Raw genomic sequence first — 144,179 nt, 5'->3', positions numbered from 1 at the left:
CCTTCAGGTCCTGGGGGCTGCAGATGCAGTGTGGTTTCCAGGCGTCGGGTTCGTTGAAGCAGGTCAGGGGGAGCCTCTGGATGTCTTCTGCAGGCGTCGCTGTGGGGGTTCAGGGGGGTCAACTCTGGCTACTCACGGGCTCACAGTCGCCGGGGAGTCCTCCCGGTAGTGTTAGTTTTCTGCGGGTCGAGCCAGGGGCGTCGGGTGCAGAGTGGAAAGTCTCACACTTCCGGCGGGAAACGTGTGGTCTTTAAAAGTTGCTTCTTTGTTTCCAAAAGTTGCAGTTTCTTGAACAGGGCCGCTGTTCTCTGGAGCTTCTTGTTCTTTTAGATGCAGGGTAGTCCTCTGAGGCTTCAGAGGTCGCTGGATCCTGTTGAATGCGTCGCTGTTGCAGTTTTCTTCGAAGTAGGTTAGACTGGCCGGAGGGGCTGGGGCCAAATCAGTTGTCGTCTCCGTCTTCACTGCAGGACTTCAGGTCAGCAGTCCTTCTTCTTCTGTAGGTTGCAGGAATCTATCATCCTCGGTTCTGGGAGCCCCTAAATACTCAATTTAGGGGTGTGTTTAGGTCTGGGGGGACAGTAGCCAACGGTGGCTACACCCTCTCTGTGCCTCCTCCCTGTGGGGAGGGGGGCACATCCCTAATCCTATTGGGGGAATCCTCCATCTGCAAGATGGAGGATTTCTAAAAGTAAGAGTCACCTCAGCTCAGGACACCTTAAGGGCTGTTCTGACTGGGGGTTGACTCCTCCTTGTTTTTCTCATTATCTCCTCCAGCCTTGCCACCAAAAGTGGGGGCAGTGGCTGGAGGGGCGGGCATCTCTACTAGCTGGGATGCCCTGTGGCGCTGTAACAAAGGGGGTGAGCCTTTGAGGCTCACCCCCAGGTGTTACAGTTCCTGCAGGGGGAGGTGAGAAGCACCTCCACCCAGTACAGGCTTTGTTCCTGGCCACAGAGTGACAAAGGCATTCTCCCCATGTGGCCAGCAACATGTCTGGTGTGTGGCAGGCTGGCAACAATTAGTCAGCCCACACTAAAAGTTGGGTATGTTTTCAGGGGGCATCTTTAAGATGCCCTCTGGGTGTATTTCACAATAAAATGTACACTGGCATCAGTGTGCATTTATTGTGCTGAGAAGTTTGATACCAAACTTCACAGTTTTCAGTGTAGCCATTATGGTGCTGTGGAGTTCGTGTATGACAGACTCCCAGACCATATACTCTTATGGCTACCCTGCACTTACAATGTCTAAGGTTTTGCTTAGACACTGTAGGGGCATAGTGCTCATGCACCTATGCCCTCACCTGTGGTATAGTGCACCCTGCCTTAGGGCTGTAAGGCCTGCTAGAGGGGTGACTTATCTATGCCATAGGCAGTGTGAGGTTGGCATGGCACTCTGAGGGGAGTGCCATGTCGACTTAGTCGTTTTCTCCCCACCAGGACACACAAGCTGGCAAGCAGTGTACATGTGCTGAGTGAGGGGTCCCCAGGGTGGCATAAGACATGCTGAAGCCCTAAGAGACCTTCCCTGGCATCAGGGCCCTTGGTACCAGGGGTACCAGTTACAAGGGACATACCTGGGTGCCAGGGTTGTGCCAATTGTGGAGACAAAGGCACAGTATAGGGAAAGAACACTGGTGCTGGGGCCTGGTTAGCAGGTCCCAGCACACTTTCAAATCATAACTTGGCATCAGCAAAGGCAAAAAGTCAGGGGGTAACCATGCCAAGGAGGCATTTCCTTACACCAACTCATCCTGTCATCATTAAAAGGCAGGTAAACCGAGCAACATTAAATTGTGTTTTTCAATATGCAATGATGCCATCTGTATTTATTTACAGCACTTTGAAACAGCAGAAGCGCAGTGTGAATGCTATATAAAAATCAGTTATTGTGTATTGTATGTTTACTAAGCACATTATTTGTGGAAGGACTGCTATATGCATGATGTGCTCGCTTGGAGCCGGAGGCCGCATGCCATATGTCTGCTATGAGTGTCATTAGCCCTGCAATTTACATTTGAACCAATTAGTGAAAGAAGTGGGGTGCACTACAATGCAGCGAAAAATACCCTTTAAAAGCTGCCAGCTGAAGTACGCGGGGACAACACCAAATGCTAATCCAGAATCCAGGGAGATTGAGGATACAAAGGTGTCTGGCCTCTTCGCACTAACCAACAGAAAATTACCAGAAAGAAAGGCAGCCTGGAAGGTGTCCAAGACTGGCACTGCACAGCACCTGACCCCGTTGCACTCACATGATTAGCATGGTCATTTTCCAAAAGGTACTTTGAATTATTTGATTTCAATTACATGTAATTCAAACCAAATGTTTTGAAAACGAATCCTCAGAAAACTATTTGTAAAATGTGAAGTGCCTTGTGTTAGCTTCAGACATGCTGTAGAGAAGCAATTGGACTCTGGCTGCGGGGCTCAGAGCTGAAGGCAAGGTTTGGAGATCAATGCGTTCCAAGCCTCGTAAGCCCTGCATCACTTTTGTCTACTGCTGAGCACACATTCAAGAAAACAAGCATTTGCAATGCAACGGGTCTCGTATTTGTCAGAGTTACAGCTATTACCATTTGTAAACTCCCAACCGGATTTTTCTTGCCCCGTTAACCCCTTCGCTGCCAGGCCTTTTCCCCCTCCTGTGCCAGGCCTTTTTTTGCCTATTTGGGTCAGTTTGCGCTTAGGCCCTCATAACTTTTTGTCCACATAAGCTAGCCAAGCCAAATTTGCGTTCTTTTATTCCAACATCCTAGGGATTCTAGAGGTACCCAGACTTTGTGGGTTCCCCTGAAGGAGGCCAAGTAATTAGCCAAAATAGAGTGAAAATTTCGTTTTTTTTTAAAAAATGGGAAAAAGTGGCTGCAGAAGAAGGCTTGTGGTTTTTTCCCCTGAAAATGGCATCAACAAAGGGTTTGCGGTGCTAAACTCACCAGCTTCCCAGCTTTCAGGAACAGGCAGACTTGAATCAGAAAACCCAATTGTTCAACACAAATTTGGCATTTTACCCCATTGGACATACCCCATTTGTACAATTATTTGTGCTTTCAGCCTCCTTCCAGTCAGTGACAGAAATAGGCATGAAACCAATGCTGGATCCCAGAAACCTAAACATTTCTGAAAAGTAGACAAAATTCTGAATTCAGCAAGGGGTCATTTGTGTAGATCCTACAAGGTTTTCCTACAGAAAATAACAACTGAAAAAGAAAAATATTGAAATTGAGGTGAAAAAAACATCAATTTTCCTCTACGTTTTACTCTGTAACTTTTTCCTGGAATGTCAGATTTTCGAAAGCAATATACCGTTACGTCTGCTGGACTCCTCTGGTTGCGGGGATATATAGGGCTTGTAGGTTCATCAAGAACCCTAGGTACCCAGAGCCAATAAATGAGCTGCACCCTGCAGTGCGTTTTCATTCTATACCGGGTATACAGCAATTCATTTGCTGAAATATAAAGAGTAAAAAATAGCTATCAAGAAAACCTTGTATTTCCAAAAAGGGCACAAGATAAGGTGTTGAGGAGCAGTGGTTATTTGCACATCTCTGAATTCCGGGGTGACCATACTAGCATGTGAATTACAGGGCATTTCTCAAATAGATGTCTTTTTTACACACTCTCCTATATTTGGAAGGAAAAAATGTAGAAATAGACAAGGGGCAATAACACTTGTTTTGCTAATCTATGTTCCCGCAAGTCTCCCGATAAAAATGATACCTCACTTGTGTAGGGTAGGCCTAGCGCCCGCGACAGGAAACGCCCCAAAAGGCAAAGTGGACACATCCCATTTTTTTTAAAGAAAACAGAGGTGTTTTTTGCAAAGTGCCTACCTGTAGATTTTGGCCTCTAGCTCAGCCGGCACCTAGGGAAACCTACCAAACCTGGGCATTTTTTAAAACTAGAGACCTATGGGAATCCAGGATGGGGTGACTTGTGGGGCTCTGACCAGGTTCTGTTACCCAGAATCCTTTGCAAACCTCAAAATTTGGCTAAAAAACACATGTTCCTCACATTTCTGTGACAGAAAGTTCTGGAATCTGAAAGAAGGCACAAATTTCCTTCCACCCAGCGTTCCCCCAAGTCTCCCGATGAAAATGATACCTCACTTGTGTGGGTAGGCCTAGCGCCTGCGACAGGAAATGCCCCAAAACGCAACGTGGACACATCCCATTTTTTTAAAGAAAACAGAGGTGTTTTTTGCAAAGTGCCTACCTGTAGATTTTGGCCTCTAGCTCAGCCGGCACCTAGGGAAACCTACCAAACCTGTGCATTTTTTAAAACTAGAGACCTAGGGTAATCCAAGATGGGGTGACTTGTGGGGCTCTGACCAGGTTCTGTTACCCAGAATTCTTTGCAAACCTCAAAATTTGGCTAAAAAAACACATGTGCCTCACATTTCTGTGGCAGAAAGTTCAGGAATCTGAGAGGAGGCACAAATGTCCTTCCACCCAGCGTTCCCCCAAGTCTCCCGATATGAATGATACCTCACTTGTGTGGGTAGGCCTAGCGCCCGCGACAGGAAATGCCCCAAAGCACAACGTGGACACATCCCATTTTTTGACAGAAAACAGAGCTGTTTTTTGCAAAGTGCCTACCTGTAGGTTTTGGCCTCTAGCTCAGCCAGCACCTAGGGAAACCTACCAAACCTGTGCATTTCTGAAAACTAGAGACCTAGGGGAATCCAAGATGGGGTGACTTGTGGGGCTCTGACCTGGTTTTGTTACCCAGAATCCTTTGCAAATCTCAAAATTTGGCTAAAAAAACACATTTTCCTCACATTTTGGTGACAGAAAGTTCTGGAATCAGAGAGGAGCCACAAATTTCCTTCCACCCAGCGTTCCCCCACGTCTCACGATAAAAATGATAACTCACTTGTGTGGGTAGGACTAGCGCCCACGAAAGGAAATGCCCCAAAAAACAACGTGGACACATCAAATTTTTTCATAGAAAACAGTGCCTACCTGTGGATTTTGGCCTGTAGCTCAGCCGGCACCTGGGGAAACCTAGCAAACCAGCGCATTTTTTAAAACTAAAAACCCAGGGGAATCCAAGATGGGGTGACTTGCGGGGCTCTGACCAGGTTATGTTACCCAGAATCCTTTGCAAACATCAAAATTTGGCCAAAAAAACACTTTTTCCTCTCATTTTGGTGACAGAAAGTTCTGGAATCTGAGAAGAGCCACAAATTTCCTTCCAGCCCAGCATTCCCCTAAGTCTCTCGATAAAAATGGTACCTCACTTCTGTGGGTAGGCCTAGCGCCCACGAAAGGAAATGGCCCAAAACACAACGTGGACACAACATATTTTTTCACAGAAAACAGAGGTGTTTTTTGCAAAGTGCCTACCTGTGGATTTTGGCCTCTAGCTCAGCTGGCCCCAGGGGGGGGGCAGAAATGCCCTAAAAATAATTTGACCCTCCACCCCTCCCCAAACCCCCCCTGCCCGGGAGCGACCCTTGCCTACGGGGTCGCTCCCCCTGCGTGACATTGACGCCCAAAAAAAAATCCCCGGTGCCTAGTGGTTTCTGCTCCCTTGGGGGCAGATTGACCTAAAATCGGCCAATGGTCTAAATACAATTTGCCCCCCAGGAGAGCGACCCTTGCCTAATGGGTCGCTCCCCATCTCTAAAAAAACAAACGAACAAAAAAAAAAACCACCAATTTTTTTTTTGCCCTGGCGCCTAGAGGTTTCTGCCCCCCCCGGGGGTAGAAATGGCCTAAAATAAATTCCCCCCCCCCAACCCCGAACCCCCCCCCCCCCGGGAGCGACCCTTTGCCTACGGGGTCGCTCCCCCTGCGTGACATTGGCGGCAAAAAAAAAAATCCCTGGTGCCTAGTGGTTTCTGCACCCCCCCCCCCCCCCCCCCCCCCCCGGGAGCGACCCTTGCCTAATGGGTCATTCCCCATCTCTAAAAAAACAAACAAACAAAAAAAAAAAAAACTATTTTTTTTGCCCTGGCGCCTAGAGGTTTCGGCCTAGTAATAGGCCGATCTGCCCCCAGAGGGGGCAGAAATGGCCTAAAATAATTTCCCCCCCAGGGAATGACCCTTGCCTAAGGGGTCGCTCCCCTTGCGTGAAATTCACGTAAAGAAAAAAAACTCCCTGGTGCTTAGTGGTTTCTGCCCCCGTGGGGGCAGATTGACATAAAATCGGCCAATCTACCCCCAATGGGGGAAGAAATGGTCTAAATACAATTTGCCCCCTAGGGGAGCAACCCTTGCCTAATGGGTCGCTCCCCATCTCTAAAAAAACAAACAAACAAAAAAAAAAAACACACACAAAACATTGCCCTGGCGCCTAGAGGTTTCTGCCCCCCTGGGCGCAGATCGGCCTAATAATGGGCCGATCTGCCCCCAGGGGGGGGCAGAAATGGCCTAAAATAATTCCCCCCCCCCCAGGGAGCGACCCTTGCCTAAGGGGTCGCTCCCCTTGCGTGAAATTCACGTAAAGAAAAAAAACTCCCTGGTGTCTAGGCCAATCTGCCCCCAGGGGGGACAGAAAAGGCCTTCCCAAAAAAATGCCCCCCCCCCCTTGGAGCGACCCTTGCCCAAGGGGTTGCTCCCTTTTGTCACTTTCAGGAAAAAAAAAAATCCCTGGTGTCTAGTGGGGTTTTAAAAGCCGGATTGCAAGCAATCCGGCTTTTGAAACCCTGGGAGGGACTTCAAAGGAAAGGAAATACATTTTCTTCCCTTTGAAGCTCCTCCGGGCCTCCCCCACGTGATTGAAAGAGAAATGCTGCTTCCAGCGCGATGGGGGAGGCCCCTGTGACAAATCAGCGTGCGCTCGCGCGCAGACGTCACAGGGGGGGTGGGGGGTGAGGGGTGGAAGGGGAAGGTCTTCCCCTTCCATCCCCGCCTTGGAGGGGGTGCACAGGGGGGGCGCGCTAGCGCTCCCCCAGGTTCCCGTGCCTTGGACGAGGTGACTTCGTCCAAGGCACACGGGAACTGTAGCCTTGGACGAGGTCACCTCGTCCAAGGCACAGAACAGGTTAAAAGAAAAAAACTGCGCGATCGCGCTGCTACAGTTCACTTGTAATGAAACCTATCAGCAAAAGTGTAATTATGTACATAACCGGCAAAAGTGCAATTAACTGTTTAACAGGGTCGATATTATGCAAAGCACTCGACTTCTGCCATGCGAGATCGCGCTGCGAAAATAGAGAAAAAGTAGTCCACAAACCTGACGGAAAACAGCGAGCCTCGCATGTTTTCTGTACTTGGTTGCTGCGCTCGAGGAGGGCTAACCACCGGAAAAGGTCTGACGTATGCATGCCTTCCACTAATGAACGCAAGCAGATTCTAACCCGCAAGCCCACGAACCAATGAAGGACACTGACGTGTCGTGGACGGGGCTCCGAGCCCTTTTCTAATTCCTAAAGCGTCTCGCTAGCGATAGGCATGTGCAAGCGCATGCAACGCAGTCTCGACCCTAATAGGGGAGCAATCCCAGTATGTCAGTGCCACACCAGAAGAATAAACAAACCATCTGCAGGTACGACTGTGTTGTTGATAGTATCTTCAAAGCAAACTCTACGTATATAGAGTGCAGCTTGTGACACAAACACCCCTCTTTGTTAAAAGCGCAACTGCTGCCTGACTCCAAGAAGGTGGCAGTTTCACAGTGGCCAAGGTATGCTCGGTATTTGAGCTACTGGTGGCGCACAGGAGGAGGGAAAAGGGCGGTGGGGAAGGGGCAATATGCAGTATGGAGACGAGCTGTAAAGAGCCATAAAGTGCTCTGTGGTTTACATGGAAAAATATTGCACATTATATAAAAAGGACAATAAAATGCAAAATTAATTTACTATCTTTTGAACCCCTTGAGTTACAAATCACATACCACGCCTTGAAAGTTATTTACTACCAGTTGCAGTAAGTAATGCGAGCAGGAGGGGCGGGCAACCCACACACGCCCACATGTACACTCACTCATACACATGAATTCCCATGCATGCACACATTCATCCACCATTCACAAGCACATACACATGCACACACACCCATTCAGAGCCCACACTCACAAATACACATTCATATATACACTCACTCATGTATGTACACATGCATGCACAAACCAAACATTAAAAAATATAAGACTGTGTGTCTCAGAGGTGATCTCAGTTGGCGGGATGGAATCCTCAGTGGTTCCTGACGATTGGGACTGTTACCTGTTTTTATTTGCTGGGCTTAGTATGTGTCGGCCAATGGAAGGAAAAGGCAGACCCTTACATATCAGAGATTGAGATGGGATTAATGAGACTGCTGACTCCACCCCATTCTGCTGTGTGTCACTGATGGATACTATAACTCTACACACCACTATGCGCAGTTTTCTCATCAACAATTTTACTGCAAATGTTAGTGATACTATCAATGAAGTCATAGAAGATGTCATGAGTGATGTAATATCTGGGGTCATTAGCAGTGCATGGTGGGGGTGTGAGTTATAGGTATCTTAGGGTGTGAGTTATAGTTACTCGAAATATTTAACTATAACACCTGCATTTTCATGGTTTTGTGTGTGTAAATTCCAAACCTAACTATAACGTCCTTCTAACCTTTGAGTTTTTTCAGTGAATTTCCATGCTTTAAAAAAAATCTGTTTCCTAACTACAACATTCCTGTCACCTTAGTTTTTTTCTGTGAATGTCTATGTTTTTTTAACGCTAATTAATATTGAATTACGTTAATCCAACAACTGCCACGCACGGCCTTCGGCTAGGCCCTGCAGCCAACCCTCCATTTGCATCTAGCCCTGTGCCACACACTGCCTTCAGCCATGCTTGACGGGGCACTCCAATCCAAAACAATTTGTCCATTCATTCCACCTCACTCCAATCTGTCCCATTCCTATCCAAAGCAAACCCCAGTAAGCACCAAACCCAGTGCCACACATTGCCTTTACCCGTGGGCAGCGAGGGTTGGCCATAGAGTCTGGCCTGCGTGGGCCACCCTCCTTGTCCAATTTGGTCTTCTAGCTCAATTTGCATACTTGAAGTAGTTAAAAGGGAAACCAACGTGCTGTTCTCAAGAGCAGATGGCAAGCAAAAAAACACCTGTCACAGTCACTGCACAAGATATTGGGCTCAAAAAAGCAACAATGCAAACACCTTCATCAAGGATTTCAGATAACTTTTCAAGGTGGAACTGTAGGAGGCTGGACTGGCTTGTAGTGAGTACCTAGGGGTACTTGCACCTTGCACCAGGCCCAGTTATCCCTCATTAGTGTATAGGGTGTCTAGCAGCATAGGCTGATAGATAATGGTAGCTTAGCAGAGCAGCTTAGGCTGAACTAGGAGACGAGTGAAGCTCCTACAGTACCACTTAGTGTCATATGCACAATATCATAAGAAAACACAATACACAGATATACTAAAAATAAAGGTACTTTATTTTTATGACAATATGCCAAAAGTATCTCAGTGAGTACCCTCAGTATGAGGATAGCAAATATACACAAGATATATGTACACAATACCAAAATATGCAGTAATAGTATTAGAAAACAGTGCAAACAATGTATAGTTACAATAGGATGCAATGGAGACACATAGGGATAGGGGCAACACAAACCATATACGCCAAAAGTGGAATGTGAACCACGAATTGACCCCAAACCTATGTGACCTTGTAGAGGGTCGCTGGGACTATTAGAAAATAGTAAGGGTTAGAAAAATAGCCCACCCCAAGACCCTGAAAAGAGAGAGCAAAGTGGACTAAAGTTCCCCAAAGGACATAGAAGTCGTGATAGGGGAATTCTGCAGGAAAGACACAAACCAACAATGCAACAACGATGGCTTTCCAGTCGAGGGTACCTGTGGAACAAGGGGACCAAGTCCAAAAGTCACAAGCAAGTCGGAGATGGGCAGATGCCCAGGAAATGCCAGCTGTGGGTGCAAAGATGCTGCTACTGGACAGTAGAAGCGTAGGTTTCTGCAAGAACGACAAGGGCTAGAGACTTCCTCTTTGGAGGACGGATCCCGAATGCTGTGGGGAGTCGTACAAAAGTGTTTTCCCGCCGAAAGACCGCCAACAAGCCTTGCTAGCTGCAAATCGTGCAGTTGGTGTTTTTGGATGCTGCTGTGGCCCAGGAGGGACCAGGATGTCGCAAATTGCGTCAGGGGACAGAGGGCACATGGAGCAAGAAAAGGAGCCCTCTCAGCAGCAGGCAGCACCCGGAGAAGTGCCACAAACAGGCACTACGAGGATGCGTGAAACGGTACTCACCCATAGTCGCACAAAGGAGTCCCACGTCGCCGGAGAACAACTTAGGAGGTCGTGCAATGCAGGTTCAAGTGCTGTGGACCCAGGCTGGACTGTGCACAAAGGATTTCCGCCGGAAGTGCACAGAGGCCGGAGTAGCTGCAAAAGTCGCGGTTCCCAGCAATGCAGTCTGGCGTGGGGAGGCAAGGACTTACCTCCACCAAACTTGGACTGAAGAGTCACTGGACTGTGGGAGTCACTTGGACAGAGTTGCTGGATTCAAGGGACCTCGCTCGTCGTGCTGAGGGGAGACCCAAGGTACCGGTGATGCAGTTCTTTGGTGCCTGCGGTTGCAGGGGGACGATTCCGTCGACCCACGGGAGATTTCTTCGGAGCTTCTAGTGCAGAGAGGAGGCAGACTACCCCCACAGCATTTACCACCAGGAAAACAGTCGAGAAGGCGGCAGGATCAGCGTTACAGAGTTGCAGTAGTCGTCTTTGCTACTATGTTGCAGTTTTGCAGGCTTCCAGCGCGGTCAGCAGTCGATTCCTTGACAGAAGGTGAAGAGAGAGATGCAGAGGAACTCGGATGAGCTCTTGCATTCGTTATCTAAGGAATCCCAAGAGACAGAGACCCTAAATAGCCAGAAAAGAGGGTTTGGCTACCTAGGATGAGAAGGTTGGCTAGCAACACCTGAAGGAGCCTATCAGGAGGAGTCTTTGACGTCACCTGGTGGCACTGGCCACTCAGAGCAGTCCAGTGTGCCAGCAGCACCTCTTTTTCCAAGATGGCAGAGGTCTGGAGCACACTGGAGGAGCTCTGGGCACCTCCCAGGGGAGGTACAGGTCAGGGGAGTGGTCACTCCCCTTTCCTTTGTCCAGTTTCGCGCCAGAGCAGGGCTAAGGGGTCCCTGAACCGGTGTAGACTGGCTTATGCAGAAATGGGCACCAAATGTGCCCATGAAAGCATTTCCAGAGGCTGGGGGAGGCTACTCCTCCCCTGCCTTCACACCATTTTCCAAAGGGAAAGGGTGTAACACCCTCTCTCAGAGGAAGTCCTTTGTTCTGCCATCCTGGGCCAGGCCTGGCTGGACCCCAGGAGGGCAGATGCCTGTCTGAGGGGTTGGCAGCAGCAGCAGCTGCAGTGAAACCCCGGGAAAGGCAGTTTGGCAGTACCAGGGTCTGTGCTACAGGATGGCGGTAGGGGGTGTCAGAATCTCCATGGCGGCGGAGCGCGCTCCGCCGCCATGGAGGATTCTCCCGAGCAGCGGAAAGTCGGCGGGAGACCAGCCTGTTGGCGGTGCTCCCGTGGTCGGTGACCCTGGCGGTCACCGGCCGCCAGGGTCAGAATGACCCCCTAAGTTTCTTCCCTTAGCTATAATTCAGTTTAGTTGGGGTGGAGTTACTGGCCCTAAGCAGGTGGTGGTATCACCTAGCTTACCTGTAGACTGTCTCTTAGGTAATGACCTAGAGGCCTCAGGTTGGGCTGATGTAGAGTTTTATGCCCATGCAGCCATGCTGGGCATCCCAGAGGAATTGTTCCCTCTCATTTCTACTGAAATGAAAAAGCAAAGGAGAGAAGGCCTGAAAACTCAGGATCCCTCTCCATCAACAGGTAAAAAGGGTATCACAGTATCCCCTGACCACCCTGCCATTCAGGATACCATTCCTGTGGTGGGACAAACCTCTCCTGGGGTGGCACCTGTTCCAAGGGAAGCATCAGCTGGCAAAGCTGTACTCCCTGAGGTAGAAGTACCTCTCTGTGGGATAACTAACATTGGTGACAAAAAGAGCACCATTTTAGTTAACATTCGGAGTTACCATTGTGAAGCTACACATAGGTAGTGACCTATATGTAGTGCACGCGTGTACTGGTGTCCCCGCACTCACAAAGTCCAGGGAATTGGCCCTGAACAATGTGGGGGCCCCTTGGCTAGTGCCAGGGTGTCCACACACTAAGTAAATTAGCACCCAACCTTTACCAGGTAAAGGTTAGACATATAGGTGACTTATAAGTTACTTAAGTGCAGTGTAAAATGGCTGTGAAATAACGTGGACGTTATTTTACTCAGGCTGCAGTGGCAGGCCTGTGTAAGAATTGTCAGAGCTCCCTATGGGTGGCAAAAGAATTGCTGCAGCCCATAGGGATCTCCTGGAACCCCGATACCCTGGGTACCTCAGTACCATATACTAGGGAATTATAAGGGTGTTCCAGTATGCCAATGTGAATTGGTGAAATTTGTCACTAGCCTGTTAGTGACAATTTGGAAAGCAAAGAGAGAGCATAACCACTGAGGTTCTGGTTAGCAGAGCCTCAGTGAGACAGTTAGTCATCACACAGGTAACACATACAGGGCACACTTGTGAGCACTAGGGCCCTGGCTGGCAGGGTCCCAGTGACACATACAACTAAAACAACATATATACAGTGAAATATGGGGGTAACATGCCAGGCAAGATGGAACTTTCCTACAGCCTCTGACGTCACCTGCTGGCACTGGCCACTCAGAGCAGTCCAGTGTGCCATCAGCACCTCTGTTTCCAAGATGGCAGAGGTCTGGAGCACACTGGAGGGGCTCTGGGCACCTCCCAGGGGAGGTGCAGGTCAGGGGAGTGGTCACTCCCCTTTCCTTTGTCCAGTTTCGCGCCAGAGCAGGGCTGGGGGATCCCTGAACCGGTGTAGACTGGCTTATGCAGAGATGGGCACCATCTGTGCCCATCAAAGCATTTCCAGAGGCTGGGGGAGGCTACTCCTCCCCAGCCCTGACACCTTTTTCCAAAGGGAGAGGGTGTAACACCCTCTCTCTGAGGAAGTCCTTTGTTCTGCCTTCCTGGGCCAAGCCTTGATGGACCCCAGGAGGGCAGAAACCTGTCTGAGGGGTTGGCAGCAGCAGCAGCTGCAGTGAAACCCCAGGAAAGGTAGTTTGGCAGTACCCGGGTCTGTGCTAGAGACTCGGGGGATCATGGAATTGTCTCCCCAATGCCAGAATGGCATTGGGGTGACAATTCCATGATCTTAGACATGTTACATGGCCATGTTTGGAGTTACCATTGTGACGCTATAAATAGGTAGTGACCTATGTATAGTGCACGCGTGTAATGGTGTCCCCGCACTCACAAAGTCCGGGGAATTGGCCCTGAACAATGTGGGGGCACCTTGGCTAGTGCCAGGGTGCCCACACACTAAGGGGGTTATTCCAACTTTGGAGGAGGTGGTAATCCGTCCCAAATGTGACGGATTTACCACCAGCCGTATTACGAGTTCCATAGGATATAATGGACTTGTAATACGGCTGGTGGTATATCCGTCACTTTTGGGACGGATTACCACTTCCTCCAAAGTTGGAATAACCCCCTAAGTAACTTAGCACCCAACCTTTACCAGGTAAAGGTTAGACATATAGGTGACTTATAAGTTACTTAAGTGCAGTGGTAAATGGCTGTGAAATAACGTGGACGTTATTTCACTCAGGCTGCAGTGGCAGGCCTGTGTAAGAATTGTCAGAGCTCCCTATGGGTGGCAAAAGAAATGCTGCAGCCCATAGGGATCTCCTGGAAACCCAATACCCTGGGTACCTCAGTACCATATACTAGGGAATTATAAGGGTGTTCCAGTATGCCAATGTGAATTGGTGAAATTGGTCACTAGCCTGTTAGTGACAATTTGGAAAGCAAAGAGAGAGCATAACCACTGAGGTTCTGGTTAGCAGAGTCTCAGTGAGACAGTTAGTCATTGTAGGAGGCTGGACTGGCTTGTAGAGAGAGCCTATCAGCAGGAGTCTCTGACGTCACCTGGTGGCACTGGCCACTCAGAGCAGTCCAGTGTGCCAGCAGCACCTCTGTTTCCAAGATGGCAGAGGTCTGGAGCACACTGGAGGAGCTCTGGACACCTCCCAGGGGAGGTGCAGGTCAGGGGAGTGGTCACTCCCCTTTCCTTTGTCCAGTTTCGCGCCAGAGCAGGGGCTAAGGGGTCCCTGAACCGGTGTAGACTGGCTTATGCAGAATTGGGCACATCTGTGCCCAACAAAGCATTTCCAGAGGCTGGGGGAGGCTACTCCTCCCCTGCCTTCACACCATTTTCCAAAGGGAGAGGGTGTCACACCCTCTCTCAGAGGAAGTTCTTTGTTCTGCCATCCTGGGCCAGGCCTGGCTGGACCCCAGGAGGGCAGCTGCCTGTCTGAGGGGTTGGCAGCAGCAGCAGCTGCAGAGAAACCCCAGGAAGGGCAGTCTGGCAGTACCAGGGTCTGTGCTACAGACCACTGGGATCATGGAATTGTACCAACAATGCCAGGATGGCATAGAGGGGGCAATTCCATGATCATAGACATGTTACATGGCCATATTCGGAGTTACCATGGTGAAGCTACATATAGGTAGTGACCTATATGTAGTGCACGCGTGTAATGGTGTCCCCGCACTCACAAAGTTCAGTGAATTGGCTCTGAACAATGTGGGGGCACCTTGGCTAGTGCCAGGGTGCCCTCACACTAAGTAACTTTGCACCTAACCTTTACCAGGTAAAGGTTAGACATATAGGTGACTTATAAGTTACTTAAGTGCAGTGTAAAATGGCTGTGAAATAACGTGGACGTTATTTTACTCAGGCTGCAGTGGCAGGCCTGTGTAAGAATTGTCAGAGCTCCCTATGGGTGGCAAAAGAATTGCTGCAGCCCATAGGGATCTCCTGGAACCCCGATACCCTGGGTACCTCAGTACTATATACTAGGGAATTATAAGGGTGTTCCAGTATGCCAATGTGAATTGGTGAAATTTGTCACTAGCCTGTTATCCCTTATTAGTGTATAGGGTGTCTAGCAGCTTAGGCTGATAGATAATGGTAGCTTAGCAGAGCAGCTCAGGCTGAACTAGGAGACGTGTGAAGCTACTACAGTACCACTTAGTGTCATATGCACAATATCATAAGAAAACACAATACACAGTTATACTAAAAATAAAGGTACTTTATTTTTATGACAACATGCCAAAGTATCTTAGAGTGTACCCTCAGTGAGAGGATAGGAAATATACACAAGATATATATACACAATAGCAAAAATATGCAGTATAGTCTTAGAAAACAGTGCAAACAATGTATAGTTACAATAGGATGCAATGGGGAAACATAGGGATAGGGGCAACACAAACCATATACTCCAAAAGTGGAATGCGAACCACGAATGGACCCCAAACCTATGTGACCTTGTAGAGGGTCGCTGGGACTATTAGAAAATAGTGAGAGTTAGCAAAATAACCCTCCCCAAGACCCTGAAAAGTGAGTGCAAAGTGCACTAAAGTTCCCCTAAGGACAAAATAGTCGTGTTAGAGGGAAAATGCAAGGAAAACACAAATCAGCAATGCAACAACGATGGATTCCTGACTGAGGGTACCTGTGGAACAAGGGGACCAAGTCCAAAAGTCACAAGCAGCTCGGAGATGGGCAGATGCCCAAGAAATGCCAGTGGTTGGTGCAAAGAAGCTCTTACTAGGCTGAAGACCTGTGAATACTGCAGGAACGACAAGGGCTAGAGACTTCCCCTTTGGAGGATGGATCCCCCACGCCTTGGAGAGTCGTGCAGACGTGCTTTCCCGCCGGATGGACGCCAACAAGCCTTGTTACACGCAAATCGTGCGTTTGGCGTTTTTGGACGCTGCTGGGGCCCAGGAGGGACCAGAAGGTCGCAAATTGGACCTGCTGAGATAGGGGACGTCGAGCAAGACAAAGAGCCCTCACTCAAGCAGGTAGCACCCGGAGAAGTGCCAGAAACAGGCACTACGAGGATGCATGAAACAGTGCTCGCCGAAGTTGCACAAAGGAGTCCCACGTCGCCGGAGACCAACTTAGAAAGTCGTGCAATGCAGGTTAGAGTGCCGTGGACCCAGGCTTGGCTGTGCACGAAGGATTTCCGCCGGAAGTGCACAGGGGCCGGAGTAGCTTGCAAAGTCGCGGTTCCCAGCAATGCAGCCCAGCGAGGTGAGGCAAGGACTTACCTCCACCAACTTGGGCTGAAGAGTCACTGGACTGTGGGGGTCACTTGGACGGTGTCGCTGGATTCGAGGGACCTCGCTCGTCGTGCTGAGAGGAGACCCAAGGGACCGGTACTGCAGCTTTTTGGTGCCTGCGGTTGCAGGGGGAAGATTCCGTCGACCCACGGGAGATTTCTTCGGAGCTTCTGGTGCAGAGAGGAGGCAGACTACCCCCACAGCATGCACAAGCAGGAAAACAGTCGAGAAGGCGGCAGGATCAGCGTTACAGAGTTGCAGTAGTCGTCTTTGCTACTATGTTGCAGGTTTGCAGGCTTCCAGCGCGGTTAGCGGTCGATTCCTTATCAGAAGGTGAAGAGGGAGATGCAGAGGAACTCGGCTGAGCTCATGCATTCGTTATCTCAAGTTTCCCCAGAGACAGAGACCCTAAATAGCCAGAAAAGAGGGTTTGGCTACCTAGGAGAGAGGAAAGGCTACTAACACCTGAAGGAGCCTATCAGCAGGAGTCTCTGACGTCACCTGGTGGCACTGGCCACTCAGAGCAGTCCAGTGTGCCAGCAGCACCTCTGTTTCCAAGATGGCAGAGGTCTGGAGCACACTGGAGGAGCTCTGGACACCTCCCAGGGGAGGTGCAGGTCAGGGGAGTGGTCACTCCCCTTTCCTTTGTCCAGTTTCGCGCCAGAGCAGGGGCTAAGGGGTCCCTGAACCGGTGTAGACTGGCTTATGCAGAATGGGGCACATCTGTGCCCAACAAAGCATTTCCAGAGGCTGGGGGAGGCTACTCCTCCCCTGCCTTCACACCATTTTCCAAAGGGAGAGGGTGTCACACCCTCTCTCAGAGGAAGTTCTTTGTTCTGCCATCCTGGGCCAGGCCTGGCTGGACCCCAGGAGGGCAGCTGCCTGTCTGAGGGGTTGGCAGCAGCAGCAGCTGCAGAGAAACCCCAGGAAGGGCAGTCTGGCAGTACCAGGGTCTGTGCTACAGACCACTGGGATCATGGAATTGTACCAACAATGCCAGGATGGCATAGAGGGGGCAATTCCATGATCATAGACATGTTACATGGCCATATTCGGAGTTACCATGGTGAAGCTACATATAGGTAGTGACCTATATGTAGTGCACGCGTGTAATGGTGTCCCCGCACTCACAAAGTTCAGTGAATTGGCTCTGAACAATGTGGGGGCACCTTGGCTAGTGCCAGGGTGCCCTCACACTAAGTAACTTTGCACCTAACCTTTACCAGGTAAAGGTTAGACATATAGGTGACTTATAAGTTACTTAAGTGCAGTGTAAAATGGCTGTGAAATAACGTGGACATTATTTCACTCAGGCTGCAGTGGCAGGCCTGTGTAAGAATTGTCAGAGCTCCCTATGGGTGGCAAAAGAAATGCTGCAGCCCATAGGGATCTCCTGGAACCCCAATACCCTGGGTACCTCAGTACCATATACTAGGGAATTATAAGGGTGTTCCAGTAAGCCAATGTAAATTGGTAAAAATAGTCACTAGCCTGTCAGTGACAATTTAGAAAGCAATGAGAGAGCATAACCACTGAGGTTCTGATTAGCAGAGCCTCAGTGAGACAGTTAGTCACTACACAGGTAACACATTCAGGCACACTTATGAGCACTGGGGCCCTGGGTTACCAGGGTCCCAGTGACACATACAATTAAAACAACATATATACAGTGAAGAATGGGGGTAACATGCCAGGCAAGATGGTACTTTCCTACACAACCCCCCCCCAAATGAAGGACAATAAGACTAGCCATGACCTGATGAGTCTTCATTGTCTAAGTGGAAATATCTGGAGAGTCCATCTGCATTGGAGTGGCTACTCCCAGGTCTATGTTCCACTGTATAGTCCATTCCCTGTAGGGATATGGACCACCTCAACAATTTAGGGTTTTCACCTTTCATTTGTTTTAGCCAAAGTAGAGGTTTGTGGTCTGTCTGAACAATGAAGTGAGTGCCAAACAGGTATGGCCTCAACTTCTTCAGAGCCCAGACCACAGCAAAGGCCTCCCTCTCAATGGCAGACCAACGCTTTTCTCTAGGGGTCAACCTCCTACTAATAAAAGCAACAGGTTGATCCTGGCCCTCAGAATTAAGTTGTGATAGGACTGCCCCTACTCCTAATTCAGATGCATCAGTTTGGACATAGAATTTTTTAGAGTAACAAGGGCTTTTCAGGACAGGTGCAGAGCACATGGCCTGCTTCAGCTCCTCAAAAGCTTTCTGACAGCTTGCTGTCCATAATACCTTTTTAGGCATTTTCTTGGATGTGAGGTCATTAAGAGGGGCTGCAATGGAGCCATAGTTCTTAATGAACCTCCTGTAATACCAAGTGAGGCCTAGGAAGGCTCTCACTTGAGTCTGAGTGGTAGGGGGAACCCAATCAATAATAGTTTGGATTTTCCCCTGAAGTGGTGCAATCTGTTCCCCACCAACAAGGTGTCCCAGATAAACCACCTTACCCTGCCCTATCTGGCACTTTGAAGCCTTGATAGTGAGGCCTGCCTTTTGCAGGGCCTCCAAAACTTTCCATAGGTGGACCAGGTGATCATCCCAGCTGGAGCTAAATACAGCTATATCATCCAAATATGCTGCACTGAAAGCTTCCAGCCCTTGCAGGACTGTGTTCACCAACCTCTGAAAAGTGGCAGGTGCATTTTTCAAGCCAAAAGGCATTACAGTAAACTGGTAATGTCCTCCAATGGTAGAAAATGCAGTCTTAGGTTTAGCATCTTCTGACAATTTGATCTGCCAATACCCTGCAGTCAAATCAAAAGTGCTTAGATACTTGGCAGATGCCAGTGTATCTATGAGCTCATCTGCCCTGGGTATAGGGTGAGCATCAGTTTTGGTTACCAAGTTGAGACCTCTATAGTCTACACAAAACCTCATTTCCTTCTTTCCATCTTTAGAATTGGGTTTTGGTACCAGTACCACAGGAGAAGCCCATGGACTGTCAGAGTGCTCAACTACTCCTAGTTCCAACATTTTCTGAACTTCTTGCTTTATGCAGTCCCTGACATGGTCAGGCTGCCTATAGATCTTACTTTTGACAGGTAAACTGTCTCCAGTATCTATAGTGTGCTCACACCAAGAAGTGGTGCCTGGCACAATGGAGAAGAGTTCTGAAAATTGTCCTAGGAGATTTATGCAATTATCTTTCTGCTCAGCAGTAAGACAATCAGCCAAAACTACACCTTCCACAAGAGCATCTTGTTCTGTGGAAGAGAAGAGATCAGGTAGAGGATCACTGTCTTCTTCCTGTCCCTCATCTGTTGCCATGAGCAGGGTGAGATCAGCCCTGTCATAGTAGGGTTTCAGGCGGTTGACATGGAGCACCCTAAGGGGACTCCTGGCAGTGCCTAAGTCAACCAAGTAGGTGACTTCACCCTTCTTTTCAACAATTGTGTGGGGTCCACTCCATTTATCTTGGAGTGCTCTTGGGGCCACAGGCTCCAAGATCCACACTTTCTGCCCTGGTTGGTACTGAACCAAAACAGCCTTCTGATCATGCCACTGCTTCTGGAGCTCTTGGCTGGCCTGAAGGTTTTTACTGGCCTTTTTCATGTACTCAGCCATCCTTGATCTGAGGCCAAGTACATAATCCACAATATCCTGTTTAGGAGCTTTTAAAGGTTGTTCCCACCCCTCCTTTACAAGTGTGAGTGGACCCCTAACAGGGTGTCCAAAAAGAAGTTCAAAGGGGCTGAAGCCCACTCCTTTTTGGGGTACCTCCCTGTAGGCAAAAAGGAGGCATGGTAGAAGGATATCCCATCTCCTGCGGAGTTTTTCAGGGAGTCCCATAATCATGCCTTTGAGAGTTTTATTAAATCTCTCTACCAGTCCATTTGTTTGTGGATGATAGGGTGTTGTGAACTTGTAAGTTACACCACACTCCTTCCACATGGCCTTTAAGTATGCAGACATGAAATTGCTTCCTCTGTCTGATACTACTTCCTTTGGGAAGCCCACCCTGGAAAATATTCCCAGGAGGGCCTTTGCCACTGCAGGTGCTGTAGTGGTCCTTAAAGGAATAGCTTCAGGATATCTTGTGGCATGGTCCACTACCACCAAGATAAACCTATTGCCTGAAGCAGTAGGAGGGTCAAGGGGGCCAACTATGTCAACCCCTACCCTTTCAAAGGGAACCCCAACCACAGGCAGTGGGATAAGGGGTGCATTTGGAGTGCCACCTGTCTTGCCACTGGCTTGACAGGTTTCGCAGGACTTACAAAATTCTTTTGTGTCCTCAGACATCCTAGGCCAATGAAACAAGGGAACAAGCCTGTCCCAAGTTTTCATTTGACCCAGGTGCCCAGCTAAGGGAATGTCATGTGCCAGTGTTAGGAGGAACTTTCTGTACTCCTGAGGAATCACTAATCTCCTGGCAGCTCCAGGTTTAGGATCCCTATGCTCAGTGTACAAGAGGTTGTCCTCCCAGTAAACTCTGTGAGAGTCACTGACATCCCCTTTAGCCTGTTTGACAGCTTGCTGTCTGAGACCCTCTAATGTGGGACAGGTTTGCTGTGCCACACTCAGCTCCTCTCTGGCAGGCCCCCCTTCACCCAAAAGCTCAGCAGTGTCTGCTTCCAGCTCCTCTGGTGTAGGTTCTGCACAGGGAGGGAATTCTTCTTCCTCAGAAGTTGAATCCACTGTAGAGGGAGGGATAGTAGGAAGTGGTTTGCTTCTACTAACCCTAGCTTTAGGGAGCACTTGGTCCATTGTTCCAGGATCCAAGCTTCCCTGTCCTTTTTGCTTTTTGGCCTGAGCCCTTGTCAAAGCAAAAATATGCCCTGGGATGCCCAGCATTGCTGCATGGGCCTCCAACTCCACATCTGACCAAGCTGATGTCTCCAAATCATTCCCTAAGAGACAGTCTACAGGTAAATCTGAAGCTACCAAAACTTTCTTTGGACCAGATACCCCCCCCCCAGTTGAGATTTACAACAGCCATGGGGTGGCTTTGTGTTATGTTGTGAGCATCGGTTACTTGGTACTGGTGTCCAAGTATGTGTTGTTCAGGGTGCACCAGTTTCTCAATCACCATTGTGACACTGGCACCTGTGTCCCTGTAGGCCTGGACCTCAACACCATTTATTAGGGTTAGTTGCTTGTACTTCTCCAAGTTATGGGGGCAAGCAACCAAAGTGGCTAAGTCAATAGCCCCTTCAGAGACTAAAGTAGCCTCTGTGGTCTCCCTAATCAGACCAACCCCAACTAAATTACCAAAAGTGAGCCCAGCTACTCCCTTGGATTGGCTATTAGTAGGTTTGCTCCCACCACCACTGCTATTAGTAGGGACACTAGGTGTAGCAGTAGGGGTTGTAGTGGTAGGAGCTGTGGTGCCTTTCTTTGGACAACTGGGATCTGTTGTCCAATGGCCTTTTATTTTACATAAATAGCACCATGGTTTCTTTTCCTTGTTCTGATTAAAGGAGGATTTGGACCCACCACCCCCACCAGAGTGTTTTTGTGGGCCTGATGAAGACTCATTTTTAGATTTGTCCCCACCCTTGTCAGAAGACTTACCATCCTTCTTTTTGTTGCCATCTTTGTCACCCCCTGTATGAACTTTTCTGTTCACTCTTGTTCTGACCCATTTGTCTGCCTTCTTTCCCAATTCTTGGGGAGAGGTCAGATCAGAGTCCACCAAGTACTGGTGCAACAAATCAGACACACAATTATTAAGAATATGCTCTCTCAGGATTAAGTTATACAGGCTGTCATAATCAGTAACTTTACTGCCATGTAACCACCCCTCCAAGGCCTTCACTGCCTGGTCAATGAAATCAACCCAGTCTTGTGAAGACTCCTTTTTGGTATCTCTGAACTTTATCCTGTACTGTTCAGTGGTTAAGCCATAACCATCCAGGAGTGCATTCTTAAGAACTTGGAAATTGTTAGCATCATTTTCTTTTACAGTAAGGAGCCTATCCCTACCTTTTCCAGTAAATGATAGCCATAGGATAGCAGCCCACTGCTTTTGAGGGACATCCTGTACAGCACAGGCCCTCTCAAGTGCAGCAAACCACTTGTTAATGTCATTCCCCTCCTTATAAGGGGGAACTATCTTGTGCAGATTCCTAGAATCATGCTCTTTTGCAGGATGACTATGGGGAATACTGCTGCTGCCACCATGGGTATCTAAACCCAACTTCTGTCTTTCCCTCTCTACTTCTAAAGACTGTCTATCCAAATCCAGCTGTTGCTTCTTGAGCTTCAGTCTGGTTTGTTCCACTCTCAATCTATTGAGCTCCCTTTCTAACAATCTGTCATCAGGGTGGGTGGGAGGGACATTTCTAGATACAGAGGTATGATGGGAATGAACAGAAGGAGACCTGTCCCTTACAGAGGGCACCCTAACAGCTTGGCTACCAGTATAATGTGAGAGCACACCATTAGTATGGTGTGATTCAACCTCTGTACCAACTATGCTAGACTGTCTAGTAATGGGCAGGCTGAGAAGTTTCTTTCCTGAACCTTTTCCTGGGGGAGTCCCTGGATCAGATTGAGAACCATTAGCTACTTTTTCTACAGATTGGGCACTTATGGCCTTATCCTGAACTCTAAGCATATTAATTAACAGTTCTAAAGAAGGATTCTTCCCTACACTCAAACCTCTCTCTATGCAGAGACTCCTTGCTCCTTTCCAGCTAAGGTGATCATATGCAAGTTTGGACAGTTCAACATTTTGGCCTGTGCCAGACATTTTTAGAGAGAGTTAAAGTGATAGACAAAGAGAAAAAAGTTTTCAGAACTTTTTGGAAAGACAGAAAAAAACTTTTTAAACTTTTAAGAACTTTTTGAAAGTTTAGAAGTACTTTTCAGCACTTAGAAAAGAGTGAAAAGAGGAAATGCAAAACTTGTTGGCTATGTGTATATACACTGACCTTGTTTTGTATATTTTTCTCTTATGAAAAGTACAATGACAAGAGTGGTAAGTAGTCTCAAGCACTTATCCCACCACTGCACAACCAATGTAGGAGGCTGGACTGGCTTGTAGTGAGTACCAAGGGGTACTTGCACCTTGCACCAGGCCCAGTTATCCCTTATTAGTGTATAGGGTGTCTAGCAGCTTAGGCTGATAGATAATGGTAGCTTAGCAGAGCAGCTCAGGCTGAACTAGGAGACGTGTGAAGCTACTACAGTACCACTTAGTGTCATATGCACAATATCATAAGAAAACACAATACACAGTTATACTAAAAATAAAGGTACTTTATTTTTATGACAATATGCCAAAGTATCTTAGAGTGTACCCTCAGTGAGAGGATAGGAAATATACACAAGATATATATACACAATAGCAAAAATATGCAGTATAGTCTTAGAAAACAGTGCAAACAATGTATAGTTACAATAGGATGCAATGGGGAAACATAGGGATAGGGGCAACACAAACCATATACTCCAAAAGTGGAATGCGAACCACGAATGGACCCCAAACCTATGTGACCTTGTAGAGGGTCGCTTGGACTATTAGAAAATAGTGAGAGTTAGCAAAATAACCCTCCCCAAGGCCCTGAAAAGTGAGTGCAAAGTGCACTAAAGTTCCCCTAAGGACAAAATAGTCGTGTTAGAGGGAAAATGCAAGGAAAACACAAATCAGCAATGCAACAACGATGGATTCCTGACTGAGGGTACCTGTGGAACAAGGGGACCAAGTCCAAAAGTCACAAGCAGCTCGGAGATGGGCAGATGCCCAAGAAATGCCAGTGGTTGGTTCAAAGAAGCTCTTACTAGGCTGAAGAACTGTAAATACTGCAGGAACGACAAGGGCTAGAGACTTCCCCTTTGGAGGATGGATCCCCCACGCTTTGGAGAGTCGTGCAGAAGTGTTTTCCCGCCGGATGGACGCCAACAAGCCTTGCTACATGCAAATCGTGCGTTTGGCGTTTTTGGACGCTGCTGGGGCCCAGGAGGGACCAGAAGGTCGCAAATTGGACCTGCAGAGAGAGGGGACGTCGAGCAAGACAAAGAGCCCTCATTGAAGCAGGTAGCTCCCGGAGAAGTGCCAGAAACAGGCACTACGAGGATGCGTGAAACGGTGCTCGCCGAAGTTGCACAAAGGAGTCTCACGTCGCCGGAGACCAACTTAGAAAGTCGTGCAATGCAGGTTAGAGTGCCGTGGACCCAGGCTTGGCTGTGCACGAAGGATTTCCGCCGGAAGTGCACAGGGGCCGGAGTAGCTTGCAAAGTCGTGGTTCCCAGCAATGCAGCCCAGCGAGGTGAGGCAAGGACTTACCTCCACCAAACTTGGGCTGAAGAGTCACTGGACTGTGGGGGTCACTTGGACGGTGTCGCTGGATTCGAGGGACCTCGCTCGTCGTGCTGAGAGGAGACCCAAGGGACCGGTAATGCAGCTTTTTGGTGCCTGCGGTTGCAGGGGGAAGATTCCGTCGACCCACGGGAGATTTCTTCGGAGCTTCTGGTGCAGAGAGGAGGCAGACTACCCCCACAGCATGCACAAGCAGGAAAACAGTCGAGAAGGCGGCAGGATCAGCGTTACAGAGTTGCAGTAGTCGTCTTTGCTACTATGTTGCAGGTTTGCAGGCTTCCAGCGCGGTCAGCGGTTGATTCCTTATCAGAAGGTGAAGAGGGAGATGCAGAGGAACTCGGCTGAGCTCATGCATTCGTTATCTCAAGTTTCCCCAGAGACAGAGACCCTAAATAGCCAGAAAAGAGGGTTTGGCTACCTAGGAGAGAGGAAAGGCTACTAACACCTGAAGGAGCCTATCAGCAGGAGTCTCTGACGTCACCTGGTGGCACTGGCCACTCAGAGCAGTCCAGTGTGCCAGCAGCACCTCTGTTTCCAAGATGGCAGAGGTCTGGAGCACACTGGAGGAGCTCTGGACACCTCCCAGGGGAGGTGCAGGTCAGGGGAGTGGTCACTCCCCTTTCCTTTGTCCAGTTTCGCGCCAGAGCAGGGGCTAAGGGGTCCCTGAACCGGTGTAGACTGGCTTATGCAGAATTGGGCACATCTGTGCCCAACAAAGCATTTCCAGAGGCTGGGGGAGGCTACTCCTCCCCTGCCTTCACACCATTTTCCAAAGGGAGAGGGTGTCACACCCTCTCTCAGAGGAAGTTCTTTGTTCTGCCATCCTGGGCCAGGCCTGGCTGGACCCCAGGAGGGCAGCTGCCTGTCTGAGGGGTTGGCAGCAGCAGCAGCTGCAGAGAAACCCCAGGAAGGGCAGTCTGGCAGTACCAGGGTCTGTGCTACAGACCACTGGGATCATGGAATTGTACCAACAATGCCAGGATGGCATAGAGGGGGCAATTCCATGATCATAGACATGTTACATGGCCATATTCGGAGTTACCATGGTGAAGCTACATATAGGTAGTGACCTATATGTAGTGCACGCGTGTAATGGTGTCCCCGCACTCACAAAGTTCAGTGAATTGGCTCTGAACAATGTGGGGGCACCTTGGCTAGTGCCAGGGTGCCCTCACACTAAGTAACTTTGCACCTAACCTTTACCAGGTAAAGGTTAGACATATAGGTGACTTATAAGTTACTTAAGTGCAGTGTAAAATGGCTGTGAAATAACGTGGACGTTATTTCACTCAGGCTGCAGTGGCAGACCTGTGTAAGAATTGTCAGAGCTCCCTATGGGTGGCAAAAGAAATGCTGCAGCCCATAGGGATCTCCTGGAACCCCAATACCCTGGGTACCTCAGTACCATATACTAGGGAATTATAAGGGTGTTCCAGTAAGCCAATGTAAATTGGTAAAAATAGTCACTAGCCTGTCAGTGACAATTTAGAAAGCAATGAGAGAGCATAACCACTGAGGTTCTGATTAGCAGAGCCTCAGTGAGACAGTAAGTCACTACACAGGTAACACATTCAGGCACACTTATGAGCACTGGGGCCCTGGGTTACCAGGGTCCCAGTGACACATACAACTAAAACAACATATATACAGTGAAGAATGGGGGTAACATGCCAGGCAAGATGGTACTTTCCTACAGTCATCACACAGGTAACAGATACAGGGCACACTTATGAGCACTAGGGCCCTGGCTGGCAGGGTCCCAGTGACACATACAACTAAAACAACATATATACAGTGAAATATGGGGGTAACATGCCAGGCAAGATGGTACTTTCCTACACAACCCCCCCCAAACGAAGGACAATAAGACTAGCCATGACCTGATGAGTCTTCATTGTCTAAGTGGAAATATCTGGAGAGTCCATCTGCATTGGAGTGAGTACTCCCAGGTCTATGTTCCACTGTGTAGTCCATTCCCTGTAGGGATATGGACCACCTCAACAATTGAGGGTTTTCACTTTTCATTTGTTTTAGCCAAAGTAGAGGTTTGTGGTCTGTCTGAACAATGAAGTGAGTGCCAAACAGGTATGGCCTCAACTTCTTCAGTGCCCAGACCACAGTAAAGGCCTCCCTCTCTATGGCAGACCAACACTTTTCTCTAGGGGTCAACCTCCCGCTGATAAAAGCAACAGGTTGATCCTGGCCCTCAGAATTAATTTGTGATAAATCTGCCCCTACCCCTAATTCAGATGCATCAGTTTGGACAATGAATTTTTGGGAGTAACAGGGGCTTTTTAGGACAGGTGGAGAGCACATGGCCTGTTTCAGCTCATCAAAAGCTTTTTGACAGTTAGCTGTCCACAATACCTTTTTAGGCATTTTCTTTGAAGTGAGGTCATTAAGAGGGGCTTCAATGGAGCCATATTTCTTTATGGACCTCCTGTAGTACCCAGTGAGGCCTAAGAAGGCTCTCACTTGAGTCTGAGTTGTAGGGGGAACCCAATCTATGATAGTTTGGATTTTCCCCTGAAGTGGTACAATCTGTTCTCCACCTACCATGTGTCCCAGATAAACCACTTTCCCCTGCCCTATCTGGCACTTTGAAGCCTTGATAGTGAGGCCTGCCTTTTGCAGGGCCTCCAAAACTTTCCACAGGTGGACCAGGTGATTATCCCAGGTGGAGCTAAAGACAGCTATATCATCTAGATATGCTGCACTAAAAGCCTCCAACCCTTGCAGGACTGTATTCACCAACGTCTGAGAAGTGGCAGGTGCATTTTTCAAACCAAAAGGCATTACTGTGAATTGGTAGTGTCCTCCAATGGTTGAAAATGCAGTTTTTGCTTTAGCATCCTCTGATAACTTGATCTGCCAATACCCTGCAGTCAAATCAAAGGTGCTTAGATACTTGGCAGATGCCAGTGTATCTATTAGCTCATCTGCCCTGGGTATAGTGTGAGCATCAGTTTTAGTTACCTGGTTGAGACCTCTGTAGTCTACACAAAATCTCATTTCCATTTTTCCATCTTTGGAATGAGGTTTTGGTACAAGTACCACAGGAGAGGCCCATGGACTTTCAGAGTGCTCAACCACTCCCAATTCAAGCATTTTCTGAACTTCTTGTTTTATGCAGTCTCTGACATGGCCACGCTGCCTATAGATCTTACTTTTGTCAGGCAAGCTGTCTCCAGTATCTATAGTGTGCTCACACCAAGAAGTGGTGCCTGGCACAGTAGAAAAGAGTTCAGAAAACTGACCCAGGAGATTTATGCAGTGTTCTTTCTGCTCAGCAGTAATACAATCTGCCAGAACTACACCTTCCACTAGAGCAGTGGTCCCCAAACTTTTTCGACCTGTGCCTCCCTTGACCTATTGGCCATTGGCTGCGGCTCCCCACTGTGTTATTTTTGTTTTAGCGAGTCGGGGGGGGGGCTTATAAGCCCGGCCTCTGGAGTTCTTCCATTTTGTTCCCTCAAAAATACTTGGTAGGAACTATGAAGGTATTATAATCATAGATGTAGCAAAATAAAAAAATATAACAGTTGTTTAAATAAAAAAAAAAAAATCTTTCATTGGTTAAGACAGAAACAATGCTCTTCAGCACTGTGGTCTGCATAATGATTTTCTGTAAAACTATGTTTTGTTCCTTAAAAATTGCCTCCAGCACAGGGAGCTCTCCTTCAAGTCATTCTAGTTGTCAAGGAGCCACTTTTGATATATAAGAATGCAGCTCCACTAATCAGCTCTACTATATTTCACTTTCAAGTACTTTACTAAAGTACTTTACTAAATGTTCCAGCAGCCACAATTATCTTAACTCTGCTTTTGTCTTGTCTAGCGTCTGATGGAGTCATTGCACTCTCCTGTCTCAGACCTCAGTATGTCTGCAGTTTCTGATTCCTTCTCACTATAGTTGTGTGTCACAGTCCGTGTCAATTCAGTTCTTACTATGGTACAAAACTCCGATGGAGGTCCACATCCCACCATATCAAAAAAGTAAAAACACATTTATGCATTAAACATGTTGCATACTATCATAGTTATAAGAACGTATTCATACACTACAAAAGATGTTAAAAAGTCTTCCCACCAACTAACATTAACAAGACTAAAAACAGTGCCCTTCAGGATTAAATAAAATATATTATTAAAACAATACCACAATTTCCTTAAAAGGGACACCGTACATACTTAAGTCCAACAGGTGCCTCCGTTTTTATTTCTGCATTGCTCATAGTTTGTGTTAACTGTTCTGACAGATAGAAGCAATTCCTGTGCTATTTTACATGTCGCACTGCCATCTAGTGGTACTAGAGGGAGTTTCATCTTAGCAAAACATGTTTGAAAGCCAGATTGAAAAACGAAATAAATTGCACTCTGAATATTGAGGCTTTATGTTGTGGCGCCCCTGGGTAGTTTTGGAGGCGCACCATGGTGCCACGGCGCACAGATTGGGAACCTCTGCACTAGAGCATCTTGTTCTGTGGAAAAGAAGAGATCAGGGAGAGGGTCACTCTCTTCTTCCTGTCCTTCATCTGTTGCCATGAGCAGGGTGAGATCAGCACTGTCATAGTAGGGTTTCAGGCGATTGACATGGAGTACCCTAAGGGGACTCCTGGCAGTGCCCAAGTCAACCAAGTAGGTGACTTCTCCATTTTTCTCAACAATAATGTGGGGACCCCTCCATTTGTCTTGGAATGCTCTTGGGGCCACAGGCTCCAAGACCCACACTTTCTGCCCTGGTTGGTACTGAATCAGAACAGCATTCTGGTCATGCCATTGCTTTTGGAGCTCTTGGCTGGCCTGAAGGTTTTTACTGGCCTTTTTCATACACTCAGCCGTTCTGGATCTTAGGCCAAGTACATAGTCCACTATGTCTTGCTTAGGAGCTTTTAAAGGTTGTTCCCAACCCTCCTTTACGAGTGTTAGAGGACCTCTTACAGGGTGTCCAAATAGGAGTTCAAAGGGGCTGAAGCCCACTCCTTTCTGGGGTACTTCCCTGTAAGCAAAAAGGAGGCAAGGTAACAGGACATCCCATCTCCTCCAGAGTTTTTCAGGGAGTCCCATTATCATTCCTTTGAGAGTTTTGTTGAACCTCTCAACCAGTCCATTTGTTTGTGGATGAAAGGGTGTGGTGAATTTGTATGTTACACCACATTCCTTCCACATGGCCTTTAAGTAAGCAGACATAAAGTTGCTACCCCTGTCTGATACCACCTCTTTTGGGAAGCCCACCCTGGAAAAGATTCCCAGGAGGGCCTTTGCCACTGCAGGAGCTGTAGTGGTCCTTAGAGGAATTGCTTCAGGATATCTGGTGGCATGGTCCACTACCACCAAAATAAACCTATTGCCTGAAGCAGTAGGAGGGTCAAGGGGGCCAACTATGTCAACCCCTAGGGAACCCCAACCACAGGCAGTGGAATGAGGGGTGCCTTTGGGGTGCCACCTGTTTTGCCACTGGCTTGAGAGGTGACACAGGACTTACAAAATTCCTTTGTGTCCTCTGACATCCTAGGCCAATGAAACAAGGGAACAAGCCTGTCCCATGTTTTCATCTGCCCCAAATGTCCAGCCAAGGGAATGTTGTGGGCTAGAGTTAGGAGGAACTCTCTGTATTGCAGGTGAATAACCAATCTCCTGGCAGCTCCAGGTTTTGGGTCCCTTGCCTCTGTATACAATAGGTTGTCCTCCCAGTAAACTCTGTGAGAGTCACTGACATCCCCATTTTGCTGATTGACAGCTTGCTGTCTTAGACCCTCTAGTGTGGGACAGGTCTGCTGTGCCACACTCAGCTCCTTCCTGGCAGGCCCCCCTCCACCCAAAAGCTCAGCAGTGTCTGCTTCTAGCTCCTCTGGTGAAGGTTCTGCACAGGGTGGAAATTCTTCTTCCTCAGAAGTTGAATCCACTGTAGAGGGAGGGATAGTAGGTAGTGATTTACCTTTACTAACCCTAGCTTTAGGGAGCACTTGGTCCATTGTTCCAGGATCCAAGTCACCCTGTCCTTTTTGCTTTTTGGCCTGAGCCCTTGTCAAAGCAAAAATATGCCCAGGAATGCCCAGCATTGCTGCATGAACCTCCAACTCCACTTCTTCCCAAGCTGATGTCTCTAAATCGTTCCCTAGTAGACAGTCTACAGGTAAATCTGAGGCAACCACAACTTTCTTTGGACCAGTAACCCCCCCCCCCCCCCCCAGTTGAGATTCACAACAGCCATGGGGTGGCTAAGAGTGTTGTTATGAGCATCAGTCACTTGGTACTGGTGACCAAGTAGGTGTTGTTCAGGGTGTACCAGTTTCTCTATTACCATGGTAACACTGGCACCTGTGTCCCTGTAGGCCTGAACCTCAACACCATTTATTAGGGGAAGTTGTTTGTACGTATCCATATTAAGGGGACAAGCAACCAAGGTGGCCAAATCAATGGCACCTTCAGAGACTAACACAGCCCCTGTGGTCTCCCTAACAAGACCAACCCCAACTAAATTACCAAAAGTGAGCCCAGCTATTCCCTTGGATTGGCTATTAGTATGTTTGCTCCCACCACCACTGCTATTACTAGGGGCACTAGGTGTAGCAGTAGGGGATGTGGTAGTGGGAGGCTTGGTGCTTTTCTTTGGACAACTGGGATCAGTTGTCCAATGGCCTTTTACTTTACATAAATAGCACCATGGTTTCTTTACTTGATTAGAAGAGGATTTGGGCCCACCACACCCACCAGAGTGTTTTTGTGGGCCTGATAAAGACTCATTTTTAGATTTTTCCCCACCCTCGTCTGAAGACTTACCATCCTTCTTCTTGCCATCCTTGTCACCCCCTGTATGAACTTTTCTGTTCACTCTTGTTCTGATCCATTTGTCTGCCTTCTTTCCCAATTCTTGGGGAGAGGTCAGATCTGAGTCCACTAGATATTGGTGCAACAAATCAGACACACAGTTATTAAGAATATGCTCTCTCAGGATTAAGTTATACAGGCTTTCATAGTCAGAAACTTTACTGCCATGTAACCACCCCTCCAAGGCCTTCACTGAATGGTCAACAAAGTCTACCCAGTCTTGTGAAGACTCCTTTTTGGTTTCTCTGAACTTGATCCTGTACTGTTCAGTGGTTAAGCCATAACCATCTAGGAGTGCATTCTTTAAAACTGTAAAATTATTGGCATCACTTTCCTTCACAGTAAGGAGCCTATCCCTACCCTTTCCACTGAAAGATAGCCATAGGATAGCAGCCCACTGCCTTTGAGGGACCCCCTGTACAACACAGGCCCTCTCAAGTGCAGCAAACCACTTGTTAATGTCATCCCCCTCCTTGTAAGGGGGAACTATCTTGTGCAGATTCCTAGAATCATGCTGTTTTACAGGATTACTATCTGTAATACTGCTGCTGCCACCATGGGGTCCAAACCCCAACCGCTGTCTTTCTTTTTCTAAGTCTAAAGATTCCCTGTCTAGATCCAGCTGTTGCTTTTTAAGCTTCAGCCTGGACTCTTCCACTCTCAATCTATTGAGCTCCCTTTCTAACACTCTGTCATCAGGGTGGGTGGGTTGGGCATGCTTAGACACAGAAGAATGGTGTGAATGAACAGAGGGAGACCTGTCCCTAACAGATGACACTCTAACAACCTGGCCTAAAGGAGTGACATCCCTACTGTGATGAGAGCTCACATTAGTACCAGCCATGCTAGGTGGCCTGCTAAGGGGCAGGTTGGGAAGGTTCCCATCTAACACTTTTGCTGGGGCTGCCCCAGAATCAGAGTGTGAACCATCTGCTAATCTCTCACCTGATGTGCCACCTAAGGCCTTATCATTTTCAATGAGCATATTAACCAACAATTCTCTAGAGGGATCCTTCCCTACCCCTAAACCTCTATCAATGCAGAGACTCCTTACACCTTTCCAGTTAAGGTGGTCATAAGCTATGCTGGCCAGATCCAGAGATTGACCTGTACCAGACATGATAAGAAAAGGTTTAAGGGACAGAAAAAGAAAGAAAAAGTTTCAGAACTTTTTAAGGAACAGAAAAAAAAACTTTTTCAACTTTTAGGAACTTTTTGAAAGTATTAGAGTTTTTTTTTTAGCAGTTAGCAATAGAGTAAGAGGAGAAAAGCAAAACTTTTTGGTTAGGTGTACATACACTGAACTTGTTTTGTATATTTTTCTCTTATGAAAAGTACAAAATGACAAAGTGGTAAGTAGTTGCAAGTACTTATCCCACCGCTGCACAACCAATGTAGGAGGCTGGCCTGGTTTGTAGTGGTACCAAGGGGTACTTACACTCTGCACCAGGTCCAGTTATCCCTTATTAGTGTAGAAGAGGTGTCTAGCAGCTTAGGCTGATAGAAAAGTTAGCTTAGCAGAGCAGCTTAGGCTGAACTAGGAGACATGTAAAGCTCCTACTATACCACTGGTGTCATATGCACAATGTCCTAAGAAAACACAATACACAGATATACTAATAATAAAGGTACTTTATTTTTATGACAATATGCCAAAAGTACCCTCAGTGTGAGGATAGCAAATATACACAAGATATATGTACACAAGACCAAAATTATGCAGTAATAGCAATAGAAAGCAATGCAAGCAATGTACAGTCACAATAGATTGCAATGAGAGCACATAGGTATAGGGGCAACACAAACCATATACTCTAGAAGTGGAAGGCGAACCACGAATGGACCCCAAACCTATGTTAGCTTGTAGAGGGTCGCTGGTACTGTAAGAAAACAGTGAGGGTTAGAAAAATAGCCCACCCCAAGACCCTGAAAAGTAGGTGTAAAGTGCACCTAAGTTCCCCAGAGAGCACAGAAGTCGTGATAGGGGAATTCTGTAAGGAAGACCAACACCAGCAATGCAACAACGATGGATTTCCAGACAAGAGTACCTACGGAACAAGGGGACCAAGTCCAAGAGTCACACTCAAGTCGGGAGTGGGCAGATGCCCAGGAAATGCCAGCTGTGGGTGCAAAGAAGCTGCCACCGGATGGTAGAAGCTGTGAATTCTGCAAGAACGAAGAGGACTAGGAACTTCCCCTTTGGAGGATGGATGTCCTAAGTCGTGAAGAAGCTTGCAGAGGTGTTCCCATGCAGAAAGACAGCAAACAAGCCTTGCTAGCTGCAAGGGTCGCAGTTAGGGTTTTTGGATGCTGCTGTAGCCCAGGAGGGACCAGGATGTCGCCAATTGCGTGAGGACACAGAGGGGGTGCACAGCAAGACAAGGAGCCCACCCAGAAGCAAGCAGCACCTGCAGAAGTGCTGGTACAGGCACTACAAAGAAGAGTGAATCGGAGCTCACCCGAAGTCACAAAAGAAGGTCCCATGACGCCGGAGGACAACTCAGGAGGTCGTGCACTGCAAGTTAGAGTGTCGGGACCCAGGCTTGGCTGTGCACAAAGGAAATCCTGGAGGAGTGCACAGGAGCCGGAGCAGCTGCAAATCACGCGGTACCCAGCAATGCAGTCTAGCGTAGGGAGGCAAGGACTTACCTCCACCAAACTTGGACTGAAGAGTCACTGGACTGTGGGAGTCACTTGGACAGAGTTGCTGAGTTCCAGGGACCACGCTCGTCGTGCTGAGAGGGGACCCAGAGGACCGGTGATGCAGTCTTTTGGTGTCTGCGGTTGCAGGGGGAGGATTCTGTCGTCCCACTGGAGATTTCTTCGGAGCTTCTAGTGCAGAGAGGAGGCAGACTACCCCCACAGCATGCACCACCAGGAAAACAGTCGAGAAGGCCGCAGGATCAGCGATACAAGGTTGCAGTAGTCGTCTTTGCTACTTTGTTGCGGTTTTGCAGGCGTCCAGAGCAGTCAGCGGTCGATTCCTTGGCAGATGGTGAAGAGAGAGATGCAGAGGAACTCTGATGAGTTCTTGAATTCGTTATCTAAAGAATTCCCCAAAGCAGAGACCCTAAATAGCCAGAAAAGGAGGTTTGGCTACTTAGGAAAGAGGATAGGCTAGCAACACAGGTAAGAGCCTATCAGAAGGAGTCTCTGACGTCACCTGCTGACACTGGCCACTCAGAACAGTCCAGTGTGCCAGCAGCACCTCTGTTTTCAAGATGGCAGAGGCCTGGAGCACACTGGAGGAGCTCTGGGCACCTCCCAGGGGAGGTGCAGGTCAGGGGAGTGGTCACTCCCCTTTCCTTTGTCCAATTTCGTGCCAGAGCAGGGCTGGGGGATCCGTGAACCAGTGTAGACTGGCTTATGCAGAGATGGGCACCATCTGTGCCCATCAAAGCATTTCCAGAGGCTGGGGAGGCTAATCCTCCCCAGCCCTGACACCTTTTTCCAAAGGGAGAGGGTGTAACACCCTCTCTCTGAGGAAGTCCTTTGTTCTGCCTTCCTGGGCCAAGCCTGGCTGGACCCCAGGAGGGCAGAAACCTGTATGAGGGGTTGGCAGCAGCAGCAGCTGCAGTGAAACCCCGGGAAAGGTAGTTTGGCAGTACCCGGGTCTGTGCTAGAGACTCAGGGGATCATGGAATTGTCTCCCCAATGCCAGAATGGCATTGGGGTGAGAATTCCATGATCTTAGACATGTTACATGGCCATGTTCGGAGTTACCATTGTGACGCTATACATAGGTAGAGACCAATGTATAGTGAACACGTGTAATGGTGTCCCCGCACTCACAAAATCCAGGGAATTTGCCCTGAACAATGTGGGGGCACCTTGGCTGATGCCAGGGTGCCCACACACTAAGTAACTTAGCACTCAACCTTTACCAGGTAACGTTAGACATATAGGTGACTTATAAGTTACTTAAGTGCAGTGGTAAATGGCTGTGAAATAACGCGGACGTTATTTCACTCAGGCTGCAGTGGCAGGCCTGTGTAAGAATTGTCAGAGCTCCCTATGGGTGGCAAAAGAAATGCTGCAGCCCATAGGGATCTCCTGGAAACCCAATACCCTGGGTACCTCAGTACCATATACTAGGGAATTATAAGGGTGTTCCAGTATGCCAATGTGAATTGGTGAAATTGGTCACTAGCCTGTTAGTGACAGTTTGGAAAGCAAAGAGAGAGCATAACCACTGAAGTTCTGGTTAGCAGAGCCTCAGTGAGACAGTTAGTCATCACACAGGTAACGCATACAGGGCACACTTATGAGCACTGGGGCCCTGGCTGGCAGGGTCCCAGTGACACATACAACTAAAACAACATATATACAGTGAAATATGGGGGTAACATGCCAGGCAAGATGGTACTTTCCTACACAACCCCCCCCAAACGAAGGACAATAAGACTAGCCATGACCTGATGAGTCTTCATTCTCTAAGTGGAAATATCTGGAGAGTCCATCTGCATTGGAGTGGGTACTCCCAGGTCTATGTTCCACTGTATAGTCCATTCCCTGTAGGGATATGGACCACCTCAACAATTGAGGGTTTTCACTTTTCATTTGTTTTAGCCAAAGTAGAGGTTTGTGGTCTGTCTGAACAATGAAGTGAGTGCCAAACAGGTATGGCCTCAACTTCTTCAGTGCCCAGACCACAGCAAAGGCCTCCCTCTCTATGGCAGACCAACGCTTTTCTCTAGGGGTCAACCTCCTGCTGATAAAAGCAACAGGTTGATCCTGGCCCTCAGAATTAAGTTGTGATAAGACTGCCCCTACCCCTAATTCAGATGCATCAGTTTGTACAATGAATTTTTTGGAGTAACAGGGGCTTTTTAGGACAGGTGCAGAGCACATGGCCTGTTTCAGCTCCTCAAAAGCTTTTTGACAGTTAGCTGTCCACAATACCTTTTTAGGCATTTTCTTTGAAATGAGGTAATTAAGAGTGGCTGCTATGGAGCCATAGTTCTTTATGAACCTCCTGTAGTACCCAATGAGGCCTAAGAAGGCTCTCACTTGAGTCTGAGTTGTAGGGGGAACCCAATCTATGATAGTTTGGATTTTCCCCTGAAGTGGTGCAATCTGTTCTCCACCTACCAGGTGTCCCAGATAAACCACTTTCACTGCCCTATCTGGCACTTTGAAGCCTTGATAGTGAGGCCTGCCTTTTGCAGGGCCTCCAAAACTTTCCACAGGTGGACCAGGTGATCATTCCAGCGGGAGCGAAAGACAGCTATATCATCTAGATATGTTGCACTAAAAGCTTCCAGCCCTTGCAGGACTGTGTTCACCAACCTTTGAAAAGTGGCAGGTGCATTTTTCAATCCAAAAGGCATTACTGTGAATTGGTAATGGCCTCCAATGGTTGAAAATGCAGTTTTTGCTTTTGCATCTTCTGATAACTTGATCTGCCAATACCCTGTAGTCAAATCAAAAGTGCTTAGATACTTGGCAGATGCCAGTGTATCTATTAGCTCATCTGCCCTGGGTATAGGGTGAGCATCAGTTTTGGTTACCTGGTTGAGACCTCTATAGTCTACACAAAACCGCATTTCCTTCTTTCCATCCTTGGAATGAGGTTTTGGTACAAGTACCACAGGAGAGGCCCATGGACTTTCAGAGTGCTCAACCACTCCCAGTTCAAGCATTTTCTGAACTTCTTGTTTTATGCACTCCCTGACATGGTCAGGCTGCCTATAGATCTTACTTTTGACAGGCAAGCTGTCTCCAATATCTATAGTGTGCTCACACCAAGAAGTGGTGCCTGGCAAAGTAGAGAAGAGTTCAGAAAACTGACCCAGGAGATGTATGCAGTGGTCTTTCTGCTCAGCAGTAAGACAGTCTGCCAAAACTCCACCTTCCACTAGAGCATCTTGTTCTGTGGAAGAGAAGAGATCAGGGAGAGGGTCACTCTCTTCTTCCTGTCCCTCATCTGTTGCCATGAGCAGGGTGAGATCAGCCCTGTCATAGTAGGATTTCAGGCGATTGAGATGGAGCACCCTAAGTGGACTCCTGGCAGTGCCTAAGTCAACTAAGTAGGTGACTTCTCCCTTTTTTTCAACAATTATGTGGGGTCCACTCCATTTATCTTGGAGTGCTCTTGGGGCCACAGGCTCCAAGACCCACACTTTCTGCCCTGGTTGGTACTGAACCAAAACAGCCTTCTGGTCATGCCCTTGCTTTTGGGGCTCTTGGCTGGCCTGAAGGTTTTTACTGGCCTTTTTCATGTACTCAGCCATCCTAGATCTTAGGCCAAGTACATAGTCCACTATGTCTTGCTTTGTAGCTTTTAAAGGTTGTTCCCAACCCTCCTTAACAAGTGTTAGAGGACCTCTAACAGGGTGTCCAAATAGGAGTTCAAAGGGGCTGAAGCCCACTCCTTTTTGGGGTACCTCCCTGTAAGCAAAAAGGAGGCAAGGTAACAGGATATCCCATCTCCTGCGGAGTTTTTCAGGGAGTCCCATAATCATGCCTTTGAGAGTTTTGTTAAATCTCTCCACCAGTCCATTTGTTTGTGGATGATAGGGTGTGGTGAACTTGTTTGTCACACCACATTCCTTCCACATGGCCTTTAAGTAAGCAGACATGACATTGCTTCCCCTGTCTGATACCACCTCTTTTGGGAAGCCCACCCTGGAAAAGATTCCCAGGAGGGCCTTTGCCACTGCAGCAGCTGTAGAGGTCCTTAGAGGAATTGCTTCAGGATATCTGGTGGCATGGTCCACTACCACCAAGATAAACCTATTGCCTGAAGCAGTAGGAGGGTCAAGGGGGCCAACTATGTCAACCCCTACCCTTTCAAAGGGAACTCCAACCACAGGCAGTGGGATAAGGGGTGCCTTTGGAGTGCCACCTGTCTTGCCACTGGCTTGACAGGTTTCACAGGACTTGCAAAATTCTTTTGTGTCCTCTGACATTCTCGGCCAATAAAACAAGGGGACAAGCCTGTCCCAAGTTTTCATTTGCCCCAAATGTCCAGCTAAGGGAATGTCGTGGGCTGGAGTTAGGAGGAACTTTCTGTACTCCTGAGGAATCACCAATCTCCTGGCAGCTCCAGGTTTTGGGTCCCTTGCTTCAGTGTACAAGACGTTGTCCTCCCAGTAAACTCTGTGAGAGTCACTGACATCCCCATTTGCTTGTTTGACATCTGGCTGCCTTAGACCCTCTAGTGTGGGACAGGTATGCTGTGCCACACTCAGCTCCTTCCTGGAAGGCCCCCCTTCACCCAAAAGCTCAGCAGTGTCTGCTTCCAGCTCCTCTGGTGTAGGTTCTGCACAGGGTGGAAATTCTTCTTCCTCAGAAGTAGAATCCACTGTAGAGGGAGGGATAGTAGGTAGTGATTTACTTCTACTAACCCTAGCTTTAGGGAGCACTTGGTCCATTCTTCCGGGATCCAAGTCACCCTGTCCTTTTTGCTTTTTGGCCTGAGCCCTGGTTAAAGCAAAAATATGCCCTGGAATGCCCAGCATTGCTGCATGAGCCTCCAACTCCACATCTGACCAAGCTGATGTCTCTAAATCATTTCCTAGTAGACAGTCTACAGGTAAATCTGAAGCTACCACAACTTTCTTTGGACCAGTAACCCCCCCCCCAGTTGAGATTTACAACAGCCATGGGGTGGCTAAGTGTGTTGTTGTGAGCATCGGTTACTTGGTACTGGTGACCAAGTAGGTGTTGTTCAGGGTGGACCAGTTTCTCTATGACCATAGTCACACTGGCACCAGTGTCCCTGTAGGCCTGAACCTCAACACCATTTATTAGGGGTAGCTGCTTGTACTTATCCATATTAAGGGGACAAGCAACTAAGGTGGCTAAATCAATAGCCCCCTCAGAGACTAACAGCCTCTGTGGCCTCCCTAACAAGGCCAACCCCAACTAAGTTACCAATAGTGAGCCCAGCTACTCCCTTGGATTGGCTATTAGTAGGTTTGCTCCCACCACCACTGCTATTAGTAGGGACACTAGGTGTAGCAGTAGGGGTTGTAGTGGTGGGAGGCTTGGTGCCTTTCTTTGGACAACTGGGATCTGTTGTCCAATGGCCTTTTATTTTACATAAATAGCACCATGGTTTCTTTTCCTTGTTCTGATTAAAAGAGGATTTGGGCCCACCACCCCCACCAGAGTGTTTTTGTGGGCCTGATGAAGACTCATTTTTAGATTTGTCCCCACCCTTGTCAGAAGACTTACCATCCTTCTTTTTGTTGCCATCTTTGTCACCCCCTGTATGAACTTTTCTGTTCACCCTTGTTCTGACCCATTTGTCTGCCTTCTTTCCCAATTCTTGGGGAGAGGTCAGATCAGAGTCCACCAAGTACTGGTGCAACAAATCAGACACACAATTATTAAGAATATGCTCTCTCAGGATCAAGTTATACAGGCTGTCATAATCAGTAACTTTACTGCCATGTAACCACCCCTCCAAGGCCTTCACTGAATGGTCAATGAAATCAACCCAGTCTTGTGAAGACTCCTTTTTGGTCTCTCTGAACTTTATCCTGTATTGTTCAGTGGTTAAGCCATAACCATCCAGGAGTGCATTCTTAAGAACTTGGAAATTATTAGCATCATTTTCTTTCACAGTAAGGAGCCTATCCCTACCTTTTCCACTAAATGATAGCCATAGGATAGCAGCCCACTGCCTTTGAGGGACATCCTGTACAACACAGGCCCTCTCAAGTGCAGCAAACCACTTGTTAATGTCATCTCCCTCCTTGTAAGGGGGAACTATCTTGTGCAGATTCCTGGAATCATGCTCTTTTACAGGATGACTATGGGGAATACTGCTGCTGCCACCATGGGTTTCTAAACCCAGTTTCTGTCTCTCCTTCTCTACTTCTAAAGTCTGTCTATCCAAATCCAGCTGTTGCTTCTTGAGCTTCAGTCTGGTTTGTTCCACTCTCAATCTATTGAGCTCCCTTTCTAACAATCTGTCATCAGGGTGGGTGGGAGGGACATGCCTTGAAACAGACGTATGGTGAGAATGGACAGAAGGAGACCTGTCCCTTACAGAAGCCACCCTAACAGCTTGGCTAACAGAAACATCACTACCAGTATGGTGAGAATAAATGCTTTTGCTATGATGTGAGACAACACTATTTATATGGTGTGGCTCATCATCATTACCAACTATGCTAGACTGTCTAGTAATGGGCAGGCTAGGAAGTTTCTTTCCTGAATCTTTTCCTGGGGGAGTCCCTGGATCAGATTGAGAACCATTAGCTACTTTTTCAACAGATGGGGCACTTATGGCCTTATCCTGTACTCTAAGCATGTTAATTAACAGTTCTAAGGAAGGATTCTTCCCTACACTCAAACCTCTCTCTATGCAGAGACTCCTTGCTCCTTTCCAGCTAAGGTGATCATATGCAAGTTTGGACAGATCAACATTTTGGCCTGTGCCAGACATTTTTAGAGAGAGTTAAAGTGATAGTAAAAGATAAAAAGTTTGTCAGAGCTTTTAGAAAGACAGAGAAAAAAAACTTTTTTTAACTTTTTAGAACTTTTTAGAAAGTTAGAAGTACTTTTCAGCACTTAGAAAAGAGTGAAAAGAGGAAATGCAAAACTTTTTGGCTATGTGTATATACACTGACCTTGTTTTGTATATTTTTCTCTTATGAAAAGTACAATGACAAGAGTGGTAAGTAGTCTCAAAGCACTTATCCCACCGCTGCACAACCAATGTAGGAGGCTGGACTGGCTTGTAGTGAGTACCAAGGGGTACTTGCACCTTGCACCAGGCCCAGTTATCCCTTATTAGTGTATAGGGTGTCTAGCAGCTTAGGCTGATAGATAATGGTAGCTTAGCAGAGCAGCTTAGGCTGAAGTAGGAGACGTGTGAAGCTACTACAGTACCACTTAGTGTCATATGCACAATATCATAAGAAAACACAATACACAGTTATACTAAAAATAAAGGTACTTTATTTTTATGACAATATGCCAAAGTATCTTAGAGTGTACCCTCAGTGAGAGGATAGGAAATATACACAAGATATATATACACAATAGCAAAAATATGCAGTATAGTCTTAGAAAACAGTGCAAACAATGTATAGTTACAATAGGATACAATGGGGAAACATAGGGATAGGGGCAACACAAACCATATACTCCAAAAGTGGAATGCGAACCACGAATGGACCCCAAACCTATGTGACCTTGTAGAGGGTCGCTGGGACTATTAGAAAATAGTGAGAGTTAGAAAAATAACCCTCCCCAAGACCCTGAAAAGTGAGTGCAAAGTGCACTAAAGTTCCCCTAAGGACAAAGAAGTCGTGTTAGAGGAATAATGCAGGAAAGACACAAACCAACAATGCAACAACTGTGGATTTCCAATCTAGGGTACCTGTGGAACAAGGGGACCAAGTCCAAATTCAAAAGCAAGTCGGAGATGGGCAGATGCCCAGGAAATGCCAGCTGCGGGTGCAAAGAAGCTTCTACTGGACAGAAGAAGCTGAGGTTTCTGCAGGAACGAAAAGGGCTAGAGACTTCCCCTTTGGTGGACGGATCCCTCTCGCGGTGGAGAGTCGTGCAAAAGTGATTTCCCGCCGAAAGAACGCCAACAAGCCTTGCTAGCTGCAAATCCTGCGGTTAGCGTTTTTGGACGCTGCTGAGGCCCAGGAGGGACCAGGAGGTCGCAAATTGGACCAGCAGAGAGAAGGGACGTCGTGCAAGACAAGGAGCCCTCTCTGAAGCCAGTAGCTCCCGGAGAAGTGCCCAAAATGGGCACTACAAGGATGCGTGAAACGGTGCTCGCTGAAGTTGCACAAAGGAGTCCCCCGTCGCCGGAGACCAACTTAGAAAGTCGTGCAATGCAGGTTAGAGTGCCGTGGACCGAGGCTTGGCTGTGCACAAAGGATTTCCGCCGGAAGTGCACAGGGGCCGGAGTAGCTGCAAAAGTCGCGGTTCCCAGCAATGCAGCCCAGCGAGGTGAGGCAAGGACTTACCTCCACCAAACTTGGACTGAAGAGTCACTGGACTGTGGGGGTCACTTGGACAGAGTTGCTGGATTCGAGGGACCTCGCTCGTCATGCTGAGACGAGACCCAAGGGACCGGTAATGCAGCTTTTTGGTGCCTGCGGTTGCAGGGGGAAGATTCCGTCGACCCACGGGAGATTTCTTCGGAGCTTCTGGTGCAGAGAGGAGGCAGACTACCCCCACAGCATGCACAAGCAGGAAAACAGTCGAGAAGGCGGCAGGATCAGCGTTACAGAGTTGCAGTAGTCGTCTTTGCTACTATGTTGCAGGTTTGCAGGCTTCCAGCGCGGTCAGCAGTCGATTCCTTATCAGAAGGTGAAGATAGAGATGCAGAGGAACTCGGCTGAGCTCATGCATTCGTTATCTAAAGTTTCCCCAGAGACAGAGACCCTAAATAGCCAGAAAAGAGGGTTTGGCTACCTAGGAGAGAGGATAGGCTAGCAACACCTGAAGGAGCCTATCACAAGGAGTCTCTGACGTCACCTGGTGGCACTGGCCACTCAGAGCAGTCCAGTGTGCCAGCAGCACCTCTGTTTCCAAGATGGCAGAGGTCTGGAGCACACTGGAGGAGCTCTGGACACCTCCCAGGAGAGGTGCAGGTCAGGGGAGTGGTCACTCCCCTTTCCTTTGTCCAGTGTCGCGCCAGAGCAGGGCTAAGGGGTCCCCAGAACCGGTGTAGACTGGCTTATGCAGAATTGGGCACCTCTGTGCCCAACAAAGCATTTCCAGAGGCTGGGGGAGGCTACTCCTCCCCTGCCTTCACACCATTTTCCAGAGGGAGAGGGTGTCACACCCTCTCTCAGAGGAAGTTCTTTGATCTGCCATCCTGGGCCAGGCCTGGCTGGACCCCAGGAGGGCAGATGCCTGTCTGAGGGGTTTGCAGCAGCAGCAGCTGCAGTGAAACCCCAGGAAGGGCAGTTTGGCAGTACCAGGGTCTGTGCTACAGACCACTGGGATCATGGGATTGTGCCAACTATGCCAGGATGGCATAGAGGGGGCAATTCCATGATCATAGACATGTTACAAGGCCATATTCGGAGTTACCACTGTGAAGCTACATATTGGTAGTGACCTATATGTAGTGCACGCGTGTAATGGTGTCCCCGCACTCACAAAGTTCAGGGAATTGGCTCTGAACAATGTGGGGGCACCTTGGCTAGTGCCAGGGTGCCCACACACTAAGTAACTTTGCACCTAACCTTTACCAGGTAAAGGTTAGACATATAGGTGACTTATAAGTTACTTAAGTGCAGTGTAAAATGGCTGTGAAATAACGTGGACGTTATTTCACTCAGGCTGCAGTGGCAGGCCTGTGTAAGAATTGTCAGAGCTCCCTATGGGTGGCAAAAGAATTGCTGCAGCCCATAGGGATCTCCTGGAACCCCAATACCCTGGGTACCTCAGTACCATATACTAGGGAATTATAAGGGTGTTCCAGTAAGCCAATGTAAATTGGTAAAAATGGTCACTAGCCTGTTATTGACAATTTGGAAAGAAATGAGAGAGCCTAACCACTGAGGTTCTGATTAGCAGAGCCTCAGTGAGACAGTTAGTCACTACACAGGTAACACATTCAGGCACACTTATGAGCACTGGGGCCCTGGGTTACCAGGGTCCCAGTGACACATACAACTAAAACAACATATATACAGTGAAAAATGGGGGTAACATGCCAGGCAAGATGGTACTTTCCTACACTGCTAAGCTACCTTTTCTATCAGCGTAAGCTGCTAGACACCCCTATACACTAATAAGGGATACCTGGGCCTGGTGCAAGGTGTAAGTACCCCTTGGTACCCACTACAAGCCAGTCCAGCCTCCTACAATACCTAACCAAAATGTTTTGCTTTTCTTCTATTACTCTATTACTCTATTGCTAAGTGCTGAAAAGTACCTCTAAACTTTCTAGAAGTTTCTAAAAAGTTGAAAAAGTTTTTTTCTGTTTCCTTAAAAAGTCCTGAAACTTTTTCTTTCTTTTTTCTGTCCCTAAACCCTTTTCTATCATGTCTGGCACAGATCCTACTCTTGATCTGGCCATCACAGCTTATGACCTCCTTAGCTGGAAAGGTTTGAGGAGTCTCTGCATTGATAGAGGTTTAGGGGTAGGGAAGAATCCCTCTAGAGAACTGTTAAATAACATGCTCATTGAAAATGATAAGGCCTTAGCTGGCACATCTGTTGAGAAGTTAGGAGATGGCTCACATTCTGACTCTGGGGTACTCCCATTAAGAGTGTTAGATGGTAACCTTCCCAATCTGCCCCTTAGCAGACCACCTAGCATAACTGGTACTAATGTGAGCTCTCATCACAGTAGGGATGGTCTTCCTGCAGGCCAGGTTGTTAGAGTGCCAACATTTAGGTACATTTCACCCTCTGTTCATTCACATCATTCTTCTGTGGCAAAGCATACCCAACCCACCCACCCTGATGACAGAATGTTAGAAAGGGAGCTCAATAGATTGAGAGTGGAAGAGTCCAGACTGAAGCTTAAACAGCAACAGCTGGCTCTAGACAGGGAGTCTTTAGACTTAGAAAAAGAAAGACAGAGGTTGGGGTTTGGACCCCCTGGTGGCAGCAGCAGTATTCCAGATAGCAATCCTGTGAAAGCATGATTCTAGGAATCTGCATAAGATAGTTCCCCCTTACAAGGAGGGGGATGACATTTACAAGTGGTTTGCTGCACTTGAGAGGGCCTGTGTTGTACAGGGGGTCCCTCAAAGGCAGTGGGCTGCTCTCCTATGGCCCATCTTTCAGTGGAAAGGGTAGGGATAGGCTCCTTACTGTTAAGGAAAGTGATGCCAATAATTTTACAGTTTTGAAGAATGCACTCTTGGATGGATTTGGCTTAACCACTGAACAATACAGGATTAAGTTCAGAGAAACCAGAAAAGAGTCCTCAGAAGACTGGGTAGACTTTGTTGACTATTCAGTGAAGGCCTTGGAGGGGTGGTTACATGGCAGTAAAGTTTCTGACTATGAAAGCCTGTATAATCTAATCCTGAGAGAGCATATTCTGAATAAATGTGTGTCTGATTTGTTACACCAATATCTAGTGGACTCAGATCTGACCTCTCCCCAAGAATTGGGAAAGAAGGCAGACAATTGGGTCAGAACAAGAGTGAACAGAAAAGTTCATACAGGGGGTGACCAGGATGGCAAGAAGAAAGATGGTGAGAAATCTCAGGATAAGCAGGGGGATAAGGGTAAAACCAAAGATCCTTCTTCAAATCCTAAACACTCTTCAGGGGGTGGGGATAAAACAAATTCTTCCTCTTCTTCACAACCTAAACACATTAAAAAGCCTTGGTGCTTTGTGTGTGAAAACAAAGGCCATAGGCCAGGGGATACGTCCTGTCCAGGTAAACCCCTTCAGCCTACCACCACTAATACATCAAGCTCTAGTGCCCCTAGCAGTAGTGGTAATAGTGGTGGGACTGCTGGCAACAGTCAAGCTCAGGGTGTAGTTGGGTTCACTTATGGGTCATCATAGAAACTGGGGTAGTCAGTCCCAAGACAGTTTCTGTCACACCTAGTGGCATTGGACTTACCACACTGGCTGCTTGTCCCCTTACAATGGATAAGTACAGACAGACAGTTTCAATAAATGGTGTTCAGGCCCAGGCCTACAGGGACACAGGTGCCAGTATCACTTTGGTGACTGAAAACCTAGTGGCTCCTGAACAACACATCATTGGACAACAGTATAAAATTATTGATGTCCATAACTCCACTAAGTTTCTTCCCTTAGCTATAGTTCAGCTTAGTTGGGGTGGAGTTACTGGCCCTAAGCAGGTGGTAGTGTCACCTAGCTTACCTGTAGACTGTCTCTTAGGGAATGACCTAGAGACCTCAGGTTGGGCTGAGGCAGAGTTTTATACCCATGCAGCCATGCTGGGTATCCCTGAGGAATTGTTCCCTCTCATTTCTACTGAAATGAAAAAGCAAAGGAGAGAAGAAGGCCTGAAAACTCAGGATCCCTCTCCAACAACAGGTAAAAAGGGTATCAAAGTATCCCCTAACCACCCTGCCATTCAGGATACCATTCCTGTGGTGGGAGAAACCTCTCCTGGGGTGGCACCAGTTCCAAGGGAATCATCAGCTGGTATAGCTGTACTCCCTGAGATGGAAGTACCTCTCTGTGGGATAACTAATATTGGTGAGAAAAACAGCACCATTTTAGTTAACATGCAGCATCCCTCCAACCCTCCCAGAGAAACTTTAGTGCAGAAACCCTGCACTGCCTCACAACACTTAGGACACCAACCCTGCCCTAGTGTGGAGCTCATAGAACAGCATCCCTGCCCTGCTCCAAATCAAGAGAAACATCATCCCTGTTCTCTCTTCCAGCCATATGGACAAAGTTTTTGCCCAGCTATGACTTTACCGAGACAGCATCCCTGTCTGGCATTCTCATCACTAGAAATAGGTCCAGTGGACAATTCCCACTCTTCTAAACTAAAACTTACTGACAGAAACTCTGAAAATATATCTTCACATTGTTGCTTAGCTAAAAAACTTCAAACAGGGTGGTTTACATCCCCACAGGGAAGTAACCATATAGTGGATGATAAAGGGAGTAACCAGTCTATTGCAGAGCTACTCTCTACTTATCACCACTTAGACAATAAAGTCTCAACTGGCCAAGGTTAGCCTTATTGTCCTTCGTTTGTGGGGGGGGGGGGGGGGGGGGTGAGAAAGTAGCCTCTTTCTAGCCTTGTTACCCCCACTTTTAGCCTGTTTGTGAGTGTATGTCAGGGTGTTTTCACTGTCTCACTGGGATCCTGTTAGCCAGGGCCCAGTGCTCATAGTGAAAACCCTATGTTTTCAGTATGTTTGTTATGTGTCACTGGGACCCTGCTTGCCAGGACCCCAGTGCTCATAAGTATGTGGCCTATATGTATGTGTTCCCTGTGTGATGCCTAACTGTCTCACTGAGGCTCTGCTAACCAGAACCTCAGTGGTGATGCTCTCTCTTTCCAAATTGTCACTAACAGGCTAGTGACCAATTTCACCAATTCACATTGGCATACTGGAACACCCTTATAATTCCCTAGTATACGGTACTGAGGTACCCAGGGTATTGGGGTTCCAGGAGAATCCTATGGGCTGCATCATTTCTTTTGCCACCCATAGGGAGCTCTGACAATTCTTACACAGGCCTGCCACTGCAGCCAGAGTGAAATAACGTCCACGTTATTTCACAGCCATTTACCACTGCACTTAAGTAACTTTTAAGTCACCTATATGTCTAACCTTTACCTGGTAAAGGTTGGGTGCTAAGTTACTTAGTGTGTGGACATCCTGGCACTAGCCAAGGTGCCCCCACATCATTCAGGGCAGATTCCCCGGACTTTGTGAGTGCGGGGGCACCATTACACGCGTGCACTATACATATGTCACTACATATGTATAGCGTCACAATGGTAACTCCGAACATGGCCATGAAACATGTCTAAGATCATGGAATTGTCACCCCAATGCCATTCTGGCATTGGGGAGACAATTCCATGATCCCCCGAGTCTCTAGCACAGACCCGGGTACTGCCAAACTACCTTTCCCGGGGTTTCACTGCAGCTGCTGCTGCTGCCAACCCCTCAGACAGGTTTCTGCCCTCCTGGGGTCCAGCCAGGCTTGGCCCAGGAAGGCAGAACAAAGGACTTCCTCAGAGAGAGGGTGTTACACCCTCTCCCTTTGGAAAAAGGTGTCAGGGCTGGGGAGGAGTAGCCTCCCCCAGCCTCTGGAAATGCTTTGATGGGCACAGATGGTGCCCATCTCTGCAAAAGCCAGTCTACACCGGTTCAGGGATCCCCCAGCCCTGCTCTGGCGTGAAACTGGACAAAGGAAAGGGGAGTGACCACTCCCCTGACCTGCACCTCCCAGGGGAGGTGCCCAGAGCTCCTCCAGTGTGCTCCAGACCTCTGCCATCTTGGAAACAGAGGTGCTGCTGGCACACTGGACTGCTCTGAGTGGCCAGTGCCAGCAGGTGACGTCAGAGACTCCTCCTGATAGGCTCTTACCTGTGTTGCTAGCCTATCCTTCTTCCTAGGTAGCCAAACCTCCTTTTCTGGCTATTTAGGGTCTCTGCTTTGGGGAATTCTTTAGATAACGAATGCAAGAGCTCATCAGAGTTCCTCTGCATCTCTCTCTTCACCTTCTGCCAAAGAATCGACCGCTGACTGCTCAGGACGCCTGCAAAACCGCAACAAAGTAGCAAAGACGACTACTGCAACCTTGTATCGCTGATCCTGACGCCTTCTCGACTGTTTCCTGGTGGTGCATGCTCTGGGGGTAGCCTGCCTCCTCTCTGCACTAGGAGCTCTGAAGAAATCTCCTGTGGGTCGACAGAATCTTCCCCCTGCAACCGCAGGCAACAAAAGACTGCATCACCGGTCCTCTGGGTCCCCTCTCAGCACGACGAGCGTGGTCCCTGGAACTAAGCAACTCTGTCCAAGTGACTCCCACAGTCCAGTGACTTTTCAATCCAAGTTTGGTGGAGGTAAGTCCTTGCTTCCCCACGCTAGACTGCATTGCTGGGTACCGAGTGATTTGCAGCTGCTCCGGCTCCTGTGCACTGTAAGAGGCTGGACTGGCTTGTAGTGAGTACCAAGGGGTACTTGCACCTTGCACCAGGCCCAGTTATCCCTTATTAGTGTATAGGGTGTCTAGCAGCTTAGGCTGATAGATAATGGTAGCTTAGCAGAGCAGCTTAGGCTGAACTAGGAGACGTGTGAAGCTACTACAGTACCACTTAGTGTCATATGCACAATATCATAAGAAAACACAATACACAGTTATACTAAAAATAAAGGTACTTTATTTTTATGACAATATGCCAAAGTATCTTAGAGTGTACCCTCAGTGAGAGGATAGGAAATATACACAAGATATATATACACAATAGCAAAAATATGCAGTATAGTCTTAGAAAACAGTGCAAACAATGTATAGTTACAATAGGATGCAATGGGGAAACATAGGGATAGGGGCAACACAAACCATATACTCCAAAAGTGGAATGCGAACCACGAATGGACCCCAAAACTATGTGACCTTGTAGAGGGTCGCTGGGACTATTAGAAAATAGTGAGAGTTAGAAAAATAACCCTCCCCAAGACCCTGAAAAGTGAGTGCAAAGTGCACTAAAGTTCCCCTAAGGACAAAGAAGTCGTGTTAGAGGAATAATGCAGGAAAGACACAAACCAACAATGCAACAACGCTGGATTTCCAATCTGGGGTACCTGTGGAACAAGGGGACCAAGTCCGAAAGTCACAAGCAAGTCGGAGATGGGCAGATGCCCAGGAAATGCCAGCTGCGGGTGCAAAGAAGCTGGACAGAAGAAGCTGCGGTTTCTGCAGGAACGCAAAGGGCTAGAGACTTCCCCTTTGGTGGACGGATCCCTCTCGCCTTGTAGAGTCGTGCAGAAGTGTTTTCCCGCCAAAAGAACGCCAACAAGCCTTGCTAGCTGCAAATCGTGCGGTTAGCGTTTTTGGATGCTGCTGTGGCCCAGGAGGGACCAGGAGGTCGCAAATTGGACCAGGAGGTAGAGGGGACGTCGAGCAAGACAAGGATCCCTCTTAGCAGCAGGTAGCACCTGGAGAAATAGCAAAAACAACAAGTGATGGACGGAATGCTGAATATTGTCAAACATTCACCCCCAGTCACAGATCTGGGTTTAATCCATTGTTTTTTTGCTGCCCATGCCATTCCAGTTTGGACCCAGCCATATGCAAAACAGTCTTGACCCTGTTCCCCATGGGAACAGTCCAGCCGGAACTGCTAGGCCAGGTCTTCCCTGGACTGGAAACAAGCATCCTGGGACCGGTTTCGGGGTTTCACCTCTCATCAGCCAGGCTAGCTTGAATCCAGTGGCATGGGAAGCACGGGACCCACGTCTGGGCATACCCTTCCCACTTAGGGCGACAAAGCAAAAACAACAAGTGATGGACGGAATGCTGAACATTGTCAAACATTCACCCCCAGTCACAGATCTGGGTTTAATCCATCGTTTTTTTGCTGCCCATGCCATTCCAGTTTGGACCCAGCCATATGCAAATCAGTCTTGACCCTGTTCCCCATGGGAACAGTCCAGCCCGAACTGCTAGGCCAGGTCTTCCCTGGACTGGAAACAAGCATCCTGGGACCGGTTTCGGGGTTTCACCCCTCATCAGCCAGGCTAGCTTGAATCCAATGGCATGGGAAGCACGGGACCCACGTCTGGGCATACCCTTCCCACTTAGGGCGACAAAGCAAAAACAACAAGTGATGGACGGAATGCTGAACATTGTCAAACATTCACCCCCAGTCACAGATCTGGATTTAATCCATCGTTTTTTTGCTGCCCATGCCATTCCAGTTTGGACCCAGCCATATGCAAATCAGTCTTGACCCTGTTCCCCATGGGAACAGTCCAGCCCGAACAGCTAGGCCAGGTCTTCCCTGGACTGGAAACAAGCATCCTGGGACCGGTTTCGGGGTTTTACCCCTCATCAGCCAGGCTAGCTTGAATCCAGTGGCATGGGAAGCACAGGACCCACGTCTGGGCATACCCTTCCCACTTAGGGCGACAAAGCAAAAACAACAGGTGATGGACGGAATGCTGAACATTGTCAAACATTCACCCCCAGTCACAGATCTGGGTTTAATCCATTGTTTTTTTGCTGCCCCTGCCATTCCAGTTTGGACCCAGCCATATGCAAATCAGTCTTGACCCTGTTCCCCATGGGAACAGTCCAGCCCGAACTGCTAGGCCAGGTCTTCCCTGGACTGCAAACAAGCATCCTGGGACCGGTTTCGGGGTTTCACCCCTCATCAGCCAGGCTAGCTTGAATCCAGTGGCATGGGAAGCACGGGACCCACGTCTGGGCATACCCTTCCCACTTAGGGCGACAAAGCAAAAACAACAAGTGATGGACAGAATGCTGAACATTGTCAAACATTCACCCCCAGTCACAGATCTGGGTTTAATCCATCGTTTTTTTGCTGCCCCTGCCATTCCAGTTTGGACCCAGCCATATGCAAATCAGTCTTGATCCTGTTCCCCATGGGAGCAGTCCAGCCCGAACTGCTAGGCCAGGTCTTCCCTGGACTGGAAAGAAGCATCCTGGGACCGGTTTCGGGGTTTCACCCCTCATCAGCCAGGCTAGCTTGAATCCAGTGTCATGGGAAGCACGGGACCCACGTCTGGGCATACCCTTCCCACTTAGGGCGACAAAGCAAAAACAACAAGTGATGGACGGAATGCTGAACATTGTCAAACATTCACCCCCAGTCACAGATCTGGGTTGGCAGTTCGGGCTGGACTGTTCCCATGTGGAACAGGGTCAAGACTGATTTGCATATGGCTGGGTTCAAACTGGGGTGGCATGGTGAGCAAAATAATGGATGGATTAAACCCAGATCTGTGACTGGGGGTGAATGTTTGATTGGTTCCGCATTCCGTCCATCCAGTTACGCTATCCCACAGCGTTTGTATTTTGCTTTGCTTTTGCCGCCCTAAGTGCGCCGGGTATGCCCAGACGTGGGTCCCGGGCTCACTGTGCCACTGGATTCAAGCTAGCCTGGCTGAAGAGGGGTGAAACCCCGAAACCGGTCCCAGGATGCTTGTTTCCGGTCCAGGGAGAACCTGGCCTGGCAGTTCGGGCAGGACTGTTCCCATGTGGAACAGGGTCAAGACTGATTTGCATATGGCTGGGTTCAAACTGGGGTGGCATGGTGAGCAAAATAATGGATGGATTAAACCCAGATCTGTGACTGGGGGTGAATGTTTGATTGGTTCTGCATTCCGTCCTTCCAGTTACGCTATCCCACAGCGTTTGTATTTTGCTTTGCTTTTGCCGCCCTAAGTGCGCCGGGTATGCCCAGACGTGGGTCCCGGGCTCACTGTGCCACTGGATTCAAGCTAGCCTGGTTGAAGAGGGGTGAAACCCCAAACCGGTCCCAGTATGCTTGTTTCCGGTCCAGGGAGAACCTGGCCTGGCAGTTCGGGCTGGACTGTTCCCATGTGGAACAGGGTCAAGACTGATTTGCATATGGCTGGGTTCAAACTGGGGTGGCATGGTGAGCAAAATAATGGATGGATTAAACCCAGATCTGTGACTGGGGGTGAATGTTTGATTGGTTCCGCATTCCGTCCATCCAGTTACGCTATCCCACAGCGTTTGTATTTTGCTTTGCTTTTGCTGCCCTAAGTGCGCCGGGTATGCCCAGACGTGGGTCCCGGGCTCACTGTGCCACTGGATTCAAGCTAGCCTGGCTGAAGAGGGGTGAAACCCCGAAACCGGTCCCAGGATGCTTGTTTCCGGTCCAGGGAGAACCTGGCCTGGCAGTTCGGGCTGGACTGTTCCCATGTGGAACAGGGTCAAGACTGATTTGCATATGGCTGGGTTCAAACTGGGGTGGCATGGTGAGCAAAATAATGGATGGATTAAACCCAGATCTGTGACTGGGGGTGAATGTTTGATTGGTTCCGCATTCCGTCCATCAAGTTACGCTATTCCACAGCGTTTGTATTTTGCTTTGCTTTTGCTGCCCTAAGTGCGCCGGGTATGCCCAGACGTGGGTCCCGGGCTCACTGTGCCACTGGATTCAAGCTAGCCTGGCTGAAGAGGGGTTAAACCCCGAAACCGGTCCCAGGATGCTTGTTTCCGGTCCAGGGAGAACCTGGCCTGGCAGTTTGGGCTGGACTGTTCCCATGTGGAACAGGGTCAAGACTGATTTGCATATGGCTGGGTTCAAACTGGGGTGGCATGGTGAGCAAAATAATGGATGGATTAAACCCAGATCTGTGACTGGGTGTGAATGTTTGATTGGTTCCGCATTCGGTCCATCCAGTTACGCTATCCCACAGCGTTTGTATTTTGCTTTGCTTTTGCCGCCCTAAGTGCGCCGGGTATGCCCGGGTATGCCCAGACGTGGGTCCCGGGCTCACTGTGCCACTGGATTCAAGCTAGCCTGGCTGAAGAGGGGTGAAACCCCGAAACCGGTCCCAGGATGCTTGTTTCCGGTCCAGGGAGAACCGGGCCTGGCAGTTCGGGCTGGACTGTTCCCATGTGGAACAGGGTCAAGACTGATTTGCATATGGCTGGGTTCAAACTGGGGTGGCATGGTGAGCAAAATAATGGATGGATTAAACCCAGATCTGTGACTGGGGGTGAATGTTTGATTGGTTCCGCATTCCGTCCATCCAGTTACGCTATCCCACAGCGTTTGTATTTTGCTTTGCTTTTGCCGCCCTAAGTGCGCCGGGTATGCCCAGACGTGGGTCCCGGGCTCACTGTGCCACTGGATTCAAGCTAGCCTAGCTGAAGAGGGGTGAAACCCCGAAACCGGTCCCAGGATGCTTGTTTCCGGTCCAGGGAGAACCTGGCCTGGCAGTTCGGGCTGGACTGTTCCCATGTGGAACAGGGTCAAGACTGATTTGCATATGGCTGGGTTCAAACTGGGGTGGCATGGTGAGCAAAATAATGGATGGATTAAACCCAGATCTGTGACTGGGGGTGAATGTTTGATTGGTTCCGCATTCCGTCCATCCAGTTACGCTATCCCACAGCGTTTGTATTTTGCTTTGCTTTTGCCGCCCTAAGTGCGCCGGGTATGCCCAGACGTGGGTCCCGGGCTCACTGTGCCACTGGATTCAAGCTAGCCTGGCTGAAGAGGGGTGAAACCCCGAAACCGGTCCCAGGATGCTTGTTTCCGGTCCAGGGAGAACCTGGCCTGGCAGTTTGGGCTGGACTGTTCCCATGTGGAACAGGGTCAAGACTGATTTGCATATGGCTGGGTTCAAACTGGGAATGGCATGGTGAGCAAAATAATGGATGGATTAAACCCAGATCTGTGACTGGGGGTGAATGTTTGATTGGTTCCGCATTCCGTCCATCCAGTTACGCTATCCCACAGCGTTTGTATTTTGCTTTGCTTTTGCCGCCCTAAGTGCGCCGGGTATGCCCAGACGTGGGTCCCGGGCTCACTGTGCCACTGGATTCAAGCTAGCCTGGCTGAAAAGGGGTGAAACCCCGAAACCGGTCCCAGGATCCTTGTTTCCGGTCCAGGGAGAACCTGGCCTGGCAGTTTGGGCTGGACTGTTCCCATGTGGAACAGGGTCAAGACTGATTTGCATATGGCTGGGTTCAAACTGGGGTGGCATGGTGAGCAAAATAATGGATGGATTAAACCCAGATCTGTGACTGGGGGTGAATGTTTGATTGGCTCCGCATTCCGTCCATCCAGTTACGCTATCCCACAGTGTTTGTATTTTGCTTTGCTTTTGCCGCCCTAAGTGCGCCGGGTATGCCCAGACGTGGGTCCCGGGCTCACTGTGCCACTGGATTCAAGCTAGCCTGGCTGAAGAGGGGTGAAACCCCGAAACCGGTCCCAGGATGCTTGTTTCCGTTCCAGGGAGAACCTGGCCTGGCAGTTCGGGCTGGACTGTTCCCATGTGGAACAGGGTCAAGACTGATTTGCATATGGCTGGGTTCAAACTGGGGTGGCATGGTGAGCAAAATAATGGATGGATTAAACCCAGATCTGTGACTGGGGGTGAATGTTTGATTGGTTCTGCATTCCGTCCATCCAGTTACGCTATCCCACAGCGTTTGTATTTTGCTTTGCTTTTGCTGCCCTAAGTGCGCCGGGTATGCCCAGACGTGGGTCCCGGGCTCACTGTGCCACTGGATTCAAGCTAGCCTGGCTGAAGAGGGGTGAAACCCCGAAACCGGTCCCAGGATGCTTGTTTCCGGTCCAGGGAGAACCTGGCATGGCAGTTTGGGCTGGACTGTTCCCATGTGGAACAGGGTCAAGACTGATTTGCATATGGCTGGGTTCAAACTGGGGTGGCATGGTAAGCAAAATAATGGATGGATTAAACCCAGATCTGTGACTGGGGGTGAATGTTTGATTGGTTCCGCATTCCGTCCATCCAGTTACGCTATCCCACAGTGTTTGTGTTTTGCTTTGCTTTTGCCGCCCTAAGTGCGCCGGGTATGCCCAGACGTGGGTCCCGGGCTCACTGTGCCACTGGATTCAAGCTAGCCTGGCTGAAGAGGGGTGAAACCCCGAAACCAGTCCCAGGATGCTTGTTTCCGGTCCAGGGAGAACCTGGCCTGGCAGTTCGGGCTGGACTGTTCCCATGTGGAACAGGGTCAAGACTGATTTGCATATGGCTGGGTTCAAACTGGGGTGGCATGGTGAGCAAAATAATGGATGGATTAAACCCAGATCTGTGACTGGGGGTGAATGTTTGATTGGTTCTGCATTCCGTCCATCCAGTTACGCTATCCCACAGCGTTTGTATTTTGCTTTGCTTTGCCGCCCTAAGTGCGCCGGGTATGCCCAGACGTGGGTCCCGGGCTCACTGTGCCACTGGATTCAAGCTAGCCTGGCTGAAGAGGGGTGAAACCCCGAAACCGGTCCCAGTATGCTTGTTTCCGGTCCAGGGAGAACCTGGCCTGGCAGTTCGGGCTGGACTGTTCCCATGTGGAACAGGGTCAAGACTGATTTGCATATGGCTGGGTTCAAACTGGGGTGGCATGGTGAGCAAAATAATGGATGGATTAAACCCAGATCTGTGACTGGGGGTGAATGTTTGATTGGTTCCGCATTCGGTCCATCCAGTTACGCTATCCCACTTGCTTCTGCCGCCCTAAGTGCGCCGGGTATGCCCAGACGTGGGTCCCGGGCTCACTGTGCCACTGGATTCAAGCTAGCCTGGCTAAAGAGGGGTGAAACCCCGAAACCGGTCCCAGGATGCTTGTTTCCGGTCCAGGGAGAACCTGGCCTGGCAGTTCGGGCTAGACTGTTCCCATGTGGAACAGGGTCAAGACTGATTTGCATATGGCTGGGTTCAAACTGGGGTGGCATGGTGAGCAAAATAATGGATGGATTAAACCCAGATCTGTGACTGGGGGTGAATGTTTGATTGGTTCCGCATTCCGTCCATCAAGTTACGCTATCCCACAGCGTTTGTATTTTGCTTTGCTTTTGCCGCCCTAAGTGCGCCGGGTATGCCCAGACGTGGGTCCCGGGCTCACTGTGCCACTGGATTCAAGCTAGCCTGGCTGAAGAGGGGTTAAACCCCGAAACCGGTCCCAGGATGCTTGTTTCCGGTCCAGGGAGAACTTGGCCTGGCAGTTTGGGCTGGACTGTTCCCATGTGGAACAGGGTCAAGACTGATTTGCATATGGCTGGGTTCAAACTGGGGTGGCATGGTGAGCAAAATAATGGATGGATTAAACTCAGATCTGTGACTGGGTGTGAATGTTTGATTGGTTCCGCATTCGGTCCATCCAGGTACGCTATCCCACAGCGTTTGTATTTTGCTTTGCTTTTGCCGCCCTAAGTGCGCCGGGTATGCCCAGACGTGGGTCCCGGGCTCACTGTGCCACTGGATTCAAGCTAGCCTGGCTGAAGAGGGGGGAAACCCCGAAACCCGTCCCAGGATGCTTGTTTCTGGTCCAGGGAGAACCTGGCCTGGCAGTTCGGGCTGGACTGTTCCCATGTGGAACAGGGTCAAGACTGATTTGCATATGGCTGGGTTCAAACTGGGGTGGCATGGTGAGCAAAATAATGGATGGATTAAACCCAGATCTGTGACTGGGGGTGAATGTTTGATTGGTTCCGCATTCCATCCATCCAGTTACGCTATCCCACAGCGTTTGTATTTTGCTTTGCTTTTGCCGCCCTAAGTGTGCCGGGTATGCCCAGACGTGGGTCCCGGGCTCACTGTGCCACTGGATTCAAGCTAGCCTGGCTGAAGAGAGGTGAAACCCCGAAACCGGTCCCAGGATGCTTGTTTCTGGTCCAGGGAGAACCTGGCCTGGCAGTTCGGGCTGGACTGTTCCCATGTGGAACAGGGTCAAGACTGATTTGCATATGGCTGGGTTCAAACTGGGGTGGCATGGTGAGCAAAATAATGGATGGATTAAACCCAGATCTGTGACTGGGGGTGAATGTTTGATTGGTTCCGCATTCCGTCCATCCAGTTACGCTATCCCACAGCGTTTGTATTTTGCTTTGCTTTTGCCGCCCTAAGTGGGCCGGGTATGCCCAGACGTGGGTCCCGGGCTCACTGTGCCACTGGATTCAAGCTACCCTGGCTGAAGAGGGGTGAAACCCCGAAACTGGTCCCAGGATGCTTGTTTCCGTTCCCATGTGGAACAGGGTCAAGACTGATTTGCATATGGCTGGGTTCAAACTGGGGTGGCATGGTGAGCAAAATAATGGATGGATTAAACCCAGATCTGTGACTGGGGGTGAATGTTTGATTGGTTCCGCATTCCGTCCATCCAGTTACGCTATCCCACAGCGTTTGTATTTTGCTTTGCTTTTGCCGCCCTAAGTGCGCCGGGTATGCCCAGACGTGGGTCCCGGGCTCACTGTGCCACTGGATTCAAGCTAGCCTGGCTGAAGAGGGGTGAAACCCCGAAACCAGTCCCAGGATGCTTGTTTCCGGTCCAGGGAGAACCTGGCCTGGCAGTTCTTGCTGGACTGTTCCCATGTGGAACAGGGTCAAGACTGATTTGCATATGGCTGGGTTCAAACTGGGGTGGCATGGTGAGAAAATAATGGATGGATTAAACCCAGATCTGTGACTGGGGGTGAATGTTTGATTGGTTCCGCATTCCGTCCATCCAGTTACGCTATCCCACAGCGTTTGTATTTTGCTTTGCTTTTGCCGCCCTAAGTGCGCCGGGTATGCCCAGACGTGGGTCCCGGGCTCACTGTGCCACTGGATTCAAGCTAGCCTGGCTGAAGAGGGGTTAAACCCCGAAACCGGTCCCAGGATGCTTGTTTCCGGTCCAGGGAGAACCTGGCCTGGCAGTTTGGGCTGGACTGTTCCCATGTGGAACAGGGTCAAGACTGATTTGCATATGGCTGGGTTCAAACTGGGGTGGCATGGTGAGCAAAATAATGGATGGATTAAACTCAGATCTGTGACTGGGTGTGAATGTTTGATTGGTTCCGCATTCGGTCCATCCAGGTACGCTATCCCACAGCGTTTGTATTTTGCTTTGCTTTTGCCGCCCTAAGTGCGCCGGGTATGCCCAGACGTGGGTCCCGGGCTCACTGTGCCACTGGATTCAAGCTAGCCTGGCTGAAGAGGGGTGAAACCCCGAAACCCGTCCCAGGATGCTTGTTTCTGGTCCAGGGAGAACCTGGCCTGGCAGTTCGGGCTGGACTGTTCCCATGTGGAACAGGGTCAAGACTGATTTGCATATGGCTGGGTTCAAACTGGGGTGGCATGGTGAGCAAAATAATGGATGGATTAAACCCAGATCTGTGACTGGGGGTGAATGTTTGATTGGTTCCGCATTCCATCCATCCAGTTACGCTATCCCACAGCGTTTGTATTTTGCTTTGCTTTTGCCGCCCTAAGTGCGCCGGGTATGCCCAGACGTGGGTCCCGGGCTCACTGTGCCACTGGATTCAAGCTAGCCTGGCTGAAGAGGGGTGAAACCCCGAAACCGGTCCCAGGATGCTTGTTTCTGGTCCAGGGAGAACCTGGCCTGGCAGTTCGGGCTGGACTGTTCCCATGTGGAACAGGGTCAAGACTGATTTGCATATGGCTGGGTTCAAACTGGGGTGGCATGGTGAGCAAAATAATGGATGGATTAAACCCAGATCTGTGACTGGGGGTGAATGTTTGATTGGTTCCGCATTCCGTCCATCCAGTTACGCTATCCCACAGCGTTTGTATTTTGCTTTGCTTTTGCCGCCCTAAGTGGGCCGGGTATGCCCAGACGTGGGTCCCGGGCTCACTGTGCCACTGGATTCAAGCTACCCTGGCTGAAGAGGGGTGAAACCCCGAAACTGGTCCCAGGATGCTTGTTTCCGTTCCCATGTGGAACAGGGTCAAGACTGATTTGCATATGGCTGGGTTCAAACTGGGGTGGCATGGTGAGCAAAATAATGGATGGATTAAACCCAGATCTGTGACTGGGGGTGAATGTTTGATTGGTTCCGCATTCCGTCCATCCAGTTACGCTATCCCACAGCGTTTGTATTTTGCTTTGCTTTTGCCGCCCTAAGTGCGCCGGGTATGCCCAGACGTGGGTCCCGGGCTCACTGTGCCACTGGATTCAAGCTAGCCTGGCTGAAGAGGGGTGAAACCCCGAAACCGGTCCCAGGATGCTTGTTTCCGGTCCAGGGAGAACCTGGCCTGGCAGTTCTTGCTGGACTGTTCCCATGTGGAACAGGGTCAAGACTGATTTGCATATGGCTGGGTTCAAACTGGGGTGGCATGGTGAGAAAATAATGGATGGATTAAACCCAGATCTGTGACTGGGGGTGAATGTTTGATTGGTTCCGCATTCCGTCCATCCAGTTACGCTATCCCACAGCGTTTGTATTTTGCTTTGCTTTTGCCGCCCTAAGTGCGCCGGGTATGCCCAGACGTGGGTCCCGGGCTCACTGTGCCACTGGATTCAAGCTAGCCTGGCTGAAGAGGGGTGAAACCCCGAAACCGGTCCCAGGATGCTTGTTTCCGGTCCAGGGAGAACCTGGCCTGGCAGTTCGGGCTGGACTGTTCCCATGTGGAACAGGGTCAAGACTGATTTGCATATGGCTGGGTTCAAACTGGGGTGGTATGGTGAGCAAAATAATGGATGGATTAAACCCAGATCTGTGACTGGGGGTGAATGTTTGATTGGTTCCGCATTCCGTCCATCCAGTTACGCTATCCCACAGCATTTGTATTTTGCTTTGCTTTAGCACCCGGAGAAATGCCAGAAACAGGCACTACGAGGATGCGTGAAATGGTGCTCACCCGAAGTTGCACAAAGAAGTCCCACGTCGCCGGAGAACAACTTAGGAGGTCGTGCAATGCAGGTTAGAGTGCCGAGGCCGGAGTAGCTGCAAAAGTCGCGGTTCCCAGCAATGCAGTCTAGCGAGGTGAGGCAAGGACTTACCTCCACCAAACTTGGACTGAAGAGTCACTGGACTGTGGGGGTCACTTGGACAGAGTCGCTGGATTCGAGGGACCTCGCTCTTCGTGCTGAGAGGAGACCCAAGGGACCGGTAATGCAGCTTTTTGGTGCCTGCGGTTGCAGGGGGAAGATTCCGTCGACCCACGGGAGATTTCTTCGGAGCTTCTAGTGCAGAGAGGAGGCAGACTACCCCCACAGCATGCACCACCAGGAAAACAGTCGAGAAGGCGGCAGGATCAGCGTTACAGAGTTGCAGTAGTCGTCTTTGCTACTTTGTTGCAGTGTTGCAGGCTTCCAGCGCGGTCAGCAGTCGATTCCTTGGCAGAAGGTGAAGAGAGAGATGCAGAGGAACTCGACTGAGCTCTTGCATTCGTTATCTAAAGTTTCCCCAGAGACAGAGACCCTAAATAGCCAGAAAAGAGGGTTTGGCTACTTAGGAGAGAGGATAGGCTACTAACACCTGAAGGAGCCTATCAGAAGGAGTCTCTGATGTCACCTGGTGGCACTGGCCACTCAGAGCAGTCCAGTGTGCCAGCAGCACCTCTGTTTCTAAGATGGCAGAGGTCTGGAGCACACTGGAGGAGTTCTGGACACCTCCCAGGGGAGGTGCAGGTCAGGGGAGTGGTCACTCCCCTTTCATTTGTCCAGTTTCACGCCAGAGCAGGGCTAAGGGGTCCCCTGAACCGGTGTAGACTGGCTTATGCAGAATTGGGCACATCTGTGCCCAATAAAGCATTTCCAGAGGCTGGGGGAGGCTACCCCTCCCCTGCCTTCACACCATTTTCCAAAGGGAGAGGGTGTAACACCCTCTCTCAGAGGAAGTCCTTTGTTCTGCCATCCTGGGCCAGGCCTGGCTGGACCCCAGGAGGGCAGATGCCTGTCTGAGGGGTTGGCAGCAGCAGCAGCTGCAGTGAAACCCCAGGAAGGGCAGTTTGGCAGTACGAGGGTCTGTTCTACAGACCACTGGGATCATGGGATTGTGCCAACTATGCCAGGATGACATAGAGGGGGCAATTCCATGATCATAGACATGTTACATGGCCATATTCGGAGTTACCATTGTGAAGCTACATATAGATAGTGACCTATATGTAGTGCACGCGTGTAATGGTGTCCCCGCACTCACAAAGTCCAGGGAATTGGCCCTGAACAATGTGGGGGCACCTTGGCTAGTGCCACGGTGCCCTCACACTAAGTAACTTTGCACCTAACCTTTACCAGGTAAAGGTTAGACATATAGGTGACTTATAAGTTACTTAAGTGCAGTGTAAAATGGCTGTGAAATAACGTGGACGTTATTTCACTCAGGCTGCAGTGGCAGGCCTGTGTAAGAATTGTCAGAGCTCCCTATGGGTGGCAAAAGAAATGCTGCAGCCCATAGGGATCTCCTGGAACCCCAATACCCTGGGTACCTCAGTACCATATACTAGGGAATTATAAGGGTGTTCCAGTAAGTCAATGTAAATTGGTAAAATTGGTCACTAGCCTGTTAGTGACAATTTGGAAAGAAATGAGAGAGCATAACCACTGAGGTTCTGGTTAGCAGAGCCTCAGTGAGACAGTTAGGCACCACACAGGGAACACATACATATAGGCCACAAACTTATGAGCACTGGGGTCCTGACTAGCAGGGTCCCAGTGACACATAACAAACATACTGAAAACATAGGGTTTTCACTATGAGCACTGGGCCCTGGCTAGCAGGATCCCAGTGAGACAGTGAAAACACCCTGACATACACTCACAAACAGGCCAAAAGTGGGGGTAACAAGGCTAGAAAGAGGCTACTTTCTCACATGCACTCTTCCAGGATTTCCTTCGTGCACAGCCAAGCCTGGGTCCCCAACACTCTAACCTGCAGTGCACAACCTCCTGAGTAGTCCTCCGGCGTTGTGGGACTCCCTTTTGTGTCTTCGGGTGAGCTCCAGTTCACTCGTCTTCTAAGTGTCTGTTCCAGTACTTCTGTGGGTGCTGCCTGCTTCTGTGAGGGCTCCCTGACTTGCTGGGCGCCCCCTCTGTCTCCTCATCCAAGTGACGACATCCTGGTCCCTCCTGGGCCACAACAGCATCCAAAAACCCTAACCACAACCCTTGCAGCTAGCAAGACTTGTTTGCGATCTTTCTGTGTGGGAATACCTCTGCAAGCTTCTACACGACGTGTGATATCCATCCTCCAAAGGGGAAGTTTCTAGCCCTCTTCGTTCTTGCAGAATCCATAGCTTCTACCATCCAGTGGCAGCTCCTTTGCACCCTCAGCTGGCATTTCCTGGGCATCTGCCCACTCTCGACTTTGTCGCGACTCTTGGACTTGGTCCCCTTGTTCCACAGGTACTCTCGTCCGGAAATCCACTTTGGTTGCTTTGCTGGTGTTGGTCTTCCTTGCAGAATTCCCCTATCACGACTTCTGTGCTCTCTGGGGAATATAGGTGCACTTTACACCTACTTTTCAGGGTCTTGGGGTGGGCTATTTTTCTAACCCTCACTGTTTTCTTACAGCCCCAGCGACCCTCTACAAGCTCACATAGGTTTGTGGTCCATTCGTGGTTTGCATTCCACTTTTGGAGTATATGGTTTGTGTTGCCCCTATACCTATGTGCTCCTATTGCAATCTACTGTAACTTTACATTGCTTGCATTACTTCCTTTTGCTATTACTGCATATTTTTGGTATTGTGTACATATATCTTGTGTATATTTGGCATCCTCATACTGAGGGTACTCACTGAGATACTTTTGGCATATTGTCATAAAAATAAAGTACCTTTATTTTTTGTATATCTGTGTATTGTGTTTTCTTATGATATTGTGCATATGACAACAGCGGTATAGTAGGAGCTTTGCATGTCTCCTAGTTCAGCCTAAGCTGCTCTGCTATAGCTACCTTCTATCAGCCTAAGCTGCTAGAAACACCTCTTCTACACTAATAAGGGATAACTGGACCTGGCACAGAGTGTAAGTACCCCTTGGCACTTACACTCTGTGACACCGCTCGTGGCCCTCTCACTGCCAGTGAGCAGGATTATGTCTATATTGTGGAGCAGCTGGCCACTTGCTTCGTACTTGCCCAGTCCATCCTGTGAAGTCCTTGGGAAATGCCAATTCCAATCCTCTTTGAGAAGGGAGGGGACGGGATTCTCTGAGATACTTTCAATCCGGTCTTCTAAAGAAGCCCTGTTTTTGTTACCTGTTACCCTGCCAGAAGGTCGGGAATAAAGAGCATTGGCATTATTAGACTGTGGAGCCAGTGGAATTTATCTGGATGAGACCTGGGCCAAGAAATAAAATAATTCCACGACTACCTAAGGACATTCCAGAACAGGTTCATACTGTGGATGGATTCTTATTAGCATCTAGTCCTTTCATCACTACTACTCCTACCCTATGTCTTCACTTTGGAAAGCATCAGGAACATGTCTCCTGTGATTTGATCTACTCTCCTAATCATACAATAATCTTAGGAATACCATGGTTTACACAACACAATACTTACATCAATTGGGAAACCAGAACTATTTCTCTGTCTTCCAAATTCTGTCAAGACCATTGTTATGCCTCTGAAACCTATTGGTCCCCAAAGAAGATGTTATCTACAGAACCTGAATTAGGGTGTTCCATAAACTCTATTCAAGGTGTATCTACCCACTATCTGGATTTTCCAAAAGGTTCCAAAAACCCACTAAACCAGCACTACCTCCACATAGTGATTACGATTGTACCATTCTCCTGGAACCTGGAGCGTTTGTCCCCTTTGATAGAATGTACTCTCTTAAGGAACCTGAAAAGAAGATACTCAAGGAATACATGCAAGAAAATCTACAGAGTGGTCTCATTGCACCATCTTCTTCTCCCGTTGGGGCTCCCATCTTCTTCGTGCCCAAAAAGAAGATGGATCTACGTCCCTGTACAGACTTTCATGGATTAAATAAAATCACTATAAAAGACCAATATCCACTACCTCTCATCAAAGGCATATTGGAAGCAGTTAGTGGGGCACAGATCTTTTCAAAGTTAGACCTTCTGGGAGCATACCATCTTTTAAGAATTAAGGAAGGTGATGAGTAGAAGACTTCTTTTCATACACCTTTTGATTATTACGAATATAGGGTAATGCCCTTTGGTTTAACCAACGCCCCTATTATTTTTTAAAGATTCATTGATTCAGTATTTTCTGACCTGTTAAATCACACTGTTGTGATTTATTTAGATGATATCCTAATATATTTCAGACACTCCGAACTTCACACCAAACACGTAAAGCAAGAACTAGACAGACTTAGGCAACATCAACTCTACTGTAAACCAGAGAAATATGAATTTGACAGGACAGAGGTAAAATATTTAGGATATCACATTAGTCAGGTCGGTATCTCCATGGATCCAAAGAAAGTACAGGCCATCCTAGATTGACCATCCTCCTCGTCCATCAAAGAATCCCAGTGTTTTTTAGGACTGGCCAACTTTTATCACCAACTTATTTCGGACTTTGCTCAACAAACTAGCCAAATCACACAGACTCTTGAAAAAGAGAGTTTATGAAAAGGTTTCATCTGGACGGATGTGGCAGAAAACGCTTTCCAAAACCTAAAACGAGCTTTCACCCTAGCGCCTATACTACGGCATATGGACACCAGCAAACAATTTATCGTAGTCACTGATGCTTCAGAAAGAGCTATTGGGACAGCATTATTACAAAGACAGGACGACGAAGGATTAGAACATCAGATACTTTATCTGTCCCATGTGCTCTCTGATTCTGAGCAAAATTATTTGGTGTTGGAAAGAGAACTTCTAGCTCTAAAAACAGCTTGTCAAGAGTGGAGACAATTCCTTTTGGGTTCTAAGGAACCACTTGAAGTGAGAACAGACCTTCGCAATTTACAAGGTCTGTGAAACTTTCAGTGCCGGAACAGTCGCCAAGCCCGTTGGGTTTTCTTCTTTAGCCAATTCGATTTTTATGTTACCTATATATCAGGTTCTCAAAATATCTTGGCAGACGCTGTGTCTCAGCTCTACTGTGAAAGTACTAACACCCCTTCACAACACCTCATTGAACCAGACACAATTATTGGTCTAGTCCAGTCTTTCCTCGAAAAAGTACGGTCTGAGTACTCAACCCTCTCAGAACAAGAGATGAAGGAGCTGCGTCCAAAATTACGTAAGAGTAAAGGGTATTACTACCATAAAGACGCGTTATTCCTACCCTCTATGATAGTGCAAAGAAAAGCACCACAAATGTGTCACGACTCCCCTGTGGCCGGTCATCGTGGTATCAAAGCCACGCAGGAATTACTCCTTCATTCTTTTTGGTGGCCTACACTTAAGCAAGGTACTGAGAGTAACGTAGTATCTTGTCCCATCTGCGCCCAAGCAAAAATCCCCCATACGAGGCCTGCAGGACTACTTCAACCTTTACCGGTTCCACCAGTCCCTTGGCATACTATATCAACGATTTACCCTCATCCGGAAACCGAGTTATAATGGTGACTGTAGACTCATTTACAAAGATGGCTCATTTTAGTGCCTTGACAAAGATACCCACATCCAAAGAATTAAGCCAAGTCTTCATACAAGAGATCTTTCGTCTCCATGGCCTCCCTCAAGTTATTGTTTCAGATCGTGGCCCTCAATACATATCACGTTTTTGGAAGCATTTCTGTAAAACCCTAAATATCGAGGTAGCCTTGTCTTCTGGATTCCATCCTCAAACTAATGGGCAGACGGAACGCCTGAATCAAGGACTTGAGCAATATCTCGCCGGTTTTTGCAATACCTCTGAGAGTAGCTGGCCCACATATTTACCCACTGCTGAATTTTCCTATAATAATACCGCACATAATGCCTCAAAAGCCACTCCTTTTTTTTGCTCTTATGGATTTCATCCCAAATCTTTTCCTGCTAATCCTAAAACCTCTTCTACACTTCCTGTAATCAGCTTCTTCTCCCAAAAATTACATAGAATTCAACACCTTGTATGGTCTAATCTTTTGTTTACTAAAAGACACATGAAAAGAATGGCTGATAAGAAACAATGTTAGGCTCCATCTTATCAAACCCAAGACAAAGTCTGGCTTTCTTCCAGATTTTTGGCCCTCCGTCTATCACAAAATAAGTTTAAACCCCGCTATTATGGACCCTTTTCAATTCTTCAGAAGATTAATTGTAGGAAAGTACCATCTTGCCTGGCATGTTACCCCCATTTTTCACTGTATATATGTTGTTTTAGTTGTATGTGTCACTGGGACCCTGGTAACCCAGGGCCCCAGTGCTCATAAGTGTGCCTGTATGTGTTACCTGTGTAGTGACTAACTGTCTCACTGAGGCTCTGCTAATCAGAACCTCAGTGGTTATGCTCTCTCATTGCTTTCCAAATTGTCACTGACAGGCTAGTGACCATTTTTACCAATTTACATTGGCTTACTGGAACACCCTTATAATCCCCTAGTATATGGTACTGAGGTACCCAGGGTATTGGGGTTCCAGGAGATCCCTATGGGCTGCAGCATTTCTTTTGCCACCCATAGGGAGCTCTGACAATTCTTACACAGGCCTGCCACTGCAGCCTGAGTGAAATAACGTCCACGTTATTTCACAGCCATTTTACACTGCACTTAAGTAACTTATAAGTCACCTATATGTCTAACCTTTACCTGGTAAAGGTTAGGTGCAAAGTTACTTAGTGTGAGGGCACCCTGGCACTAGCCAAGGTGCCCCCACATTGTTCAGAGCCAATTCACTGAACTTTGTGAGTGCGGGGACACCATTACACGCGTGCACTACATATAGGTCACTACCTATATGTAGCTTCACCATGGTAACTCCGAATATGGCCATGTAACATGTCTATGATCATGGAATTGCCCCCTCTATGCCATCCTGGCATTGTTGGTACAATTCCATGATCCCAGTGGTCTGTAGCACAGACCCTGGTACTGCCAGACTGCCCTTCCTGGGGTTTCTCTGCAGCTGCTGCTGCTGCCAACCCCTCAGACAGGCATCTGCCCTCCTGGGGTCCAGCCAGGCCTGGCCCAGGATGGCAGAACAAAGAACTTCCTCTGAGAGAGGGTGTGACACCCTCTCCCTTTGGAAAATGGTGTGAAGGCAGGGGAGGAGTAGCCTCCCCCAGCCTCTGGAAATGCTTTGTTGGGCACAGAGGTGCCCAATTCTGCATAAGCCAGTCTACACCGGTTCAGGGACCCCTTAGCCCCTGCTCTGGCGCGAAACTGGACAAAGGAAAGGGGAGTGACCACTCCCCTGACCTGCACCTCCCCTGGGAGGTGTCCAGAGCTCCTCCAGTGTGCTCCAGACCTCTGCCATCTTGGAAACAGAGGTGCTGCTGGCACACTGGACTGCTCTGAGTGGCCAGTGCCACCAGGTGACGTCAGAGACTCCTTGTGATAGGCTCCTTCAGGTGTTAGTAGCCTTTCCTCTCTCCTAGGTAGCCAAACCCTCTTTTCTGGCTATTTAGGGTCTCTGTCTCTGGGGAAACTTTAGATAACGAATGCATGAGCTCAGCCGAGTTCCTCTGCATCTCCCTCTTCACCTTCTGATAAGGAATCGACCGCTGACCGCGCTGGAAGCCTGCAAACCTGCAACATAGTAGCAAAGACGACTACTGCAACTCTGTAACGCTGATCCTGCCGCCTTCTCGACTGTTTTCCTGCTTGTGCATGCTGTGGGGGTAGTCTGCCTCCTCTCTGCACCAGAAGCTCCGAAGAAATCTCCCGTGGGTCGACGGAATCTTCCCCCTGCAACCGCAGGCACCAAAAAGCTGCATCTCCGGTCCCTTGGGTCTCCTCTCAGCACGACGAGCGAGGTCCCTCGAATCCAGCGACACCGTCCAAGTGACCCCCACAGTCCAGTGACTCTTCAGCCCAAGTTTGGTGGAGGTAAGTCCTTGCCTCACCTCGCTGGGCTGCATTGCTGGGAACCACGACTTTGCAAGCTTCTCCGGCCCCTGTGCACTTCCGGCGGAAATCCTGTGTGCACAGCCAAGCCTGGGTCCACGGCACTCTAACCTGCATTGCACGACTTTCTAAGTTGGTCTCCGGCGACGTGGGACTCCTTTGTGCAACTTCGGCGAGCACCGTTTCACGCATCCTCGTAGTGCCTGTTTCTGGCACTTCTCCGGGTGCTACCTGCTTCAGTGAGGGCTCTTTGTCTTGCTCGACGTCCCCTCTCCCTGCAGGTCCAATTTGCGACCTTCTGGTCCCTCCTGGGCCCCAGTAGCGTCCAAAGACGCCAAACGCACGATTTGCGTGTAGCAAGGCTTGTTGGCGTCCATCCGGCGGGAAAACACTTCTGCACGACTCTCCAAGGCGTGGGGGATCCATCCTCCAAAGGGGAAGTCTCTAGCCCTTGTCGTTCCTGCAGTATTCACAGTTCTTCAGCCTAGTAAGAGCTTCTTTGCACCAACCGCTGGCATTTCTTGGGCATCTGCCCATCTCTGAGCTGCTTGTGACTTTTGGACTTGGTCCCCTTGCTCCACAGGTACCTTCAGACAGGAATCCATCGTTGTTGCATTGCTGATTTGTGTTTTCCTTGCATTCTCCCTCTAACACGACTATTTTGTCCTTAGGGGAACTTTAGTGCACTTTGCACTCACTTTTCAGGGTCTTGGGGAGGGTTATTTTTCTAACTCTCACTATTTTCCAATAGTCCCAGCGACCCTCTACAAGGTCACATAGGTTTGGGGTCCATTCGTGGTTCACATTCCACTTCTGGAGTATATGGTTTGTGTTGCCCCTATCCCTATGTTTCCCCATTGCATCCTATTGTAACTATACATTGTTTGCACTGTTTTCTAAGACTATACTGCATATTTTTGCTATTGTGTATATATATCTTGTGTATATTTCCTATCCTCTCACTGAGGGTACACTCTAAGATACTTTGGCATATTGTCATAAAAATAAAGTACCTTTATTTTTAGTATAACTGTGTAGTGTGTTTTCTTATGATATTGTGCATATGACACTAAGTGGTACTGTAGTAGCTTCACACGTCTCCTAGTTCAGCCTGAGCTGCTTTGCTAAGCTACCATTATCTATCAGCCTAAGCTGCTAGACACCCTATACACTAATAAGGGATAACTGGGCCTGGTGCAAGGTGCAAGTACCCCTTGGTACTCACTACAAGCCAGTCCAGCCTCCTACTTTGGTTGTGCAGTGGTGGGATAAGTGCTTTGAGACTACTTACCACTCTTGTCATTGTACTTTTCATAAGAGAAGAATATACAAAACAAGGTCAGTGTATATACACATAGCCAAAAAGTTTTGCATTTCCTCTTTTCACTCTTTTCTAAGTGCTGAAAAGTACTTCTAAACTTTCAAAAAGTTCTTAAAAGTTTAAAAAGTTTTTTTTTCTGTCTTTCCAAAAAAGTTCTGAAAACTTTTTTCTCTTTGTCTATCACTTTAACTCTCTCTAAAAAATGTCTGGCACAGGCCAAAAAGTTGAACTGTCCAAACTTGCATATGATCACCTTAGCTGGAAAGGAGCAAGGAGTCTCTGCATAGAGAGAGGTTTGAGTGTAGGGAAGAATCCTTCTTTAGAACTATTAATTAATATGCTTAGAGTACAGGATAAGGCCATAAGTGCCCAATCTGTAGAAAAAGTAGCTAATGGTTCTCAATCTGATCCAGGGACTCCCCCAGGAAAAGGTTCAGGAAAGAAACTTCTCAGCCTGCCCATTACTAGACAGTCTAGCATAGTTGGTACAGAGGTTGAATCACATCATACTGATGATGTGCTCTCACATTATACTGGTAGCCAAGCTGTTAGGGTGCCCTCTGTAAGGGACAGGTCTCCTTCTGTTCATTCCCATCATACCTCTGTATCTAGAAATGTCCCTCCCACCCACCCTGATGACAGATTGTTGGAAAGGGAGCTCAATAGATTGAGAGTGGAGCAAACCAGACTGAAGCTCAAGAAGCAACAGCTGGATTTGGATAGACAGTCTTTAGAAATAGAGAGGGAAAGACAGAAAATGGGTTTAGATACCCATGGTGGCAGCAGCAGTATTCCCCATAGTCATCCTGCAAAAGAGCATGATTCCAGGAATCTGCATAAGATAGTTCCCCCTTACAAGGAGGGGGATGACATTAACAAGTGGTTTGCTGCACTTGAGAGGGCCTGTGCTGTACAGGATGTCCCTCAAAGGCAGTGGGCTGCTATCCTATGGCTATCATTTACTGGAAAAGGTAGGGATAGGCTCCTTACTGTAAAAGAAAATGATGCTAACAATTTCCAAGTTCTTAAGAATGCACTCCTGGATGGTTATGGCTTAACCACTGAACAGTACAGGATCAAGTTCAGAGATACCAAAAAGGAGTCTTCACAAGACTGGGTTGATTTCATTGACCAGGCAGTGAAGGCCTTGGAGGGGTGGTTACATGGCAGTAAAGTTACTGATTATGACAGCCTGTATAACTTAATCCTGAGAGAGCATATTCTTAATAATTGTGTGTCTGATTTGTTGCACCAGTACTTGGTGGACTCTGATCTGACCTCTCCCCAAGAATTGGGAAAGAAGGCAGACAAATGGGTCAGAACAAGAGTGAACAGAAAAGTTCATACAGGGGGTGACAAAGATGGCAACAAAAAGAAGGATGGTAAGTCTTCTGACAAGGGTGGGGACAAATCTAAAAATGAGTCTTCATCAGGCCCACAAAAACACTCTGGTGGGGGTGGTGGGCCCAAACCCTTCTCTAATCAGAACAAGGAAAAGAAACCATGGTGCTATTTATGTAAGATAAAAGGCCATTGGACAACAGATCCCAGTTGTCCAAAGAAAGGCACCACAGCTCCTACCACTACAACCCCTACTGCTACACCTAGTGTCCCTACTAATAGCAGTGGTGGTGGGAGCAAACCTACTAATAGCCAATCCAAGGGAGTAGCTGGGCTCACTTTTGGTAATTTAGTTGGGGTTGGTCTGATTAGGGAGACCACAGAGGCTACTTTAGTCTCTGAAGGGGCTATTGACTTAGCCACTTTGGTTGCTTGCCCCCATAACTTGGAGAAGTACAAGCAACTAACCCTAATAAATGGTGTTGAGGTCCAGGCCTACAGGGACACAGGTGCCAGTGTCACAATGGTGATTGAGAAACTGGTGCACCCTGAACAACACATACTTGGACACCAGTACCAAGTAACCGATGCTCACAACATAACACAAAGCCACCCCATGGCTGTTGTAAATCTCAACTGGGGGGGGGTATCTGGTCCAAAGAAAGTTGTGGTAGCTTCAGATTTACCTGTAGACTGTCTATTAGGGAACGATTTGGAGACATCAGCTTGGTCAGATGTGGAGTTGGAGGCCCATGCAGCAATGCTGGGCATCCCAGGGCATATTTTTGCTTTGACAAGGGCTCAGGCCAAAAAGCAAAAAGGACAGGGAAGCTTGGATCCTGGAACAATGGACCAAGTGCTCCCTAAAGCTAGGGCTAGTAGAAGCAAACCACTTCCTACTATCCCTCCCTCTACAGTGGATTCTAATTCTGAGGAAGAAGAATTCCCTCCCTGTGCAGAACCTACACCAGAGGAGCTGGAAGCAGACACTGCTGAGCTTTTGGGTGAAGGGGGGCCTGCCAGAGAGGAGCTGAGTGTGGCACAGCAAACCTGTCCCACATTAGAGGGTCTCAGACAGCAAGCTGTCAAACAGGCTAATGGGGATGTCAGTGACTCACACAGAGTTTACTGGGAGGACAACCTCTTGTACACTGAGCATAGGGATCCTAAACCTGGAGCTGCCAGGAGATTAGTGATTCCTCAGGAGTACAGAAAGTTCCTCCTAACACTGGCACATGACATTCCCTTAGCTGGGCACCTGGGTCAAATGAAAACTTGGGACAGATTGGTACCACTGTTTCATTGGCCTAGGATGTCTGAGGACACAAAAGAATTTTGTAAGTCCTGTGAAACCTGTCAAGCCAGTGGCAAGACAGGTGGCACTCCAAAGGCACCCCTTATCCCACTGCCTGTGGTTGGGGTTCCCTTTGAAAGGGTAGGGGTTGACATAGTTGGCCCCCTTGACCCTCCTACTGCTTCAGGCAATAGGTTTATCTTAGTGGTAGTGGACCATGCCACAAGGTATCCTGAAGCAATTCCTTTAAGGACCACTACAGCTCCTGCAGTGGCAAAGGCCCTCCTGGGAATATTTTCCAGGGTGGGCTTCCCAAAGGAAGTAGTATCAGACAGAGGAAGCAATTTCATGTCTGCATACTTAAAGGCCATGTGGAAGGAGTGTGGTGTAACTTACAAGTTCACAACACCCTATCATCCACAAACAAATGGACTGGTGGAGAGATTTAATAAAACTCTCAAAGGCATGATTATGGGACTCCCTGAAAAACTCCGCAGGAGATGGGATATCCTTCTACCATGCCTCCTTTTTGCCTACAGGGAGGTACCCCAGAAAGGAGTGGGCTTCAGCCCCTTTGAACTTCTTTTTGGACACCCTGTTAGGGGTCCACTCACACTTGTAAAGGAGGGTTGGGAACAACCTTTAAAAGCTCCTAAGCAGGATATTGTGGATTATGTACTTGGCCTCAGATCAAGGATGGCTGAGTACATGAAAAAGGCCAGTAAAAACCTTCAGGCCAGCCAAGAGCTCCAGAAGCAATGGCATGATCAGAAGGCTGTTTTGGTTCAGTACCAACCAGGGCAGAAAGTGTGGGTCTTGGAGCCTGTGGCCCCAAGAGCACTCCAAGATAAATGGAGTGGTCCACACACAATTGTTGAAAAGAAGGGTGAAGTCACCTACTTGGTTGACTTAGGCACTGCCAGGAGTCCCCTTAGGGTGCTCCATGTCAACCGCCTGAAACCCTACTATGACAGGGCTGATCTCACCCTGCTCATGGCAACAGATGAGGGACAGGAAGAAGACAGTGATCCTCTACCTGATCTCTTCTCTTCCACAGAACAAGATGCTCTTGTGGAAGGGGTAGTTTTGGCTGATTGTCTTACTGCTGAGCAGAAAGATAATTGCATAAATCTCCTAGGACAATTTTCAGAACTCTTCTCCATTGTGCCAGGCACCACTTCTTGGTGTGAGCACACTATAGATACTGGAGACAGTTTACCTGTCAAAAGTAAGATCTATAGGCAGCCTGACCATGTCAGGGACTGCATAAAGCAAGAAGTTCAGAAAATGTTGGAACTAGGAGTGGTTGAGCACTCTGACAGTCCATGGGCTTCTCCTGTGGTACTGGTACCAAAACCCAATTCTAAAGATGGAAAGAAGGAAATGAGGTTTTGTGTAGACTATAGAGGTCTCAACTTGGTAACCAAAACAGATGCTCACCCTATACCCAGGGCAGATGAGCTAATAGATACACTGGCATCTGCCAAGTATCTAAGCACTTTTGATTTGACTGCAGGGTATTGGCAGATCAAAATGTCAGAAGATGCTAAACCTAAGACTGCATTTTCTACCATTGGAGGACATTACCAGTTTACTGTAATGCCTTTTGGTTTGAAAAATGCACCTGCCACGTTTCAGAGGTTGGTGAACACAGTCCTGCAAGGGCTGGAAGCTTTCAGTGCAGCATATTTGGATGATATAGCTGTCTTTAGCTCCAGCTGGGATGATCACCTGGTCCACCTTTGGAAAGTTTTGGAGGCCCTGCAAAAGGCAGGCCTCACTATCAAGGCTTCAAAGTGCCAGATAGGGCAGGGTAAGGTGGTTTATCTGGGACACCTTGTTGGTGGGGAACAGATTGCACCACTTCAGGGGAAAATCCAAACTATTATTGATTGGATTCCCCCTACCACTCAGACTCAGGTGAGAGCCTTCCTAGGCCTCACTGGGTATTACAGGAGGTTCATTAAGAACTATGGCTCCATTGCAGCCCCTCTTAATGACCTCACATCCAAGAAAATGCCTAAAAAGGTATTATGGACAGCAAACTGTCAGAAAGCTTTTGAGGAGCTGAAGCAGGCCATGTGCTCTGCACCTGTCCTGAAAAGCCCTTGTTACTCTAAAAAATTCTATGTCCAAACTGATGAATCTGAATTAGGAGTAGGGGCAGTCCTATCACAACTTAATTCTGAGGGCCAGGATCAACCTGTTGCTTTTATTAGTAGAAGGTTGACCCCTAGAGAAAAGCGTTGGTCTGCCATTGAGAGGGAGGCCTTTGCTGTGGTCTGGGCTCTGAAGAAGTTGAGGCCATACCTGTTTGGCACTCACTTCATTGTTCAGACAGACCACAAACCTCTACTTTGGCTAAAACAAATGAAAGGTGAAAATCCTAAATTGTTGAGGTGGTCCATATCCCTACAGGGAATGGACTATACAGTGGAACATAGACCTGGGAGTAGCCACTCCAATGCAGATGGACTCTCCAGATATTTCCACTTAGACAATGAAGACTCATCAGGTAATGGCTAGTCTTATTGTCCTTCGTTTGGGGGGGGGTTGTGTAGGAAAGTACCATCTTGCCTGGCATGTTACCCCCATTTTTCACTGTATATATGTTGTTTTAGTTGTATGTGTCACTGGGACCCTGGTAACCCAGGGCCCCAGTGCTCATAAGTGTGCCTGTATGTGTTACCTGTGTAGTGACTAACTGTCTCACTGAGGCTCTGCTAATCAGAACCTCAGTGGTTATGCTCTCTCATTGCTTTCCAAATTGTCACTGACAGGCTAGTGACCATTTTTACCAATTTACATTGGCTTACTGGAACACCCTTATAATCCCCTAGTATATGGTACTGAGGTACCCAGGGTATTGGGGTTCCAGGAGATCCCTATGGGCTGCAGCATTTCTTTTGCCACCCATAGGGAGCTCTGACAATTCTTACACAGGCCTGCCACTGCAGCCTGAGTGAAATAACGTCCACGTTATTTCACAGCCATTTTACACTGCACTTAAGTAACTTATAAGTCACCTATATGTCTAACCTTTACCTGGTAAAGGTTAGGTGCAAAGTTACTTAGTGTGAGGGCACCCTGGCACTAGCCAAGGTGCCCCCACATTGTTCAGAGCCAATTCACTGAACTTTGTGAGTGCGGGGACACCATTACACGCGTGCATTACATATAGGTCACTACCTATATGTAGCTTCACCATGGTAACTCCGAATATGGCCATGTAACATGTCTATGATCATGGAATTGCCCCCTCTATGCCATCCTGGCATTGTTGGTACAATTCCATGATCCCAGTGGTCTGTAGCACAGACCCTGGTACTGCCAGACTGCCCTTCCTGGGGTTTCTCTGCAGCTGCTGCTGCTGCCAACCCCTCAGACAGGCATCTGCCCTCCTGGGGTCCAGCCAGGCCTGGCCCAGGATGGCAGAACAAAGAACTTCCTCTGAGAGAGGGTGTGACACCCTCTCCCTTTGGAAAATGGTGTGAAGGCAGGGGAGGAGTAGCCTCCCCCAGCCTCTGGAAATGCTTTGTTGGGCACAGAGGTGCCCAATTCTGCATAAGCCAGTCTACACCGGTTCAGGGACCCCTTAGCCCCTGCTCTGGCGCGAAACTGGACAAAGGAAAGGGGAGTGACCACTCCCCTGACCTGCACCTCCCCTGGGAGGTGTCCAGAGCTCCTCCAGTGTGCTCCAGACCTCTGCCATCTTGGAAACAGAGGTGCTGCTGGCACACTGGACTGCTCTGAGTGGCCAGTGCCACCAGGTGACGTCAGAGACTCCTTGTGATAGGCTCCTTCAGGTGTTAGTAGCCTTTCCTCTCTCCTAGGTAGCCAAACCCTCTTTTCTGGCTATTTAGGGTCTCTGTCTCTGGGGAAACTTTAGATAACGAATGCATGAGCTCAGCCGAGTTCCTCTGCATCTCCCTCTTCACCTTCTGATAAGGAATCGACCGCTGACCGCGCTGGAAGCCTGCAAACCTGCAACATAGTAGCAAAGACGACTACTGCAACTCTGTAACGCTGATCCTGCCGCCTTCTCGACTGTTTTCCTGCTTGTGCATGCTGTGGGGGTAGTCTGCCTCCTCTCTGCACCAGAAGCTCCGAAGAAATCTCCCGTGGGTCGACGGAATCTTCCCCCTGCAACCGCAGGCACCAAAAAGCTGCATCTCCGGTCCCTTGGGTCTCCTCTCAGCACGACGAGCGAGGTCCCTCGAATCCAGCGACACCGTCCAAGTGACCCCCACAGTCCAGTGACTCTTCAGCCCAAGTTTGGTGGAGGTAAGTCCTTGCCTCACCTCGCTGGGCTGCATTGCTGGGAACCGCGACTTTGCAAGCTTCTCCGGCCCCTGTGCACTTCCGGCGGAAATCCTGTGTGCACAGCCAAGCCTGGGTCCACGGCACTCTAACCTGCATTGCACGACTTTCTAAGTTGGTCTCCGGCGACGTGGGACTCCTTTGTGCAACTTCGGCGAGCACCGTTTCACGCATCCTCGTAGTGCCTGTTTCTGGCACTTCTCCGGGTGCTACCTGCTTCAGTGAGGGCTCTTTGTCTTGCTCGACGTCCCCTCTCCCTGCAGGTCCAATTTGCGACCTTCTGGTCCCTCCTGGGCCCCAGTAGCGTCCAAAGACGCCAAACGCACGATTTGCGTGTAGCAAGGCTTGTTGGCGTCCATCCGGCGGGAAAACACTTCTGCACGACTCTCCAAGGCGTGGGGGATCCATCCTCCAAAGGGGAAGTCTCTAGCCCTTGTCGTTCCTGCAGTATTCACAGTTCTTCAGCCTAGTAAGAGCTTCTTTGCACCAACCGCTGGCATTTCTTGGGCATCTGCCCATCTCTGAGCTGCTTGTGACTTTTGGACTTGGTCCCCTTGCTCCACAGGTACCTTCAGACAGGAATCCATCGTTGTTGCATTGCTGATTTGTGTTTTCCTTGCATTCTCCCTCTAACACGACTATTTTGTCCTTAGGGGAACTTTAGGTCACTTTGCACTCACTTTTCAGGGTCTTGGGGAGGGTTATTTTTCTAACTCTCACTATTTTCCAATAGTCCCAGCGACCCTCTACAAGGTCACATAGGTTTGGGGTCCATTCGTGGTTCACATTCCACTTCTGGAGTATATGGTTTGTGTTGCCCCTATCCCTATGTTTCCCCATTGCATCCTATTGTAACTATACATTGTTTGCACTGTTTTCTAAGACTATACTGCATATTTTTGCTATTGTGTATATATATCTTGTGTATATTTCCTATCCTCTCACTGAGGGTACACTCTAAGATACTTTGGCATATTGTCATAAAAATAAAGTACCTTTATTTTTAGTATAACTGTGTAGTGTGTTTTCTTATGATATTGTGCATATGACACTAAGTGGTACTGTAGTAGCTTCACACGTCTCCTAGTTCAGCCTGAGCTGCTTTGCTAAGCTACCATTATCTATCAGCCTAAGCTGCTAGACACCCTATACACTAATAAGGGATAACTGGGCCTGGTGCAAGGTGCAAGTACCCCTTGGTACTCACTACAAGCCAGTCCAGCCTCCTACATTAATCCAGTGTCATTCCGTTTTCGTTTGCCTCAAACATGGAAAATCCATCCAGTATTTCACGTCTCTCAACTGAAGCCCTACGAGCCTGACCCTTTTCACAGGCAATTCACCTCTCCTCCCCCTTTGTTAGTGAATGACTGTAGGAGGCTGGACTGGCTTGTAGTGGGTACCAAGGGGTACTTACACCTTGCACCAGGCCCAGGTATCCCTTATTAGTGTAGAGGGGTGTCTAGCAGCTTAGGCTGATAGAAAAGGTAGCTTAGCAGAGCAGCTTAGGCTGAACTAGGAGACGAGTGAAGCTCCTACAGTACTACTAGTGTCATATGCACAATATCATGAGAAAACACAATACACAGATATACTAAAAATAAAGGTACTTTATTTTTATGACAATATGCCAAAGTATCTCAGTGAGTACCCTCAGTATGAGGATAGCAAATATACACAAGATATATGTACACAATACCAAAATATGCAGTAATAGCAATAGAAAACAGTGCAAACAATGTATAGTCACAATAGAATGCAATGGGGGCACATAGGGATAGGGGCAACATAAACCATATACTCTAGAAGTGGAATGAGAACCACAAATGGATCCCAAACCTATGTGACCTTGTAGAGGGTCGCTGGGACTGTAAGAAAACAGTGAGGGTTAGAAAAATAGCCCACCCCAATACCCTGAAAAGTGGGTGCAAGTGCACCTAAGTTCCCCAAAGAGCACAGAAGTCGTGATAGGGGAATTCTGCAAGGAAGACCAACACCAGCAATGCAACAACGATGGATTTCCTGATGAGAGTACCTGTGGAGCAAGGGGACCAAGTCCAAAAGTCACGATCAAATCGAGAGTGGGCAGATGCCCAGGAAATGCCAGCTGTGGATGCAAAGAAGCTGCCACTGGATGGTAGAAGCTGTGGATTCTGCAAGAACGACAAGGGCTAGAAACTTCTCCTTTGGAGGATGGATGTCCCACGTCGGGAAGAGTCGTGCAGAGGCATTTCCGTGCAGCAAGACCGCAAACAAGCCTTGCTAGCTGCAAGGGTCGTGGTTAGGGTTTTTGGATGCTGCTGTGGCCCAGGAGGGACCAGTATATTGCCAATTGCGTGAGGGGACAGAGGGAGTGCCCAGAAAGACAAGGAGCCCTCTCAGAAGCAAGCAGCACCCGCAGAAGTGCTGGAACAGGCACTACAAAGTGGAGTGAACTGGAGCTCACCCGAAGTCACAAAAGAGGGTCCCACAAAGCTGGAGGACAACTCAGGAGGTCATGCACTGCAGGTTAGAGTGCCGGGAACCCAGGCTTGGCTGGGCACAAAGGAAATCCTGGAAGAGTGCACAGGAGCCGGAGTAGCTGCAAAACACGCGGTTCCCAGTAATGCAGTCTAGCGTGAGGAGGCAAGGACTTACCTCCACCAAACTTGGATTGAAGAGTCACTGGACTGTGGGAGTCACTTGGACAGAGATGCTGAGTTCAAGGGACCTCGCTCGTCGTGCTGAGAGGAGCCCCAGAGGACCGGTGATGCAGTTCTTTGGTGCCTGCGGTTGCAGGGGGAAGATTCAGTCGACCCACAGGAGATTTCTTCGGAGCTTCTAGTGCAGAGAGGAGGCAGACTACCCCCACAGCATGCACCACCAAGAAAACAGTCGAGAAGGCGGCAGGATCAGCGTTACAAGGTCACAGAAGTCGTCTTTGCTACTTTGTTGCAGTTTTGCAGGCTTCCAGCGTGGTCAGCAGTCGATTCCATGGCAGAAGGTGAAGAGAGAGATGCAGAGGAACTCTGATGAGCTCCTGCATTCATTATCTAAAGAATTCCCCAAAGCAGAGACCCTAAATAGCCAGAAAAGGAGGTTTGGCTACTTAGGAGAGAGGATAGGCTACTAACACCTGAAGGAGCCTATCAGAAGGAGTCTCTGCCGTCACCTGCTGGCACTGGCCACTCAGAGCAGTCCAGTGTGCCAGCAGCACCTCTGTTTCCAAGATGGCAGAGGTCTGGAGCACACTGGAGGAGTTCTGGGCACCTCCCAGGGGAGGTGCAGGTCAGGGGAGTGGTCGCTCCCCTTTCCTTTGTCCAGTTTCGCGCCAGAGCAGGGCTGGGGGATCCCTGAACCGGTGTAGACTGGCTTATGCAGAGATGGGCACCATCTGTGCCCATCAAAGCATTTCCAGAGGCTGGGGAGGCTACTCCTACCCAGCCCTGACACCTTTTTCCAAAGGGAGAGGGTGTAACACCCTCTCTCTGAGGAAGTCCTTTGTTCTGCCTTCCTGGGCCAAGCCTGGCTGGACCCCAGGAGGTCAGAAACCTGTCTGAGGGGTTGGCAGCAGCAGCAGCTGCAGTGAAACCCCGGGAAAGGTAGTTTGGCAGTACCCGGGTCTGATCTAGAGACTCAGGGGATCACGGAATTGTCTCCCCAATGCCAGAATGGCATTGGGGTGACAATTCCATGATCTTAGACATGTTACATGGCCATGTTCGGAGTTACCATTGTGACGCTATACATATGTCGTGACATATGTATAGTGCACGCGTGTAATGGTGTCCCTGCACTCACAAAGTCCGGGGAATTTGCCCTGAACAATGTGGGAGCACCTTGGCTAGTGCCAGGGTGCCCACACACTAAGTAACTTAGCACCCAACCTTTACCAGGTAAAGGTAAGACATATAGGTGACTTATAAGTTACTTAAGTGCAGTGGTAAATGGCTGTGAAATAACGTGGGCGTTATTTCACTCAGGCTGCACTGGCAGGTCTGTGTAAGAATTGTCAGATCTCCCCATGGGTGGCAGAAGAAATGCTGCAGCCCATAGGGGTCTCCTGGAACCCCAATACCCTGGGTACCAGTGACACATACACTAAAACAACATATATACAGTGAAATATGGGGGTAACATGCCAGGCAAGATGGTTCTTTCCTACACAACCCCCCCCCCCCAAACGAAGATGCATCAGTTTGGACAATGATTTTTTTTGAGTAACAGGGGCTTTTCAGGATAGGTGCAGAGCACATGGCCTGCTTCAGCTCCTCAAAAGCTTTCTGACAGTTTGCTGTCCATAATACCTTTTTAGGCATTTTCTTAGATGTGAGGTGTAGGAAAGTACCATCTTGCCTGGCATGTTACCCCCATTATTTCACTGTATATATGTTGTATTAGTTGTATGTGTCACTGGGACCCTGCTAGTCAGGGCCCCAGTGCTCATAAGTGTGCCTGAATGTGTTACCTGTGTTATGACTAACTGTCTCACTGAGGCTCTGCTAATCAGAACCTCAGTGGTTATGCTCTCTCATTTCTTTCAAATTGTCACTAACAGGCTAGCGACCACTTTTACCAATTTACATTGGCTTACTGGAACACCCTTATAATTCCCTAGTATATGGTACTGAGGTACCCAGGGTATTGGGGTTCCAGGAGATCCCTATGGGCTGCAGCATTTATTTTGCCACCCATAGGGAGCTCTGACAATTCTTACACAGGCCTGCCACTGCAGCCTGAGTGAAATAACGTCCACGTTATTTCACAGCCATTTTACACTGCACTTAGGTAACTTATAAGTCACCTATATGTCTAACCTTTACCTGGTAAAGGTTGGGTGCTAAGTTACTTAGTGTGAGGACACCCTGGCACTAGCCAAGGTGCCCCCACATTGTTCAGGGCCAATTCCCCGGACTTTGTGAGTGAGGGGACACCATTACACGCGTACACTACATATAGGTCACTACCTATATGTAGCTTCACAATGGTAACTCCGAATATGGCCATGTAACATGTCTATGATCATGGAATTGCCCCCTCTATACCATCCTGGCATAGTTGGCACAATCCCATGATCCCAGTGGTCTGTAGCACAGACCCTGGTACTGCCAAACTGCCTTTCCCGGGGTTTCACTGCAGCTGCTGCTGCTGCCAACCCCTCAGACAGGCTTCTGCCCTCCTGGGGTCCAGCCAGGCCTGGCTCAGGATGGCAGAACAAAGGACTTCCTCTGAGAGAGGGTGTTACACCCTCTCCCTTTGGAAAATGGTGTGAAGGCAGGGGAGGAGTAGCCTCCCCCAGCCTCTGGAAATGCTTTCATGGGCACACATAGTGCCCATTTCTGCATAAGCCAGTCTACACCGGTTCAGGGACCCCTTAGCCCTGCTCTGGCGCGAAACTGGACAAAGGGAAGGGGAGTGACCACTCCCCTGACCTGTACCTCCCCTGGGAGGTGTCCAGAGCTCCTCCAGTGTGCTCCAGACCTCTGCCATCTTGGAAACAGAGGTGCTGCTGGCACACTGGACTGCTCTGAGTGGCCAGTGCCATCAGGTGACGTCAGAGACTCCTTCTGATAGGCTCCTTCAGGTGTTGCTAGCCTATCCTCTCTCCTAGGTAGCCAAACACTCTTTTCTGGCTATTTAGGGTCTCTGTCTCTTGGGATTCCTTAGATAACGAATGCAAGAGCTCATCCGAGTTCCTCTGCATCTCTCTCTTCACCTTCTGCCAAGGAATCGACTGCTGACCGCGCTGGAAGCCTGCAAAACTGCAACAAAGTAGCGAAGACGACTACTGCAACTCTGTAACGCTGATCCTGCCACCTTCTCGACTGTTTTCCTGGTGGTGCATGCTGTGGGGGTAGTCTACCTCCTCTCTGCACTCGAAGCTCCGAAGAAATCTCCCGTGAGTCGACGGAATCGTCCACCTGCAACCGCAGGCACCAAAGAACTGCATCACCGGTACCCTGGGTCTCCTCTCAGCACTACGAGCGAGGTCCCTTGAATCCAGCAACTCTGTCCAAGTGACTCCCACAGTCCAGTGACTCTTCAGTCCAAGTTTGGTGGAGGTAAGTCCTTGCCTCCCCACGCCAGACTGCATTGCTGGAAACCGCGACTTTTGCAGCTACTCCGGCCTCCGTGCACTTCCGGCGGAAATCCTTTGTGCACAGTCCAGACTGGGTCCACGGCACTCTAACCTGCATTGCACGACCTCCTAAGTTGTTCTCCGGCGACGTGGGAGTCCTTTGTGCGACTTTGGGTGAGCACCGTTTCACGCATCCTTGTAGTGCCTGTTTCTGGCACTTTTGCGGGTGCTGCCTGCTGCTGAGAGGGCTCCTTGTCTTGCTCGACGCCCCCTCTGTCCCCAGACGCAATTGGCAACATCCTGGTCCCTCCTGGGCCACAGCAGCATCCAAAAACACTAACCGCACGATTTGCAGCTAGCAAGGCTTGTTGGCGGTCTTTTGGCGGGAAAACACCTCTGCGCGACTCTCCACGGCGTGAAGGATATATCCTCCAAAGGGGAAGTCTCTAGCCTTTGTCGTTCCTGCAGAAACCTCAGCTTCTACTGTCAGTAGCAGCTTCTTTGCTCCCACAGCTGGCATTTCCTGGGCATCTGCCCATCTCCGACTTGCTTGTGACTTTTGGACTTGGTCCCCTTGTTCCACAGGTACCCTCGACTGGAAATCCATCGTTGTTGCATTGCTGGTTTGTGTCTTTCCTGTAGAATTCCCCTATCACGACTTCTATGTCCTTTGGGGAACTTTAGTGCACTTTGCACTCACTTTTCAGGGTCTTGGGGTGGGCTATTTTTCTAACCCTTACTATTTTCTAATAGTCCCAGTGACCCGCTACAAGGTCACATAGGTTTGGGGTCCATTCGCGGTTCGCATTCCACTTTTGGAGTATATGGTTTGTGTTGCCCCTATCCCTATGTGTCCCCATTGCATCCTATTGTAACTATACATTGTTTGCACTGTTTTCTAAGACTATTACTGCATATTTTGGTATTGTGTACATATATCTTGTGTATATTTGCTATCCTCATACTGAGGGTACTCACTGAGATACTTTTGGCATATTGTCATAAAAATAAAGTACCTTTATTTTTAGTATATCTGTGTATTGTGTTTTCTTATGATATTGTGCATATGACACTAGTGGTACTGTAGGAGCTTCACTCGTCTCCTAGTTCAGCCTAAGCTGCTCTGCTAAGCTACCATTATCTATCAGCCTAAGCTGCTAGACACCCTATACACTAATAAGGGATAACTGGGCCTGGTGCAAGGTGCAAGTACCACTAGGTACTCACTACAAGCCAGTCCAGCCTCCTACATGAGGTCATTAAGAGGGGCTGCAATGGAGCCATAGTTCTTTATGAACCTCCTGTAGTACCCAGTGAGGCCTAAGAAGGCTCTCACCTGAGTCTGAGTTGTAGGGGGAACCCAATCTATAATAGTTTGGATTTTCCCCTGAAGTGGTGCAATCTGCTCTCCACCTACCAGGTGTCCCAGATAAACCACCTTTCCCTGCCCTATCCGGCACTTTGAAGCTTTGATAGTGAGGCCTGCCTTTTGCAGGGCCTCTAAAACTTTCCATAGTTGGACCAGGTGATCATCCCAGCTGGAGCTAAAGACAGCTATATCGTCTTGATATGCTGCACTAAAAGCTTCCAGCCCTTGCAGGACTGTATTCACCAACCTCTGAAAAGTGGCAGGTGCATTCTTCAACCCAAAAGGCATTACTGTGAATTGGTAGTGCCCTCCAATGGTTGAAAATGCAGTTTTTGCTTTTGCATCCTCTGATAACTTGATCTGCCAATACCCTGCAGTCAAATCAAAGGTGCTTAGATACTTGGCAGATGCCAGTGTATCTATTAGCTCATCTGCCCTGGGCATAGGGTGTGCATCACTTTTGGTTACTTGGTTGAGACCTCTATAGTGCGACCTCTTTAGAGCGACCTCTGACCTGCCTTAGGTCTAGAGCTCGCCCCCCACGTCCGCAGCACCAACCTGCTGTCTCCTGCCTCTGACCCCCGCCCACGCTGCTGCTAGCGTGTTCGAGGCCCTCCTCCACCCGCAGGTATCCTCCTGCGCCTCATCCCTGGTGTCTAGTGGGCTCTAGTAAGCTTCACTTGACCCGTGTGCTGCTTTCCGCCGTCCTGTAAGTGTTTTTCTATATTTTCAGCACCTTGCCTCCTTGCTCTTCTGCCCCCGTCGTGCCTCTTCTGATTGTGCCACTTTTCGCCGTCCTGTAAGTGCTTTTCTATCATTTTTTCAAGCGCCTTGCCTCCTGCGCATCTGCCCCCGTTGTGCCCCTCTGATTGCTGTACCCCGATTGTATTTTGTGCCATTAGTGTATTTTTGTGACTGTTTTTCAAATTGTGGCTGACTTTTTTGTGCCTTGTTTTTCTTGTTTTCGCCCCTTGGGCGCTCCCCCATGCAGTTCTCTCCCTGCCGCTGCCTCCCTGCGGCCCCGCCCCCCTCGCGCCCCCATTCGCCGCTCCCTCCCGCCTCCCGCCTCCCAGCTGCTCCTCCCTCCCCCCTCCCTTCTTAATGGCTGGCGCTGCGCGTCGCGAGTGAGCGACCTCTGACCTGCCTTAGGTCTAGAGCTCGCCCCCCACGTCCGAGGCACCAACCTGCTGTCTCGTGCCTCTGACCCCCGCCCACGCTGCTGCTAGCGTGTTCGAGGCCCTCCTCCACCCGCAGGCATCCTCCTGCGCCTCATCCCTGGTGTCTAGTGGGCTCTAGTAAGCTTCACTTGAGCCGTGTTCCGCTTTCCGCCGTCCTGTAAGTGTTTTTCTATATTTTCAGCGCCTTGCCTCCTTGCGCTTCTGCCCCCGTCGTGCCCCTTCTGATTGTGCCACTTTTCGCCGTCCTGTAAGTGCTTTTCTATTGTTTTTTCAAGCGCCTTGCCTCCTGCGCATCTGCCCCCGTTGTGCCCCTCTGATTGCTGTACCCCGATTGTATTTTGTGCCATTAGTGTATTTTTGTGACTGTTTTTCAAATTGTGCCCGACTTTTTTGTGCCTTGTTTTTCTTGTTTTCACCCCTTGGGCGCTCCCCCTTGCAGTTCTATCCCTGCCGCTGCCTCCCTGCGGCCCCCCCCCTCGCGCCCCCCGCTCCCCATGCCTACGTTACTCGGCCAGCGAACTCCTCGCCTTCAACCCTGGCCCCTCCACAGAGTGCTTCCAGGCCAGCCTGAAGCACACCAAAGGGCCTTTTTCCTGCCGCACCTGCAACTTCACCTGCAACAGAACAACGAAGCCAGCAACAACCAACACAAACCACCTGCACTGCATCCTCCTCAACACACGCTCCGCACAAAAGCACGCCATCGAACTCTGGGACCTGCTCGACAGCACCGCCCCACACGTAGCCTTCCTGAGAGAAACCTGGTGGAACGACTCCTCGGCCCCTGACATCGCCATCCCCATCCCTGACGGCTACAAGATCACCAGAAGAGATCGCACCAACGGAATCGGCGGAGGAATAGCCATCGCCCACAAAGCTACCCTCAAGATCCATACCCACACGGACGACACCCTCAAAACAGCCGAACACCTCCACTTCCAGATTCACACGGACCCCAACACTACCCTCAGAGGAACCCTCATATACCGTCCTCCAGGACCAAGAGCCCTCTTCAGCGACACCGTCTCCGACCTCGCAAGCACCCACGCCCTCGCCTCTTCAGACTACATCCTCCTGGGAGACCTAAACTTCCACCTGGAGAACAACAATGACGTCAACACCGCATCACTGACCGCCTACCTCTCCAACCTCGGACTCCGTCAACTGGTCAACACTCCCACCCACATCGCCGGCCACACCCTTGACCCACTCTTCACTTCAAGCAACCACATCTCTTTCAGCCACACCTCCGAACTCCACTGGACCGACCATCACTGCGTCCATTTCTCCTTCAAGAAAAACACCGAACACCACTGCACCCCTCTGCCGGCTCACCACCGCTGGGGAAAAGTCACCGAAGACCTACTCACCAACACCCTCGCCAAAAACCCACCACCCAACCCCACCGACCCGGACTCCGCCGCCATCAACCTCCAACAATGGATCCTCAACTGCGCCAACATCCTAGCCCCACTCAAGAGACCCACCACCAACCAAGAAAAGAAAAAAACAGCCTGGTTCACAGACGAACTAACCACCTCCAAACGCACCTGCCAGAAACTCAAGAAAAAATGGATCCTCGAGCGCACACCCGAGAACCTTGCTACCCTCAAGAAAGCCAACCGTAAACACCACCAACAGATCCGACTCGCCAAGCGCTCCCACTTCACAGAACGCCTTAACAACAACGCTCACGACTGCAAGGAACTCTTCAGCATCGTGAAGGAACTCTCCAACCCCAACGTCAACGACATCCCTCCATCCCAGAAACTCTGCGACTATCTCTCCACCTTCTTCTACCAGAAAATCGCAGCCATCCACGACAGCTTCAACACCTCACCTCTGCCAGACCCCACCCCCAACAACTCCTCCCACGCCGACCACATCACCACCTGGACCCAAGTAGACGACGCCAAAACCCTAAAAACCATGAACTCCATCCACTCAGGATCTCCCTCTGACCCCTGCCCACATCACGTTTTCAACAAAGCCGACGTCGCCATCACCCCCATACTCCGCAAGATCATCAACCTTTCCTTCAACACCGCTACCTTCCCGGACAGCTGGAAGCACGCAGAAATCCAACCTCTCCTCAAGAAACCTAAGGCTGACCTCAACGATCTCAAAAACTTCCGACCAATCTCCCTCCTCCCTTTCCCAGCGAAAGTCATCGAGAAGATCGTCAACACACAGCTCGCCCACTACCTTGAAGACAACTCCATCCTAGACCCCTCCCAATCCGGGTTCAGACGAAACCACAGCACAGAGACTGCACTCCTCGCCGCCACAGATGACATCAGACTACAAATGGACAACAGCGAAACCTCAGCCCTGATCCTCTTAGACCTATCAGCCGCCTTCGATACAGTCTGCCACCGCACCCTACTAACCCGTCTACACGAAGCCGGCATCCAAGACAAAGCCCTCAACTGGATCTCCTCCTTTCTCTCCGGCAGAACCCAGAGGGTCCGACTCTCACCTTTCCACTCCAAAGCCACCAACCTCATCTGCGGCGTCCCCCAAGGCTCCTCACTAAGCCCAACGCTATTCAACGTCTACATGGCCCCCCTCGCACAACTGGCCGGCCAGCACAACCTCAGCATCCTCTCCTACGCCGACGACACCCAGCTCGTCCTCTCCCTGACCAAAGATCCTCACACCGCCAAAGCCAACCTTCACGAGGGACTGAAATCCATCGCTGAATGGATGAGCAACAGCCGCCTAAAACTTAACTCTGACAAGACGGAAGTCCTCATCCTCGGGCGCACCCCCTCGGCCTGGAACGACTTGTGGTGGCCCACCGCCCTGGGCCCTCCACCCACCCCAGCCAACCACGCACGAAATCTCGGCTTCATCCTCCGCCCTCAGCATGTCCAAACAGGTCAACGCAGTCTCATCCTCCTGTTTTAACACCCTCCGTATGCTCCGCAGGATCTTCAAGTGGATTCCAACAGGAACCAGAAAGACGGTAACCCAAGCCCTCGTCAGTAGCAGACTCGACTACGGCAACGCACTCTACACAGGCATCCCAACTAAAGACATCAAACGACTCCAACGCATCCAGAACGCATCCGCCCGCCTGATCCTCAACATACCCCGCCGATGTCACATCTCCCCTCACCTGAGGGACCTCCACTGGCTCCCCGTGGACAAGAGGATCACCTTTAAACTCCTCACCCACGCACACAAGGCTCTACACGACACCGGACCCACCTACCTGAACACCAGACTCAACTTCTACGTTCCCTCACGTCAACTACGCTCTGCCAACCTTGCCCTCACCATCGTCCCCCGAATCCAGCGCAAGACCTCTGGCGGCAGATCCTTCTCCTACCTCTCCGCCAAGACCTGGAACGCACTCCCAACCTCACTACGCCAGACCCAGGACCTCCTCACCTTCAGGAGACTCCTCAAGACATGGCTCTTCGAACGATAGCAGCACCCCCAATCCCCCCCACCCCCCTAGCGCCTCGAAACCCTAACGGGTACATAGCGCGCTTTATAAATTATTGATTGATTGATTGATTGTCAACACAAAATCAAATTTCCTTCTTTCCATTCTTGGAATGAGGTTTTGGTACAAGTACGACAGGAGAGGCCCATGGACTTTCAGAGTGCTCAACCACTCCCAGTTCAAGCATTTTCTAAACCTCTTGTTTTATGCAGTCCTTGACATGGTCAGGCTGCCTATAGATCTTACTTTTGACAGGCAAGCTGTCTCCAGTATCTATAGTGTGCTCACACCAAGAAGTGGTGCCTGGCACAGTAGAAAAGAGTTCAGAAAACTGACGTAGGAGATTTATGCAGTGGTCTTTCTGCTCAGCAGTAAGACAATCTGCCAAAACTACACCTTCCACTAGAGCATCTTGTTCTGTGGAAGAGAAGAGATCAGGGAGAGGGTCACTCTCTTCTTCCTGTCCCTCATCTGTTTCCATGAGCAGGGTGAGATCAGCCCTGTCATAGTAGGGTTTCAGGCGATTGACATGGAGCATCCTAAGGGGACTCCTGGCAGTGCCTAAGTCAACTAAGTAGGTGACTTCACCCTTTTTCTCAACAATAATTTGGGGTCAACTCCATTTGTCTTGGAGTGCTCTTGGGGCATCAGGCTCCAAGACCCACACTTTCTGCCATGGTTGGTACTGAACCAGAACAGCCTTCTGGTCATGCCATTGCTTTTGGAGCTCTTGGCTGGCCTGAAGGTTTTTACTGGCCTTTTTCATGTACTCAGCCATCCTAGATCTTAGGCCAAGTACATAGTCCACTATGTCTTGCTTAGGAGCTTTTAAAGGTTGTTCCCAACCCTCCTTCACAAGTGTTAGAGGACCTCTCACAGGGTGTCCAAATAGGAGTTCAAGGGGGCTGAAGCCCACTCCTTTTGGGGTACCTCCCTGTAAGCAAAAAGGAGGCAAGGTAACAGGACATCCCATCTCCTGCGGAGTTTCGCAGGGAGTCCCATTATCATTCCTTTGAGAGTTTTGTTAAACCTCTCAACCAGTCCATTTGTTTGTGGATGATAGGGTGTGGTGAACTTGTATGTCACACCACATTCCTTCCACATGGCCTTTAAGTAAGCAGACATGAAATTGCTTCCCCTGTCTGATACCACCTCTTTTGGGAAGCCCACCCTGGAAAAGATTCCCAGGAGGGCCTTTGCCACTGCAGGAGCTGTAGTGGTCCTTAGAGGAATTGCTTCAGGATATCTGGTGGCATGGTCGACTACCACCAAGATAAACCTATTGCCTGAAGCAGTAGGAGGGTCAAGGGGGCCAACTATGTCAACCCCTACCCTTTCAAAGGGAACCACAGGCAGTGGAATGAGGGGTGCCTTTGGAGTTCCACCTGTTTTGCCACTGGCTTGACAGGTTTCACAGGACTTACAAAATTCCTTTGTGTCCTCTGACATTCTAGGCCAATGAAACAAGGGGACAAGCCTGTCCCAAGTTTTCATTTGCCCCAAGTGTCCAGCTAAGGGAATGTCGTGGGCTAGAGTTAGGAGGAACTTTCTGTATTCCTGCGGGATCACTAATCTCCTGGCAGCTCCAGGTTTTGGATCCCTTGCTTTAGTATACAAAAGATTGTCCTCCCAGTAAACTCTGTGAGAGTCACTGACATCCCCATTTGCTTGTTTGACAGCTTGCTGCCTTAGACCCTCTAGTGTGGGACAGGTATGCTGTGCCACACTCAGCTCCTCCCTGGCAGGCCCCTCTTCACCCAAAAGCTCAGCAGTGTCTGCTTCCAGCTCCTCTGGTGTAGGTTCTGCACAGGGTGGAAATTCTTCTTCTTCAGAAGTTGAATCCACTGTAGAGGGAGGGATAGTAGGTAGTGTTTTACCTTTACTAACCCTAGCTTTAGGGAGCACTTGGTCCATTCTTCCAGGATCCAAGTCACCCTGTCCTTTTTGCTTTTTGGCCTGAGCCCTGGTTAAAGCAAAAATATGCCCTGGAATGCTCAGCATTGCTGCATGAGCCTCCAACTCCACTTCTGCCCAAGCTGATGTCTCTAAATTGTTCCCTAGTAGACAGTCTACAGGTAAATCTGAGGCAACCACAACTTTCTTTGGACCAGTAACCCCCCCCCCAGTTGAGATTCACAACAGCCATGGGGTGGCTAAGAGTGTTGTTATGAGCATCGGTTACTTGGTACTGGTGACCAAGTAGGTGTTGTTCAGGGTGGACCAGTTTCTCTATTACCATTGTAACACTGGCACCTGTGTCACGGTAGGCCTGATCCTCAACACCATTTATTAGGGGCAGTTGCTTGTACTTATCCATATTAAGGGGGCAAGCAACCAAGGTGGCTAAATCAATAGCCCCCTCAGAGACTAACACAGCCTCTGTGGTCTCCCTAACAAGACCAACCCCAACTAAATTACCAAAAGTGAGCCCAGCTACTCCCTTGGATTGGCTATTAGTAGGTTTGCTCTCACCACCACTGCTATTACTAAGGGGCACTAGGTGTAGCAGCAGGGGTTGCAGTGGTAGGAGGCTTGGTGCTTTTCTTTGGACAACTGGGATCTGTTGTCCAATGGCCTTTTATTTTACATAAATAGCACCATGGTTTCTTTTCTTTGTTTTGATTTGAAGAGGATTTGGGCCCATCACCCCCACCAGAGTGTTTTTGTGGGCCTGATGAAGACTAATTTTTAGATTTGTCCCCACCCTTGTCAGAAGACTTACCATCCTTCTTTTTGCCATCCTTGTCACCCCCTGTATGAACTTTTCTGTTCACCCTTGTTCTGACCCATTTGTCTGCCTTCTTTCCCAATTCTTGGGGAGAGGTCAGATCAGAGTCTACCAGGTACTGGTGTAACAAATCAGACACACAATTATTAAGAATATGCTCTCTCAGGATTAAGTTATACAGGCTTTCATAGTCAGAAACTTTACTGCCATGTAACCACCCCTCCAAGGCCTTCACTGAATGGTCTACAAAGTCTACCCAGTCTTGTGAAGACTCCTTTTTGGTTTCTCTGAACTTCATCCTGTACTGTTCAGTGGTTAAGCCATAACCATCTAGGAGTGCATTCGTAAGAACTGTAAAATTATTGGCTTCACTTTCTTTAACAGTAAGGAGCCTATCCCTACCCTTTCCACTGAAAGATAGCCATAGGATAGAAGCCCACTGCCTTTGAGGGACTTCCTGTACAACACAGGCCCTATCAAGTGCAGCAAACCACATGTTAATGTTATCCCCCACCTTGTAAGGGGGAACTATCTTGTGCAGATTCCTAGAATCATGCTCTTTTTCAGGATGACTATTTGGAATACTGCTGCTGCCACCATGGGGTCCTAACCCCAACCTCTGCCTTTCCTTTACTAAGTCAAATGCTTGTCTATCTAAATCCAGCTGTTGCTTCTTGAGCTTCAGCCTGGATTCTTCCACTCTCAATTTATTGAGCTCCCTTTCTAACATTCTGTCTTCAGGGAGGGTGGGTTGGGCATGCCTTGACACAGAAGAATGGTGAGAATGAACAGAGGGAGACCTGTCCCTAACAGATGGCACTCTAACATTCTGGCCTACAGAAGTAACACTCCTACTGTGATGAGAAGTAACACTCTTACTGTGATGTGAAGTCACATTAGTACCAGCCATGCTAGGTGGCCTGCTAATGGGCAGGTTGGGAAGGTTCCCTCCCAAATCTTTCACTGGGGGGCCCCAGAATCAGAGTGGGAACCATCAGCTAATTTCTCACCTGAAGTGCCAACTAAGGTCTTATCTTGTTCAATGAGCATATTAACTAACAGTTGTCTTGAGGGATTCTTCCCTACCCCTAAACCTCTATCTAAGCAGAGACTCCTTGCTTCCTTCCAGCTAAGGTTGTCATAAGCTATGCTGGCCAGATCAAGATTTTGGCCTGTACCAGACATGATAGACAAGAGTTTAAGGGACAGAAAAAGAAAGAAAAAGTTTCAGAACTTTTTAAAGAACAGAAAAAACTTTTAAAACTTTTTATGAACTTTTTGAAAGTTTAGAGGTACTTTTCAGCACTTAGAAAAAGAGTAAGAGAAGAAAAGCAAAACTTTTTGGTTAGGTGTACATACACTGAACTTGTTTTGTATATTTTTCTCTTATGAAAAGTACAATATGACAAAGTGGTAAGTAGTTGCAAGTACTTATCCCACCACTGCACAACCAATGTAGGAGGCTGGACTGGCTTGTAGTGGGTTCCAAGGGGTACTTACACCTTGCACCAGGCTCAGGTATCCCTTATTAGTGTAGAGGGGTGTCTAGCAGCTTAGGCTGATAGAAAAGGTAGCTTAGCAGAGCAGCTTAGGCTGAACTAGGAGACGAGTGAAGCTCCTACAGTACCACTAGTGTCATATGCACAATATCATAAGAAAACACAATACACAGATATACTAAAAATAAAGGTACTTTATTTTTATGACGATATGCCAAAGTATCTCAGTGAAGGAAGACCAACACCAGCAATGCGACAACGATGGATTTCCTGACAAGAGTACCTGTGGAGCAAGGGGACCAAGTCCAAAAGTCACGATCAAGTCGAGAGTGGGCAGATGCCCAGGAAATGCTAGCTGTGGGTGCAAAGAAGCTGCCACCGGATGATAGAAGCTGTGGATTCTGCAAGAACGACAAGGGCTAGAAACTTCCCCTTTGGAGGATGGATGTCCCACGTTGTGAAGAGTCGTGCAGACGTGTTTCCATGCAGAAAGACTTCAAACAAGCCTTGCTAGCTGCAAGGGTCGCGGTTAGGGTTTTTGGATGCTGCTGTGGCCCAGGAGGGACCAGGATGTCGGCAATTGCGTGAGGGGACAGAGGGGGCGCCCTCTCAGAAGCAAGCAGCACCCGCAGAAGTACCAGAACAGGCACTACGAAGTGGAGTGAACCGGAGCTCACCCGAAGTCACAAAAGAGGGTCCCACAACGCCAGAGGACAACTCAGGAGGTCGTGCACTGCAGGTTAGAGTGCCGGGGACCCAGGCTTGGCTGTGCACAAAGGAAATCCTGGAAGAGTGCACAGGAGCCAGAGTAGCTGCAAAACACGTGGTTCCCAGCAATGCAGTCTAGCGTGGGTAGGCAAGGACTTACCTCCACCAAACTTGGACTGAAGAGTCACTGGACTGTGGGAGTCACTTGGACAGAGTTGCTGAGTTCAAGGGAACTCGCTCGTTGTGCTGAGAGGAGACCCAGAGGACCGGTGATGCAGTTCTTTGGTGCCTGCGGTTGCAGGGTGAAGATTCCGTCGACCCACAGGAGATTTCTTCGGAGATTCTAGTGCAGAGAGGAGGCAGACTACCCCCACAGCATGCACCACCAGGAAAACAGTCGAGAAGGCAGCAGGATCAGATTTACAAGGTCGCAGTAGTTGTCTTTTCTACTTTGTTGCAGTTTTGCAGGCTTCCAGCGCGGTCAGCAGTCGATTCCTTGGCAGAAGGTGAAGAGAGAGATGCAGAGGAACTCTGATGAGCTCTTGCATTCGTTATCTAAAGAATTCCCCAAAGCAGAGACCCTAAATAGCCAGAAAAGGAGGTTTGGCTACTTAGGAGAGAGGATAGGCTAGCAACACCTGAAGGAGCCTATCAGAAGGAGTCTCTGACGTCACCTGCTGGCACTTGCCACTCAGAGCAGTCCAGTGTGCCAGCAGCACCTCTGTTTCAAAGATGGCAGAGGTCTGGAGCACACTGGAGGAGCTCTGGGCACATCCCAGGGGAGGTGCAGGTCAGGGGAGTGGTCACTCCCCTTTCCTTTGTCCAGTTTCGCACCAGAGCAGGGCTGGGGGATCCCTGAACCGGTGTAGACTGGCTTATACCGAGATGGGCACCATCTGTGCCCAACAAAGCATTTCCAGAGGCTGGGGGAGGCTACTCCTCCCCTGCCTTCACACCATTTTCCAAAGGGAGAGGGTGTCACACCCTCTCTCAGAGGAAGTTCTTTGTTCTGCCATCCTGGGCCAGGCCTGGCTGGACCCCAGGAGGGCAGCTGCCTGTCTGAGGGGTTGGCAGCAGCAGCAGCTGCAGAGAAACCCCAGGAAGGGCAGTCTGGCAGTACCAGGGTCTGTGCTACAGACCACTGGGATCATGGAATTGTACCAACAATGCCAGGATGGCATAGAGGGGGCAATTCCATGATCATAGACATGTTACATGGCCATATTCGGAGTTACCATGGTGAAGCTACATATAGGTAGTGACCTATATGTAGTGCACACGTGTAATGGTGTCCCCGCACTCACAAAGTTCAGTGAATTGGCTCTGAACAATGTGGGGGCACCTTGGCTAGTGCCAGGGTGCCCTCACACTAAGTAACTTTGCACCTAACCTTTACCAGGTAAAGGTTAGACATATAGGTGACTTATAAGTTACTTAAGTGCAGTGTAAAATGGCTGTGAAATAACGTGGACGTTATTTCACTCAGGCTGCAGTGGCAGGCCTGTGTAAGAATTGTCAGAGCTCCCTATGGGTGGCAAAAGAAATGCTGCAGCCCATAGGGATCTCCTGGAACCCCAATACCCTGGGTACCTCAGTACCATATACTAGGGAATTATAAGGGTGTTCCAGTAAGCCAATGTAAATTGGTAAAATTGGTCACTAGCCTGTTAGTGACAATTTGAAAGTAATGAGAGAGCATAACCACTGAGGTTCTGGTTAGCAGAGCCTCAGTGAGACAGTTAGGCACCACACAGGGAACATATACATGCACACCTATGAGCACTGGGGCCCTGTGTGACAGGGTCCCAGTGACACATACATATAGGCCACAAACCTATGAGCACTGGGGTCCTGACCAGCAGGATCCCAGTGACACATAACAAACATACTGAAAACATAGTGTTTTCACTATGAGCACTGAGGCCTGGCTATCAGGATCCCAGTGAGACAGTGAAAACAGTGACAAACACCCTGACATACACTCACAAACAGGCCAAAAGTGGGGGTAACAAGGCTAGAAAGAGGCTACCTTCTCACACAACCCCCCCCAAACGAAGGACAATAAGGCTAACCTTGGCCAGTTGAGACTTTATTGTCTAAGTGGTGATAAGTAGAGAGTAGCTCTGCAATAGACTGGTTACTCCCTTTATCATCCACTATATGGTTACTTCCCTGTGGGGATGTAAACCACCCTGTTTGAAGTTTTTTAGCTAAGCAACAATGTGAAGATGTATTTTCAGAGTTTCTATCAGTAAGTTTTAGTTTAGAGCAGTGGGAATTGTCCACTGAACCTATTTGTAGTGATGGAAATGCCAGACAGGGATGCTGTCTCAGAAAAGCCATAGCTGGGCAAAAACTTTGTCCATCTGGCTGGAAGAGAGAACAGGGATGCTGTTTCTCTTGAGTTGGAGCAGGGCAGGGATGCTGTCCTATGAGCTCCACACTAGGGCAGGGATGCTGTCCTAAGTGTTGTGAGGTAGTGCAGGGTTTCTGCACTAAAGTTTCTCTGGGAGGGTTGGAGGGATGCTCCATGTTAACTAAAATGGTGCTGTTTTTCTCACCAATGTTAGTTATCCCACAGAGAGGTACTTCCACCTCAGGGAGTCCAGCTTTGCCAGCTGATGATTCCCTTGGAACAGGTGCCACCCCAGGAGAGGTTTCTCCCACCACAGGAATAGTATCCTGAATGGTAGGGTGGTTAGGGGATACTGTGATACCCTTTTTACCTGTTGATGGAGAGGGATCCTGAGTTTTCAGGCCTTCTCTCCTTTGCTTTTTCATTTCACTTGAAATGAGAGGGAACAATTCCTCAGGGATGCCCAGCATGGCTGCATGGGCATAAAACTCTACATCAGCCCAACCTGAGGCCTCTAGGTCATTACCTAAGAGACAGTCTACAGGTAAGCTAGGTGATACCACCACCTGCTTAGGGCCAGTAACTCCACCCCAACTAAACTGAATTATAGCTAAGGGAAGAAACTTAGTGGAGTTATGGACATCAATAATCTTATATTGTTGTCCAATGATGTGTTGTTCAGGAGGCACTAGGTTTTCAGTCACCAAAGTGAAACTGGCACCTGTGTCCCTGTAGGCCAAGGCCTCAACACCATTTATTGAAACTGTCTGCCTGTACTTATCCATTGTAAGGGGACAAGCAGCCAGTGTGGCAAGGCCAATGCCACTAGGTGTGACAGAAACTGTCTTGGGACTGATTACATCAGTTTCCACTATGGACCCATAAGTGAACCCAACTACACCCTTTGCTTGACTGTTGCCAGCAGTCCCACCACTAGTACCACTACTGCTAGGGGCACTAGAGCTTGATGTATTAGTGGTGGTAGGCTCAGGGGGTTTACCTGGACAGGACTTATCCCCTGGCCTATGGCCTCTGTTTTTACACACAAAGCACCAAGGCTTTTTAATGTGTGCAGCTTGGGAAGAAGAGGAAGAATTTGTTTTATCCCCACCCTCTGAAGAGTGTTTATGATTTGAAGTGGGATCTTTGGTTTTACCCTTATCCCCATGCTTATCTTGAGATTTTTCACCATCTTTCTTCTTATTGCCATCTTTGTCACCCCCTGTATGAACTTTTCTGTTCACCCTTGTTCTGACCCATTTGTCTGCCTTCTTTCCCAATTCTTGGGGAGAGGTCAGATCAGAGTCTACCAGGTACTGGTGCAACAAATCAGACACACAATTATTAAGTATATGCTCTCTCAGGATTGTGTTATACAGGCTTTCATAATCAGTAACTTTACTGCCATGTAACCACCCCTCCAAGGCCTTCACTGAATGGTCAATGAAATCAACCCAGTCTTGTGAAGACTCCTTTTTGGTCTCTCTGAACTTTATCCTGTACTGTTCAGTGGTTAAGCCATAACCATCCAGGAGTGCATTCTTAAGAACTGTAAAATTATTGGCATCATTTTCTTTCACAGTAAGGAGCCTATCCCTACCTTTTCCACTAAATGATAGCCATAGGATAGCAGCCCACTGCTTTTGAGGGACATCCTGTACAGCACAGGCCCTCTCAAGTGCAGCAAACCACTTGTTAATGTCATCCCCCTCCTTATAAGGGGGAACTATCTTGTGCAGATTCCTGGAATCATGCTCTTTTGCAGGATGACTATGGGGAATACTGCTGCTGCCACCATGGGTATCTAAACCCAACTTCTGTCTTTCCTTCTCTAATTCTAAAGACTGTCTATCCAAATCCAGCTGTTGCTTCTTGAGCTTCAGTCTGGTTTGTTCCACTCTCAATCTATTGAGCTCCCTTTCTAACAATCTGTCATCAGGGTGGGTGGGAGGGACATTTCTAGATACAGAGGTATGATGGGAATGAACAGAAGGAGACCTGTCCCTTACAGAGGGCACCCTAACAGCTTGGCTACCAGTATAATGTGAGAGCACACCATCAGTATGGTGTGATTCAACCTCTGTACCAACTATGCTAGACTGTTTAGTAATGGGCAGGCTGAGAAGTTTCTTTCCTGAACCTTTTCCTGGGGGAGTCCCTGGATCAGATTGAGAACCATTAGCTACTTTTTCACCAGATTTGGCACTTATGGCCTTATCCTGTACTCTAAGCATATTAATTAACAGTTCTAAGGAAGGATTCTTCCCTACACTCAAACCTCTCTCTATGCAGAGACTCCTTGCTCCTTTCCAGCTAAGGTGATCATATGCAAGTTTGGACAGTTCAACATTTTTTCCTGTGCCAGACATTTTTTAGAGAGAGTTAAAGTGATAGAAAAAGAGAAAAAAGTTTTCAGAACTTTTTGGAAAGACAGAAAAAAAACTTTTTAAACTTTTAAGAACTTTTTGAAAGTTTAGAAGTACTTTTCAGCACTTAGAAAAGAGTGAAAAGAGGAAATGCAAAACTTTTTGGCTATGTGTATATACACTGACCTTGTTTTGTATATTTTTCTCTTATAAAAAGTACAATGACAAGAGTGGTAAGTAGTCTCAAGCACTTATCCCACCGCTGCACAACCAATGTAGGAGGCTGGACTGGCTTGTAGTGAGTACCAAGGGGTACTTGCACCTTGCACCAGGCCCAGTTATCCCTTATTAGTGTATAGGGTGTCTAGCAGCTTAGGCTGATAGATAATGGTAGCTTAGCAGAGCAGCTCAGGCTGAACTAGGAGACGTGTGAAGCTACTACAGTACCACCTAGTGTCATATGCACAATATCATAAGAAAACACAATACACAGTTATACTAAAAATAAAGGTACTTTATTTTTATGACAATATGCCAAAGTATCTTAGAGTGTACCCTCAGTGAGAGGATAGGAAATATACACAAGATATATATACACAATAGCAAAAATATGCAGTATAGTCTTAGAAAACAGTGCAAACAATGTATAGTTACAATAGGATGCAATGGGGAAACATAGGGATAGGGGCAACACAAACCATATACTCCAGAAGTGGAATGCGAACCACGAATGGACCCCAAACCTAGGTGACCTTGTAGAGGGTCGCTGGGACTATTAGAAAATAGTGAGAGTTAGAAAAATAACCCTCCCCAAGACCCTGAAAAGTGAGTGCAAAGTGCACTAAAGTTCCCCTAAGGACAAAATAGTCGTGTTAGAGGGAAAATGCAAGGAAAACACAAATCAGCAATGCAACAACGATGGATTCCTGACTGAGGGTACCTGTGGAACAAGGGGACCAAGTCCAAAAGTCACAAGCAGCTCGGAGATGGGCAGATGCCCAAGAAATGCCAGCGGTTGGTGCAAAGAAGCTCTTACTAGGCTGAAGAACTGTGAATACTGCAGGAACGACAAGGGCTAGAGACTTCCCCTTTGGAGGATGGATCTCCCACGCCTTGGAGAGTCGTGCAGAAGTGTTTTCCCGCCGGATGGACGCCAACAAGCCTTGCTACACGCAAATCGTGCGTTTGGGGTTTTTGGACGCTGCTGGGGCCCAGGAGGGACCAGGAGGTCGCAAATTGGACCTGCAGAGAGAGGGGACGTCGAGCAAGACAAAGAGCCCTCACTGAAGCAGGTAGCTTCCGGAGAAGTGCCAGAAACAGGCACTACGAGGATGCGTGAAACGGTGCTCACCGAAGTTGCACAAAGGAGTCCCACGTCGCCGGAGACCAACTTAGAAAGTCGTGCAATGCAGGTTAGAGTGCCGTGGACCCAGGCTTGGCTGTGCATGAAGGATTTCTGCCGGAAGTGCACAGGGGCCGGAGTAGCTTGCAAAGTCGCGGTTCCCAGCAATGCAGCCCAGCGAGGTGAGGCAAGGACTTACCTCCACCAAACGTGGGCTGAAGAGTCACTGGACTGTGGGGGTCACTTGGACGGTGTCGCTGGATTCGAGGGACCTCGCTCGTCGTGCTGAGAGGAGACCCAAGGGACCGGTAATGCAGCTTTTTGGTGCCTGCGGTTGCAGGGGGAAGATTCCGTCGACCCACGGGAGATTTCTTCGGAGCTTCTGGTGCAGAGAGGAGGCAGACTACCCCCACAGCATGCACAAGCAGGAAAACAGTCGAGAAGGCGGCAGGATCAGCGTTACAGAGTTGCAGTAGTCGTCTTTGCTACTATGTTGCAGGTTTGCAGGCTTCCAGCGCGGTCAGCGGTCGATTCCTTATCAGAAGGTGAAGAGGGAGATGCAGAGGAACTCGGCTGAGCTCATGCATTCGTTATCTAACATTTCCCCAGAGACAGAGACCCTAAATAGCCAGAAAAGAGGGTTTGGCTACCTAGGAGAGAGGAAAGGCTACTAACACCTGAAGGAGCCTATCACAAGGAGTCTCTGACGTCACCTGGTGGCACTGGCCACTCAGAGCAGTCCAGTGTGCCAGCAGCACCTCTGTTTCCAAGATGGCAGAGGTCTGGAGCACACTGGAGGAGCTCTGGACACCTCCCAGGGGAGGTGCAGGTCAGGGGAGTGGTCACTCCCCTTTCCTTTGTCCAGTTTCGCGCCAGAGCAGGGGCTAAGGGGTCCCTGAACCGGTGTAGACTGGCTTATGCAGAATTGGGCACATCTGTGCCCAACAAAGCATTTCCAGAGGCTGGGGGAGGCTACTCCTCCCCTGCCTTCACACCATTTTCCAAAGGGAGAGGGTGTCACACCCTCTCTCAGAGGAAGTTCTTTGTTCTGCCATCCTGGGCCAGGCCTGGCTGGACCCCAGGAGGGCAGCTGCCTGTCTGAGGGGTTGGCAGCAGCAGCAGCTGCAGAGAAACCCCAGGAAGGGCAGTTTGGCAGTACCAGGGTCTGTGCTACAGACCACTGGGATCATGGAATTGTACCAACAATGCCAGGATGGCATAGAGGGGGCAATTCCATGATCATAGACATGTTACATGGCCATATTCGGAGTTACCATGGTGAAGCTACATATAGGTAGTGACCTATATGTAGTGCACGCGTGTAATGGTGTCCCCGCACTCACAAAGTTCAGTGAATTGGCTCTGAACAATGTGGGGGCACCTTGGCTAGTGCCAGGGTGCCCTCACACTAAGTAACTTTGCACCTAACCTTTACCAGGTAAAGGTTAGACATATAGGTGACTTATAAGTTACTTAAGTGCAGTGTAAAATGGCTGTGAAATAACGTGGACGTTATTTCACTCAGGCTGCAGTGGCAGGCCTGTGTAAGAATTGTCAGAGCTCCCTATGGGTGGCAAACGAAATGCTGCAGCCCATAGGGATCTCCTGGAACCCCAATACCCTGGGTACCTCAGTACCATATACTAGGGAATTATAAGGGTGTTCCAGTAAGCCAATGTAAATAGGTAAAATTGGTCACTAGCCTGTTAGTGACAATTTAGAAAGAAATGAGAGAGCATAACCACTGAGGTTCTGATTAGCAGAGCCTCAGTGAGACAGTTAGTCACTACACAGGTAACACATTCAGGCACACTTATGAGCACTGGGGCCCTGGGTTACCAGGGTCCCAGTGACACATACAACTAAAACAACATATATACAGTGAAAAATGGGGGTAACATGCCAGGCAAGATGGTACTTTCCTACAGTAACACATACAACTAAAACAACATATATACAGTGAAAAATGGGGGTAACATGCCAGGCAAGATGGTACTTTCCTACAGGTGCCCCCTCTGTCTCCTCACGCAATTGGCGACATCCTGGTCCCTCCTGGGCCACAGCAGCATCCAAAAACCCTAACTGCGACCCTTGCAGCTAGCAAGGCTTGTTTGCGGTCTTTCTGCGTGAGAACACCTCTGCAAGCTTCTTCACGACGTGGGACATCCATGCTCCAAAGGGAAAGTTCCTAGTCCTCTTCATTCTTGCAGAATCCACAGCTTCTACCATCCGCTGGCAGCTTCTTTGCATCCACAGCTGGCATTTCCTGGGCATCTGCCCAATCTCAACTTTGTCACGACTCTTGGACTTGGTCCCCTTGTTCCACAGGTACTCTCGTCCGGAAATCCACCTTTGTTGCATTGCTGGTGTTGGTCTTCCTTGCAGAATTCCCCTATCACGACTTCTGTGCTCTCTGGGGAACATAGGTGCACTTTACACCTACTTTTCAGGGTCTTGGGGTGGGCTATTTTTCTAACCCTCACTGTTTTCTTACAGTCCCAGCGACCCTCTACAAGCTCACATAGGTTTGGGGTCCATTCGTGGTTCGCATTCCACTTTTGGAGTATATGGTTTGTGTTGCCCCTATCCCTATGTGCTCTCATTGCAATCTATTGTGACTGTACATTGCTTGCATTACTTCCTTTTGCTATTACTGCATATTTTTGGTATTGTGTACATATATCTTGGGTATATTTGCTATCCTCATACTGAGGGTACTCACTGAGATACTTTTGGCATATTGTCATAAAAATAAAGTACCTTTGTTTTTAGTATATCTGTGTATTGTGTTTTCTTATGATATTGTGCATATGACACCAGTGATATAGTGGGAGCCTTTGCATGTCTCCTAGTTCAGCCTAAGCTGCTATGCTATGCTACCTTTTCTATGAGCCTAAGCTGCTAGAACACCTCTTCTACACTAATAAGGGATAACTGGACCTGGTGCATGTAGGAGGCTGGACTGGCTTGTAGTGAGTACCAAGGGGTACTTGCACCTTGCACCAGGCCCAGTTATCCCTTATTAGTGTATAGGGTGTCTAGCAGCTTAGCCTGATAGATAATGGTAGCTTAGCAGAGCAGCTTAGGCTGAACTAGGAGACGTGTGAAGCAACTACAGTACCACTTAGTGTCATATGCACAATATCATAAGAAAACACAATACACAGTTATACTAAAAATAAAGGTACTTTATTTTTATGACAATATGCCAAAGTATCTTAGAGTGTACCCTCAGTGAGAGGATAGGAAATATACACAAGATATATATACACAATAGCAAAAATATGCAGTATAGTCTTAGAAAACAGTGCAAACAATGTATAGTTACAATAGGATGCAATGGGGAAACATAGGGATAGGGGCAACACAAACCATATACTCCAAAAGTGGAATGCGAACCACGAATGGACCCCAAACCTATGTGACCTTGTAGAGGGTTGCTGGGACTATTAGAAAATAGTGAGAGTTAGAAAAATAACCCTCCCCAAGACCCTGAAAAGTGAGTGCAAAGTGCACTAAAGTTCCCCTAAGGACAAACAAGTCGTGTTAGAGGAATAATGCAGGACAGACACAAACCAACAATGCAACAACTGTGGATTTCCAATCTCCGGTACCTGTGAAACAAGGGGACCAAGTCCAAAAGTCACAAGCAAGTCGGAGATGGGCAGATGCCCAGGAAATGCCAGCTGCGGGTGCAAAGAAGCTTCTACTGGACAGAAGAAGCTGCGGTTTCTGCAGGAACGCAAAGGGCTAGAGACTTCCCCTTTGGAGGACGGATCCCTCTCGCCTAGTAGAGTCGTGCAGAAGTGTTTTCCCGCCGAAAGAACGCCAACAAGCCTTGCTATCTGCAAATCGTACAGTTAGCGTTTTTGGATGCTGCTGTGGCCCAGGAGGGACCAGGAGGTCGCAAATTGGACCAGGAGGTAGAGGGGACATCGAACAAGATAAGAAGCCCTCTTAGCAGCACGTAGCCCCCGGAGAAGTGCCAGAAACAGGCACTATGAGGATGCGTGAAACGGTGCTCACCCGAAGTCGCACAAAGAAGTCCCACGTCGCCGGAGAACAACTTAGGAGGTCGTGCAATGCAGGTTAGAGTGCCGTGGACCCAGGCTGGACTGTGCACAAAGGATTTCCGCCGGAAGTGCACGGAGGCCGGAGTAGCTGCAAAAGTCGCGGTTCCCAGCAATGCAGTCTAGCGAGGTAAGGCAAGGACTTACCTCCACCAAACTTGGACTGAAGAGTCACTGGACTGTGGGGGCCACTTGGACAGAGTTGCTGGATTCGAGGGACCTCGCTCGTCGTGCTGAGAGGAGACCCAAGGGACCGGTAATGCAGCTTTTTGGTGCCTGCGGTTGCAGGGGGAAGATTCCGTCGACCCACGGGAGATTTCTTCGGAGCTTCTAGTGCAGAGTGGAGGCAGACTACCCCCACAGCATGCACCACCAGGAAAACAGTCGAGAAGGCGGCAGGATCAGCGTTACAGAATTGCAGTAGTCGTCTTTGCTACTATGTTGCAGTTTTGCAGGCTTCCAGCGCGGTCAGCAGTCGATTCCTTGGCAAAAGGTGAAGAGAGAGATGCAGAGGAACTCGGCTGAGCTCTTGCATTCGTTATCTAAAGTTTCCCCAGAGACAGAGACCCTAAATAGCCAGAAAAGAGGGTTTGGCTACCTAGGAGAGAGGATAGGCTAGCAACACCTGAAGGAGCCTATCACAAGGAGTCTCTGACGTCACCTGGTGGCACTGGCCACTCAGAGCAGTCCAGTGTGCCAGCAGCACCTCTGTTTCCAAGATGGCAGAGGTCTGGAGCACACTGGAGGAGCTCTGGAGACCTGCCAGGGGAGGTGCAGGTCAGGGGAGTGGTCACTCCCCTTTCCTTTGTCCAGTTTCACGCCAGAGCAGGGCTAAGGGGTCCCCTGAACCGGTGTAGACTGGCTTATGCAGAATTGGGCACATCTGTGCCCAACAAAGCATTTCCAGAGGCTGGGGGAGGCTACTCCTCCCCTGCCTTCACACCATTTTCCAAAGGGAGAGGGTGTAACACCCTCTCTCAGAGGAAGTTCTTTGTTCTGCCATCCTGGGCCAGGCCTGGCTGGACCCCAGGAGGGCAGATGCCTGTCTGAGGGGTTGGCAGCAGCAGCAGCTGCAGTGAAACCCCAGGAAGGGCAGTTTGGCAGTACCAGGGTCTGTGCTACAGACCACTGGGATCATGGGATTGTGCCAACTATGCCAGGATGGCATAGAGGGGGCAATTCCATGATCATAGACATGTTACATGGCCATATTCGGAGTTACCATTGTGAAGCTACATATAGGTAGTGACCTATTGTAGGAGGCTGGACTGGCTTGTAGTGAGTACCAAGGGGTACTTGCACCTTGCACCAGGCCCAGTTATCCCTTATTAGAGTATAGGGTGTCTAGCAGCTTAGGCTGATAGATAATGGTAGCTTAGCAGAGCAGCTTAGGCTGAACTAGGAGACGTGTGAAGCTACTACAGTACCACTTAGTGTCATATGCACAATATCACAAGAAAACACAATACACAGTTATACTAAAAATAAAGGTACTTTATTTTTATGACAATATGCCAAAGTATCTCAGAGTGTACCCTCAGTGAGAGCATAGGAAATATACACAAGATATATATACACAATACCAGAAATATGCAGTATAGTCTTAGAAAACAGTGCAAACAATGTATAGTTACAATAGGATGCAATGGGGACACATAGGGATAGGGGCAACACAAACCATATACTCCAAAAGTGGAATGTGAACCACGAATGGACCCCAAACCTATGTGGCCTTGTAGAGGGTCGCTGGGACTATTAGAAAATAGTGAGAGTTAGAAAATTAGCCCTCCCCAAGACCCTGAAAAGTGAGTGCAAAGTGCACTAAAGTTCCCCTAAAGACAAAGAAGTCGTGTTAGAGGAATAATGCAGGAAAGACACAAACCAACAATGCAACAACGCTGGATTTCCAATCTGGGGTACCTGTGGAACAAGGGGACCAAGTCCAAACGTCACAAGCAAGTCGGAGATGGGCAGATGCCCAGGAAATGCCAGCTGTGGGTGCAAAGAAGCTTTGACTGGACTGATGAAGCTGCGGTTTCTGCAGAAACGCAAAGGGTTAGAGACTTCCCCTTTGGAGGACGGGTCCCACTTGCCTTGTAGAGTCGTGCAGAATTGTTTTCCCGCCGAAAGAATGCCAACAAGCCTTGCAAGCTGCAAATCGTGCGGTTAGCGTTTTTGGACGCTGCTGCGGCTCAGGAGGGACCAGGAGGTCGCAAATTGAACCAGGAGGTAGAGGGGACGTCGAGCAAGAAAAGGAGCCCTCTTAATAGCAGGTAGCACCCGCAGAAGTGCCAGAAACAGGCACTACAAGGATGCGTGAAACGGTGCTCACCCAAAGTCGCACAAAGAAGTCCCACGTCACCAGAGACGAACTTAGAAAGTCGTGCAATGCAGGTTAGAGTGCCGTGGACCCAGGCTTGGCTGTGCACGAAGGATTTCCGCCGGAAGTGCACACGGGCTGGAGTAGCTGCAAAAGTCACGGTTCCCAGCAATGCAGTCTAGCGAGGTGAGGCAAGGACTTACCTCCACCAAACTTGGACTGAAGAGTCACTGGACTATGGGGGTCACTTGGACACAGTTGCTGGATTCGAGGGACCTCGCTCGTCGTGCTGAGAGGAGACCCAAGGGACCGGTAATGCAGCTTTTTGGTGCCTGCGGTTGCAGGGGGACGATTCCGTCGACCCACGGGAGATTTCTTCGGAGCTTCTAGTGCAGAGAGGAGGCAGACTACCCCCACAGCATGCACCACCAGGAAAACAGTCGAGAAGGCGGCAGGATCAGCGTTACAGAGTTGCAGTAGTCGTCTTTGCTACTATGTTGCAGGTTTGCAGGCTTCCAGCGCGGTCAGCAGTCGATTCCTTGGCAGAAGGTGAAGAGAGAGATGCAGAGGAACTCGGATGAGCTCTTGCATTCGTTATCTAAAGTTTCCCCAGAGACAGAGACCCTAAATAGCCAGAAAAGAGGGTTTGGCTACTTAGGAGAGAGGATAGGCTAGCAGCACCTGAAGGAGCCTATCACAAGGAGTCTCTGACGTCACCTGGTGGCACTGGCCACTCAGAGCAGTCCAGTGTGCCAGCAGCACCTCTGTTTCCAAGATGGCAGAGGTCTGGAGCACACTGGAGGAGCTCTGGGCACCTCCCAGGGGAGGTACAGGTCAGGGGAGTGGTCACTCCCCTTTCCTTTGTCCAGTTTCGCGCCAGAGCAGGGCTAAGGGGTCCCTGAACCGGTGTAGACTGGCTTATGCAGAATTGGGCACATCTGTGCCCAAGAAAGCATTTCCAGAGGCTGGGGGAGGCTACTCCTCCCCTGCCTTCACACCATTTTCCAAAGGGAGAGGGTGTCACACCCTCTCTCAGAGGAAGTCCTTTGTTCTGCCATCCTGGGCCAGGCCTGGCTGGACCCCAGGAGGGCAGCTGCCTGTCTGAGGGGCTGGCAGCAGCAGCAGCTGCAGTGAAACCCCAGGAAGGGCAGTTTGGCAGTACCAGGGTTTGTGCTACAGACCACTGGGATCATGGGATTGTGCCAACTATGCCAGGATGGTATCGAGGGGGCAATTCCATGATCATAGACATGTTACATGGCCATATTCGGAGTTACCATTGTGAAGCTACATATAGGTAGTGACCTATATATAGTGCACGCGTGTAATGGTGTCCCCGCACTCACAAAGTTCAGGGAATTGGCTCTGAACAATGTGGGGGCACCTTGGCTAGTGCCAGGGTGCCCTCACACTAAGTAACTTTGCACCTAACCTTTACCAGGTAAAGGTTAGACATATAGGTGACTTATAAGTTACTTAAGTGCAGTGTAAAATGGCTGTGAAATAACGTGGACGTTATTTCACTCAGGCTGCAGTGGCAGGCCTGTGTAAGAATTGTCAGAGCTCCCTATGGGTGGCAAAAGAAATGCTGCAGCCCATAGGGATCTCCTGGAACCCCAATACCCTGGGTACCTCAGTACCATATACTAGGGAATTATAAGGGTGTTCCAGTAAGCCAATGTAAATTGGTAAAATTGGTCACAAGCCTGTTAGTGACAATTTGAAAGTGATGAGAGAGCATAACCACTGAGGTTCTGGTTAGCAGAGCCTCAGTGAGACAGTTAGGCATCACACAGGGAACACATACCTATAGGTCACAAACTTATGAGCACTGGGGTCCTGACTAGCAGGGTCCCAGTGACACATAACAAACATACTGGAAACATAGGGTTTTCACTATGAGCACTGGGCCCTGGCAAGCAGGATCCCAGTGAGACAGTGAAAACACCCTGACATACACTCACAAACAGGCCCAAAGTGGGGGTAACAAGGCTAGAAAGAGGCTACTTTCTCACACCTATATGTAGTGCACGCGTGTAATGGTGTCCCCGCACTCACAAAGTTCAGGGAATTGGCTCTGAACAATGTGGGGGCACCTTGGCTAGTGCCAGGGTGCCCTCACACTAAGTAACTTTGCACCTAACCTTTACCAGGTAAAGGTTAGACATATAGGTGACTTATAAGTTACTTAAGTGCAGTGTAAAATGGCTGTGAAATAACGTGGACGTTATTTCACTCAGGCTGCAGTGGCAGGCCTGTGTAAGTATTGTCAGAGCTCCCTATGGGTGGCAAAAGAAATGCTGCAGCCCATAGGGATCTCCTGGAACCCCAATACCCTGGGTACCTCAGTACCATATACTAGGGAATTATAAGGGTGTTCCAGTAAGCCAATGTAAATTGGTAAAAATGGTCACTAGCCTGTTAGTGACAATTTGGAAAGAAATGAGAGAGCATAACCACTGAGGTTCTGATTAGCAGAGCCTCAGTGAGACAGTTAGTCACTACACAGGTAACACATTCAGGCACACTTATGAGCACTGGGGCCCTGGGTTACCAGGGTCCCAGTGACACATACAACTAAAACAACATATATACAGTGAAAAATGGGGGTAACATGCCAGGCAAGATGGTACTTTCCTACACAACCCCCCCCCCAAACGACGGACAATATGACTAGCCATGACCTGATGAGTCTTCATTGTCTAAGTGGAAATATCTGGAGAGTCCATCTGCATTGGAGTGGCTACTCCCAGGTCTATGTTCCACTGTATAATCCATTCCCTGTAGGGATATGGACCACCTCAACAATTTAGGATTTTCACCTTTCATTTGTTTTAGCCAAAGTAGAGGTTTGTGGTCTGTCTGAACAATGAAGTGAGTGCCAAACAGGTATGGCCTCAACTTCTTCAGTGCCCAGACCACAGCAAAGGCCTCCCTCTCAATGGCAGACCAACGCTTTTCTCTAGGGGTCAACCTCCTACTAATAAAGGCAACAGGTTGATCCTGGCCCTCAAAATTAAGTTGTGATAGGACTGCCCCTACTCCTAATTCAGATGCATCAGTTTGGACATAGAATTTTTTAGAGTAACAAGGGCTTTTCAGGACAGGTGCAGAGCACATGGCCTGCTTCAGCTCCTCAAAAGCTTTCTGACAGTTAGCTGTCCACAATACCTTTTTAGGCATTTTCTTGGATGTGAGGTCATTAAGAGGGGCTGTAATGGAGCCATAGTTCTTAATGAACCTCCTGTAATTCCCAGTGAGGCCTAGGAAGGCTCTCACCTGAGTCTGAGTGGTAGGGGGAACCCAATCAATAATTGTTTGGATTTTCCCCTGAAGTGGTGCAATCTGTTCCCCACCAACAAGGTGTCCCAGATAAACCACCTTACCCTGCCCTATCTGGCACTTTGAAGCCTTGATAGTGAGGCCTGCCTTTTGCAGGGACTCCAAAACTTTCCATAGGTGGACCAGGTGATCATCCCAGCTGGAGCTAAAGACAGCTATATCGTCCAAATATGCTGCACTGAAAGCTTCCAGCCCTTGCAGGACTGTGTTCACCAACCTTTGAAAAGTGGCAGGTGAATTTTTCAAACCAAAAGGCATTACAGTAAACTGGTAATGTCCTCCAATGGTTGAAAATGCAGTCTTAGGTTTAGCATCTTCTGACAATTTGATCTGCCAATACCCTGCAGTCAAATCAAAAGTGCTTAGATACTTGGCAGATGCCAGTGTATCTATGAGCTCATCTGCCCTGGGTATAGGGAGAGCATCAGTTTTGGTTACCAAGTTGAGACCTCTATAGTCTACACAAAACCGCATTTCCTTCTTTCCATCTTTGGAATGGGGTTTTGGTACCAGTACCACAGGAGAAGCCCATGGACTGTCAGAGTGCTCAACCACTCCTAGTTCTAACATTTTCTGGACCTCTTGCTTTATGCAGTCCCTGACATGGTCAGGCTGCCTATAGATCTTACTTTTGACAGGCAAGCTGTCTCCAGTATCTATAGTGTGCTCAAACCAAGAAGTGGTACCTGGCACAGTAGAGAAGAGTTCAGAGAATTGATCTAGGAGATTTATGCAATTGTCTTTCTGCTCAGCAGTAAGACAATCAGCCAAAACTACACCTTCCACCAGAGCATCTTGTTCTGTGGAAGAGAAGAGATCAGGTAGAGGATCACTGTCTTCTTCCTGTCCCTCATCTGTTGCCATGAGCAGGGTGAGATCAGCCCTGTCATAGTAGGGTTTCAGGCGGTTGACATGGAGCACCCTAAGGGGACGCCTGGCAGTGCCTAAGTCAACTAAATAGGTGACTTCTCCCTTCTTTTCAACAATTTGTGGGGTCCACTCCATTTATCTTGGAGTGCTCTTGGGGCCACAGGCTCCAAGACCCACACTTTTTTCCCTGGTTGGTACTGAACCAAAACAGCCTTCTGATCATGCCATTGCTTCTGGAGCTCTTGGCTGGCCTGAAGGTTTTTACTGGCCTTTTTCATGTACTCAGCCATCCTTGATCTGAGGCCAAGTACATAATCCACAATATCCTGCTTAGGAGCTTTTAAAGGTTGTTCCCAACCCTCCTTTACAAGTGTGAGTGGACCCCTAACAGGGTGTCCAAAAAGAAGTTCAAAGGGGCTGAAGCCCACTCCTTTCTGGGGTACCTCCCTGTAGGCAAAAAGGAGGCATGGTAGAAGGATATCCCATCTCCTGCGGAGTTTTTCAGGGAGACCCATAATCATGCCTTTGAGAGTTTTATTAAATCTCTCCACCAGTCCATTTGTTTGTGGATGATAGGGTGTAGTGAACTTGTAAGTTACACCACACTCCTTCCACATGGCCTTTAAGTATGCAGACATGAAATTGCTTCCCCTGTCTGATACCACTTCCTTTGGGAAGCCCACCCTGGAAAATATTCCCAGGAGGGCCTTTGCCACTGCAGGTGCTGTAGTGGTCCTTAAAGGAATAGCTTCAGGGTATCTTGTGGCATGGTCCACTACCACCAAGATGAATCTATTGCCTGAAGCAGTAGGAGGGTCAAGGGGGCCAACTATGTCAACCCCTACCCTTTCAAAGGGAACCCCAACCACAGGCAGTGGAATAAGGGGTGCCTTTGGGGTGCCACCTGTCTTGCCGCTGGCTTGACAGGTTTCACAGGACTTACAAAATTCCTTTGTGTCCTCAAACATTCTAGGCCAATGAAACAGGGGAACAAGCCTGTCCTAAGTTTTCATTTGTCCTAGATGCCCAGCTAGGGGAATGTCATGTGCCAGTGTTAGGAGGAACTTTCTGTACTCCTGAGGAATCACTAATCTCCTGGCAGCTCCAGGTTTAGGATCCCTATGCTCAGTGTACAAGAGGTTGTCCTCCCAGTAAACTCTGTGAGAGTCACTGACATCCCCATTAGCCTGTTTGACAGCTTGCTGTCTGAGACCCTCTAATGTGGGACAGGTTTGCTGTGCCACACTCAGCTCCTCCCTGGCAGGCCCCCCTTCACCCAAAAGCTCAGCAGTGTCTGCTTGAAGCACCTCTGGTGTAGGTTCTGCACAGGAAGGGAATTCTTCTTCCTCAGAAGTAGAATCCACTGTAGAGGGAGGGATAGTAGGAAGTGGTTTGCTTCTACTAGCCCTAGCTTTAGGGAGCACTTGGTCCATTGTTCCAGGATCCAAGCTTCCCTGTCCTTTTTGCTTTTTGGCCTGAGCCCTTGTCAAAGAAAAAATATGCCCTGGGATGCCCAGCATTGCTGCATGGGCCTCCAACTCCACATCTGACCAAGCTGATGTCTCCAAATCATTCCCTAATAGACAGTTTACAGGTAAATCTGAAGCTACTACAACTTTCTTTGGACCAGTAACCCCCCCCCAGTTGAGATTAACAACAGCCATGGGGTGGCTAAGTGTGTTGTTGTGAGCATCGGTTACTTGGTACTGGTGACCAAGTAGGTGTTGCTCAGGGTGGACCAGTTTCTCTATGACCATAGTCACACTGGCTCCAGTGTCCCTGTAGCCCTGAACCTCAACACCATTTATTAGGGGTAGCTGCTTGTACTTATCCATATTAAGGGGACAAGCAACTAAGATGGCTAAATCAATAGCCCCCTCAGAGACTAACACAGCCTCTGTGGCCTCCCTAACAAGGCCAACCCCAACTAAGTTACCAATAGTGAGCCCAGCTACTCCCTTGGATTGGCTATTAGTAGGTTTGCTCCCACCACCACTGCTATTAGTAGGGGCACTAGGGGTAGCAGTAGGGGTTGTAGTGGTAGGAGCATTGGTGCTTTTCTTTGGACAACTGGGATCTGTTGTCCAATGGCCTTTTATTTTACATAAATAGCACCATGGTTTCTTTTCCTTGTTCTGATTAAAAGAGGATTTGGGCCCACCACCCCCACCAGAGTGTTTTTGTGGGCCTGATGAAGACTCATTTTTAGATTTGTCCCCACCCTTGTCAGAAGACTTACCATCCTTCTTTTTGTTGCCATCTTTGTCACCCCCTGTATGAACTTTTCTGTTCACCCTTGTTCTGACCCATTTGTCTGCCTTCTTTCCCAATTCTTGGGGAGAGGTCAGATCAGAGTCCACCAAGTACTGGTGCAACAAATCAGACACACAATTATTAAGAATATGCTCTCTCAGGATCAAGTTATACAGGCTGTCATAATCAGTAACTTTACTGCCATGTAACCACCCCTCCAAGGCCTTCACTGAATGGTCAATGAAATCAACCCAGTCTTGTGAAGACTCCTTTTTTGTCTCTCTGAACTTTATCCTGTATTGTTCAGTGGTTAAGCCATAACCATCCAGGAGTGCATTCTTAAGAACTTGGAAATTATTAGCATCATTTTCTTTCACAGTAAGGAGCCTAGCCCTACCTTTTCCACTAAATGATAGCCATAGGATAGCAGCCCACTGCCTTTGAGGGACATCCTGTTCAACACAGGCCCTCTCAAGTGCAGCAAACCACTTGTTAATGTCATCCCCCTCCTTATAAGGGGGAACTATCTTATGCAGATTCCTGGAATCATGCTCTTTTGCAGGATGACTATGGGGAATACTGCTGCTGCCACCATGGGTATCTAAACCCAACTTCTGTCTTTCTTTCTCTAGTTCAAAAGACTGTCTATCCAAATCCAGCTGTTGCTTTTTAAGCTTCAGTCTGGTTTGTTCCACTCTCAACTTATTGAGTTCCCTCTCTAACATTCTGTCATCAGGGTTGGTGGGAGGGACATTCTTAGACACAGAAGAATGAACAGAAGGAGACCTGTCCCTTACAGAAGCCACCCTAACAGCTTGGCTAACAGAAACATCACTACCAGTATGGTGAGAATAAATGCTTTTGCTATGATGTGAGACAACACTATTTGTATGGTGAGGCTCTCCATCATTACCAACTATACTAGACTGTCTAGTAATGGGCAGGCTAGGAAGTTTCTTTCCTGAATCTTTTCCTGGGGGAGTCCCTGGATCAGATTGGGAACCATTTGCTACTTTTTCAACAGATGTGGCCCCTATGGCCTTATCTTGTTCTCTAAGCATGTTAAGCAATAATTCCAAAGAAGGATTCTTCCCTACACTCAAACCTCTCTCTATGCAGAGACTCCTTGCTCCTTTCCAGCTAAGGTGATCATATGCAAGTTTGGACAGATCAACATTTTGGCCTGTGCCAGACATTTTTAGAGAGAGTTAAAGTGATAGGAAAAGAGAAAAAAGTTTTCAGAACTTTTTAGAAAGACAGAAAAAAAACTTTTAAAACTTTTAAGAACTTTTTGAAAGTTTAGAAGTACTTTTCAGCACTTAGAAAAGAGTAAAAAGAGGAAATGCAAAACTTTTTGGCTATGTGTATATACACTGACCTTGTTTTGTATATTTTTCTCTTATGAAAAGTACAATGACAAGAGTGGTAAGTAGTCTCAAAGCACTTATCCCACCGCTGCACAACCAATGTAGGAGGCTGGACTGGCTTGTAGTGAGTACCAAGGGGTACTTGCACCTTGCATCAGGCCCAGTTATCCCTTATTAGTGTATAGGGTGTCTAGCAGCTTAGGCTGATAGATAATGGTAGCTTAGCAGAGCAGCTTAGGCTGAACTAGGAGACGTGTGAAGCTACTACAGTACCACTTAGTGTCATATGCACAATATCATAAGAAAACACAATACACATTTATACTAAAAATAAAGGTACTTTATTTTTATGACAATATGCCAAAGTATCTTAGAGTGTACCCTCAGTGAGAGGATAGGAAATATACACAAGATATATATACACAATAGCAAAAATATGCAGTATAGTCTTAGAAAACAGTGCAAACAATGTATAGTTACAATAGGATGCAATGGGGAAACATAGGGATAGGGGCAACACAAACCATATACTCCAAAAGTGGAATGCGAACCACGAATGGACCCCAAACCTATGTGACCTTGTAGAGGGTCGCTGGGACTATTAGAAAATAGTGAGAGTTAGAAAAATAACCCTACCCAAGACCCTGAAAAGTGAGTGCAAAGTGCACTAAAGTTCCCCTAAGGACAAAGAAGTCGTGTTAGAGGAATAATACAGGAAAGACACAAACCAACAATGCAACAACTGAGGATTTCCAATCTGGGGTACCTGTGAAACAAGGGGACCAAGTCCAAAAGTCACAAGCAAGTCGTAGATGGGCAGATGCCCAGGAAATGCCAGCTGCGGGTGCAAAGAAGCTTCTACTGGACAGAAGAAGCTGAGGTTTCTGCAGGAACGAAAAGGGCTAGAGACTTCCCCTTTGGTGGACGGATTTCACTAGCCCTGGAGAGTCGTGCAGAAGTGTTTTCCCGCCGGAAGAACGCCAACAAGCCTTGCTAGCTGCAAATCGTGCATTTGTTGTTTTTGGACGCTGCTGGGGCCCAGGAGGGACCAGGAGGTTGCAAATTGGACTTGAAGAGAGAGGGGACGTCGAGCAAGACAAAAAGCCCTCACTGAAGCAGGTAGCACCCGGAAAAGTGCCAGAAACAGGCACTACAAAGATGCGTGAAACGGTGCTCGCCGAAGTTGCACAAAGGAGTCCCACGTCGCCGGAGACCAACTTAGAAAGTCGTGCAATGCAGGTTAGAGTGCCGTGGACCCAGGCTTGGCTGTGCACAAAGGATTTCTGCCGGAAGTGCACAGGGGCCGGAGTAGCTGCAAAGTCGCGGTTCCCAGCAATGCAGCCCAGCGAGGTGAGGCAAGGACTTACCTCCACCAAACTTGGGCTGAAGAGTCACTGGACTGTGTGGGTCACTTGGACAGAGTCGCTGGATTCGAGGGACCTCGCTCGTCGTGCTGAGAGGAGACCCAAGGGACCGGTAATGCAGCTTTTTGGTGCCTGCGGTTGCAGGGGGAAGATTCCGTCGACCCACGGGAGATTTCTTCGGAGCTTCTGGTGCAGAGAGGAGGCAGGCTACCCCCACAGCATGCACAAGCAGGAAAACAGTCGAGAAGGCGGCAGGATCAGCGTTACAGAGTTGCAGTAGTCGTCTTTGCTACTATGTTGCAGGTTTGCAGGCTTCCAGCGAGGTCAGCAGTCGTTTCCTTATCAGAAGGTGAAGAGAGAGATGCAGAGGAACTCGGCTGAGCTCATGCATTCGTTATCTACAGTTTCCCCAGAGACAGAGACCCTAAATAGCCAGAAAAGAGGGTTTGGCTACCTAGGAGAGAGGATAGGCTACTAACACCTGAAGGAGCCTATCAGCAGGAGTCTCTGACGTCACCTGGTGGCACTGGCCACTCAGAGCAGTCCAGTGTGCCAGCAGCACCTCTGTTTCCAAGATGGCAGAGGTCTGGAGCACACTGGAGGAGCTCTGGACACCTCCCAGGGGAGGTGCAGGTCAGGGGAGTGGTCACTCCCCTTTCCTTTGTCCAGTTTCGCGCCAGAGCAGGGGCTAAGGGGTCCCTGAACCGGTGTAGACTGGCTTATGCAGAATTGGGCACCTCTGTGCCCAACAAAGCATTTCCATAGGCTGGGGGAGGCTACTCCTCCCCTGCCTTCACACCATTTTCCAAAGGGAGAGGGTGTCACACCCTCTCTCAGAGGAAGTTCTTTGTTCTGCCATCCTGGGCCAGGCCTGGCTGGACCCCAGGAGGGCAGCTGCCTGTCTGAGGGGTTGGCAGCAGCAGCAGCTGCAGTGAAACCCCAGGAAGGGCAGTTTGGCAGTACCAGGGTCTGTGCTACAGACCACTGGGATCATGGGATTGTGCCAACTATGCCAGGATGGCATAGAGGGGGCAATTCCATGATCATAGACATGTTACATGGCCATATTCGGAGTTACCATTGTGAAGCTACATATAGGTAGTGACCTATATGTAGTGCACACGTGTAATGGTGTCCCCGCACTCACAAAGTTCAGGGAATTGGCTCTGAACAATGTGGGGGCACCTTGGCTAGTGCCAGGGTGCCCTCACACTAAGTAACTTTGCACCTAACCTTTACCAGGTAAAGGTTAGACATATAGGTGACTTATAAGTTACTTAAGTGCAGTGTAAAATGGCTGTGAAATAACGTGGACGTTATTTCACTCAGGCTGCAGTGGCAGGCCTGTGTAAGAATTGTCAGAGCTCCCTATGGGTGGCAAAAGAAATGCTGCAGCCCATAGGGATCTCCTGGAACCCCAATACCCTGGGTACCTCAGTACCATATACTAGGGAATTATAAGGGTGTTCCAGTAAGCCAATGTAAATTGGTAAAATTGGTCACTAGCCTGTTAGGGACAATTTGAAAGTAATGAGAGAGCATAACCACTGAGGTTCTGGTTAGCAGAGCCTCAGTGAGACAGTTAGGCACCACACAGGGAACATATACATGCACACCTATGAGCACTGGGGCCCTGTGTGACAGGGTCCCAGTGACACATACATATAGGCCACAAACCTATGAGCACTGGGGTCCTGACCAGCAGGATCCCAGTGACACATAACAAACATACTGAAAACCTAGTGGTTTCACTATGAGCACTGAGGCCTGGCTATCAGGATCCCAGTGAGACAGTGAAAACAGTGACAAACACCCTGACATACACTCACAAACAGGCCAAAAGTGGGGGTAACAAGGCTAGAAAGAGGCTACCTTCTCACAATCGTCCCCCTGCAACCGCAGGCACCAAAGAACTGCATCACCAGTACCCTGGGTCTCCTCTCAGCACAACGAGCGAGGTCCCTTGAATCCAGCAACTCTGTCCAAGTGACTCCCAAAGTCCAGTGACTCTTCAGTCCAAGTTTGGTGGAGGTAAGTCCTTGCCTCCCCATGCCAGACTGCATTGCTGGGCACCGCGACTTTTGCAGCTACTCCGGCCTCTGTGCACTTCCGGCAGAAATCCTTTGTGCACAGTCCAGCCTGGGTCCACGGCACTCTAACCTGCATTGCACGACCTCCTAAGTTGTCCTCCGGCGGCGTGGGACTCCTTTGTGCAACTTCAGGTGAGCACCATTTCACTCCACTTCGTAGTGCATGTTCTGGCACTTCTGCGGGTGCTGCCTGCATCTGAGAGGGCTCCTTTTCTTGCTCGATGCCCCCTCTGTCCCCAGACGCAAATGGCGACATCCTGGTCCCTCCTGGGCCACAACAGAATCCAAAAACCCTTAGCGCACGATTTGCAGTTAGCAAGGCTTGTTGGCGGTCTTTCTTCAGGAAAACACTTCTGCACGACTGTCCACGGCGTGAGGGATCGGTCCTCCAAAGGGGAAGTTCCTAGCCCTTGTCGTTCCTGCAGAATCTTCAGCTTCTACTGTCCAGTAGCAGCTTCTTTGCACCCACAGCTGGCATTTCCTGGGCATCTGCCCATCTCCGACTTGCTTGTGACTTTTGGACTTGGTCCCCTTGTTCCACAGGTATCCTCGTTTGGAAATCCATCATTGTTGCATTGCTGATTTGTGTCTTTCCTGCAGAATTCCCCTATCACGACTTCTATGTCCTTTGGGGAACTTTAGTGCACTTTGCACTCACTTTTCAGGGTCTTGGGGTGGGCTATTTTTCTAACCCTAACTGTTTTCTTACAGTCCCAGCGATCCTCTACAAGGTCACATAGGTTTGGGGTCCATTCGTGGTTCGCATTCCACTTTTGGAGTATATGGTTTGTGTTGCCCCTATCCCTATGTGTCCCCATTGCATCCTATTGTAACTATACATTGTTTGCACTGTTTTCTAATACTATACTGCATATTTTTGGTATTGTGTACATATATCTTGTGTATATTTGCTATCCTCATACTGAGGGTACTCACTGAGATACTTTTGGCATATTGTCATAAAAATAAAGTACCTTTATTTTTAGTATATCTGTGTATTGTGTTTTCTTATGATATTGTGCATATGACACTATTGGTACTGTAGGAGCTTCACTCGTCTCCTAGTTCAGCCTAAGCTGCTCTGCTAAGCTACCATTATCTATCAGCCTAAGCTGCTAGACACCCTATACACTAATAAGGGATAACTGGGCCTGGTGCAAGGTGTAAGTACCCCTTGGTACTCTACAGCGCCCAGCAAGATAGGGAGCCCTCACAGAAGCAGGCAGCACCCGCAGAAGTGCCACAACAGGCACTACGAAGAGGAGTGAACCAGAGCTCACCCGAAGTCACAAAAGGAGATCCCACGACACCGGAGGACAACTCAGGAGGTTGTGCACTGCAGGTTAGAGTGTCGGGGACCCAGGCTTGGCTGTGCAGAAAGGAAATCCTGTAAGAGTGCACAGGAGCCGGAGCAGCTGAAAATCACCCAGTACCCAGCAATGCAGTCTAGCCTGGGGAGGCAAGGACTTACCTCCTCCAAACTTGGACTGAAGAATCACTGGACTGTGGGAGTCACTTGGACAGAGTTGCTGAGTTCCAGGGACCACGCTCGCCGTGCTGAGAGGGGACCCAGAGGACCGGTGATGCAGTTCTTTTGGTGCCTGCGGTTGCAGGGGGAAGATTCCGTCGTCCCACGGGAGATTTCTTCGGAGCTTCTAGTGCAGAGAGAAGGCAGACTACCCCCACAGCATGCACCACCGGAAAAACAGTCGAGAAGGCGGCAGGATCAGCGATACAAGGTTGCAGTAGTCGTCTTTGCTACTTTGTTGCGGTTTTTCAAGCGTCCTGAGCAGTCAGCGGTCGATTCCTTGGCACAAGGTGAAGAGAGAGATGCAGAGGAACTCTGATGAGCTCTTGCATTCGTTATCTAAAGAATTCCCCAAAGCAGAGACCCTAAATAGTCAGAAAAGGAGGTTTGGCTACCTAGGAAGGAGGATAGGCTAGCAACACAGGTAAGGGCCTCTCAGAAGGAGTCTCTGACGTCACCTGCTGGCCCTGGCCACTCAGAGGAGTCCAGTGTGCCAGCAGCACCTCTGTTTCCAAGATGGCAGAGGTCTGTAGCACACTGGAGGAGCTCTGGGCACCTCCCAGGTGTGGTGCAGGTCAGGGGAGTGGTCACTCCCCTTTCCTTTGTCCAGTTTCGCGCCAGAGCAAGCCTGAACCGGTGTAGACTGGCTTATGCAGAGATGGGCACCATGTGTGCCCATCAAAGCATTTCCAGAGGCTGGGGGAGGCTACTCCTACCCAGCCCTGACACCTTTTTCCAAAGGGAGAGGGTGTAACTCCCTCTCTCTGAGGAAGTCCTTTGTTCTGCCTTCCTGGGCCAAGCCTGGCTGGACCCCAGGAGGGCAGAAACCTGTCTGAGGGGTTGGCAGCAGCTGCAGTGAAACCCTGGGAAGGTAGTTTGGCAGTACCCGGGTCTGTGCTAGAGACTCGGGGGATCATGGAATTGTCTCCCCAATGCCAGAATGGCATTGGGGTGACAATTCCATGATCCTAGACATGTTACATGGCCATGTTCGGAGTCACCATTGTGACGCTGTACATAGGAAGTGACCTATGTACAATGCACTCGTGTAATGGTGTCCCCGCACTCACAAAGTCCAGGGAATTTGCCCTGAACGACACATATACAGTGAAATATGGGGGTAACATGCCTGGCAAGATGGTACTTTCCTACACAACCCCCCCCCAAACGAAGGACAATAAGACTAGTCATGATCTGATGAGTCTTCATTGTCTAAGTGGAAATATCTGGAGAGTCCATCTGCATTGAAGTGGGTACTCCCAGGTCTATGTTCCACTGTATAGTCCATTCCCTGTAGAGATATGGACCACCTCAACAATTTAGGGTTTTCGCCTTTCATTTGTTTTAGCCAAAGTAGAGGTTTGTGGTCTGTCTGAACAATGAAGTGAGTGCCAAACAAGTATGGCCTCAACTTCTTCAGTGCCCAGACCACTGCAAAGGCCTCCCTCTCTATGGCAGACCAACGCTTTTCTCTAGGGGTTAACCTCCTGCTGATAAAAGCAACAGGTTGATCCTGGCCCTCAGAATTGAGTTGTGATAAGACTGCCCCTACCCCTAATTCAGATGCATCAGTTTGGACAATGAATTTCTTGGAGTAACATGGGCTTTTTAGGACAGGTGCAGTGAACATGGCCTGTTTCAGCTCCTCAAAAGCTTTCTGAGAGCTAGCTGTCCACAATACCTATTTAGGCATTTTCTTGGAGGTGAGGTCATTAAGTGGGGCTGCAATGGAGCCATAGTTCTTAATGAACCTCCTGTAATACCCAGTGAGGCCTAAGAAGGCTCTCACCTGGGTCTGAGTTGTAGGGGGAACCCAATCTATGATAGTTTGGATTTTCCCCTGAACTGGTGCAATCTGCTCTCCACCTACCAGGTGTCCCAGATAAACCACTTTTCCCTGCCCTATCTGGCACTTTGAAGCCTTGATAGTGAGGCCTGCATTTTGCAGGGGCTCCAAAACTTTTCACAGGTGGACCAGGTGATCATCCAAGGTGGAGCTAAGGACAGCTATATCATCTTGATATGCTGCACTAAAAGCATCCAACCCTTGCAGGACTGTATTCACCAACCTCTGAAAAGTGGCAGGTGCATTTTTCAAACCAAAGGGCATTACTGTGAATTGGTAGTGCCCTCCAATAGTCGAAAATGCAGTTTTTGCTTTAGCATCCTCTGATAACTTGATCTGCCAATACCCTGCAGTCAAATGAAAGGTGCTTAGATACTTGGCAGATGCCAGTGTATCTATGAGCTCATCTGCCCTGGATATAGGGTGAGCATCAGTTTTAGTTACCTAGTTGAGATCTCTGTAATCTACACAAAACCTCATCTCTCTTTTCCCATATTTAGAGTGAGGCTTTGGTACAAGCACAAAAGGAGAGGCCCAAGGGCTTTCAGAATGTTCAACCACTCCCAGTTCAAGCATTTTCGGAACCTCTTGTTTTATGCAGTCCCTGACATGGTCAGGCTGCCTATAGATCTTACTTTTGACAGGCATGCTGTCTCCAGTATCTATAGTGTGCTCACACCAAGAAGTGGTGCCTGGCACAGTAAAAAAGAGTTCAGAAAACTGACCTAGGAGATTTATGCAGTTGTCTTTCTGCTCAGCAGTAAGACAGTCTGCCAAAACTACACCTTCCACTAGAGCATCTCGTTCTGTGGAAGAGAAGAGATCAGGGAGAGGATCACTCTCTTCTTCCTGCCCTTCATCTGTTGCCATGAGCAGGGTGAGATCAGCCCTGTCATAGTAGGGTTTCAGGTGATTGACATGGAGCACCCTAAGGGGACTCCTGGCAGTGCCCAAATCAACCAAGTAGGTGACTTCTCCCTTCTTTTCAACAATGATGTGGTGTCCACTCCATTTGTCTTGGAGTGCTCTTGGGGCCACAGGCTCCAAGACCCACACCTTCTGTCCTGGTTGGTACTGAATCAGAACAGCCTTCTGGTCATGCCATTGTTTTTGGAGCTCTTGGCTGGCCTGAAGGTTTTTACTGTCCTTTTTCATGTACTCAGCCATTCTGGATCTTAGGCCGAGTACATAGTCCACTATGTCTTGCTTAGGAGTTTTTAAAGGTTGTTCCCAACCCTCCTTCACAAGTGTTAGGGGACCTCTTACAGGGTGTCCAATTAGGAGTTCAAAGGAGCTGAAGCCCACTCCTTTCTGGGGTACCTCCCTGTAGGAAAGTACCATCTTGCCTGGCATGTTACCCCCATATTTCACTGTATATATATTGTTTTAGTTGTATGTGTCACTAGGACCCTGACAGCCAGGGCCCCAGTGCTCATACGTGTGCCCTTATGTGTTCCCTGTGTGATGACTAACTGTCTCACTGAGGCTCTGCTAACCAGAATCTCAGTGGTTATGCTCTCTCTTTGCTTTCCAAATTGTCACTAACAGGCTAGTGACCAATTTCAGGAATTCACATTAGCATACTCGAACACCCTTATAATTCCCTAGTATATGGTACTGAGGTACCCAGGGTATTGGGGTTCCAGGAGATCCCTAGGGGCTGCAGCATTTCTTTTGCCACCCATAGGGAGCACTGACAATTCTTACACAGGCCTGCCACTGCAGCCTGAGTGAAATAACGTCCACGTTATTTCTCACAATTTACCACTTCACTTAAGTAACTTATAAGTCACCTATATGTCTAACCTTTACCTGGTAAAGGTTGGGTGCTAAGTTACTTAGTGTGTGGGCACCCTGGCACTAGCCAAGGTGCCCCCACATTGTTTAGGGCAAATTCCCCGGACTTTGTCAGTGCAGGGACACCATTACACGCGTGCACTATACATAGGTTACTACCTATGTATAGCGTCACAATGGTAACTCCGAACATGGCCATGTAACATGTCTGGCATTGGGGAGACAATTCCATGATCCCCCGAGTCTCTAGCACAGACCCCGGTACTGCCAAACTACCTTTCCCGGGGTTTCACTGCAGCTGCTGCTGCTGCCAACCCCTCAGACAGGTTTCTGCCCTCCTGGGGTCCAGCCAGGCCTGGCCCAGGAAGGCAGAACAAAGGACTTCCTCAGAGAGAGGGTGTTACACCCTCTCCCTTTGGAAAAAGGTGTTAGGGCTGGGGAGGAGTAGCCTCCCCCAGCCTCTAGAAATGCTTTCATGGGCACAGATGGTGCCCATTTCTGCATAAGCCAGTCTACACTGGTTCAGGGATCCCCCAGCCCTGCTCTGGCGCGAAACTGGACAAAGGAAAGGGGAGTGACACTCCCCTGACCTGCACCTCCCCTGGGAGGTGTCCAGAGCTCCTCCAGTGTGCTCCAGACCTCTGCCATCTTGGAAACAGAGGTGCTGCTGGCACACTGGACTGCTCTGAGTGGCCAGGGCCAGCAGGTGATGTCAGAGACTCCTTCTGATGGGCTCTTACCTGTGTTGCTAGCCTATCCTCCTTCCTAAGTAGCCAAACCTCCTTTTCTGGCTATTTAGGGTCTCTGCTTTGGGGAATTCTTTAGATAACGAATGCAAGAGCTCATCAGACTTCCTCTGCATCTCTCTCTTCACCTTCTGCCAAGGAATCGACCGCTGACTGCTCTGGACGCCTGCAAAACTGCAACAAAGTAGCGAAGACGACTACTGCAACTCTGTAACGCTGATCCTGCCGCCTTCTCGACTGGTTTCCTGGTGGTGCATGCTGTGGGGGAAGTCTGCCTCCTCTCTGCACTAGAAGCTCCGAAGAAATCTCCTGTGGGTCGACGGAATCTTCCCCCTGCAACCGCAGGCACCAAAAGACTGCATCACCGGTCCTCTGGGTCCCCTCTCAGCACGACGAGCGTGGTCCCTGGAACTCAGCAACTCTGTCCAAGTGACTCCCACAGTCCAGTGACTCTTCCATCCAAGTTTGGTGGAGGTAAGTACTTGCCTCCCCACGCTAGACTGCATTGCTGGGTACCGCGTGATTTGCAGCTGCTCCTGCTTGTAGGAAAGTACCATCTTGCCTGGCATGTTACCCCCATTTTTCACTGTATATATGTTGTTTTAGTTGTATGTGTCACTGGGACCCTGGTAACCCAGGGCCCAGTGCTCATAAGTGTGCCTGAATGTGTTACCTGTGTAGTGACTAACTGTCTCACTGAGGCTCTGCTAACCAGAACCTCAGTGGTTATGCTCTCTCATTTCTTTCCAAATTGTCACTAACAGGCTAGTGACCATTTTTACTAATTTACATTGGCTTACTGGAACACCCTTATAATTCCCTAGTATATGGTACTGAGGTACCCAGGGTATTGGGGTTCCAGGAGATCCCTATGGGCTGCAGCATTTATTTTGCCACCCACAGGGAGCTCTGACAATTCTCACACAGGCCTGCCACTGCAGCCTGAGTGAAATAACGTCCACGTGATTTCACAGCCATTTTACACTGCACTTAAGTAACTTATAAGCCACCTATATGTCTAACCTTTACCTGGTAAAGGTTAGGTGCAAAGTTACTTAGTGTGAGGGCACCCTGGCACTAGGCAAGGTGCCCCCACATTGTTCAGAGCCAATTCCCTGAACTTTGTGAGTGCGGGGACACCATTACACGCGTGCACTACATATAGGTCACTACCTATATGTAGCTTCACAATGGTAACTCCGAATATGGCCATGTAACATGTCTATGATCATGGAATTGCCCCCTCTATGCCATCCTGGCATAGTTGGCACAATCCCATGATCCCAGTGGTCTGTAGCACAGACCCTGGTACTGCCAAACTGCCCTTCCTGGGGTGTCACTGCAGCTGCTGCTGCTGCCAACCCCTCAGACAGGCATCTGCCCTCCTGGGGTCCAGCCAGGCCTGGCCCAGGATGGCAGAACAAAGCACTTCCTCTGAGAGAGGGTGTGACACCCTCTGCCTTTGGAAAATGGTGTGAAGGCAGGGGAGGAGTAGCCTCCCCCAGCCTCTGGAAATGCTTTGTTGGGCACAGAGGTGCCCAACTCTGCATAAGCCAGTCTACACTGGTTCAGGGGACCCCTTAGCCCTGCTCTGGCGCGAAACTGGACAAAGGAAAGGGGAGTGACCACTCCCCTGACCTGCACCTCCCCTGGGAGGTGTCCAGAGCTCCTCCAGTGTGCTCCAGACCTCTGCCATCTTGGAAACAGAGGTGCTGCTGGCACACTGGACTGCTCTGAGTGGCTAGTGCCACCAGGTGACGTCAGAGACTCCTTGTGATAGGCTCCTTCAGGTGTTGCTAGCCTATCCTCTCTCCTAGGTAGCCAAACCCTCTTTTCTGGCTATTCAGGGTCTCTGTCTCTGGGGAAACTTTAGATAACGAATGCAAGAGCTCAGCCGAGTTCCTCTGCATCTCTCTCTTCACCTTCTGCCAAGGAATCGACTGCTGACCGCGCTGGAAGCCTGCAACACTGCAACAAAGTAGCAAAGACGACTACTGCAACTCTGTAATGCTGATCCTGCCGCCTTCTCGACTGTTTTCCTGTTTGTGCATGCTGTGGGGGTAGTCTGCCTCCTCTCTGCACCAGAAGCTCCGAAGAAATCTCCTGTGGGTCGACGGAATCTTCCCCCTGCAACCGCAGGCACCAAAAAGCTGCATTACTGGTCCCTTGGGTCTCCTCTCAGCATGACGAGCGAGGTCCCTCGAATCCAGCAACTCTGTCCAAGTGGCCCCCACAGTCCAGTGACTCTTCAGTCCAAGTTTGGTGGAGGTAAGTCCTTGCCTCACCTCGCTAGACTGCATTGCTGGGAACCGCGACTTTTGCAGCTACTCCGGCCTCCGTGCACTTCCGGCGGAAATCCTTTGTGCACAGTCCAGCCTGGGTCCACGGCACTCTAACCTGCATTGCACGACCTCCTAAGTTGTTCTCCGGCGACGTGGGACTTCTTTGTGCGACTTCGGGTGAGCACCGTTTCACGCATCCTCGTAGTGCCTGTTTCTGGCACTTCTCCGGGGGCTACCTGCTGCTGAGAGAGTTTCTTGTCTTGCTCGACGTCCCCTCTCTCTCCTGGTCCAATTTGCGACCTCCTGGTCCCTCCAGGGCCACAGCAGCGTCCAAAAACGCTAACCGCATGATTTGCAGCTAGCAAGGCTTGTTGGCGTTCTTTCGGCGGGAAACCACATCTGCACGACTCTCCACGGCGAGAGGGATCCGTCCACCAAAGGGGAAGTCTCTAGCTCTTTTCGTTCCTGCAGAAACCTCAGCTTCTTCTGTCCAGTAGAAGCTTCTTTGCACCCGCAGCTGGCATTTCCTGGGCATCTGCCCATCTCCGACTTGCTTGTGACTTTTGGACTTGGTCCCCTTGTTCCACAGGTACCCTAGATTGGAAATCCACAGTTGTTGCATTGTTGGTTTGTGTCTTTCCTGCATTATTCCTCTAACACGACTTCTTTGTCCTTAGGGGAACTTTAGTGCACTTTGCACTCACTTTTCAGGGTCTTGGGGAGGGTTATTTTTCTAACTCTCACTATTTTCTAATAGTCCCAGCGACCCTCTACAAGGACACATAGGTTTGGGGTCCATTCGTGGTTCGCATTCCACTTTTGGAGTATATGGTTTGTGTTGCCCCTATCCCTATGTTTCCCCATTGCATCCTATTGTAACTATACATTGTTTGCACTGTTTTCTAAGACTATACTGCATATTTTTGCTATTGTGTATATATATCTTGGGTATATTTCCTATCCTCTCACTGAGGGTACACTCTAAGATACTTTGGCATATTGTCATAAAAATAAAGTACCTTTATTTTTAGTATAACTGTGTATTGTGTTTTCTTATGATATTGTGCATATGACACTAAGTGGTACTGTAGTAGCTTCACACGTCTCCTAGTTCAGCCTAAGCTGCTCTGCTAAGCTACCATTATCTATCAGCCTAAGCTGCTAGACACCCTATACACTAATAAGGGATAACTGGGCCTGGTGCAAGGTGCAAGTACCCCTTTGTACTCACTACAAGCCAGTCCAGCCTCCTACATTGGTTGTGCAGCGGTGGGATAAGTGCTTTAAGACTACTTACCACTCTTGTCATTGTACTTTTCATAAGAGAAAAATATACAAAACAAGGTCAGTGTATATACACATAGGCAAAAAGTTTTGCATTTCCTCTTTTCACTCTTTTCTAAGTGCTGAAAAGTACTTCTAAACTTTCAAAAAGTTCTTAAAAGTTTAAAAAGTTTTTTTTCTGTCTTTCTAAAAAGTTCTGAAAACTTTTTTCTCTTTTTCCATCACTTTAACTCTCTCTAAAAATGTCTGGCACAGGCCAAAATGTTGATCTGTCCAAACTTGCATATGATCACCTTAGCTGGAAAGGAGCAAGGAGTCTCTGCATAGAGAGAGGTTTGAGTGTAGGGAAGAATCCTTCCTTGGAACTGTTACTTAACATGCTTAGAGAACAAGATAAGGCTATAGGTGCCCCATCTGTTGAAAAAGTACCTAATAGTTCCCAATCTGATTCAGGGACTCCCCCAGGAAAAGATTCAGGAACTAGACAGTCTAGCATAGTTGGTAATGATGATGAGCCACACCATACAAATAGTGTTGTCTCACATCATAGCAAAAGCATTTATTCTCACCATACTGGTAGTAATGTTTCTGTTAGCCAAGCTGTTAGGGTGGCTCCTGTAAGGGACAGGTCTCCTTCTGTTCATTCCCATCATACCTCTGTATCTAGGAATGTCCCTCCCACCAACCCTGATGACAGAATGTTAGAGAGGGAACTCAATAAGTTGAGGGTGGAACAAACCAGACTGAAGCTTAAAAAGCAACAGCTGGATTTGGATAGACAGTCTTTTGAACTAGAGAAGGAAAGACAGAAGTTGGGTTTAGATACCCATGGTGGCAGCAGCAGTATTCCCCATAGTCATCCTGCAAAAGAGCATGATTCCAGGAATCTGCATAAGATAGTTCCCCCTTAAAAGGAGGGGGATGACATTAACAAGTGGTTTGCTGCACTTGAGAGGGCCTGTGTTGTACAGGATGTCCCTCAAAGGCAGTGGGCTGCTATCCTATGGCTATCATTTAGTGGAAAAGGTAGGGATAGGCTCCTTACTGTGAAAGAAAATGATGCTAATAATTTCCAAGTTCTTAAGAATGCACTCCTGGATGGTTATGGCTTAACCACTGAACAATACAGGATAAAGTTCAGAGAGACCAAAAAGGAGTCTTCACAAGACTGGGTTGATTTCATTGACCATTCAGTGAAGGCCTTGGAGGGGTGGTTACATGGCAGTAAAGTTACTGATTATGACAGCCTGTATAACTTGATCCTGAGAGAGCATATTCTTAATAATTGTGTGTCTGATTTGTTGCACCAGTACTTGATGGACTCTGATCTGACCTCTCCCCAAGAATTGGGAAAGAAGGCAGACAAATGGGTCAGAACAAGGGTGAACAGAAAAGTTCATACAGGGGGTGACAAAGATGGCAACAAAAAGAAGGATGGTAAGTCTTCTGACAAGGGTGGGGACAAATCTAAAAATGAGTCTTCATCAGGCCCACAAAAACACTCTGGTGGGGGTGGTGGGCCCAAATCCTCTTTTAATCAGAACAAGGAAAAGAAACCATGGTGCTATTTATGTAAAATAAAAGGCCATTGGTCAACAGATCCCAGTTGTCCAAAAAAAGCACCAATGCTCCTACCACTACAACCCCTACTGCTACCCCTAGTGTCCCTACTAATAGCAGTGGTGGTGGGGGCAAACCTACTAATAGCCAATGCAAGGGAGTAGCTGGGCTCACTATTGGTAACTTAGTTGGGGTTGGCCTTGTTAGGGAGGCCACAGAGGCTGTGCTAGTCTCTGAGGGGGCTATTGATTTAGCCACCTTAGTTGCTTGTCCCCTTAATATGGATAAGTATAAGCAGCTACCCCTAATAAATGGTGTTGAGGTTCAGGCCTACAGGGACACTGGTGCCAGTGTGACTATGGTCATAGAGAAACCGGTCCACCCTGAACAACACCTACTTGGTCACCAGTACCAAGTAACCGATGCTCACAACAACACACTTAGCCACCCCATGGCTGTTGTTAATCTCAACTGGGGGGGGGGTTACTGGTCCAAAGAAAGTTGTGGTAGCTTCAGATTTACCTGTAGACTGTCTATTAGGGAATGATTTGGAGACATCAGCTTGGTCAGATGTGGAGTTGGAGGCCCATGCAGCAATGCTGGGCATCCCAGGGCATATTTTTGCTTTTCAAGGGCTCAGGCCAAAAAGCAAAAAGGACAGGGAAGCTTGGATCCTGGAACAATGGACCAAGTGCTCCCTAAAGCTAGGGCTAGTAGAAGCAAACCACTTCCTACTATCCCTCCCTCTACAGTGGATTCAACTTCTGAGGAAGAAGAATTCCCTCCCTGTGCAGAACCTACACCAGAGGAGCTGGAAGCAGACACTGCTGAGCTTTTGGGTGAAGGGGGGCCTGCCAGGGAGGAGCTGAGTGTGGCACAGCAAACCTGTCCCACATTAGAGGGTCTCAGACAGCAAGCTGTCAAACAGGCTAATGGGGATGTCAGTGACTCTCACAGAGTTTACTGGGAGGACAACCTCTTGTACACTGAGCATAGGGATCCTAAACCTGGAGCTGCCAGGAGATTAGTGATTCCTCAGGAGTACAGAAAGTTCCTCCTAACCCTGGCACATGACATTCCCCTAGCTGGGCACCTGGGTCAAATGAAAACTTGGGACAGACTGGTTCCATTGTTTCATTGGCCTAGGATGTCTGAGGACACAAAGGAATTTTGTAAGTCCTGTGAAACCTGTCAAGCCAGTGGCAAAACAGGTGGCACCCCAAAGGCACCCCTTATCCCACTGCCTGTGGTTGGGGTTCCCTTTGAAAGGGTAGGGGTTGACATAGTTGGCCCCCTTGACCCTCCTACTGCTTCAGGCAATAGATTCATCTTGGTGGTAGTGGACCATGCCACAAGATATCCTGAAGCTATTCCTTTAAGGACCACTACAGCACCTGCAGTGGCAAAGGCCCTCCTGGGAATATTTTCCAGGGTGGGCTTCCCAAAGGAAGTGGTATCAGACAGGGGAAGAAATTTCATGTCTGCATACTTAAAGGCCATGTGGAAGGAGTGTGGTGTAACGAACAAGTTCACAACACCCTATCATCCACAAACAAATGGACTGGTGGAGAGATTTAATAAAACTCTCAAAGGCATGATTATGGGTCTCCCTGAAAAACTCCGCAGGAGATGGGATATCCTTCTACCATGCCTCCTTTTTGCCTACAGGGAGGTACCCCAGAAAGGAGTGGGCTTCAGCCCCTTTGAACTTCTTTTTGGACACCCTGTTAGGGGTCCACTCACACTTGTAAAGGAGGGTTGGGAACAACCTTTAAAAGCTCCAAAGCAGGATATTGTGGATTATGTACTTGGCCTCAGATCAAGGATGGCTGAGTACATGAAAAAGGCCAGCAAAAACCTTCAGGCCAGCCAAGAGCTCCAGAAGCAATGGCATGATCAGAAGGCTGTTTTGGTTCAGTACCAACCAGGGCAGAAAGTGTGGGTCTTGGAGCCTGTGGCCCCAAGAGCACTCCAAGATAAATGGAGTGGTCCCCACACAATTGTTGAGAAAAAGGGTGAAGTCACCTATTTAGTTGACTTAGGCACTGCAAGGAGTCCCCTTAGGGTACTCCATGTAAACCGCCTGAAACCCTACTATGACAGGGCTGATCTCACCCTGCTCATGGCAACAGATGAGGGACAGGAAGAAGACAGTGATCCTCTACCTGATCTCTTCTCTTCCACAGAACAAGATGCTCTTGTGGAAGGTGTAGTTTTGGCTGATTGTCTTACTGCTGAGCAGAAAGACCATTGCATAAATCTCCTAGATCAATTCTCTGAACTCTTCTCTACTGTGCCAGGTACCACTTCTTGGTGTGAGCACACTATAGATACTGGAGACAGTTTACCTGTCAAAAGTAAGATCTATAGGCAGCCTGACCATGTCAGGGACTGCATAAAGCAAGAGGTGCAGAAAATGTTAGAACTAGGAGTGGTTGAGCACTCTGAAAGTCCATGGGCTTCTCCTGTGGTACTTGTACCAAAACCCCATTCCAAAGATGGAAAGAAGGAAATGCGGTTTTGTGTAGACTATAGAGGTCTCAACTTGGTAACCAAAACTGATGCTCACCCTATACCCAGGGCAGATGAGCTCATAGATACACTGGAATCTGCCAAGTATCTAAGCACTTTTGATTTGACTGCAGGGTATTGGCAGATCAAATTGTCAGAAGATGCTAAACCTAAGACTGCATTTTCAACCATTGGAGGACATTACCAGTTTACTGTAATGCCTTTTGGTTTGAAAAATGCACCTGCCACTTTTCAGAGGTTGGTGAACACAGTCCTGCAAGGGCTGGAAGCTTTCAGTGCAGCATATTTGGACGATATAGCTGTCTTTAGCTCCAGCTGGGATGATCACCTGGTCCACCTATGGAAAGTTTTGGAGGCCCTGCAAAAGGCAGACCTCACTATCAAGGCTTCAAAGTGCCAGATAGGGCAGGGTAAGGTGGTTTATCTGGGACACCTTGTTGGTGGGGAACAGATTGCACCACTACAGGGGAAAATCCAAACAATTATTGATTGGGTTCCCCCTACTACACAGACTCAGGTGAGAGCCTTCCTAGGCCTCACTGGGTATTACAGGAGGTTCATTAAGAACTATGGCTCCATTGCAGCCCCTCTTAATGACCTCACTTCCAAAAAAATACCTAAAAAGGTATTATGGACAGCAAACTGTCAGAAAGCTTTTGAGGAGCTGAAGCAGGCCATGTGCTCTGCACCTGTCCTGAAAAGCCCTTGTTACTCTAAAAAATTCTATGTCCAAACTGATGCATCTGAATTAGGAGTAGGGGCAGTCCTATCACAACTTAATTCTGAGGGCCAGGATCAACCTGTTGCTTTTATTAGTATGAGGTTGACCCCTAGAGAAAAGCGTTGGTCTGCCATTGAGAGGGAGGCCTTTGCTGTGGTCTGGGCTCTGAAGAAGTTGAGGCCATACCTGTTTGGCACTCACTTCATTGTTCAGACAGACCACAAACCTCTACTTTGGCTAAAACAAATGAAAGGTGAAAATCCTAAATTGTTGAGGTGGTCCATATCCCTACAGGGAATGGACTATACAGTGGAACATAGACCTGGGAGTAGCCACTCCAATGCAGATGGACTCTCCAGATATTTCCACTTAGACAATGAAGACTCATCAGGTCATGGCTAGTCTTATTGTCCTTCGTTTGGGGGGGGGTTGTGTAGGAAAGTACCATCTTGCCTGGCATGTTACCCCCATTTTTCACTGTATATATGTTGTTTTAGTTGTATGTGTCACTGGGACCCTGGTAACCCAGGGCCCCAGTGCTCATAAGTGTGCCTGAATGTGTTACCTGTGTAGTGACTAACTGTCTCACTGAGGCTCTGCTAATCAGAACCTCAGTGGTTATTGTAGGAGGCTGGACTGGCTTGTAGTGAGTACCAAGGGGTACTTACACCTTGCACCAGGCCCAGGTATCCCTTATTAGTGTATAGGGTGTCTAGCAGCTTAGGCTGATAGATAATGGTAGCTTAGCAGAGCAGCTTAGGCTGAACTAGGAGACGTGTGAAGCTACTACAGTACCACTTAGTGTCATATGCACAATATCATAAGAAAACACAATACACAGTTATACTAAAAATAAAGGTACTTTATTTTTATGACAATATGCCAAAGTATCTTAGAGTGTACCCTCAGTGAGAGGATAGGAAATATACACAAGATATATATACACAATAGCAAAAATGTGCAGTATAGTCTTAGAAAACAGTGCAAACAATGTATAGTTACAATAGGATGCAATGGGGAAACATAGGGATAGGGGCAACACAAACCATATACTCCAAAAGTGGAATGCGAACCACGAATGGACCCCAAACCTATGTGACCTTGTAGAGGGTCGCTGGGACTAGTAGAAAATAGTGAGAGTTAGAAAAATAACCTTCCCCAAGACCCTGAAAAGTGAGTGCAAAGTGCACTAAAGTTCCCCTAAGGACAAAATAGTCCTGTTAGAGGAATAATGCAGGAAAGACACAAACCAGCAATGCAACAACTGTGGATTTCCAATCTAGGGTACCTGTGGAACAAGGGGACCAAGTCCGAAAGTCACAAGCAAGTCGGAGATGGGCAGATGCCCAGGAAATGCCAACTGCGGGTGCAAAGAAGCTTCGACTGGACAGAAGAAGCTGAGGTTTTTGCAGGAACAAAAAGGGCTAGAGACTTCCCCTTTGGTGGACGGATTTCACTCGCTGTGGAGAGTCGTGCAGAAGTGTTTTCCCGCCGGAAGGACGCCAACAAGCCTTGCTACACGTAAATCGTGCGTTTGGCGTTTTTGGACGCTGCTGGGGCCCAGGAGGGACCAGGAGGTCGCAAATTGGACCTGAAGAGAGAGGTGACGTCGAGCAAGACAAAGAGCCCTGACTCAAGCAGGTAGACCCCGGAGAAGTGCCAGAAACAGGCACTACGAGGATGCGTGAAACAGTGCTCGCCGAAGTTGCACAAAGGAGTCCCGCGTCGCCGGAGACCAATTTAGAAAGTCGTGCAATGCAGGTTAGAGTGCCGTGGAACCAGGCTTGGTTGTGCACAAAGGATTTCCGCCGGAAGTGCACAGGGGCCGGAGTAGCTGCAAAGTCGCGGTTCCCAGCAATGCAGCCCAGCGAGGTGAGGCAAGGACTTACCTCCACCAAACTTGGACTGAAGAGTCACTGGACTGTGCGGGTCACTTGGACAGAGTCGCTGGATTCGAGGGACCTCGCTCGTCGTGCTGAGAGGAGACCCAAGGGACCGGTAATGCAGCTTTTTGGTGCCTGCGGTTGCAGGGGGAAGATTCCGTCGTCCCACGGGAGATTTCTTCGGAGCTTCTGGTGCAGAGAGGAGGCAGGCTACCCCCACAGCATGCACAAGCAGGAAAACAGTCGAGAAGGCGGCAGGATCAGCGTTACAGAGTTGCAGCAGTCGTCTTTGCTACTATGTTGCAGGTTTGCAGGCTTCCAGCGCGGTCAGCGGTCGATTCCTTATCAGAAGGTGAAGAGAGAGATGCAGAGGAACTCGGCTGAGCTCATGCCTTCGTTATCTAAAGTTTCCCCAGAGACAGAGACCCTAAATAGCCAGAAAAGAGGGTTTGGCTACCTAGGAGAGAGGATAGGCTACTAACACATGAAGGAGCCTATCAGCAGGAGTCTCTGACGTCACCTGGTGGCACTGGCCACTCAGAGCAGTCCAGTGTGCCAGCAGCACCTCTGTTTCCAAGATGGCAGAGGTCTGGAGCACACTGGAGGAGCTCTGGACACCTCCCAGGGGAGGTGCAGGTCAGGGGAGTGGTCACTCCCCTTTCCTTTGTTCAGTTTCGCGCCAGAGCAGGGGCTCAGGGGTCCCTGAACCGGTGTAGACTGGCTTATGCAGAATTGGGCACATCTGTGCCCAACAAAGCATTTCCAGAGGCTGGGGGAGGCTACTCCTCCCCTGCCTTCACACCATTTTCCAAAGGGAGAGGGTGTCACACCCTCTCTTAGAGGAAGTTCTTTGTTCTGCCATCCTGGGCCAGACCTGGCTGGACCCCAGGAGGGCAGCTGCCTGTCTGAGGGGTTGGCAGCAGCAGCAGCTGCAGTGAAACCCCAGGAAGGGCAGTTTGGCAGTACCAGGGTCTGTGCTACAGACCACTGGGATCATGGGATTGTGCCAACTATGCCAGGATGGCATAGAGGGGGCAATTCCATGATCATAGACATGTTACAACGCCATATTCGGAGTTACCATGGTGAAGCTACATATAGGTAGTGACCTATATGTAGTGCACGCGTGTAATGGTGTCCCCGCACTCACAAAGTTCAGTGAATTGGCTCTGAACAATGTGGGGGCACCTTGGCTAGTGCCAGGGTGCCCTCACACTAAGTAACTTTGCACCTAACCTTTACCAGGTAAAGGTTAGACATATAGGTGACTTATAAGTTACTTAAGTGCAGTGTAAGATGGCTGTGAAATAACGTGGAAGTTATTTCACTCAGGCTGCAGTGGCAGGCCTGTGTAAGAATTGTCAGAGCTCCCTATGGGTGGCAAAAGAAATGCTGCAGCCCATAGGGATCTCCTGGAACCCCAATACCCTGGGTACCTCAGTACCATATACTAGGGAATTATAAGGGTGTTCCAGTAAGCCAATGTAAATTGGTAAAAATGGTCACTAGCCTGTCAGTGACAATTTGGAAAGAAATGAGAGAGCATAACCACTGAGGTTCTGATTAGCAGAGCCTCAGTGAGACAGTTAGTCACTACACAGGTAACACATTCAGGCACACTTATGAGCACTGGGGCCCTGGGTTACCAGGGTCCCAGTGACACATACAACTAAAACAACATATATACAGTGAAAAATGGGGGTAACATGCCAGGCAAGATGGTACTTTCCTACACAACCCCCCCCCAAACGAAGGACAATAAGACTAGCCATGACCTGATGAGTCTTCATTGTCTAAGTGGAAATATCTGGAGAGTCCATCGGCATTGGAGTGGCTACTCCCAGGTCTATGTTCCACTGTATAGTCCATTCCCTGTAGGGATATGGACCACCTCAACAATTTAGGATTTTCACCTTTCATTTGTTTTAGCCAAAGTAGAGGTTTGTGGTCTGTCTGAACAATGAAGTGAGTGCCAAACAGGTATGGCCTCAACTTCTTCAGAGCCCAGACCACAGCAAAGGCCTCCCTCTCAATGGCAGACCAACGCTTTTCTCTAGGGGTCAACCTCCTACTAATAAAAGCAACAGGTTGATCCTGGCCCTCAGAATTAAGTTGTGATAGGACTGCCCCTACTCCTAATTCAGATGCATCAGTTTGGACATAGAATTTTTTAGAGTAACAAGGGCTTTTCAGGACAGGTGCAGAGCACATGGCCTGCATCAGCTCCTCAAAAGCTTTCTGACAGCTTGCTGTCCATAATACCTTTTTAGGCATTTTCTTGGAAGTGAGGTCATTAAGAGGGGCTGCAATGGAGCCATAGTTCTTAATGAACCTCCTGTAATACCCAGTGAGGCCTAGGAAGGCTCTCACCTGAGTCTGAGTGGTAGGGGGAACCCAATCAATAATAGTTTGGATTTTCCCCTGAAGTGGTGCAATCTGTTCCCCACCAACAAGGTGTCCCAGATAAACCACCTTACCCTGCCCTATCTGGCACTTTGAGGCCTTGATAGTGAGGCCTGCCTTTTGCAGGGCCTCCAAAACTTTCCATAGGTGGACCAGGTGATCATCCCAGCTGGAGCTAAAGACAGCTATATCGTCCAAATATGCTGCACTGAAAGCTTCCAGCCCTTGCAGGACTGTCTTCACCAACCTCTGAAAAGTGGCAGGTGCATTTTTCAAACCAAAAGGCATTACAGTAAACTGGTAATGTCCTCCAATGGTAGAACATGCAGTCTTAGGTTTAGCATCTTCTGATAATTTGATCTGCCAATACCCTGCAGTCAAATCAAAAGTGCTTAGATACTTGGCAGATGCCAGTGTATCTATAAGCTCATCTGCCCTGGGTATAGGGTGAGCATCAGTTTTGGTTACCAAGTTGAGACCTCTATAGTCTACACAAAACCGCATTTCTTTCTTTCCATCTTTAGAATTGGGTTTTGGTACCAGTACCACAGGAGAAGCCCATGGACTGTCAGAGTGCTCAACCACTCCTAGTTCCAACATTTTCTGAACTTCTTGCTTTATGCAGTCCCTGACATGGTCAGGCTGCCTATAGATCTTACTTTTGACAGGTAAACTGTCTCCAGTATCTATAGTGTGCTCACACCAAGAAGTGGTGCCTGGCACAGTAGAGAAGAGTTCTGAAAATTGTCCTAGGAGATTTATGCAATTATCTTTCTGCTCAGCAGTAAGACAATCAGCCAAAACTACACCTTCCACAAGAGCATCTTGTTCTGTGGAAGAGAAGAGATCAGGTAGAGGATCACTGTCTTCTTCCTTTCCCTCATCAGTTGCCATGAGCAGGGTGAGATCAGCCCTGTCATAGTAGGGTTTCAGGCGGTTGACATGGAGCACCCTAAGGGGACTCCTGGCAGTGCCTAAGTCAACCAAGTAGGTGACTTCACCCTTCTTTTCAACAATTGTGTGGGGTCCACTCCATTTATCTTGGAGTGCTCTTGGGGCCACAGGCTCCAAGACCCACACTTTCTGCCCTGGTTGGTACTGAACCAAAACAGCCTTCTGATCATGCCATTGCTTCTGGAGCTCTTGGCTGGCCTGAAGGTTTTTACTGGCCTTTTTCATGTACTCAGCCATCCTTGATCTGAGGCCAAGTACATAATCCACAATATCCTGCTTAGGAGCTTTTAAAGGTTGTTCCCAACCCTCCTTTACAAGTGTGAGTGGACCCCTAACAGGGTGTCCAAAAAGAAGTTCAAAGGGGCTGAAGCCCACTCCTTTCTGGGGTACCTCCCTGTAGGCAAAAAGGAGGCATGGTAGAAGGATATCCCATCTCCTCCTGATTTTTTCAGGGAGTCCCATTATCATTCCTTTGAGAGTTTCATTAAACCTCTCTACCAGTCCATTTGTTTGTGGATGATAAGGTGTGGTGAATTTGTGTGTTACACCACACTCCTTCCACATGGCCTTCAAGTATGCAGACATAAAGTTGCTACCCCTGTCTGATACCACCTCTTTTGGGAAATCCACCCTGGAAAAGATTCCCAGGAGGGCTTTTGCCACTGCAGGTGCAGTAGTGGTCCTTAGAGGAATTGCTTCAGGATATCTTGTGGCATGGTCTACTACCACCAAGATAAACCTATTGCCTGAAGCAGTAGGAGGGTCAAGGGGGCCAACTATGTCAACCCCTACCCTTTCAAAGGGAACCCCAACCACAGGCAGTGGGATAAGGGGAGCCTTTGGTGGGCCACCAGTCTTGCCACTGGCTTGGCAGGTCACACAGGACTTACAAAAGTCTTTTGTGTCCTCTGACCTCCTAGGCCAATGAAACAGGGGGACAAGCCTTTCCCATGTTTTAATTTGACCCAAATGTCCAGCCAAGGGAATGTCGCGTGCCAGAGTTAGGAGGAACTCTCTGTATTGCAGGGGAATGACCAATCTCCTGGCTGCTCCAGGTTTTGGGTCCCTTGCCTCTGTATACAAGAGCCTGTCTTCCCAGTAAACTATATGTGAGTCACTGACATCCCCATTTTGCTGTTTGACAGCTTGCTGTCTTAGACCCTCTAATGTGGGACAGGATTGCTGTGCCACACTCAGCTTCTCCCTGGCAGGCCCTCCTCCACCCAAAAGCTCAGCAGTGTCTGCTGACAGCTCCTCCGGTGAAGGTTCTGCAGAGGGGAGAAATTCTTCTTCTTCAGGAGTAGAATCATCTGTAGAGGGAGGGATAGTGGGTAGGGATTTACCCTTACTAACCCTAGCTTTAGGGAGCACTTGGTCCATTGTTCCAGGATCCAAGTCACCCTGTCCTTTTTGCTTTTTGGCCTGAGCCCTTGTCAAAACAAAAATATGCCCAGGAATGCCCAGCATTGCTGCATGAGCCTCCAACTCCACTTCTGCCCAAGCTGATTTCTCTAAATCGTTCCCTAGTAGACAGTCTACAGGTAAATCTGAGGCAACCACAACTTTCTTTGGACCAGTAACCCCCCCCCCAGTTGAGATTCACCACAGCCATGGGGTGGCTAAGAGTGTTGTTATGAGCGTCTGTCACTTGGTACTGGTGACCAAGTAGGTGTTGGTCAGGGTGGACCAGTTTCTCTATTACCATGGTAACACTGGCACCTGTGTCCCTGTAGGCCTGAACCTCAACACCATTTATTAGGGGAAGTTGCTTGTACTCATCCATATTAAGGGGACAAGCAACCAAGGTTGCCAAATCAATGGCACCTTCAGAGACTAGCACAGCCTCTGTGGTCTCCCTAACAAGACCAACCCCAACTAAATTACCAAAAGTGAGCCCAGCTACTCCCTTGGATTGGCTATTAGTAGGTTTGCTCCCACCACCACTGCTATTACTAGGGGCACTAGAGGTTGCAGTAGGGGTTGTGGTGGTGGGAGGCTTGGTGCTTTTCTTTGGACAACTGGCATCAGTTGTCCAATGGCCTTTCACTTTACATAAATAGCACCATGGTTTCTTTACTTGATTAGAAGAGGATTTGGACCCACCACCCCCACCAGAGTGTTTTTGTGGGCCTGGTGAAGACTCATTTTTAGATTTGTCCCCACCCTTGTCTGAAGACTTACCATCCTTCTTCTTGCCATCCTTGTCACCCCCTGTATGAACTTTTCTGTTCACTCTTGTTCTGACCCATTTGTCTGCCTTCTTTCCCAATTCTTGGGAGAGGACAGATCTGAGTCCACTAGATATTGCTGTAACAAATCAGACACACAGTTATTCAGAATATGCTCTCTCAGGATCAGATTAGACAGGCTTTCATAGTCAGAAATTTTACTGCCATGTAACCACCACTCCAAGGCCTTCACTGAACAGTCAACAAAGTCTACTCAGTCTTGTGAGGACTCTTTTCTGGTTTCTCTGAACGTAATCCTGTATTGTTCAGTGGTTAAGCCAAATCCATCCAAGAGTGCATTCTTCAAAACTGTAAAATTATTGGCATCACTTTCCTTTAAAGTAAGGAGCCTATCTGTGAGAAGGTAGCCTCTTTCTAGCCTTGTTACCCCCACTTTTGGCCTGTTTGTGAGTGTATGTCAGGGTGTTTGTCACTGTTTTCACTGTCTCACTGAGATCCTGATAGCCAGGCCTCAGTGCTCATAGTGAAAACACTATGTTTTCAGTATGTTTGTTATGTGTCACTGGGATCCTGCTGGTCAGGACCCCAGTGCTCATAGGATTGTGGCCTATATGTATGTGTCACTGGGACCCTGTCACACAGGGCCCCAGTGCTCATAGGTGTGCATGTATATGTTCCCTGTGTGGTGCCTAACTGTCTCACTGAGGCTCTGCTAACCAGAACCTCAGTGGTTATGCTCTCTCATTACTTTCAAATTGTCACTAACAGGCTAGTGACCAATTTTACCAATTTACATTGGCTTACTGGAACACCCTTATAATTCCCTAGTATATGGTACTGAGGTACCCAGGGTATTGGGGTTCCAGGAGATCCCTATGGGCTGCAGCATTTCTTTTGCCACCCATAGGGAGCTCTGACAATTCTTACACAGGCCTGCCACTGCAGCCTGAGTGAAATAACGTCCACGTTATTTCACAGCCATTTTACACTGCACTTAAGTAACTTATAAGTCACCTATATGTCTAACCTTTACCTGGTAAAGGTTAGGTGCAAAGTTACTTAGTGTGAGGGCACCCTGGCACTAGCCAAGGTGCCCCCACATTGTTCAGAGCCAATTCCCTGAACTTTGTGAGTGCGGGGACACCATTACACGCGTGCACTACATATAGGTCGCTACCTATATGTAGCTTCACAATGGTAACTCCGAATATGGCCATGTAACATGTCTATGATCATGGAATTGCCCCCTCTATGCCATCCTGGCATAGTTGGCACAATCCCATGATCCCAGTGGTCTGTAGCACAGACCCTGGTACTGCCAAACTGCCCTTCCTGGGGTTTCACTGCAGCTACTGCTGCTGCCAACCCCTCAGACAGGCAGCTGCCCTCCTGGGGTCCAGCCAGGCCTGGCCCAGGATGGCAGAACAAAGAACTTCCTCTGAGAGAGGGTGTGACACCCTCTCCCTTTGGAAAATGGTGTGAAGGCAGGGGAGGAGTAGCCTCCCCCAGCCTCTGGAAATGCTTTGTTGAGCACAGAGGTGCCCAATTCTGCATAAGCCAGTCGACACCGGTTCAGGGACCCCTTAGCCCCTGCTCTGGCGCGAAACTGGACAAAGGAAAGCGGAGTGACCACTCCCCTGACCTGCACCTCCCCTGGGAGGTGTCCAGAGCTCCTCCAGTGTGCTCCAGACCTCTGCCATCTTGGAAACAGAGGTGCTGCTGGCACACTGGACTGCTCTGAGTGGCCAGTGCCACCAGGTGACGTCAGAGACTCCTTGTGATAGGCTCCTTCAGGTGTTGCTAGCCTATCCTCTCTCCTAGGTAGCCAAACCCTCTTTTCTGGCTATTTAGGGTCTCTGTCTCTGGGGAAACTTTAGATAACGAATGCAAGAGCTCATCCGAGTTCCTCTGCATCTCTCTCTTCACCTTCTGATAAGGAATCGACTGCTGACCGCGCTGGAAGCCTGCAAACCTGCAACATAGTAGCAAAGACGACTACTGCAACTCTGTAACGCTGATCCTGCCGCCTTCTCGACTGTTTTCCTGCTTGTGCATGCTGTGGGGGTAGCCTGCCTCCTCTCTGCACCAGAAGCTCCGAAGAAATCTCCCGTGGGTCAACGGAATCTTCCCCCTGCAACCGCAGGCACCAAAAAGCTGCATCACCGGTCCCTTGGGTCTCCTCTCAGCACAACGAGCGAGGTCCCTCGAATCCAGCGACTCTGTTCAAGTGACCCCCACAGTCCAGTGACTCTTCAGCCCAAGTTTGGTGGAGGAAAGTCCTTGCCTCACCTCGCTGGGCTGCATTGCTGGGAACCGCGACTTTGCAGCTACTCCGGCCCCTGTACACTTCCGGCGGAAATCCTTTGTGCACAGCCAAGCCTGGGTCCACGGCACTCTAACCTGCATTGCACGACTTTCTAAGTTGGTCTCCGGCGACGTGGGACTCCTTTGTGCAACTTTGGCAAGCACTGTTTCACGCATCCTTGTAGTGCCTGTTTCTGGCACTTCTCCGGGTGCTACCTGCTTTAGTGAGGGCTCTTTGTCTTGCTCGACGTCCTCTCTCTCGTCAGGTCCAATTTGCGACCTCCTGGTCCCTCCTGGGCTCCAGCAGCGTCCAAAAATGCCAAAAGCACGATTTGCAGCTAGCAAGGCTTGTTGGCGATCTTTCGGCGGGAAAACACTTCTGTACGACTCTCCACGGCAAGAGAGATCCGTCCACCAAAGGGGAAGTCTCTAGCCCTTTTCGTTCCTGCAGAAACCTCAGCTTCTTCTGTCCAGTAGAAGCTTCTTTGCACCCGCAGCTGGCATTTCCTGGGCATCTGCCCATCTCCGACTTGCTTGTGACTTTTGGACTTGGTCCCCTTGTTCCACAGGTACCCTAGATTGGAAATCCACAGTTGTTGCATTGCTGGTTTGTGTCTTTCCTGCATTATTCCACTAACACGACTTCTTTGTCCTTAAGGGAACTTTAGTGCACTTTGCACTCACTTTTCAGGGTCTTGGGGAGGGTTATTTTTCTAACTCTCACTATTTTCTAATAGTCCCAGCGACCCTCTACAAGGTCACATAGGTTTGGGGTCCATTCGTGGTTCGCATTCCACTTTTGGAGTATATGGTTTGTGTTGCCCCTATCCCTATGTTTCCCCATTGCATCCTATTGTAACTATACATTGTTTTGCACTGTTTTCTAAGACTAAACTGCATATTTTTGCTATTGTGTATATATATCTTGTGTATATTTCCTATCCTCTCACTGAGGGTACACTCTAAGATACTTTGGCATATTGTCATAAAAATAAAGTACCTTTATTTTTAGTATAACTGTGTATTGTGTTTTCTTATGATATTGTGCATATGACACTAAGTGGTACTGTAGTAGCTTCACACGTCTCCTAGTTCAGCCTAAGCTGCTCTGCTAAGCTACCATTATCTATCAGCCTAAGCTGCTAGACACCCTATACACTAATAAGGGATAACTGGGCCTGGTGCAAGGTGCAAGTACCCCTTGGTACTCACTACAAGCCAGTCCAGTCTCCTACATTGGTTGTGCAGTGGTGGGATAAGTGCTTGAGACTACTTACCACTCTTGTCATTGTACTTTTCATAAGAGAAAAATATACAAAACAAGGTCAGTGTATATACACATAGCCAAAAAGTTGTGCATTTCCTCTTTTCACTCTTTTCTAAGTGCTGAAAAGTACTTCTAAACTTTCAAAAAGTTCTTAAAAGTTTAAAAAGGTTTTTTTCTGTCTTTGCAAAAAGTTCTGAAAACTTTTTTTCTCTGTTTCTATCACTTTAACTCTCTCTAAAAATGTCTGGCACAGGCCAAAGTGTTGATCTGTCCAAACTTGCATATGACAACCTTAGCTGGAAAAGAGCAAGGAGTCTCTGTATAGAGAGAGGTTTGAGTGTAGGGAAGAATCCTTCCTTGGAACTGTTACTTAACATGCTTAGAGAACAGGATAAGGCCATAGGTGCCCCATCTGTTGAAAAAGTACCTAATAGTTCTCAATCTGATTCAGGGACTCCCCCAGGAAAAGATTCAGGAAAGAAACTTCCTAGCCTGCCCATTACTAGACAGTCTAGCATAGATGGTAATGATGATGAGCCACACCATATAAATAGTGTTGTCTCACATCATAGCAAAAGCATTTATTCTCACCATACTGGTAGTAATGTTTCTGTTAACCAAGCTGTTAGGGTGGCTTCTGTAAGGGACAGGTCTCTTTCTGTTCATTCCCATCATAGCTCTGTTTCTAGAAATGTCCCTCCCACCAACCCTGATGACAGAATGTTAGAGAGGGAACTCAATAAGTTGAGGGTGGAACAAACCAGACTGAAGCTTAAAAAGCAACAGCTGGATTTGGATAGACAGTCTTTTGAATTAGAGAAGGAAAGACAGAAGTTGGGTTTAGATACCCATGGTGGCAGCAGCAGTATTCCCCATAGTCATCCTGCAAAAGAGCATGATTCCAGGAATCTGCACAAGATAGTTCCCCCTTATAAGGAGGGGGATGACATTAACAAGTGGTTTGCTGCACTTGAGAGGGCCTGTGTTGTACAGGATGTCCCTCAAAGGCAGTGGGCTGCTATCCTATGGCTATCATTTAGTGGAAAAGGTAGGGATAGGCTCCTTACTGTAAAAGAAAATGATGCTAATAATTTCCAAGTTCTTAAGAATGCACTCCTGGATGGTTATGGCTTAACCACTGAACAGTACAGGATAAAGTTCAGAGAGACCAAAAAGGAGTCTTCACAAGACTGGGTTGATTTCATTGACCATTCAGTGAAGGCCTTGGAGGGGTGGTTACATAGCAGTAAAGTTACTGATTATGAAAGCCTGTATAACACAATCCTGAGAGAGCATATACTTAATAATTGTGTGTCTGATTTGTTGCACCAGTACCTGGTAGACTCTGATCTGACCTCTCCCCAAGAATTGGGAAAGAAGGCAGACAAATGGGTCAGAACAAGGGTGAACAGAAAAGTTCATACAGGGGGTGACAAAGATGGCAATAAGAAGAAAGATGGTGAAAAATCTCAAGATAAGCATGGGGATAAGGGTAAAACCAAAGATCCCACTTCAAATCTTAAACACTCTTCAGAGGGTGGGGATAAAACAAATTCTTCCTCTTCTTCCCAACCTGCACACATTAAAAAGCCTTGGTGCTTTGTGTGTAAAAAGAGAGGCCATAGGCCAGGGGATAAGTCCTGTCCAGGTAAACCCCCTGAGCCTACCACCACTAATACATCAAGCTCTAGTGCCCCTAGCAGTAGTGGTACTAGTGGTGGGACTGCTGGCAACAGTCAAGTTAAGGGTGTAGTTGGGTTCACTTTTGGGTC

The sequence above is a fragment of the Pleurodeles waltl genome, chromosome 7, assembly GCF_031143425.1.
Source record: "Pleurodeles waltl isolate 20211129_DDA chromosome 7, aPleWal1.hap1.20221129, whole genome shotgun sequence".
Taxonomy (NCBI): domain Eukaryota; kingdom Metazoa; phylum Chordata; class Amphibia; order Caudata; family Salamandridae; genus Pleurodeles; species Pleurodeles waltl.
Note: the sequence above shows the minus strand (reverse complement) of the source record.